General features: G+C 44.4%; 3 protein-coding genes across 6 annotated transcripts in view; 2 read left to right on the top strand and 1 right to left on the bottom strand.

Moving 5' to 3' along the window:
* ntn4 (netrin 4) overlaps positions 1–7,781 on the top strand; it is an 86,877-nt gene extending 79,096 nt beyond the window's left edge. For 2 of the 3 annotated variants that reach the window (XM_033039408.1, XM_033039406.1), the window contains exon 10: positions 3,330–4,305. In XM_033039408.1, coding sequence (XP_032895299.1) covers positions 3,330–3,463 — 134 coding nt within the window. In that variant the 3' untranslated portion in view covers positions 3,464–4,305. Of the gene's footprint in view, positions 1–3,329; positions 4,306–7,770 lie in introns of those variants that run through there. The other variant, XM_033039407.1, reaches the window with a different exon arrangement.
* A 29,270-nt stretch (positions 7,782–37,051) lies between these two features.
* Positions 37,052–92,259, top strand: usp44 (ubiquitin specific peptidase 44). The gene is made up of 6 exons (XM_033039405.1): positions 37,052–37,190; positions 50,409–51,861; positions 72,303–72,501; positions 89,086–89,194; positions 89,283–89,488; positions 91,478–92,259. Exons 2-6 carry the CDS (start codon positions 50,464–50,466, stop codon positions 91,621–91,623), a joined length of 2,058 nt encoding a protein of 685 aa, XP_032895296.1. The 5' UTR covers positions 37,052–37,190; positions 50,409–50,463; the 3' UTR covers positions 91,624–92,259.
* An 11,850-nt stretch (positions 92,260–104,109) lies between these two features.
* metap2 (methionyl aminopeptidase 2) lies at positions 104,110–133,866 on the bottom strand. 2 transcript variants are annotated; one of them, XM_033039404.1, is made up of 11 exons: positions 133,638–133,866; positions 131,533–131,640; positions 131,379–131,444; positions 121,563–121,665; positions 118,611–118,772; positions 116,362–116,543; positions 116,169–116,263; positions 112,810–112,906; positions 108,508–108,611; positions 105,654–105,769; positions 104,110–104,886 (listed from the first exon to the last, which is right to left on the bottom strand). In XM_033039404.1, exons 1-11 carry the CDS (start codon positions 133,807–133,809, stop codon positions 104,634–104,636), a joined length of 1,458 nt encoding a protein of 485 aa, XP_032895295.1. In that variant the 5' UTR covers positions 133,810–133,866; the 3' UTR covers positions 104,110–104,633. The 2 variants fall into 2 exon arrangements, with proteins under 2 accessions (XP_032895295.1, XP_032895294.1); XM_033039403.1 differs by having other exon boundaries at positions 133,626–133,830.
* Between the last annotated feature and the right edge of the window lie 10,313 nt (positions 133,867–144,179).

Here is a 144,179-nt window from a genome sequence, read left to right as displayed (position 1 = left end):
TCTGGCGCTGTGAGGCAGCAACTCTAACTCTGTGCCGCCCCACCCCCAGAGATGCTGCCTGACCTGCTGAGTTACTCCACCACTCTGTGTCCTTCTGAGTAAACCCAGCTCCTTGATTCTACCCGCTCACAACCATCCTACTCAAATCTCATTTTATTCTCCCAACATTCATTACATCTATGAGAGGCGTAGATAGGGCTGACCCTCAGAACTTTACCCCAGGGTGGAAATGCTAAAGCTCGTACGTTCTAGGAGCTAAATTAGGCCATTCGGCCCATCGAGTCTACACCGCCATTCAATCATGGCTGACCTATCTCTCTCTCCTAACCCCATTCTCCTGCCTTCTCCCCGTAACCCCCAACACCGTCAACTGCAGATTCCACAATCCGTCTGCACGCCGGGTTCAGATCACCGACCAACCCGCAACCCTTTGGGATTTGGGAGGAAGCCGGAGCACCATTTGGGTACAGCTACAGGGCGAGCGTGCAGACTCCACAGAGACAGCGGCCGTGGCGGGGAATAAACCAGGGTCTGTGGAGCTGTGATGGAGCGGGAGCACCAGCAGTGTCACAGTGTTGCAGTTCAGTGTGGATCCCCAGAGGGGAGTATGTTCCCCCTTTACACTGCCTCCCTACCCCCTCGCCCGCCACCACCTGGGATGGCCAGAGGGAGGGTGAGCAAGGTGCGGCTGGCCCCGGGGTGGGGCAGATGCAGAGGCCTACCTACCCTGCGCATCCAAATCAGACCTGAGTTTTAACACGGGGCACAGACAACTCCCGCCACACCTCAGATAGACACAAAAATGCTGGAGTAACTCAGCGGGACAGGCAGCATCTCTGGAGAAAGGGAATAGGTGATGTTTTGGGTTGAGACCCTTCTTCAGACTGAGAATCAGGGGAGAGGGAATCTAAAGGTTTGGAAAGGTACAAAACAAATCAGAGCCGGCACCGACGACCAGGGAAAAGTGGAGCCCACAATGATCCATTGTTGGCTGTGGAAAAAGTTCAGTTTAGTTCCGTTTATTTTAGAGATACAGCACAGATAACAATCGAAGGTAGACAAAAGTGCTGGAGAAACTCAGCGGGTGAGGCAGACCTGACGTTTCGGGTCACCCATTCCTTCGCTCCATAGATGCTGCCTCACCCGCTGAGTTTCTCCAGGGAAACTTGCAGGATATCTAGGCTGGGGGAGGGGCGGAGAGAGAGGAATGCAAGGAATGGAATTAGAGAAATCAATATTCATACCGCAAACCCCTGCAGAGCTGACCTAGCGTGGAGCAGGCAGTGTGCTGAGCTGTTCTAGAAGCTGCTCAGCTGTGGTAAGGAACAGCATATAGTTCACACCCAGGGCCAGCGACTAAACTGAAATACACTGGATCAAAGTCAGTTGAACAGTGCCAAGTCGCCACTCCTGATCTGCTCCTCTGAGATGGTGCTCTCTATCGCAAGGCACTGCAAGAGTTCTTGTGCGGCACGGTGGTGCAGTGGTAGAGTCACTGCCTCACAGCGCCAGAGACCCGGGTTCGATCCTGACCACAGCTGCTGTCTGTATGGAGTTTGTACGTTCTCCCCATGACCGCATGGGAGCTCCGATTTCCACCCACACTCCAAAGACGGGAGCGGTGAAACATGTCGATGTTCTACACAGTTTTGTTACGGCTATGGTAAAAATTGTTAAATGTCTCGAAGTGTGTGTAGGATAGTGTTAGTGTATGGGGATCGCTGGTCGGCACGGACTCGGTGGGCCGAAGGGCCTGTAAGCTCGATGTATCCCTAAAGTCCAAAAGGTGGGAGGAGTTGTTCTAACATTTCCACGTGTTATTCGCTGTCCCGCAAGGCTGACATGAACTCGCTCGCGGCTTTTACACTTCATGGAGCTCTGAGTTCAAGTCGCAATGTTGCTGCAGGGCAGAGTGAGGCCACTCTTCTTTCCTGATGTCTATCTGAGACCTCTTGCTGCTTCTCTGACACAGAGACTTTAGACTTTGTAGATACAGTGGGGTAACAGGCCCTTCGGCCCACAGAGTCCGCTCCAACCAGCGATCCCCCCATATACTAAGGTGGACAAAAGTGCTGGAGAAACTCAGCAGGTGCAGCAGCATCTATGGAGCAAAGGAAATAGGCAACGTTTCAGGCCGAAACCCTTCTTCAGAATTCCAGCTCCAGTTCCCTACCTCCCAGTTCGGACCCAAGCCGGACTATCGATAGTACTTCCTCCCCCCCATATACTAACCTACACAAATGTCCAGAATAGGCTTGAGGGGATGAATGGCCTTCATCTACATTCTTCTTTTGTCTTAGTTTAGTTTAGAGATACAGTGCGGAAACATGCCCTTCAGCCCACCGAGTCCGCGCTGACCAGCGATCCCTACACACTGACGCTGTCCTACACACTACGGACAATTTTACCCAAGCACATTAGCCTACAAACCTGCACGTCTTTGGAGTTTGGGAGGAAACTGGAGATCCTGGAGAAAACCCATGCAGGTCATGGGGAGAACGAACAAACTCCGTACAGACAGCGCCCATAGTAAGGATGGAACCCGGGTCTCGAGCGCTGTGGGCCAGCAACTCTACCGCTGCGCCACTGTGCCGCATAGACCTTTCCATGAAGTGATCTGATGCCAAACCGCTTGATGTACTTCTCGATGACCGTGGTATCGTGGTGTACAGCCCAGTTTATGCTGTGGATCTACTAAAGAAACGTGAAGTTACATCTGACCCCTTTGCCAACCAACTTTCATATCCATTGGATTAGTTGAGTTTAGTCTAGTGTCACGTGTACCGAGGTACAGTGAAAGCTTTGTTGCGTGATATCTGGTCAGTGGAAAGACTATACATGATTACAATCGAGCCATTCACAGTGTATGGATACATGATAAGGGAATAACGTTGAGTACAAGGTGAAGCCAGCAATGTCCAAGTAAGGATAGTCTGACTGACACCAATGTGGTAGATAGTAGTTCAGCACCGCTCTCTGGTTGTGGTAGATGATTCAGTTACCTTATTACAGCTGGGAAGAAACTGTCCCTGAATCTGGAGGTGTGCGTTTTCACACTTCTATAACTTTTGCCTGATGGGAGAGGGGAGAAGAGGGAGTGGTCGGGGTGCGACTGGTCCTTGATTATGCTGCTGGCCTTGCCGAGGCAGCGTGAGGTGTAGATGGAGTCAATGGAAGGGAGGTTGGTTTGTGTGACGGTCTGGGCTGCGTCCACATTCCGCTGCCATATCTTGGATGGAGCTGTTCCCAGACCGTGCTGCGATGCATCCTGCTATCAGTAACCCTCCGGCCCCCAAGCCACGCTGACCCATGTCTCTCCTTCTCCGCAGGTATGGAGTACCTGATAGCAGGGCACGAGGATGTCCGCACCGGCCGTCTAGTGGTCAACATGAAGAGCTTCGTGCAGGCGTGGAGGCCGGACCTGGGGCGGAGAATGGGCCACATCCTGAGATCCAAGTGCTAGTGGTGGCCATAGCGTGGGTTTCTCGAGGAGTCGAGAGCAGGTCTCTCTCCCGCGGGAAACCTTGAGCAGAGAATTGCTCCATCGACGCTCCAGGAGAACGGCTGCAGATCTAAACATGATCTACTGAACTCCTTGATGTTTATTTCTCCTCCCCCCTCCCCCTTCCCCTTCTAAAAGAAGACTCTTGCTTTTTAATATAACGCACTTTATTAGATGGCCATCATGGCGAGAGAAAGATTACGGGATGGGCAACTTGAGAAGTCTATCTGGATGCTGACGGACCCAGTAGCAGGAAGGCAGTCGCACTACCTGCTTCCGTCCACAACAAGGGCTCGGAGGAGCTGAGAGAGCTTTTGCATCCACTGAGACAAGAAGACAAGGTGAACGGGAAGAGTCGTGATCCGACAGCTGATTGTTGGTTGCTTTAGTGCTGAGATCGAGGACAGACGGACGGACAGACAGACGGAGGATAAGTCAAGCTGCACAGGTCAGCTCCAAACTCCCTCTCTGACTCCTGGTCTGTAGAAGTTGCCTTTCAGGCCGTTAAAGCGATTGTGCCGTGCGCTTGGTTCTAAGCTCCTGCCTCCATCGACCACCGGACTCAATGAATAAATATACGTTTTCCGCAGTTGAACGATAGGTTTTGTTTTTGGTAGAGGTGGAATTTTATGCACTGGATTTGTAAGGGAAAATTGCAGTGTTACGCGACGATACGTAGACTTTGAATGATGATGTATAGCTACGTGTATGCACTTCGCAGTCCTATGGATTTGCAAAATTTGACATTTTGCCATTTATTTTTTACTTAATTCATGAAATAAAATTGGCACAGTTGTATCCGACTGCACTCGATGGTCTTCAATCGAAGAGTGAACCTAAGATTAACAAGGTCATAAGTTCTAGAAGCAGAATTAGGACATTCGGCCCATCAGGTCTACTCCTCCGTTCAATCGTGGCTGATCTATCTCTCCCTGTCTTACCCCCTCAACCACATTCTCCTGCCTTCTACCCATAACCCCTGACACCCGTAATAATCAAGAATCTATCTATCGCTGCCTTAAACATATCCATTGACTTGGCCTCCACAGCGTTCTGTGGCAATGAATTCCACAGATTCACCACCCTCTGACTAAAGTCAAGTCACGTCAAGTTTATTTGTCACATACACATACAAGATGTGCAGTGGAATGAAAGTGGCAATGCCTGCGGATTGTGCAAAAACTACAGGACAGAATAGAACAGAATCAGTAATTACATATTAGAAAAAAATCCAGCAATTTTAAACAGACACAACAGATCCATCCTTCCTAAAGGAACGACCTCTGGTCCTAGATTCTCCCACTAGTGGAACCATCCTCTCCACATCCACTCTATCCAGGCCTTTCACTATTCAGTTACGCCAACTGACACACTCTCACACAGTGACGCCAAACAATACTCTCAGTAATTCACAGACGCACACACACAGACTCACACACAAACTGACGCACACAGACGCACACACACACACAGACGCACACACACACACACACACACACAGACTCACAGAGACACACACACACTCACACACACACTCACGCACACACACACAGACACACACACAGACACACACACACAGACACACACACGCACACGCACACACACACACACACTGTGATATACATCCACTTTGTGGTCATGGTCCCTGGTCAGCGAGGACTGGGAAGAGGGTGGGTTCCAGACGAGGTTTACGGGAATGATCCCAGGAATGATTGGGTCAACATATGATGAGGGTTTGAAGGCACTGGGCCTGTATTTCCAAAATACAATCCCACTCACACCCTGTAATGAACCCAGGGCTCTAACAGTTAGGCTATGTCAATATACAAGCATGCAGGAGGAAATGTAGACACCTAAATGGTTGCGGAGTGGAGATGTAGCCATGCTCGGCTGCAGGACCAGTGGGTGGGTTGAAGAATTCAGAAATCAAAGGTACAAGGGGACTTGGGAATGCAGGTGCAGGATTCCCAGGAAGTTAATTGGAAAGTCGAATCGTTAGTAAGAAAGGCGAATGCAATGCTAGCATTTATTTTGAGAGGGCTAGAATACAAAAACAGGGATGTGGTGCTGAGGCTCTATAAGGCACTGGTCACACCATATTTGGAATAATGTGAGCAGTTTTGTGCCCCGTATCTGAGAAAGGACAGTGTCAGTGCAGGGAGTGATCGCTGGTTGGTGTAGACTCGGTGGGCCAAAGGGCCTGCTTCTGCACTGTATCTCTGAACTAAACTAAATTAGTGATGGAAGAGGTGTGGCTGGGCAAATACCTGATTATTTCACCTTGTTTAGTTTAGTTTAGAGATACAGCGCAGAAACAGGCCCTTCAGCCCACCATGTCCGTGCCGACCAGCGATCCCCGCACATTAACACTATTGTACACACTAGGGACAATTTACAATTCTTAGCAAAGCCAATTAACCAACAAATTCTCAAGATTAAACTCAGGGGCACCATCCCGATTACACTCAACGGTTATGGCATTTTTTTAGTTTAGTTTAGTTTAGAGATACAGCGCTGAAACAGGCCCTTCAGCTCACCCAGTCCACGCCGACCAGTGATCCCCATACACTAACTACACACACTAGGGATAATTTACAATTTTACTGAAGCCAATTAACCCATAAACCTGTATGTCTTTGGAGTGTGGGAGGAAACTGGAGCACCTGGGGAAAACCCACGCAGGTCACAGGGAGAACGTACAAACTCCTTACAGACAGCACCCATAGTCAGGATCGAACCCGGGTCGCTGGTGCTGTGAGGCAGCAACTCTACCGCTGCACCACAATGCTGTCCAATCTGATCTGTTATTCACTAACACAGCCAGAAGCCCCGATCGCTTTCCTTCTCAATATATGGCCCTGGATCACTGCAGATGTGTAAAATAAAATTAGTGCCAAATCTGGTAACCATCCCGGCAGGAACTTGTGACATGTTTCAGCAAAGGCAGTCTGAGGCGTAAGGGTGTCACATAAGTGCTACAGGCATACCATGCGATTGTCAGAATAGGGAGAAAGCAATGACAACCAGCTTTGTCACACCTGCAGACCAAAGGTCCTATAGCGAGCAAGATAGATCACTCGACGAAAAAGACGTAGTACGGTCATGGGCAGATTCATGGGTCATTTTCAGCCCCATTTCCGTAACCGGCTTCCGTCTCCGCACCAAAGATCCCACAGCGGAGCAAAGATACTAGTGCGGAGACGGAAGCCGGTTACGGAAACATCCTCGTAAAAATAAAAGTTAATTGGTAAAAATCTTCTCCTCATTTTCAGAATTTTAATTTATTAACACAAACTGTTCCCCCGCAACGTTGATTACACTGCGAGTCGGGTCGGGTCTGGTTACGGAAATGGATGAAAAAAAAGGCCCACGTTCCGCTCCATTGCGTACTACACATCAGCCCATTCATTTAGCAGGAGTGGTCCATCTTGCTCCGCTATAGGATCTTTGCTGCAGACTGTCTTAACAAGACCTGTCAAAGGCCTTCGAGCACTGAAGCACTCTGACTGTGACAGAAATGTTGTGGCCCTCACCACGCCACAGTGCTACCACAAATAATTAATCCTTCATAACAACATAAAGTCACAAGAAAATAGGAGCAAGAGTAGGCCATTGGGTCCCTCCAGTCTGCCGCCCCATCCAACATGATGATGGCTAATCACTAGTTCATTGTTATCAGAATTATCAGTCTTATCAGTAAAGGAATTAAGGCGTAGTTTATTTTCTAAATGGAGAGAACATTCAGAAGTCAGAGGTGCAAAGGGACTTGGCAGTGGTGGTACAATACTCCCAAACAGTTAATTGGGCAAATGCAATGCTCGCATTTGTTTTAAGAGGACTAGAATATAAAAACAGGGATGTAATGCTGAGGTTTTATAAGGTGCTGGTAAGAACACATTTGGAGTATTGTGAACAGTTTTGGGCCAGCGGAGTTTTGCAAGAATGATTGAATTGGGTTTCTTTATTTGTTATTCAAAAACAAGTTTAAACAAAGTTTTGTTACCATGCAGTAAAAATCAGTAAACTAATCAATCAACCAATTAATCAACCTTTATTGTCATCTTGCAAAGCAACAGTTGTACAACGGGCCAATTCAAGCCTTACGATTCGGGGCTGACGAAGCTGCTGTTGTTGGAGCTCCCGAAAATCAGTCGCCAACCAGGGACCTGCGAGCTCCCGATGTCACAGTCCACAGGGCCCCACGGCCGAAGCCTCCGAAGTCGAGTCGCAGCCGCAATCGCAGCGCAAACCACAGCCTCCGAAGTCAGCCAGCGACTCTATGACCGAACCCTCAAGGTCGATTCCAGTTGGAGGCCGCCAGCTCCTCGGTTTTAGGCCGCAGTGCGAACGGAGACACGACACGGAGAAAGGTTGTATCTCCGTTGAAGGAAGAGATTTTTTAAAAGTTCCCCCCCTCCCCCCCATTATACACAACTAAAAATCGACTAAAACATACATCTAACATTAACTATAAGACAAAGAAAGAACAAAGACAGATGGACTGCAGACGCAGCACCGCCACCATTGATCCCAGGAGTGAGTGGGTTCACATACGATGAGCGTTTGACGGCACTGGGCTTGTACTCGCTGGAGTTTGGAAGGTTGAGGGAGGACCTCATTGAAACTTACCGAATAGTGAAAGGCCTGGATGGAGTGGATGTGGAGAGGATGTTTCCACTAGTGGGGGAGTCAAGGACCAGAGGCCGTAACCTCAGAATAAAAAGGACGTACCTTTAGAAAAGCGATGAGGAGGAATTTCTCTAGTCAGAGGGTGGTGAATCTGTGGAATTCATTGCCACAGGCGGCTACGGAGACCAAATCAATCGATATTTTTAAGGCAAAGATTTACATATTCTTAATTAGGACAGGTGTCAGGGGTTATGGGGAGAAGGGAGGACAATGGGGTTGAGAGGGATAGATAGATCGGCCATAATTGAATGGAAGAGTAGACTTGATGGGCCGAATGGCCTAATTCTGCTCCTAGAACTTGCGAACATATGAACTCATGAACATCTCTGGAAACCAGGGTCCAAATCCGAAACATCGCCGATCCGTGATCTCCAAAGATGCTGCCTGACCCACTGAGTAACTCCAGCACTTTGTGCCCTTGGTGTGATATTGCGTCTCTTCCGAGATATTCCTCTGTAGTGACGACTAGGACTTGTGACCCAGCCAGAAACTCCAGTGGCCAACATCTGTTCCCACACTGGAGAAGCCAAGCAGCGACAGCCTGCAACATTTCAAAAACGCAGGCTAAAAAAATGATTGTGTTTATGTGTCAGACATGTTATTAATGCCCGGACATCAGAACTGTAGACAAAGGGCGGATTCCACTCTGCTTAATGCTCAGTTATCTCGCAGCAACAGCAACAATGTGTCGAATTACAGACCTGGACAAAAGGGTTTAATAAGTGTCATACTGTGTCATTTAAAATGGAAACTTTATCCACTCCCAGACTGAATAGAGTATTGAGGAGAGGTAACCAGAGCTGTCGGTATGCTACTTCAGCCTTTCAATCATTTTCTTTTTGATATAGCATTTATATATAATTGTGTATTTTTTTTTTAAGAACAGTTGAACCTTTTATTACAACACTTCGAATGGACGGCCACAAAGAATTGCAGATGTGTAAAATAAAATTAGTGCCAAATCTGGTAACCATCCCGGCAGGAACTTGTGACACTGCAGGAAGAATTACCTTAGTTTAGTTTAGAGATACAGCGCAGAAACAGGCCCTTCGGGCACCGTGCTGCCCCTCTGATAGTTTTCTTGATGTTTCTGTCAACAAAGCTGTGAGGAGAGAGTTCAAATCAGGACAAGATGCGTGTGGTGGTTTTACTGCTTTAGTGCATTAACAAACAATGAGCTGCATTGATCGCGTGCCTTACAAAATGTCAGGTGATCCCAAGTGTTAACAGCTGACTGAAGATTCTGGAAGTGATTTACTGGGGGAAATTTGACGACTAATTTTAACACAGCAAGATCCAATAACCACTTTCCCTAGTTTTAGTTTTAGAGATACAGCGTGGAAACAAGCCCTTTGACCCGCGCCGACCAGCGATCCCCGTACACTAATATTATCCCACACACACTAGGGACAAGATCTTCTGCTTGTTACTGCACAACCGCCAACAGCTGGGCTATCTCATGCAGGTTACGCTCGCATGGGTACTGGTTGCAAAAGGGTTATTTAGATTTTTATGTCGGCAAGTTTGGTGAGATGATCCATGTCCAAGTTGTCAAGCTGTAACTTGAAGAAGTGACAAGGCTGGTGCACACCTGGTGGTGTGAGGAAGGATGTTCCACTCTGGGGATAGTCCATGGATATAGTGACTGTAGATAGCTATTTTTGTTTGCTCTAATTCTAGTATAAATAAAGTGACCTGAGGACTGTCTTGTAGATTCGGGGTTTGGATTGAATGAGGTGAGATATGTTACTGGGGATGATGCCATGAGTCTCCTTGTAGACAGTACATAAGCGGGCTTTGGTGCGTCTTGACTCCAGCGACTCCCAGCCAAGGCGATTTAACATATCGGAAACACTTGACTGTCCTGAGTAGTTGTTATTAACAAACCGGCTGGCTGCACGCCTCGCAACCTTGTAAGGGTGTCAATGTTATTTTTCCGGTGAGGGTCCCATATTGTCTGGCAATATTCCAACAGTGGGCGGACAAGTGCTTTGTACGCTACCTCCTCAGTTGGTTTGTAACCGGATAAGTTTCTCCAGACAAGGCCCAAAGTTCTATTTGCTTTTGAGCCATTCTGGTTTATGTGTGTGTTCCAGGCTAGGCCAGAAGTGAGTTCAACTCCCAGGTATGGGTGGTGATCAGCTTCTTTAAGCAGGCTGTCTCCCATCTTGTACCCGTTCATGATAAGCTTGGCTTTATGAGTAACTCTCACACAAAAGCATTTGGTGTGATTGAAACCCATTTGCCAAATGGTTTCCCAATTGCAAAGATGGTTTATGTCATTTTGAAGAACCGTGGCATCCTCAGCAGATTTGATTTCTCGATGCACAATACAGTCGTCCGCGAAGAGTCTCACTCTTGAAGACTGGTTGTCTGGCAGATCGCTGATGTAGATCAAGACCAGCAAGCGCCCCTACATCGTTTGTTCCTGGTGGCACGCCGGGCTCCACTGGAGATTGTTGTGATGACTCACCGTCTACTACAACCTTTGGATGACGTTTGGTGAGGAATGAATCAATCCAGGAGTAGATGATATTACAGATGCCAACGTGGTGAAGCTTGGCAATCAACCCACGGTGGGGAACGGTGTTGAACGTCTTGTTAAAGTCCATTATAACAAGATCGGCCTGCCCTCTGTTATCCAGGATGGTTTGCAGATCATTAACTAGGGCAGAGAGATGGGTCTCGCATGACCTGCCTTTGTGGAATCCGTGCTGCCGGTCAGCTGGTGTATTGTGTATTTCAAAATGCCTCATAACATGGCCACGAATAATATGTTCACACAGTTTGCAGCCAATTGAAGTCAAGGATACTGGACGATAATTGGCTGGATTTGTAAATCGGAGAGATCCCATTCACGCGGCATTTCTCCGGTACAGATTGATTTCTGGAATAATATCTGGAGGATTTGGAGCAATGCTTGAAGAACGTGATTTCAAAACTCTGGCAGCCATGCTGTCTGGGCCACAGGCTTTATGAGGATTCAATTCAGACAAAAGCTTTTCAACTCCCTCTTTGGTGATGAGCAAGTCACCAATATCTGGAAAGCTACTAGGGCCAAGATCAGGAAAATAAGATTGTTTTTCTCTGGTAAAAACTGAGCAAAACTGATGACCAAAAGCTTCGACTTTATCATTTGCAGCTGAAATGATGGTATTGTTAATATGCAAAGATGAAACTCCAGAGACTTCCTTTCGCTTGGATTTTATGAAGTTCTAGAATGGCCGGTGTTTTCGGTCTTGAGGCTACCACCAATATCATCACTGATGTAGGATTTATGAGCAATATGAATCTTCGTGTCAATGTGCCTGCGAAGTTGCCTGAAACTAGCCCAACAAGAAGCAGAGTCATGTTTTTTTGCATTATTATGTAGATGTTTCTTTCTGTTAATGTCTCTCTTTGTGGAGCTGTGGTCCCATGGGTAAGATAAGCGACTGGAGCTCATCGTAGAAGGGATGTGCTTCTCTATTGAACTAAGGAGAGCACTTTTAAAAGATGTATATAATTATTCAGTTGATCTACTTTTAATCAAGTTACCAGTCAAAATGTCACAAAACTGTTCCATGTCACTATCAACTCCTGCAAAGTTGGCTTTTGTATCCAGGTAAACTTTGCGTCTTGGTGGTCTGGTGATCTTTGGTTTCACAACCGCTCCAACGACAACCATTTTGTGATTGATGATACCACATTGGACGTTAACAAAGTCTGCAGCAGCAGGAGTGTTGGTAAGGCACAAGTCGAGAATATTACTCCCTCTAGTGGTCTTTTTTACAAGCTGGTGGAGATCAAAGATCTTAGAGCGGAGCTCCGCTCTAAGATCTTTGGTGGAGATTGTGATCATTAAAGATGTCTATCAAAAACTTACTGATGGCAGGGTGTTGACCACAAGGTGTAAAGGCTATGGTTTCCCAATCGATGTCAGGTACATTAAAATCACTCAGTAACCAAATACGTGCGTTTGGTGGTATTTTGGCAAGGGAATATCCAATTCTTTAACATAGTCTCTGTCTGATGATGGAGGCCTGTAAAAGGCCCCTATGTACACGGGAGATGCACCTTTAACACAAATTGAGATCCATATCAGCTCGCAGTCTGTCACAGATGCAACAAGGATTTTGTTAACGGCTATGAAAACGCCTCCCCCTTTAGCATTTTGCCGATCATGGCCAAAGACATTGAAGTGTGAAGAACACTTCACCAGTCGGCATGCAGGACTCCGCACCAATCACCACATCGGGGTCTTCCAGAGCCAAAATTGCTTCAAAATTGGGGAGTTTGGCCATGATTCTCCGAGAGTTGAGGTTAATTATCTTCAGGTTCATCACGGTTGATTTCTTAAAGCCCTGTCACACGGTACGAGTTCATTCCAAGAGCTCTCCCGGGTTTGCCCTGATTCGAACTTGGAGATTTACGGTAATGGCCACTCGTCGGTACTCGGGGCTCTCGTTGACATTTTTCAACTTGTTGAAAAATCTTCACGAGTCTTCCCGTGCTTACCTGCCGTTAGCGAGTCTTCCCGAGTACCTGCCGTTAGCGTTACGAGCTGCTAAGAGACGTCCCCGAGCTCTGACGTACCCACTACGTTCATTCTCCGTGCTTACCACGAGTTTGAATTTTAAAAAACTCAGGAGAGGTCTTGAAATGAACTCGTACTGTGGGACAGGGTTATTATGCTTCAATCCTGACTTTGATCTGGGTTTACTACGTGACTTCTGGGGCTTGGGGCTTGAGGAAACATTGGGTTCTCTAATACAGCAACGTCAGCACCAGAATTGTCATTGTTAGTTTATAAAACAATAGAAGTCTTACTCAGTGGTTCAAAACTGTTTGAAAGTTCAATGTCCAACAGGCTTTCAAAGAATGATGTTGAAAAATGTGGCATGCCACAGTTTATACTTATCCAAGATTATGAAGGATGGGTACTAAAAATGTCATTCATGTTGTCATCCATGTCTAAGCGAGATGCGTGGAACCAGCCATTACAACGCTCACATACCATGGCTTTTTGGCTCCATTTGGCAGCTTTATGACACAATTAGCAGGGGCACTTCAGAGGCCAAGGACCTGGATTCAGTTCAATATCTCCAGCCAGTAGTGCAGAGAGACACATTTGGACCAGTGGTTTGTTTCTAGTAATGCATTGTTTCAATATTTTCAGTCGAGATCCAAATTCAAGTTGGATCACCGAGTTCAAGATGGCTTTGGTGTTGCAGTCAGTGGGTTGGGCAGTCCAGAGATCCACAATCCATGGTTTTGAAAGATCAGTGTCCACATCGTGTATGGTAAAAATCCAAAGCCATATAAAAATGACTACAAATGATAGCGTTGACCAATGCTTCCTCAGTAGATACATCACAAATTGCACAAAAGTTCAAGAAATTATACACGATCACTAAAATCAACGATATAAACAGGTGAAAAATCCACAATGCAATGGCAATATGGTGACCACAATAAGAATCTGTATACACTCAGGCAGAGCAAAACTTTAGTCAAACTCAGTTAAAATTCACTGAAAGTGCTCCAGATGGTCCAAAAGTATCTTGGAAGGTTAAAATCGGTGATAAACTTAGGATGGTTCCTCCTCCTCCTCCCACAGTGCCCGGACTGGAGACGCGCTCATCCCGGGCCCGCAAGATGAGACACCCTGGCCCGCGGCCTTGGCTGCCCTGGGAGCCCGTGCTGCCACCACCGCCGCTGCCGTCCCTCGCTCCTGGGAGCAGGCGGCCGTTCAGGCCATGATGCGGCTCCGCTGCGCCTCCAGCTAGCGGGTTGCACGGGCTCTCCCTCGCCAGCTGGAGGCGGCGCTCGGCACTCGGCGCCACCGCCTGGCTGCTGGGGCGGCTCCAACACAAGTCACAATTTTACCAAAGCCAATTAACCTACAAACCTGCACGTCTTTGGAGCGTGGGAGGAAACCGGAGCACCCGGAGAAAACCCACGCAGTCACGGGGAGAACGTACAAATTCCGTACAGACAGCTCCGACAGTCATAGTTGATAGATGAAAAGATACAGCTTGGAAACAGGCCCTTCGGCCCACCAAGTCCAAGCGGACCATCGATCACTCGTTCAAACTATCTACATAAGCATCCACTTCCTAAACACTATGACCAATTTACAGAGATCAATTAACCTACAAACCCGCACGTCTTTAGGATGTGGAAGGAAACCCATGCGGTCACAAGGAGAACGTGCAAACTCCACATACACAGCGCTTAGGGTCAGGATTGAAACCGGGTCTGTGGTGCTGTGTGGCACCCTAATAACCCAGACAATCCTGCTTTCAGGCAGTTGGAGCAAAGATTGGTCAGGGAATAACATCTAGATAGTTTTACATCCACCCAAGAGGGTGTACACGGGGCTCAGTTTGACATTATTTTGATTAGTTTTAGTTTAGTCTAGAGATACAGTGTGGAATCAGGCCATCGGCCCACCCAGCCCACATCGAACAGTGATCCCCGTACACTAACACTATCCCACACACACTAGGGACAACTTACAATTTTACTGAAGTCAATTAACCTACAAACCTGGACGTCTTTGGAGTGCGGGAGGAAACCGGAGATCCCGGGGAAAACCTACGCAGGTCACGGGGAGAACGTGCAAACTCTGCACAGACAGCACCCGTGGTCAGGATCGAACCTGGGTCTGTGGCGCTGCAAGGCAGCAACTCTACCGCTGCGCCACCGTGCTGCTGCACCGTCTGCATGAGTGGGAGCTTCTCAAAGAAATAAAGCATCCTGTTTGCCTGCAGCAGTCGAGTTCAAGATTCAAGAGAGTTTATTGTCATGTGTCCCTGATAGGATAATGAAATTCTTGTTTTGCTTCAGCACAACAGAACATAGTAGGCATGAATACAGAACAGATCAGTGTGTCCATATACTATTGTATAAATATATACACACATGAATAAATAAACTGATAAAGTGCAAATAAACAGATTATGGGCTATTAATGTTCAGAGTTTTGTCCGAGCCGAGTTTAATAGCCTGATGGCTGTGGGGAAGTAGCTATTCCTGAACCTGGTCGTTGCAGTCTTCAGGCTCCTGTACCTTCTACCTGAAGGTAATGGGGAGATGAGTGTATGGCCCGGATGGTGTGGGTCCTTGATGATGCTGCCAGCCTTTTTGAGGCAGCGACTGCGATAGATCCCCTCGATGGACAGGAGGTCAGAGCCGATGATGGACTGGGCAAAGTTTACTACTTTTTGTAGTCTTTTCCGCTCCAGAGCGCTCAAGTTTTTGAACCAAGCCACGATGCAACTCTACTGTACAGCATGCTCTCTACTGTGCACCTGTAGAAGTTAGAGAGAGTCCTCCTTGACAAACCGACTCTCCGTAATCTCCTCAGGAAGTAGAGGCACTGATGTGCTTTCTTAATAATTGCATCAGTGTTCTCGGACCAGGAGAGATCTTCAGAGATGTGCATGCCCAGGAATTTGAAGCTCTTGACCCTTTCCACCATCGACCCGTTGATATAAACGGGACTGTGGGTCCCCATCCTACCCCTTCCAAAGTCCACAATCAGTTCCTTGGTTTTGCTGGTGTTGAGGGCCAGGTTATTATGCTGGCACCATTTGGTCAGTCGGTCGATCTCACTTCTGTATTCTGACTCTGAGTACTCTGTACTCAAAGGTATTTGCTACTAGATAAATATGTAGGGAATTAGGGAAGGGCCGGAAGGGGCCATGAAATGTAATTGGCAACTCAGATTAAGGGTCAACTCAAAGCTTTTTACATGTACATTAAAAAACAAGAGGGCATCTCGGGAGAAGGACTACTCGCGCATGAAGGTGGATATTTGTGCTTGGAGTCAGAGGGTGTGGACAAGGTATTAGACGAGCACTTCTCACCAAGGAAAAGGTCTTGGAGGATTGTGGAGACGGACACACAATGCTGGAGTAACTCCGCGGGTCAGGCAGCATCTCTAGAGAAAAGGAATAGGTGACATTTCGGGACGAGACCTTTCCTCAGACTGAGAATAGTGAGATTAGTTGGGGTATTCTAGCATGCTAGGGCAGTTTGAGATCATGAAGGAAGCGATGTTAGGGTCGTGAAGAACATCCAGCTGGATAGATCCATGATGTCTGAAGAGGTGTGCCCTGGGATAATTGAGAGAGGCAAGAGAGGAGCTTGCAGGGACCTTGATGAAGATTATTGCGACCTCTCTAGATAGAGGTGGGGACTGGAGAATAGACAATGTTTTCCTTGGTATAAGAAGGGAAGTAGTGATAATTCTTTAGCCACAGGGTGGTGAATCTGTGGAAATCATTGCCACAGGCAGCTGTAGAGGCCAAGTCAGTGGATATTTGTAAGGTGGAGATTGATAGATTTTTGATTAGAACGTGTGTCAGGGGTTATGGGGAGAATGGGGTTGAGAAGAAAAGATAGATCAGCCATAATTCAATAATAATAATAATAATACATTTTATTTATGGGCGCCTTTCAAGAGTCTCAAGGACACCTTACAAAATTTAGCAAATAGAGTAAAAACATGTAAGCGGAATGAAATAAATAGTAAAGACATCACCAGTACACAAATTAAAGACAGAATTCAATCCAAAGACAAAAATCAAAAACACAATATGAAGAGAGAGCAGCGCCAGCTAAAGCACGCCAGCGTCCACTCTCCCTTCCGACAGCCATCTTGAACACAGAATAATATAATAATTTACACACAAAAAAACATCCCCCCACAATGGTTACCACTGTGCGGGAAGGCACAATGTCCAGTCCCCATCCCCAGTTCTCCCATAGTCAGGCCTATTGAGGCCTCCACAGTTGCCTCTACGGAGGCCCGATGATCCTGGCCGTTCTCGCCGGGTGCTGTTGCCCCGTCGTCGGGAGAGTCCTCACAGTGGCTGGGACGGCTGGAACGGCCGATTCCCTACCGGAGTCCGTGGCATTCCGAAGCTGACAGGGCCGCGTCGGTTGGTGCTCCGAGGCTCCCGATGTTAAAGTCAGCGCCGCCGCCCGCGGCTGGCCGTTCCACAGTCCCGCAGCTCGATGGTGTTGATCACGGCATTCTCAGCATACTGGAGCTCCAGCGCGGCGACCCAGGCAAGGCATCGCCCGCTCCGCTCCGCGATAGCACTCCAGCGCTGTGCCGCCACCGAAGCTGAAGGTGCTGGGCGGTCCCCGCCAGGAAAACGCCGCTCCACTCCCGCTGGTAGGCTGCAAGGACGGGTCGACGATGCAGCCCGGGGAAAAAGCTGCCTCACCGACCAGGTAGGGACCTAGAAAATAGTTTCCCCCTTCCCCCCAACATAAAAGTCAAATTCCCCAACAAACATAGGACAAAATTCACTAAAAACTCATTTAAAAAAAGTGAATTGAACGGACAGCTGCTGGTTAGCAGCCGTTCCCCAGGATGGCTCCTCCTCCTTCAATGGCGGAGTAGACTTGATGGGCCGAATAGGCCAAATTCTGCTCCCACAATTTATGAAGTTATAATCCATAAAGTTATAAGCCAATTAACCTTGCATCAGTGGTAAAGAAGGATTTACTTACATTTGGAAGAGAATTGGTTAATTTAGGAGAGCCAGCATGTCATGTTTCCAAGACTGATTTTATTTGAGGAGGTGACGAAGGTGAATGACGAGGACAGGGGAATGGATATTGTACGTGGAAATTAGTAAGGTATTTGATAAAGGTCACCATGGTAGGCTGAGTTGAAATGATTTGAACATTTTATTGCCAGTCACAATGAAACTCTTTGCTTGCTGACCCAAATGTATGCAAATAGTTGCCCATAAAGGGCACTTATGAAGTTATAAATCTCCCCCTGCGCCAGGACCCCTCCACCCCCCCACTTACGGCAGTCCCCCCACAACGGGTCTTGTTTTGTTTCTTCCCTCGGCAGCAGGGTCCTCACTTCCACATGGCTGTCGGTGCCATCATCGACCGCCGCAATGGCCTCTCCACCAATGCCACGGGAACCCCTCAGGAAGCCTCCGTAGCGCCGACCCAGGCCCCAGTCATGGGTTCCATCGACCCGTGACTATGTGAGAATGTTCTAGTTTCCTCATACAGCCCAAAGACATGTTGTCGATAGTTAGTTGGAGGGGAAAAGATCAGGTAGATGCACAGAGTCTCTTGCCCGGAGTAGGGAAATCAAAAACCAGAGGACATAGGTTTAAGGTGAGGGGGGCAAAGATTTAACTGGCATCTGAGGGGTAACTTTTTCGCACAGAGGGTGGTGGGTGTATGGAACGAGCTGCCAGAGGAGGTAGTTGAGGCTGGGACTATCGCAAAGTTTAAAAACAGTTAGCTACATGGATGGGACAGGTGTAGAGGGATATGGGTCAAATGCAGGCGGGTGGGACTAGTGTAGCTGGGACATGTTGTCCCGTGTGGGCAAGTTGGGTCGAAGGGCCTGTTTCCACACTGTATCACTCTATGACTAGTGTAGCTGGGACATTGGCCGATGTGGGCAAGTTGGGCCGAAGGGCCTGTTTCCACACTGTATCACTCTATGATTCTATTCTAAATCCCCAGTCATGTGCAAGTGAGCGGTAACATCTGGAGGAAATTGATGGGATTACAGAGCGAATGAAATAGGATGAGTGTAAATGGGGTTGGTCGGGATTCAAAGAAACATAGAAAATAGGTGCAGGAGTAGGCCATTCGGCCCTTCAAGCCAGCACCGCCATTCAATGTGATCATGGGTGATCATTCAAAATCAGTACCCCTTTTCCCCATATCCTTTGATTCCGTAAACGGCTTGTCCTACTGTACGAGTTAATTCAAGAGTTCTCCCGAGTTTCCCCTGATTCATACTCGGAGAATTACTGTAATAGCCGCTCGTAGGTACTCGGGGCTCTCGTGGACATTTTTCAACATGTTGAAAAATCTTCACGAGCTTACCGCGTTTCCCGAGTACCTGCCGTTAGCGTTACAAGCCGCTAAGAGACGTCCCCAAGCTCCGACGTACCAGGTACGTACTTACAACGAGTTTGGTTATTTTTTTTAACTCAGGAGAGCTCTTGTGTAAACTCGTATAGTGGGACAGGCCCTTTAGCCCGAAGAGCTAAATTGAACTCAGTGGGCTAAAGGGCACTTTTCCTCCCTGTGTGATCTAAGACTGTGCAAGGTGTTGACACATAACTGTAAACACATTCATTCCAATCAGATCTCTGGCATGACATTTAACCTAAAGGAATTCAGTAACAGTTTGCTACTCAGTTACTACAACGGCCAAGAAACAACCCTGGCCGATTAAATGCAGACAATACACCAATTGTTTACAGAACAATTACATTGTTGCTTTTGTCAAACACACACTCAGGCATTAAACTGCCGCTTGTTGTATAAGCAAAGGGAGCATAGAGATCGCGGTCCTCATCTGAATTTAATCAGCTGCCTCGCAAATACGGGGAGAATGTTGCCGTCTCCTACCCAGGTCCCAGTTGGTATATGAGGGTTAAACTCCTGCCCCACGGTACGAGTTCATTCCAAGAGTTCTCCCCGTGTTTGCCCTGATTCGAACTCGGAGATTTACGGTATTGGCCACTCGTCGGTACTCGGGGCTCTCATGGACATTTTTCAACATGTTGAAAAATCTTCACCAGTCTTCCCGTGCTTACCTGCCGTTAGCGAGTCTTCCCGAGTACCTGCCGTTAGCGCGAAGAGACGTCCCCGAGCTCCGACGTACCCGCTACGTTCATTCTCCGTGCTTACCACGAGTTTGATTTTTTTTAAACTCGGGAGAGCTCTTGGAATGAACTGGTACCGTGGGACAGGGCTATTATTGAAAGGAGAGACCACCGGGGTGCTTGACATGTAAACACTGAAAGATTTAACACTTACACAGCGGCAGTGGAGTGGAATTTGGGGGCACGTGTGTCAAGTGAGTGTGTGCAGCAGGCCAGTGTTAACCTGAACACCCAGCACAGGTGGGCAATGCTCATGACCCACAGGTGACAGGACAGAGAGGGGCGGCACAGTGGCGCAGTGGTAGAGTCGCTGCCTCACAGCACCAGTGACCCAGGTTCCATCCTGACTACGGGTGCTGCCTGTGCGGAGTTTGCACGTTCTCCCTGTGACATGAGTGGGTTTTCCCACGTGATCTCCGGTTTCCTCCCACACTCCAAAGACGAACAGGTTTGAAGGTTAATTTGACTTTGGTGAAATTGTAAATTGGCCCGAGTGTGTGTAGGGTAGTGCAAGTGTGGAGGATCGCTGTTCGCTGCCGACACGATGGGCTGATAGGCCTGTTTCCGAGCTGTATCTCTATACTAAACTAAACTAAACTAGAGTCATAGAGTTAAGCAGTGTGGAAACAGGCAGACACCAACCAACATGTCCCATCTACACCCACCTGCCCACGTTTGGCCCCTATCCCTCTAAACCTGTCCTATCCATGTACCTGTAGGTTTCTTAAACATTGCGATAATCCCAGCCTCAACTACCTCCTCCGGCAACTCATTCCATACACCCTTGGTGTGAAAAAGTTACCCCTCGGGTTCCTATTAAATCTCTCCCCCTTCACCTTAAACTTATGTCCTCTGGTTCTCGATTGCCCTTGTCGGGGCAAGAGAGTCTGTGCGATGAGTTCATGGCCCTGTGCCAGTTTACAGAACACACATGCCAGGTTAATGCAGGACTCGGGCAGAGTGTACATGTTCCACCAAGGCTGCGGATTCACCCTTGGCTGGGCATCAATACACCAGGGAACTGGGTCATGCAGGGAATAGAGGGGCAGGCATCATGTGCAGGCTGATGAGATTAGTTTTCCTTGCCATTATCTTCGGCACAGACATTGTATGCCGAAGATAGACACAAAATACTGGAGTAACTCAGCGGGACAGGCAGCATCTCTGGTGAGAAGGAATGGGTGACGTTTCGGGTCGAGACCCCTCTTCAGACTGATGCTTCTCTCCAGAGATGCTGCCGGGCCCACTGTGTTACTCCAGCATTTAGTGTCTATCTTCGATTTAAACCAGCATCTGCAGTTCTTTCCCGCACATTGTGTGCCAAAGGGCCTGTTCTTATGCTTAGTTTAGTTTAGTTTCGAGATACATCGCAGAAACAGGCCCTTCGGCCCACCTAGTCCATGCCGACCTGCGACAAACCGACCTATGCACTATCCTTCGCACACCGGGGACAATTTACAATTATGCCAAGCCAATTAACCTACAAACCTGAACGTTTTTGGAGTGTGGGAGGAAACCGGAGAAAACCCATGCAGGTTACAGGGAGAAGGTACAAACTCCGGACAGACAGCACCCGTAGTCAGGATGGAACCCGAGTCTATGGTGCTGTGAGGCAGCAACTCTACCGCTGCACCACCGTGCTGTGCTTTACTGGTGTATGTTCTATGTTATAGAGTCATAAAACCCTACAGCAAGTAAACAACCTAAACTCATGAATGCCGACCAAGATGCCCCATTTAAACTAGACCCATTTTCCTGCATCTATATTACTAAAACTCTGATCTTGACCGCTTTTGGCCCACTGTGCTGCGATTTCCGACAGAACGCCGCCACCTACGGCCGTCATTTTTGGCCACCTCGCTCAGAGCCCCCCTCCGCCTTAAAGGAGCAGAGGATTTTTCCCAACGATGACAAATCAGAGAGATATTAATGTTTTTTAAAAATTCACCGTTCTCTCTGCTGCCCCTGCTGGAGGGAGGGGGAGGGACTATAAAACCAGTAAGTGGTGTGCCTCACTCAGTCTCTTCAATATGGATGAAGCCAAGGGTCACGTCTCTCTGAGCTCTGAATAACACTGAACAAATGTCTGCATAACTGTGAGTCCCCTTAATGTGGTTTGAAAATGAAAATATGGTTTGTTTGAAGTAAAAAGACACTGCCTGCAAATGGTTGTTTGGGTGCTTTGGCTTGAAGTTAAAAGGCATTACTTACTGCAAATGGTGGTTTGGGTGCTTTGGCTTGAAATTGAAATACACTACTTACTGCAAATGGTGGCTTGGGAGCTTTGGCTTGAAGTTGAAAGGCACTACTTACTGAAAATGGTGGCTTGTGAGCTTTGGCTTGAAGTTGAAAGGCACTACTTACTGCAAATTGTGGCTTGGGTGCTTTGGCTTTAAGTTGTAAGGCACTACTTACTGCAAATTGTAGCTTGGGTGCTTTGGCATTAAGTTGAAAGGCACTGCAAATGGTGGCATGAAGTTGAAAGGCACTACTTACTGCAAGTGGTGGCGGGTGCTTTGGTTTGAAGTTGAAAGGCACTACTTACTGCAAATGGTGGCTTGGGAGCATTAGCTTGAAGTTGAAAGGCACTATTTACTGCAAATGGTGGCTTGGTTGCTTTGGCTTGAAGTTGAAAGGCACTACTTACTGCAAATGGTGGTTTGGGAGCATTGGCTTGAAGTAGAAAGGGCACTACTTACTGCAAATGGTGGCTTGGGTGCTTTGGCTTGAAGTTGAAAGGCACTACTTACTACAAATGGTGGTATGAGGTTGACATGCACTACTTACTGCAAATGGTGGCTTGGGTGCATTGGCTTGAAGTTGAAAGGCACTATTTACTGCAAATGGTGGCTTGGATGCATTGGCTTGAAGTTAAAAGGCATTACTTACTGCAAATGGTGGCGTGGGTGCATTGGCTTGAAGTTGAAATGCCCACTTACTGCAAATGGTGGCATGAAGTTGAAAGGCACTACTTACTGCAAATGGTGGCTTGGGTGCTTTGGCTTGAAGTTAAAAGGCACTACTGCAAATGCACTTACTTCCTGTTTGCACTGTATATTGATTTTAGATAAAACGCTACCACTTACGGCTGTGGTTTTTGGCCATCTTACTCAGTCCCCCCTCTGCTGAGCAGGTGCAGAGAATTCTTCCCATCAATGAAAAATAAAAGTGTTATTAGTGTTTAAAAAATGTTGAGAATCTCTCGCCTGGCAATCACGCCCTGAAAGCCACACCTTTTCTGGTGGGAGGGGGAGGGGTTATAAAACCCGGAAGCGTGGGTGTGACTCAGTCTCTGCATGATGGGGGAGGGAGAGGTCATGACTGTCTGAGCTGTGAATCAACTGAACACACTGAATGTCTACTGAATTGTGAGTTTGGTGTTTTGTGTGGTTTAATGGTGGTTTCACCCTGCATGAAATGGTATGAAGCTGAATTTGAATTTGGTGGCCTTGCACCCTGCTTGAAATGGAATAAAACTGCACTTGAATTTGGTAGCCTTACACCCTGCTTGAAGTGGAATGAAACTACACTTGAATTTGGCGGCATTGCATCCTGCTTGAAGTGGTATGAAACTGCACTGAATTTGGTGGCCTTACACCCTGCTGAAAGTGGTATGAAACTGCACTTGAATTTGGTGGCCTTGGATCCAGCTTGAAGTGGTAGGAAACTGCACTTGAATTCGGTGGCCTTGCACCCTGCTCAAAGTGGTAAGAAATTGCACTTGAATTTGGTGGCCTTGCACCCTGCTTAAAATGGTAGGAACATGGATTTGAATTTGGTGGCCTTGCACCCTGCTTGAAAAGGAATTTCAAGGAATAGTCATGAGTCAACTGCCAGCCCACCAGCCGTGAGTGAGCTGCCAGCAGATCAGGCTTGAGGGACTGAGCTGTCACCCCAAGAACCCATACCAGCACTCCAGAAAGCCCCCCTACTGGCCACCAATATTGGAATTGGTGGAGAGGTGAAATATTGCGTCGGAGAACCAGCCCTCCCGTGTGAACATGGGACCCAACGGGTCCCACTTAGTCTAGTCTATATTACTAAAGTCTCTATCTTGACCGACTTTTGGCTGACATGTGCTGCGATTTCCGAGAGAACACGCCCACCTACGGAGTCCATGTTTGGATCACCTCGCACCAGAGCCCCGTTTTCCCCTTTCGTCCGCCTATGAGTGCGGAGGCTTTTATCTAACTCCCTCATTTTTGGCCACCTCGCTCAGAGCCCCCCTCCGTCAATGAAAAATGAGAGAGATATTAATGTTTATACAAAATTCCCCATTCTCTTTGCTGCCCCCGCTGGCGGCAGGGGGAGGGACTATAAAACCAGAAAGTGTCGTGCCTCACTCAGTCTCTGCCAGACCCAGGAAGCGAGAGGGTCACGGCTCTCTGAGCTGCGAATAACACTGAACGCACGTCTACTCCACGGTGAGTCCCCTTGATGCGGCTGTAAAATGGCTGCAGCCCTTTATAAAAAGTTTGTGTTCACAAAATGAATTTTGGTTGTCGGGTGTCTGCAGCCCAATTGTTTACCTCGCCTTTTTAACAAATTTGTGTTCACAAAATGAGTATTGGTTGTCGGGTGTCTGCAGCCCAATTGTTTACCTCGCCTTTTTAACAAATTTGTGTTCACAAAATGAATTTTGGTTGTCGGGTGTCTGCAGCCCAATTGTTTGCCTCGCCGTTTTAACAAGTTTGTGTTCACAAAATTAATTTTGGTTGTCGGGTGGCTGCAGCCCAATTGTTTGCTTTGGCTTGGCTTTTAAAATCGTTGCAACAGTTGGATGCCAGCCCAAGCATCCATACGGCCCATAATGTCTATACTAGCCCTCTGGAAACCAGTACCTTCGGCCCACAACACCCATACTAGTGCAACAGACAGCCCCCCCCACTGGCGAGCAGTATTGGAATTGGTGGAGAGGTGGAATATCCCGTGTGATGCTGGGACCCAACGGGTCCCACTTAATCTAGTATCTCACCAAACCTTTCCAATCCATGTTCCTGTAACCCAGGGCCATTTAAATGCTGTTATACTATCTGCCCCAACTACAGTACCTCCTCTGGCAGCTCATTCCATACACCCACCACCATCTGTGTGAATACATTGCCCTTCAGGTTCATATCAAAGCTTACCCCTCTCACCTTAAACATATGCCTTCTTGTTTTTGATTCCCCTACTCTGGTTCAGTTTATTGTCACGTGTAAGGAGATACAGTGAAAAGCGTGCTAACCAGTCAGCGAAAAGACAATCATGAATACAATCGAGCCGTCCACAGTGTACAGATACATGATAAAGGGAATAATGTTTAGTGCAAGGTAAAGTCCAGTAAAGTCCATTTAAAAATAGTCCGAGGGTCACCAGACTAGTAGTTGGTAGGTTAGGATGGTTCAATTGCCTGATAACAGCTGGGAAGAAACTGTCCCTGAATGTGGAGGTGTGCGTTTTCACACTTCTATACCGTTTGCCTGATGGGAGAGGGGAGAAGAGGGAGTGGCCAGGGTGCGACTCGGCCTTGATTATGCTGCTGGCCTTGCCGAAGCAGTGTGAGGTGTAAATGGAGTCAATGGAAGGGAGGTTGGTTTGTGTGATGGTCTGGGCTGCGTCCACAATTCTCTGCAATTTCTTGTGGCCTTGGATGGAGCTGTTCCCAAATCGTGCTGTGATGCATCCTGATAAAATGCTTTTCTCGGCGCATCTGTAGAAGTTGGTGAGAGTTGTTGGGGACATGCTGAACTTCCTGAGCCTTCTAATGAAGCAGAGGGGTTGGTGTCCTTTCATGGACTTTGCTTCAATATGGGTGGCCCTGGACAAGTTGCTGGTGATATTTAATCCCAGAAACTTGAAGCTTTCAACCTTCTCTACTTCAGCGGCGTCAATGCAGACTGGGGTAGAGTCACTTCCTGAGCTCGATCACTATCTCCTTTGTCTTGCTGACGTTGAGGGAAAGGTTGTTGTCTTGACACCAGGACACGAGGTTCTCAATCTCATTCCTGTACTTCCTGAGTAAAATCCTCTCCGCATTCATCCTATCAATTTCCCTCATGATATTTACACCTCTGTAAAATCACCCCTCATCCTCCTGCGCTCCAAGGAATAAAGTCCTAACCTCTCCCTATAGCTCAGCCCCTCAAACCCTGGCAACATCCTCGTGAGTCTTCTCCGCACTCATTTCAGCTTAATGACATCCTTCCCATAATAGAACGACCAAAACTAAGCACAATACTCCAAGTATGGCCTCACCAACATCTTGCACATCTGTAATATAATGTCCTAACTTCTATACTTAATAACCTGACCAATGAAGGCCAAGACCCGGGTTCGATCCCGACTACGGGTGCTGTCTGTACGGAGTTTGTACGTTCTCCCCGTGACCCACGTGGGTTTTCCCCGGATGCTCCGGTTTCCTCCTGCACTCCAAAGATGTACAAGTTTGTAGGTTAATTGGGTTTGGTAAAAATTGTAAAATTGTCCCTAGTGTATAGGTTAGGGTATGGGGTGATTGCTGGTTGGCGCAGATTCATTGTGCCTAATATCTTGTATTCACGCTGTATCTCTAAAGTAAGTTGAAGATACAGCATGGAAACAGGCACCTGAGGTCAGGATCGAACCCTGTTCTCTGGCGCTATTATGCAGAAGCTTTACCAGCTTGTACCACCCTAAGTGCTTGACGATTCCTTTAAACACCAGGGTGGCACGGTGGCACAGGGATAGAGCTACTGCCTCACAGCGCCAGAGACCCGGGTTCGATCCTGACTACGGGTGCCGTCAGTACAGAGTTTGCATGTTCTCCCCGTAACCTGCTTGCGTTTTCTCCAGGTGTTCCGGTTTCCTCTCACACTCCAAAGACGTACAGGTTTGTAGGTTAACTGACTTGCTATAAATATAAATTGTCCCTTGTGTGTGGAGGATAGTGTAAGTGTGCGGAGAGATCGCTGGTCGGCATTAGACACTGCATGGACTCGGCATTAGACACGGCATGGACTCGGCGGGCTGAAGGGCCTGTTTTCACGCTGTATCACTAAATTAAACATAGGGTCTCGGCCCGAAACATCACCCATTCCTTCTATCCACATATGCTGCCTGTCACGCTGAGTTACTCCAGCATTTTGTGCCTGTCTTCTTAAACTCAACATAAGTCGCTGCATGTGTATCTTATCTGGAATGACAGCTGGAGCACAGAATCTGCTTTGCATCTGTTGTGTTTACCTGCACCCTCAGTCATGCCGTGCCTTGTGTGGTGCATACATGGTGCATGCATGGTGCATGCATGATGCATGGTGCATGCATGGTGCATGCATGGTGCATCCATGGTGCATGCATGCCAACCTCGGCCCACATTTGGTTGTTTACACCCAAGAGCCCAATAACACCCCCACTGAATGCAAGCTAGAGCTCAACACTGCCACCTAGTGCCTGAGCGTATAACAACCCCTGCTAGATATAATGGGAACGATGTGTGGGGAAGGAACTGCAGTTTACATCGAAGGTAGACACAAAATTCTGGAGCAACTCAGTGGGTCAGGCAACATCTCAGGAGAGAAGGAATGGGTGACATTTCGGGTCTAGATCCTTCTTCAGGCTGAGTCAAGGAAGAGAGAAACTAGAGATGTGGAAGGTAAGGTGTGAAAATGACAGATCAAAGCAGACTCCTATATATCTGCACAACCCAGCGCAGGCTCGACGATCGTTTCGCTGAACACCACCGCTCAGTCTGCCTTGGCCTACGCCATCTCCCGGTTGCCAAACACTTTCAATCTCTTTCCCATTCCCACAATGGCCTTTCTGTCCTGGGCTTCCTCCATTGTCAGAGTGAGGCCCAGCGCAATTTGGCCTCCCCTGATGGTCAGACCACTTATTCGTGACATCATGGGTTAAGGGGAGTGTCCTGCTACATCACCAGATGTTACCATGAGATCATGAGTCAACAGGGAACTGAGCTCGAGTCAACAGCCTCGCTAAACGGCAGCAGCAGCAGCAATGACTCAATATGTTACAGAGTCCCAAACGCACATGTCAAACTTATCTCACCGTCACAAAGTTTGGACTCACTACAACCTCATATTCCGCTTGAGCAGCTTACAACCCCGTGGTCTGAATATTGATTTCTCTAACTTACATTTCCTTGATCAGCTTCATCTTTGATCTGTCCTTTTCACACCTTACCCTTCCATATCTCAAGTCTCCCTCACCCCTGATTCTCAGTCTGAAGAAGGGTCTCGACCTGAAACGTCACCCATTCTTTCTCTCCAGAGATGCTGCCTGCTCCGTCGAATTACTCCAGCATTTTGTGTCTATCTTCGGTGTAAACCGGCATCTGCAGCTCCTTCTGACACACAGAGAAGTACAACACAGGAACAGGCCCCTCTGCCAACAATGTCCATGCCAAACATGATGCCAAGTTAAACTGATCTCCTCTGCCTGCACTATCCATGTCCCTCCACTCCCGGCATGTCTGTGCATCTCTGATCCACCACTATCGTATCTGCCTCCACCACCACCCCTGGCAGCGTGTTCCAGGCACTCACCACCCTCTCTGTAAAAAACATGCTTGTATCCTCCTTCATGCGTGAGTAAACTATCCCTAGTACGTGTAGGGCAGCGTTCGTGTGCGGGGATCGCTTGTCAGCCTGGCTGAATGGCCTGTTTCCGCGCTGTATCACTAAACTAAACTAAACTAAACAGAACATCTGACAGATATTTTGCAGGACTGCAAGTATTTGAACATATGGATTTCCAGATGAGATAAAAAGCAAAGTCCTCTCCTTCACTTTCTGCCAGTTAAGATCCAGCACTGGTGACGCCAACTCTTACCCAGCAGAGGTTATGGCAGCCGGTGAAAGCTGCTTGAGTCAGATTCACCAAAGATATCACCTGATCTGATCTTGGCTGACCGGTTGCATCGTGGCTTGGTTCGGCAACCTGAGGGCCCAGGAGCGGAAAAGGATTCAGAAAGTTGTAACCACTGCCCAGTCCATCATCGGCTCTGACCTCCCCACCATCGAGGGGATCTATCGCAGTCGCTGCCTCAAAAAGGCAACCAACATCATCAAGGACCCACACCATCCTGGCCAGGCACTCATCTCTCCGCCACCATTGGGCAGAAGGTACAGGAACCTGAAATCTGTTACATCCAGGTTCAGGAACAGCTGCTTCCCCACAGCCATCAGGCTATTAAACTCACCAACAAACAGACTCTGAACTGTAACAGCCTATTGCACTTGATCTGTTTATTTATGTGTATATTGAACTGAACTGTTCTGTATTTTTGTTTACAATATTCTGTTGTGCTGCAGCAAGCAAGAATTTTATTGTCCTATCTGGGACACATGATAATAAACTCTCTTGACTTGACTCTTGAGTTGATCTTGGCTTCAGCCCCACTCCCAGCAGAGCGAGATGTCCGTTCGGGAATGTTGCCGACTAGCTTGCTGCAGGGTGCGTGCTGAGAGACGGGCTGAAGCTCAGTGCAGCCAATGGCAAGGCTCTGTGAGGGAGGACCACAGTCTACGGTCCTACCTCTGCTGCATATTGGAAGCTAGGGTGTGGTGGAGATGCCCCTCAAACAAGGGACGGGATATCGCCCCAGGGAGCCACTTGAATGTCAAGGGTGCAGGGTATAGAAACATAGAAAATAGGTGCAGGAGTAGGCCATTCGGCCCTTCGATCCAGCACCGTCATTCAATACGATCATGGCTGATCAGCCAAAACCAGTACCTCATTCCTGCTTTTTCCCCATATCCCTTGATTCCGTTAGCCCTATGAGCTAAACTTAACTCTCTCTTGAAAACACTTAGTGAATTGGCCTCCACTGCCTTCTGTGGCAGATAATTTCACAGACTCACAACTCTCTGGGTGAAAAAGTGTTTCCTCGTCTCCGTTCTAAATGGCCTACCCCTTATTCTTAAACTGTGACCGCTGGTTCTGGACTCCCCCAACATGGGGAACATTTTTCCTGCATATACCCTGTCCAATCCTTTCAGAATGTTATATGGTTCTTTAAGATCTCCTCTCATCCTTCTAAATTCCTTTGAATATAAGCCCAGTCAACCCATTCTTTCATCATATGTCAGTCCCACCATCCCAGGAACTAACTTGGTGAACCTACGCTGCACTCCCTCAATAGCAAGAATGTCCTTCCTCAAATTAGGAGACCAAACCTGCACACAATACTCCAGGTGCGGTCTCACCAGGCCCTGTAAAACTGCAGTAGGACCTCATTGCTCCTAAACGCAAATCCTCTCGCAATAAAGGCCAACATGCCATTAGCTTTCTTCACTGCCTGCTGTACCTGCATGCTTACTTTTGGCGACTGATGTACAAGGACCCCCATGTCTCGTTGTACTTCCCCTTTTCCTAATCTGACATCATTCAGGTAATAATCTGCCTTCCTGTTCTTGCCACCAGAGTGGATAATCTCACCTTTATCCACATTATACTGCATCTGCCATGCATCTATCTGTCCACTCACCCAACAAATCCAAGTCACCCTGCAGCCTCATAGCATCCTCATCGCAGCTCACACTGCCAACCAGCTTTGTGTCATCCGCAAACTTGAAGTTGTTACATTTAATTCCTTCGTCTAAATCGTTAATATATATTGTAAATAGCTGGGGTCCCAGCTCCAAGCCTTGCGGTACCCCACTAGTCACTGGTATAATGATATTTCTGTGAACACTACCAATTACAACGCTAATGAATGTATGTGGAGCCACTGAGAACGTCAGAAGAATTTTTGCACAGTTCTTGTTGTGTATATATTTTTTAAGCTGAATAAAGTATATATTTTTAGTTTAGTTTAGGTTACAGATACAGTGCTGAAACAGCGATCCCCGCACACTTACACTATCCTACACACTGGGGACAATTTACATTTATACCAAAGCCAATTAACTTACAAACCTGTACGTCTTTGGAGTGTGGAAAGAAACCGGAGATCCTGGGGAAAACCCACACAGGTCACGGGCAGAAAGTACAAACTCCGTACAGACAGCACCCGTAGTCAGGATCGAACCCGGGTCACTGGCGCTGTAATGCAGCAACTCTACCACTGCGCCATCATTCCACCCTAATTTTGACTTTAAAACTTATTTTTAAACTTTCCTATCTGATAATAATAATAATAATAATAATAATAATAATAATAATAATAATAATAATAATAATAATAATAATAATAATAATAATACATTTTATTGTCATTGTAAATTCATACAACAAATTTCAGGCGCACTGCCCGAGCGGAGCTCCAACGTATCAGATAAATAAATAATGACAAATAACGGCAAGAAAAATGTCGTCAAGTCAGAATGTGCAATATTTCACAGCATATTGTTATAGCAGTACAAAATATTGGCTATGGGGGGTGTGTGTGTTCAGTGCAGTGTTCAGATTGGTGATGGCCTTGCGGTAGAAACAGTGGTGTGTGATTTGATTTGATCACTGCTCTATAGTCCAAAACTCATTCTCAGCCTTGGATACATCTAATAAGTTCATGTTCCTATGTCTAGGTGCAGCTTAGGCCATTCGGCCCATCCTGTCTACTCCGCCATTCAATCATGGCTGATCTATCTTTCCTTCTCAACCCCATTCTCCTGCCTTTGCCCCTTAACAACTGATACCCGTACTAATCAATGATCTGTCACTCTCACTCTCTTAAAAATATCCAATGATTTGGTCTCCACAGCTGTGGCAATGAATTCCACAGATTCACCACCCAAGTGACTCAACCTCCACAGCTCTCCTGAGTATAGAATAGCAAAAAATCACCACCCTGTGAGAAAATAATTATTCCTCATCTCCATCTCCAATGGCCAACCCTTAGTTTGAAACTAATATCCCCTTTCATCACCTCTATCAAGCTCCCTCGGAACCTTCTGTACCTCAGCAGTGGATAACTATCTTCTAGGCAACAAACTGACAGCAACATCGAAAATAAGGAGCTCGGTCGGAAACGTGACCCATCTATGTTCTCCACAGATGCTGCCTGACCCGCTGGGTTACTCCAGCACTTTGTGTCCTTTTGTGCATTAACCAGCATCTGCAGTTTCTTGTCTGTACGTCGGGAAGCTGACGCATTGTTGCTCTTTTGTTGTTTTGGGTATTTTATACTCCGGGTTTGTGTTTGTTTGGAGGGAATTGCCTGAGGCTGTGTGAGTTCACGTCAGTTTGTGCATGCGTGTGAAAGTGAGCATTTGATGTATGGGAGCTGGTAGGGGGCAGTGTGTGCGGAGTGTGTGTGGGGGGGTTGTATATGCAGGTTACAGTCAAAGATTATAGAGCAGAGCTCCTCTATAATCTTTGGTTACAGTGGCATAGAGTCATACAGCATTAAGGTTGCCAACTGTCCCGTATTAGCCGGGACATCCCGTATATTGGGCTAAAGTGGTTTGTCCCTTGTTACTAGCAGGTGCTCCTCAACTTACAATGGGGTTACGATCCGATAAACCCATCGTAAATCCAAAATATCATAAGTCGAAAATGCATTTAATACACCTAACCTACCATCACCAGAGTGTTCAGGGCTGGACCGCCAGGCGCGTCTGGGTTTTTATTCTCCATGTTAGTTCCCCCGCTCCCACCCCCATACCTCGCTCTCATCTTCAGTTCCTCTGCTGCTGGGAGTGTTTTTAATTTCCACGTTTTCATTATAAAAACATCTTTAACGTCTCTCAACCGCCCACCCCACCCCCACTCCACCCAACCCCCACTCCACCCCACCCAACCACCACTCCATCCAACTCGGAGCGCTCACCAATTCCCTGAGCCCGGCTCTCTCATCTCTCTGCAAAATCTCGCCGTACACGGCTTCTTCTTTGGTCCTGAAGCTCGCCTCTTCTGAATGCACTGCACGCTTGTTTTCTCTCCTCCCAGCCTCAGCTCAGATACCTCGCATACAAAACAGCTAATTCAATAGAGCTCACATCAAGTTAAATAGGAGAGGAAGTGCACCGGCTAGCGTTAGATACTAACAAGCCCGCTCAAGCGAGCAAGTGCGTCTGCTCAACAGAGCAGGCGTAAATCTAAATATACCACAGGAAAGCAATTTTAATTAAACAGTAAAGCATTACCGTTTCAATTATCAACGCAGCATGATGCTGCCACGAGGCCAGGCTAGTGAAATACGGTTTCTGCTGAATGTGTATTGCTTTTGCACCATCGTAAAGACGAAATGTCGTAAGTCGAGGAGCATCGTAAGTCGAAGAGCATCTTGTACTCTGTAACCACCAGAGGGCGAGCTTACAGACAGATCCTAGATCTGATACAACAGCGTGCGTGCGTACATGTGCTGTTGACGCCACGCACGAGTGATTCACCTGTCATGCAATCACATCCCCACCTTATGCTCATCGGCTGTATGCTATACTTTGCCAATTCCTGCCAAACAAAAAGATTCAGTGACGTCTGGTGTCGTTCGGTCAATAGACATAGAAACATAGACAATAGGTGCAGGAGTAGGCCATTCGGCCCTTTGAGCCAGCACCGCCATTCAATGTGATCATGGCTGATCATCCCCAATCAGTACCCCGTTCCTGCCTTCTCCCCATATCCCCTGACTCCGCTATTTTTAAGAGCCCTATCTAGCTCTCTCTTGAAAGCATCCAGAGAACCTGCCTCCACCGACCTCTGAGGCAGAGAATTCCACAGGCTCGCCACTCTCTGTGAGAAAAAGTGTTTCCTCGTCTCCGTTTTAAATGGTTTACACCTGATTCTTAAACTGTGGCCCCTGGTTCTGGATCCCCCAACATCGGGAACATGTTTCCTGCCTCTAGCGTGTCCAATCCCTTAACAATCTTCGGGTTGGCATGTGCACATATGGATAAACCTGCAAAAAAGAAAAGACCATGCAGCTATAACAAGCAATGAAAAGCAAAAACATGGGTTAAACATGTCAGCGGTGACTCGACGAAGGCCTTCTGTACTTGATGCCGTCGGGAATTTGTCCCTTATTTTGACCTTTTGTCCCTTATTTGGGAGTGAGAAAGTCAGCAACCCTATACAGCATGGAAACAGGCCCTTCAGCCCTACTTGGCCATGCTGACCAATATGTCCCAGCTACACTAGTCTCACCAGCCCATGTTTGGCCCACATCCCTCTAACCCTCTCCTACCCAGGTAGCTGTCCAAATGATTTTGAAATGTTGTTTCAGTACCATGTGGAGGTAGACACAAAATACTCGAGTAACTCAGTGGGTCAGGCAGCATCTCTGAAGAAAAGGGATAGGTGACGTTTCAGGTTGGGACCCTTCTTCAGTGTGGAGGTGTTTTGTTGGTATGTACATGGGTCAGTTTTTGTACAAGGAAAGATGTACATCGTCACAAGGTCATAAGGAATAGGAGTAGAATTTGGCCATTCGGCCCATCTGCTCCACCATTCAATCATGGCTGATCTATCTCTCCCTCCTAACCCCATTCTCCTGCCCATAACCTCCGAGGTATCTGTAATAGGGTGTGTGGGCTCTAGGGTGGGGAGCGTACAGGGTAAAGTACCATGGGGTGGGTCAGTCAGAGGGTGGTGAATCTGTGGAATTCATTGCCACAGAAGGCTGTGGAGGCCAAGTCAGTGGATATATTTGGCAGAGATAGATAGGTTCTTGATTTGTACGGGTGTCAGGGGTTATGGGGAGAAGGCAGGAGAATGGGGTTAATAGGGAGAGATAGATCAGCCATGAATGAATGCCGGAGTAGACTTGATGGGCCGAATTATACTGTTATCACATGATGTTATGAGGTGCTGGGAGGATGTGGGGCTGATACGGAGGCAGGTGTCGATTGAGGTGTGTTTATCTGAGGTGGTGTGGAGAATAGCAGGTAGGGAATTAGATTGGGCAGGGGTGAATAATGGGAAAGAGGACTAGCTGTGGTAGGAGACCGTGGGATTAGAAGTGAGGGGGAAGGGCTGGAGCAGGAGCACCGACCCCTCTCATTTACAACCAGACGTGTATTATACAAAATAACTTTCATTATGTGTCGGAAAGAACTGCAGATGCTTAGATGACAGTGCTACATCTGCAGCAGCATCTCGCCTGCATTCCGTCTGTATTTCTTCTTTCTTTGTCTTATCGTTAATGTTAGATGTATGTTTTAGTCTATTTTTAGTTGTGTATTATGTAGAGGGGAGGGGGTGGGGGAAACGTAAAACAAATCTCTCCCTTCAACGGAGATACAACCTTTTTCCGTGTCGTGTCTCCGTTCACGCTGCGGCCTAACATCGAGGAGCTGGCGGCCTCCAACTGGACTCGACCTTGAGGGCTCCAGTTGCAGAGTCTGTGGACTTACCATCGCGGAGCTGGCTGACCTTCAGAGGCTGTGGTTTGCGCTGCGATTGCGGCTGCAACTCGACTTGGGAGGCTTCGGCCGTGGGGCCCTGTGGACTGTGACATCGGGAGCTCGCAGGTCCCTGGTTGGCGACTGATATTCGGGAGCTCCAGCAACAGCAGCTTCGTCAGCCCTGAATCGTAAGGCTTGAATCGGTCCGTTCGCAGGGCCTTTCATCGCCCAGCGCGTCTTAAAATCAGCCGTGGGATCTTCCATCGCCTGGCGAGGGCATCAATATCAGGAGCCTCGATCGCCTCGATGCAGCAGTTTGACTGCTTGACCGCGGGAGAAGAAGCAAGGAAGAGATAAGACTTTTTTACCTTCCATCACAGTGAGGTGGTGCCTGGAGGAGAGTAACTGTGATGGATGTTTGTGCTAAATGGTTTTTAATTGTGTGTTTTGTTGCTTTTTTACTGTGACTGCATGGTAATGAAATTTCATTCAAAGTGTCGGTGGGGGCGCTGCGAGATGGCTGCCCTGCCAGCAGCGTGTTAGTCAATTCTACTTTTTTTGTTTTTTTTAGTATGTCCAAATGTTTGTTTCAATGTCTCTTGTGTGTTTTGTGTGGGGGGTGGTGAGGAGGGGGGGTAAGGGGGGAACTGCTTTTGGTCGCCTCCTCCACGGAGAGGCGACTTTTTCCATGTCGCCTCCCTCGCGGCCTAACAATAAGGATTGGTGCGACGTTTCCCGGAGTCGGGCCCGGAACTTCAGCAGCGGGTGAACTTTTCATCGCGGAGGTTGCCAGAAGGGAGTGCTCCGATCGCTGGTCCGCGGTAGCCTGAAGCCGCGGTCTGCGGTGATTTCAGCTGGCGCGGCGTCTGAAGCCTGGGATCCCTCGTTGGGGACCCCGGAGGAGAAGAGCTCCGACCACCAGCCCACGACCTACAAAAGCTTGAAGCTGCAGTCTGCGGTGCTTCTAACCGCGGGCGTGGCGGGGACTTACTTACTTACCATCCGGAGCGGGATCTCTCACCGGGAATCCCTGGAGAAGAGCTCCGACCGCCGGCCTGCGTCATCTTGAAGCCGCGGTCTCCAGTAGGGAAGCACCGATTCGGGATTTACCTTGCCTGTACATCTGGCCGCTCGCATCGGCGACTGCGGAGGTTTATTGTCCCGACCACGGGTGAAAATGGAGAAGGACTGACTAAACTTTGTGCCTTCCACCACAGTGATGAATGCTGTGGTGGATGTTTTGTGTTCAATTTTTTATTGTTTATTGCGTGTTCTTTTTTTATTGCTTACCTGCAGTACATCGCGTGTACTCCACTTGGCAACAGTACGGGTCATGGGTCGTGACCCGACTGCCGTGAAACCTCCCTATATTGACTTGTTTTTGAAAGACAAATTAAGAAATTCAATTCAATAAATAAAGAAATTCAATTCAATAAATAAAGAAATTCAATTCAATTCGATGCTGATGCAAATCAATTCAATTCGATGCAAATCGAAGATAGACAAAATGCTTGGAGTAACTCAGCGGGACAGGCAGCATCTCTGGAGAGAAGGATGGGTGACGTTTCGGGTCGAGACCCTTCTTCAATCTGAAAAGAATGAAGTGGTTGGAACCAAAGATCTTATAGCTCCTCTATAATCTTTGGTTGGAACAAGACAAGCTCCTTGTGGCCAAGAAGGAACTGCAGATGCTCCTTGTGGCTGCTGCTACTGACGGTCTAGTGATTGACAGCACCCGGGACTGGGACGTGACGCGAAACAACGGCGGGGGGAGGCGCTTGTGATGTCACCGGTGCCCGGGAACGTGCCCGCGGCTGAGCGTGTGCGTGTGTGACGTCACCGCGCAACGGCGGCCAGGGGAGCGCGCGACGTCACTGGCGGGCGGGAGCGCGCCCGCGCGTAGGCTTGCGTGTGACGTCTTCACGCAGCGGCGGGCGGGAGCGTGTGACGTCACCTGCGGAGCCACTCAAGATGGCGGCGATTTGAAAGACGGATCGCTGGCGAGGGGGAGAAGATGGAGCGGCCCGGAGTGGGGACCGGGACACGTCGGACCATCCCTCGCCCAGTCCGCCGGCATTGCGGGTAAGAAGCGACCCCGCCAGGGCTGTTGGTGCCACCGATCGGGGGGTGCCGCGGTTTCGGGCTCCCGGAGGAGCGGGGCCCGGGCACGTTGCTCTGTCGGGCCGCGGGGGTTCCCACCGAACCGACCCCGGGACCCGGCCCCATCTCCATCTCCCGCCCGGGTGATGCCAGCAACTGCCGGCGGTGTCCACGGTTCACCCGCGTCACCCCCCGCGGGTAGACACCCATCACGAGGGTAGTCACAGTTAGTTGGAATCACTCAGCGGGACAGGCAGCATCTCTGGAGAGGCAATGAGTGACTTCTGCTTCTGCTTGTTTACTGCACAACCGCCAACAGCTGGGCTATCTCTCACATGGACTCTGGTTGACCCGAAACATCGCCCATTCCTTCTCTCCCCAGATGCTGCTGTCCCGCTGAGTTACTCCAGTTAACTGTGTCTATCTTCGGTTTAAACCAGCATCCGTAGTTCATTCTTACACTGTTCCCGAGGACCATTACACGTTAATTTTAAGGCATGGCCTGATATAACTGCATGGTGTCATTTAAAAGTCTGCAAATGGTTCAAGACTCCCAAAGTGTACCGAGTCATACAGCGTGGAAATAGGCCCTTCGGTCCAACTTGCCCACACTGATCAACATGCCCCATCTACATGCCCCCTGCCTGTGTTTGGCCCATATACCTCTAAGGACCTGTCTTATCTATGTACGAGTCTAAATTTACTTGCCTCAACTACTTCCTCTGGCAGCTCAATTCCACACACCCACCACCCTTAGTGTGAAAACTGCTACCCCTCAGATTCCTATAAAAAATTTCCCCCCTCACTGTAAACTTTTGCCCCTAGTTCTCAATTCCTGCACTCTGGGCAAGAGACTCTGTCTATCTACCTAATCTATTCCACTCGCGATTTTATACACCTCGATAAGATTGTCCCTCATCCTCCTCTGCTCCAAGGAATAGAATCCCAGCTTACTCAACCTCTCCCTATAGTTCAGACCCTCTTGTCCTGGCCACATCCCTGTAAATCTTCTCTGTATCCTTTCCAGCTTAACAACATCTTTCCTACAACATGCTGCCTAGAACTGAACACAATACTCTAAATACTCATACAATTGCAGCATGACCTCTCAACTTCTGTACTCAATACTCTGACTGATGAAAGCCAATGTGCCAAAAGCATTTTTGACTACTCTATCTACCTGCAACTCCACCTTCAAGGAACCATGCACCTGCACTCCTAGATCCCTCTGCTCTACAACACTCCCCAGAGCTCTACCATTCACTGTGTAGGTCCTGCCCATGTTGCACTTCCTCTCTGTTTTTGCTCCATATCACCACCCTATGTATGAAAATGTTTCCCCCCGGATTCCTATTCAATCTCTCCCCTTCACCTTAAACCTATACCCTCTGGTCCTCGATTCAACTACTCTGGGCAAGTGCATCTTCTTGTGATTTTATACATCGCCATCGCAACAACCTGGAGCTCAATGCTCTTAAACAATGGAATTGATTGTGGACTTTAGGAGAGCTCCCCCTCCCCTCACTCCACTCATCAACAACACCACAGTCACATCTGTGGAATCTTTTTAGTTCCTGGGAACCATCATTTCCAAGGACCTTAAATACAATACAATACAATACCTTTTATTGTCATTTGAACCTCACATGAGGTTCAAACGAAATTTGGTTTCCGCAGCCATACAAAAAAAAGAACCAAGACACACACCAACACAATTCAATTCACATAAACATCCATCACAGTGAGTCCTCCTCACTGTGATAGAAGGCAAAACTTAAACATATCTCTTCACTGCACTCCCCTCTCCCCCCCCCCCCCCCACCTTCAAGGAATTATATACCTGCACTCCCCAATCCCTCTGCTCTGCATCCTACCAGAGCCCTACCATTCACTGTGTAAATCCTGCCCATGTTACACTTTTCAAAATGCAACACCTCACATTTTTCTGTATTTAATTCCATCGGCCATTCCTCAGCCCACCTGGCCAACCGATTAAGATCCTGCTGCAATTTTTGACATCCATCTTCACTGTCAGCAATACCACCCACTTGTGTGTCATCTGCAAACTTGCTAATCGAGTATATTATCAGGTATGCAAATAATAATTTGTATAAGAGACATTAACCACACAGACAATCAGACTGGTAGATGGGACAGTTGACATTTACACTAAATTGAGTGTGTAGTGATTCTTTTCAAATATGAATAAATAAGAATTAAATAGCATTGTTTTAAAGTGGTCGCAGACATGAAAAACTGCAGATGCCAGAATATTGTGTAAAACACAAAGTGCCAAAGTAATTCTGCGGGTCAGGCAGCATCTCTAGAGAAAATTAATAGGTAACATTTCAGGTCGGAGCCCTTCTTCACATTACGACCTGAAATGTCACCTATTCCTTTTCTACCAGGATGCTGCCTGATCTGCTGAGTTACTCCAGCTTTTTGTGTCTATCTTTGGTATAAACCAGCATCTGCAGTTCCTTCCCACAGCATCTGTGGAAGGAATTGATCGGTGATGGTTTGGGTCGGGACCTTTCCCCAGACTAAGGGAAGGTGCACATAAATCTGGGAAAATCCAAATTTCAAAATATTATGTAAAATTCTTAATTTATTAATGGAGTACAACAGCTTGATTGTGGTCACCTTGATTGTGGTCACCTAGCTTTGCAGAAGATATTAGATGTTCATTCCTGGCTGACACTAGAGTGTGTGGAACATTGCACTGTGTGATGTGTTGAGTAGTGCTGTAGCCATATCTGCTCTATCCTATCACGCGGAAAGTCCCAAGAAATGTAAGAGAGTTCTGGCCTTCTGGCAATATTTATCCCTTGACGATCATAGCCATTTCTTCACAACTTGTTTGGCAAATTGGCTGCTTGTTTCTTTCAATTATAACTGTTTAATCATGTATTGCCTTATTCATGTATAGTCTTTCCGCTGACTGGTTAACACGCAGCAAGTACATTTCACTGTACCTCGGCACATGTGACATTAAACTAAACTGATTTCATCTAAAAAATGCAATAGAGTGTGATGCGCGTTTTGACGTTGTGGTTTTGAAATTTGTTGCATAAATTCTCACTTCCACACATTGCCATCACGATCATAATTTGCTATGTGATGCAATGTCTCAATGACTTACTGCCGCGTAGTTAGTAAATCATTGTTATCGGACTGTTATTTTACTTGTCATTTTGTAAAATCTAGCTACAGTGATTTTGCAAATGTGTGTTTCAGTCCAAGCTTGAAACATTTCCTTTTTCCATTTGAAAGTGAGTAGATCCCGCACAACAGGATTGAACACTTTGACACCCATTCCTGCTATGTGGGGCTGATTTTGGCCCACATACAAGTGTTTTTCCCCAATATAAATAAAAGCTACTGAAGTGGGCCAGGCAACGTCTGTGGAGGGAATGAGTTGCTTGTCCATTTCCCTCCACAGGTACTGCCTGACCTGCTGAATTCTTCCAGCAGCTTGTTTTTTACACAAGATTCTGGCATCTGCAGCCCATTTTGTCTCTGTTTTCCCAATGTGACATAGAAACAGAAAATGGGTGCAGGAGTAGGCCATTCAGCTCTTCGAGCCTGCACCGCCATTCAATATAACCTACTTGAACTCCTCCAATCTGGCTTTCGCCCCCTCCATAGCACAGAAACTGCTCTCCTCAAAGTCCTCAACGACCTCCTCACCTCTGCTGACACTGGTTCCCTCAACATCCTCATCCTCCTCGACCTGAGCGCAGCCTTCGATACAGTGAACCATAACATCCTGCTCACCAGACTCAAAGACCTCGGCATTGAAGGCTCTGCACTCAGCTGGCTCTGTTCCTACCTTTCCAACAGATCCCTCTTCATCTCTCGCCACAACCACACCTCTGCTACAGCCACAGTCACTCAAGGCGTTCCCCAAGGCTCCGTACTCTGCCCCCTCCTCTTCATCATCTACATCCTCCCCCTTGGTCAGATACTCCGCCACTTCAACCTGAACTTCCACTGTTACGCTGATGACACCCAGATCTACCCTGGCACCAAATCCCCCCACAACCCCCCCCCCTCCCATATCAACTCCTGTTTGTCAGCTATAAAAACCTGGATGCAACATAATTTCCTCAAACTCAACATCGATAAGACAGATTTCCTCCTCATAGGCTCCAAAGCCACACTCAGCAAAATCAATAACCCCACTCTCACCATCGCGGCACCACTGTCTCCCCATCTCCCCAGGCCTGCAACCTTGGCGTGATCTTTGATTCCACCCTCTCCCTTGAGCCTCACACCCGCCATGTCATTAAAACCTCCTTCTTTCATCTCCGCAACATCGCCAAACTCAGACCCTCTCTCACACTGCCCGCTGCTGAAAGACTCATCCATGCCTTCATCTCCTCCCGACTGGACTATTGCAACTCGCTTCTCCTTGGCATCAGCTCCACCTACATCAACCGACTCCAACTGGTCCAGAACGCAGCCGCCCGACTCATCACCCACACCAAATCCTGGCATCACATCACTCCAGTCCTCAAACAACTTCACTGGCTTCCCATCTCCCACCGGATCACCTACAAAATCCTGATCCTCAACTACAAAGCCCTCCACCATCTGCCCCCCCCATATCTCACTGACCTCCTCTCCCCCTACCAACCCTCACGGTTCCTCAGATCCACATCAGCCGGTCTCCTCTCCATCCACAAGTCCAACCTCCGCAGTTTTGGGGACAGAGCCTTCTCCAGGGCAGCTCCCAGGCTCTGGAACTCCCTCCCCCAACTGATCCGCAATTCCGTGTCCCTCACCATCTTCCAGTCCCGCCTCAAGACCCATCTCTTCACCTCTGCCTATCAGCCCCACGTCCCCCTCCCTTTTCATCTGTGCATTAATTGCCTCATACTGTGTTTTGTATTGAATTCTGTCTTTACTTTGTGTACTAGTCATGTCTCTACTATTTATTTCATTCCCCTTACATGTATTTCCTCTACCTGCTAAATTTTTGTAATGTGTCCTTGAGACTCTTGAAAGGCGCCCATAAATAAAATTTATTATTATTATTATTAATATGATCATGGCTGATCATCCAACTCAGTATCCTGTACCTGCCTTCTCTCCATATCCCCTGATCCCTTTAGCCACAAGGGCCACATCTAACTCCCTCTTAAATATAGCCAATGAACTGGCCTCAACTACCTTCTGTGGCAGAGAATTCCAGAGATTCACCACTCGGTGTGAAAAATGTTTTTCTCGTCTCGGTCCTAAAAGATTTCCCCCTTATCCTTAAACTGTGACCCCTTGTTCTGGACTTCCCCAACATCAGGAACAATCTTCCTGCATCTAGCCTGTCCAACCCCTTAAGAATTTTGTAAGTTTCTATAAGATCCCCCCTCAATCTTCTAAATTCTAGCGAGTACAAGCCGAGTCTATCCAGTCTTTCTTCATATGAAAGCCCTGACATCCCAGGAATCAGTCTGGTGAACCTTCTCTGTACTCCCTCTATGGCAAGAATGTCTTTCCTCAATTAGGAGACCAAAACTGTACGCAATACTCCAGGTGTGATCTCACCAAGACCCTGTACAACTGCAGTAGAACCTCCCTGCTCCTCTACTCAAATCCTTTTGCTATGAATGCTAACATACCATTCGCTTTCTTCACTGCCTGCTGCACCTGCATGCCTATTTTCAATAGATCAGTCTGAAGAAGGGTTTTGGCCCGAAACGTCGCCTATTTCCTTCGCTCCATAGATGCTGCTGCACCCGCTGAGTTTCTCCAGCATTTTTGTGTGCCTATTTTCAATGACTGGTGTACCATTCAGATAATAGTCTACTTTCCTGTTTTTGCCACCAAAGTGGATAACCTCACATTTATCCACATTATACTGCATCTGCCATGCATTTGCCCACTCACCCAGCCTATCCAAGTCACCTTGCAGCCTCCTAGCATCCTCCTCACAGCTAACACTGCCCCCCAGCTTCGTGTCATCCGCAAACTTGGAGATGTTGCATTCAATTCCTTCGTCCAAATCATTAATATATATTGTAAATAGCTGGGGTCCCAGCACTGAGCCTTGCGGTACCCCACTAGTCACTGCCTGCCATTCTGAAAATGACCCGTTCACTCCTACTCTTTGCTTCTTGTCAGCCAGCCAGTTCTCTATCCACATCAATACTGAACCCCCAATTCTGTGTGCTTTAGGTTTGTATACTAATCTCTTATGTGGGACCTTGTCGAAAGCCTTCTGAAAGTCCAGATATAACACATCCACTGGTTCTCCCTTATCCACTCTACTAGTTACATCCTCGATAAATTCTATAAGATTCGTCAGACATGATTTACCTTTCATAAATCCATGCTGACTTTGTCCAATGATTTCACCACTTTCCAAATGTGCTGCTATCCCATCTTTAATAACTGACTCTAGCAGTTTCCCCACTACCGATGTTAGACTAACTGGTCTGTAATTCCCTGTTTTCTCTCTCCCTCCCTTTTTAAAAAGTGGGGTTACATTAGCTACCCTCCAATCCTCAGGAACTACTCCAGAATCTAAAGAGTTTTGAAAAATTATCACTAATGCATCCACTATTTCTGGGGCTACTTCCTTAAGTACTCTGGGATGCAGCCTATCTGGCCCTGGGGATTTATCGGCCTTTAATCCATTCAATTTACCTAACACCACTTCCCGGCTAACCTGGATTTCACTCAGTTCCTCCATCTCATTTGACGCCCGGTCCCCTGCTATTTCCGGCAGATTATTTATGTCTTCCTTAGTGAAGACAGAACCAAAGTAGTTATTCAATTGGTCTGCCATGTCCTAGTTCCACATGATCAATTCACCTGTTTCTGACGGCAAGGGACCTACATTTGTTTTAACTAATCTTTTTCTCTTCACATATCTATAAAAACTTTTGCAGTCAGTTTTTATGTTCCCTGCCAGTTTTCTTTCATAATCTATTTTCCCTTTCCTAATTAAGCCCTTTGTCCTCCTCTGCTGGACTCTGAATTTCTCCCAGTCCTCTGGTAGACTGCTTTTTCTGGCTGATTTGTATGCTTCATCTTTTGTTTTGATACTATCCCTGATTTCCCTTGTTATCCACGGATGCACTACCTACCCTGATTTATTCTTTTGCGAAACTGGGATGAACAATTTTTGTAGTTCATCCATGCAGTCTTTAAATGCCTTCCATTGCCTATCCACCGTCAACCCTTTAAGAATTGCCAGTCTATCTTGGCCAATTCACGTCTCATACCCTCAAAGTTACCTTTCTTTAAGTTCAGAACCCTTGTTTCTGAATTAATTATGTCACTCTCCATCCTAATGAAGAACTCAACCATATTATGGTCACTCTTGCCCAAGGGGCCATGCACAAGAAGACTGTTAACTAACCCTTCCTCATTACTCAATACCCAGTCTAGAATAGCCTGCTCTCTCGTTGGTTCCTCTACATGTTTGTTTAGAAAACTATCCCGCATACATTCCAAGAAATCCTCGTCCTCAGCACCCCAGCCAATTTGATTCACCCAATCTATATGTAGATTGGTTCACCCATTATAACTGTTTTACCTTTGTTGCACGCATTTCTAATTTCCTGTTTGATGCCATCCCCAACTCCACTACTACTGTTAGGTGGCCTGTACACAACTCCCATATTATCCTAATATGCTTTACTTTTCTAGAATGCCAACATTCTGACCACCAAGATTTTCTGCTAACCTTTGTTATTGGAGTATATTTTCCCAAATGTACTAATATAAAGAAAATCTAGCTAGGAGTAGTTACCTATTTTTGATTAGTTTGGTCCCTGATCTGATTGTGCATCGTATTATAGAATACAGGCACACAAGCAGTATTGGCTTACAGTCTGAAGAAGGGTTTCGGCCCGAAACGTTGCCTATTTCCTTCGCTCCATAGATGCTGCTGCACCCGCTGAGTTTCTCCAGCTTTTTTGTGTACCTTCGATTTTCCAGCATCTGCAGTTCCTTCTTAAACACAGTAGTATTGGCTTAGTTGTTAAGCAGGAAAAATAGTGATATTGGTTGTGGAGCTGCTTCATTTTCTCAAACTATTGATGAACTGCACTTCGGAGATTATCAAACCTTTGTTAATAAGGGCACACTTAGTCTCACTATGTTGAAGTTGTTTTTTGGAAAGAATATCTGTTCCTGCAAACTTGCTTCGTCGAAATATCAATGGGGTGCCTTACAGAGCCAGAGCCAGAGACCTGGGTTTGATCCTGACTATGGGTGCTGTCTGTACGGAGTTTTACGTTCTCCCTGTGACCTGCGTGGTTTTTCTCCTGGTGCTCCAGTTACCTCCAACACTCCAAAGGCATACAGGTATGTAGGTTTATTAGCCTTGATTAAAAATAGTAATTAGTCCCTAGCGTGTAGGATAGTGGTAATGTACGGGGATTGCTTATCGTCGCGGACTCGGTGGGCCAAAGAGCCCGTTTCTACACTGTATCTCTAAACTAAGTTGAGGATAGTACCTTTGTATTGGAATCGTACAGTTTTGTCACGTAGTAAGCATGTACTTTGTGAGGTGGATAATTTTTTGCAGTACTTTGAGTAAAATGACCTGGCTGCTTCATTATTGATAATGTCGCTATTAACACTGTTTGTCTATTTAGTTTCTTGAGTATATGAGACATGTTTGTTTCACATAAGTAGTTGAACAGTATGGTGAGCAGGAGAATATTAACTTGGCAGTATATTATGCCTTTAACAGAGTAAGCCTGAGGAATTTAAAGTGTTCTAGATCAAAGCTTGACAGTGAATCGGAAGGAAAACAGGTTGACTATAAAAGCTTTAAAAAAGTAAGACTCAGAGCTGTAGAGATTTAGATAGGCAGTTTCAGACCTTGGGGCCCAGTCAGAAAAAGACACAGCTGTTAATATTTGAGTTTTAAATTGGGAATGTGCAAGCATTGGAGAAGTGCTGATGTCTCTGAGGGTATTCTGTGTGGAGAAGATTGGGAAGCCAGGATGAATATATTGGGTCTAGAAAAGACAGGGTCATAAGTAACAAACCCTCGATTACTGAGGGAATGTTACAGAGTGTGACACTGACTGTGAGGCAACAGCACTGTGATAACTTGTGGTTTACCAAAGGGAGATGGGAGGGCAATGAACATTTGAGTAATATTTTGTGGCTTCAGACTTTTACGGTTTATGTTGCAAGACTTTGTGCTATTAATAGGAGTTGCATGTTGCTTACCTGAGTATGAAAACCACAAATATTTTCTGAAAACGGGTGCTTCTTAATTTTGCAGATTTCTTGTTTCAAGATCATTTACAGCTTCCAAGTGTTTTTTTTTCTACACTTTGTGAACTGTTTTTCCCTCTTTCTGCTCTCACTCAGAAGGAATACACTTGCATACGGCAAATATTTTTCCCAACTGTTTGAATCGACTGTGGGAAGCTGGCCGGGGAAAATAACTCTTTCCCTGTGGATGATGCCAATCAAATCAATGTTATTGGCTGCTGCTCCTAAAAACTCCACGAGTCCTACAACAATGATCTGCTATCGTTGTTCTTACCACAATTTCTGCAATTCTTTCCACATGCACTATTTCATCAACCCTTGAACAAAAATAATATTAGTCTAGTATGATTTTAGGATTCGACTGGATAGAATGCAAAGAAAGATTTTCACTTTCTTGGTGCATGTGACAATAATAAACCAATACAAATATTAGGTAGACAAAAGTGCTGAAGAAACTCATCGGGTGCAGCAGCATCTATGGAGTGAAGGAAATAGGCAACGTTTTGGCCCGAAACGTTGCCTATTTCCTTCACTCCATAGATGCTGCTGCACCCGCTGAGTTTCTCCAGCACTTTTGTCTACCTTCGATTTTCCAGCATTGCAGTTCTGCCTTAAACAATACAAATATTAGTTGGTCCATATTTCTCTTTCCCCTGACTCTCAGTCCCATATCTCTCACTCCCCTTTCCCCTGACTGTCGATCTATTTGTCATTTCCCTCTCCCCTCAGTCTGAAGAAGTCTCAACCTGAAATGTCACCTATTCCTTTTCTCCAGAAATGCTGCCTGACCCACTGAGTTACTCCAGCACTTTGTGTCCCTCTTCAATATAAATATTATTGTATACTTATTATAGGCAAAGCAACGTACCACAAAATTAAACAGAAGCTCAGCTTTTGAGTTGCGTTAAATGATATTGTGGTAAAGAAGCTGACCACTTTGAATACACCTTAAACAGCCATCAAGTGAAAAGTGGACTGTTTTTTAGCTGAGATTGATATTGGCAAATGTAGTGGGCAAAATCCCCGATTATCAAATAGTGCCACTTGAACCAATAGAACTCTAATATGCCATCTTGTCTGAAAGACTACACCAGTTCATCATACACAATGGATATTTTGGATGTTCTTTTTAAAATAGCTATTAAAGGCTCTATTACAGACATTTGACTTGATCAATTGTTATGATTTGCAAGTATTTACCAAGCTGTTATTTAAATGTCCTTAGTTTAAGAAAGTAGAAAAAGACTAGCATCTGCCCATTGCAATAAATACATTTTGTCTCAGTTGGCGTTTTGTGTATCTGGGGTCCGCTGCGGTCTTGAGCAAATAACCTATGGTCACACCTGCACATGGTGGTGCAGTGACAGAGCGCCAGAGCAACCTTACAGCGCCGGAGACCCGGTTCTCCTTGTGGCCTACGTAGATTTTCCCCGGGTGCTCTGGTTTCTTTCCACACTAAAGATGTACTGTTTTGTAGGGCAACTGGCTTGGTAAGATTGTAAATTGTCCCTTGTGTGTGTTGGGTAGTGTTAACATGCAGGGAACGCTGATCGGCCCAGACTTGGTGGGCCGAAGGGCCTGTTTCTGCACTGTATCTCTAAACTAAGCTAAATGAAGGTGAATATTGGTGAGGCGGAGAAGGGTCTCAACCCGAAACGTCGCCAATTCCTTCTCTCCATAGATGCTACCTCCCCAGCTGAGTTTCTCCAGCATCTTGTGACTGTCTCTGAGGCAAATGAAATTCCTGATTGGAAATTTCTCCAATTCTTTGGCCTGGATTCTGTCCACATAGTTGATAGTGTTTTTGATTTTCTGTTTTTGGATTGAATTCTGTTTTTAATTTGTGTCTCTGTGATGTCTTTATTACTCATTTTATTCCGATTATATGTTTTTATCCCGATTAATCTATGTAAGGTGTCCTTGAGATGTCTGAAAGGCGCCCATTAAATACAATTTATTATTATTATTATTATTATTATTATTATTATTATTATTGTCTTTGTGGATTGTGAATTCTAAAGGTCAAACCTTTTCCAATCCCTGGAAATCCATACTTAAAATAGTCCTTCAAACTCTCCCTCAATTCACAAATGTCACTTGATGTAACTAGAGGAGTTATTATCTATTGATGGCAGTGGTGGTTGACTGATACCTTACCAAATAAATGTGTGGGAAGTGAATGGAAGGAGAAATGATGAGGCCTCGTATCCTGTTTGTACCTGTTACATTTCCAACTTTCAGTTTTGATGAAAGGATGGTTGGTCTTTCTCCATGGGTGCGCCTAGCTATTGCTACCAGTTTGAAAAGCAGTGTATTTCGTGATGTTCAGGGGATGATAAAGAAAAGAACTAAGTTGTCAGAGTTGCATGTTTCGCATCTTATTACCCTTTTTCTTGGAATCATGAAGTTGATTTGCTGGGTTCCCCAGATTTGAAGTTAATTTTCATGGTTGCATTGCAGTGTACAGCTCTTATTAAATTCAGTTTTCAGTTTTAATTTTAAGGACAGTATGGAAACAGGCCTTTTGGCCATCAGTTCATGTCATAGGAGCAGAATGAGGCTATTTGGCTCATGTCCACCATACCATTCAATCATGGCTGATCTACTCTCAATCCCATTCTCCTGCCTTCACGGCATAACCCTGGACACCCATTCTAATCAAGAATCTGTCGCTCCACCTTAAAAATACCCTCTATGGCCCACCAAGTCCATGCCGACCATCAATCACCTGTTAACACTAGTTGTATGTATTCGCACTTTTGCATCCACACTTTACACACTATGGGTAATTTAGAGCGACCAATGAACCTTCAAACCTGTGTCACCCATCCTTTTCCTCCAGAGATGCTGCCTGACCCTCTGTGTTACTCCAGCACTTTGTGTCTATCTTCTGTATATACCAGCATCTTTCTACATATTAGTAAGCAAGATTCACTTTGTGCAGCTAAATAACAAGGGGATGCAATCTGTATTTTTTACTCTTTCATACTTTCCTAGATTAGAGCAAATGACCTCAAAAAGTGTAGACAGTGACAGCGGGTTCGTTGGCGGCAGCATGAGCCTCGGCAGCAGTGGGAGCCTCAGCGACAGCAGGAGCCTTGCTGGTGGTGGGGCCTCTCGATCAACCAGCGGTCAATGAGCATGAGCGGGGGAGTGGAAGACAATGGGGACCCCATGGAGGGGGAACGCGTGAAGAACAATAGGGACCCCGTGTGGGGGGGACAGCCGTGAGGGACAGTGGGAGAACAAAGGGGGACCCAGTGTGGGGGGATTCTAGTTTAAAATCCTCTGCCCAGGTGATAATCCTGCATTTGTTTGTATGTTTGTTCCAGTGAAGGCTCTGTGCACGCAGCCAGCCAACAGTCGCTTGTCTGTTTCTTTTAGTTTTCACGTTTAATTTCAAGTTTTCGTGTACTATGTTGTGACTGTTGGCAGACCAATTTCCCTCCGGGCATGAATAACGTTTTATCATATGATTTGAGTTGCCATTGATTAGTTGAATGAGGAAATTGATAGGCAATAACATTTTGAATTTATGGCTCTGCATGCATCTGAGTTTAGTAAAGTTTCGTCTTAATCAGACATGGATCTGGTCTCTATTCTTGCATTTTAACGGTTATGTCGTGGTGAAATTGTAAATCTTAGTGCTCCTCACCACACATTGTAGTGCATATGATGCCACATATCCTGCTTAGATCAAATGCCTCCCTTTGATCTGGTATTTGTTGGTTCACATGCTTGACCATTAATGTTTTATCATTAATGTTTTATTATTATTAATGTGTAGTGTTTTCTGAGTCATTCGTAACTGTCACAGTATGTCATGTTACTTGTGGGCGGAGCACCAAGGCAAATTCCTTGTATGTCAATACTTGGTCAATAAACTTACTCACTGACTTATTTGAAGTTAGATTTGATTCTGTGAAAGTTTACGCTTGTTTCTTGTATTTCTTGCAGTTTATCATATTGGATGTTTGCCGTGCAACCTCCAGAATGGTGGTGCCTGTAATTGATGGATCGGTGCAAGCATGTAGGTCGGCTTCGGCTGGCCCAGGATCATTCGATTTTAAATCCGCAAAAATGGCATTGTATGGAGTGCAACACTACCGAGTCCATGTGGGCATGTCTCAGCTGTTCCCACGTTGCTTGTGGACGATACAATGAAGAACATGCACTCAAACATTTTCAGGAGAGTCAACACCCCGTGGCCTTGGAAGTAAATGAACTGTACGTATTTTGTTATATATGTGACGACTATGTGTTAAATGACAATGCCACTGGTGATCTTAAGCTATTGAGGAGCACATTAAGTGCGATCAAGAGCCAGAACTATGACTGCACAACTCGAAGTGGTAGGACTTTACGGTCGATGGCAAGCGGTGACGACTCTTATCTTTCTCGAGGGTGTACGCAAGCACAACTGCGCAACGAAGATCAGATGTTCACAGCACTTTGGCACCGGCGTCAATCGCTTATGTCCAAGGTCTTCCAATCTTGGTTTGTGCTGACACCTACGGGCAAACTGAGGCTGGAAGAAGAGCTGTCAAGAGAGGAGGCTGAAATTAAGAGGGAAGATGCTCGGAAAAGACGACAGGAGCTGAAACGCCGGCTGCACGAAGAGTTCTTAAGCTTGCCGCCACGTAAGAGTCTGCGTTTAAAAGATCCCTCGTATACAAGTGACCTGTCGACTGAAATCGTACCTGCAAAACATCCAGCTGGCCTGCCTTCCTGCACAGTTAGATTGAAAAAAATTGGTGATTCTCCTATTAAACGAAGGCCGACTGTCACGCCTGGCGTGACGGGACTGAGGAACTTGGGTAATACCTGCTACATGAACTCCATTCTACAGGTGCTCAGCCATTTGCAAGTGTTTTGTGAGTGCTTCTTGGATCTGGATTTGAGTCCGTCCCAGGATTTGCTGGCTGGTACAGCAAATGGGAAAACCAGGTCGTGTAGCAGGCGACCTATTGTCGGTGAAGTCAGTTCGAGTACATCTCTGGATGAGGAAAAAGGTTCGAGGCGACCCAGTTTCTCAGAAGGCCTAAGCGGGGGAGCATCACAGAGCCAAAATCGGGAACTCATTCAATTAAAGGAGCCGAACTCCAAACATATTACCCTGTGCCACGAACTCCACACCCTTTTCCTGGTCATGTGGTCTGGGAAATGGGCATTGGTGTCTCCCTTTTCTATGCTGCACTGCGTCTGGCGACTTATTCCTACGTTCCGTGGCTATGCCCAGCAGGATGCTCAGGAGTTTCTCTGCGAGCTGCTGGATAAAGTTCAGCAGGAACTGGAAGCTACAAAGCCATCAGTTCATCACAAGCGATCAATTCCCATATCACAGCGAAAACTTATCCGAAGAGTTCTGAATGTGATTAACACCATTTTCCACGGACAGCTGCTCAGCCAGGTACAGATTGTGTTAGTTGTTAAACCTTTATTTAATATTTGTTGGCCATATAGTAGTACTTTGCCAAAGTGATCCAAGTTTTGATTTAATCTTTCGTTGTCGCCAAACTACAATGCAAATATTTTATTTTCCTTTGTTTTTATTGTCCTAGTTAAAAAGCTGTATGTGTTGAGAACTTTTTCAAAGACCCTGAGATGTTATTGTGTATTTATCATGTGATATTTGTTGCTTATAGCGTTATGATATTTGGAAGTTGAAACGGGAATAGTCAAGGACCAGAGGCCATTGGCTTAGAATAAAAGGACATACCTTTAGAAAGGAGATGAGGAGCAATTGCTTTAGTCAGAGGGTGATGAATCTGTGGAATTCATTGCCACAGTAAGCTTTGGAGGCCAGGTCAATGGATATATTTCCTTCACTCCATAGATGCTGCCTCACCCGTGGAGTTTCTCCAGCATTTTTGTCTACCTTCGATTTTCCAGCATCTGCAGTTCCTTCCTAAACTTTTACCGTTCAATGTACATTAGAACAGATATTCCAAAGACTGGTTCTTGTTTTGAATTAATGGCTGCTACTTTCAGAACATTTTAGAACCCTTGAATAGTTCCTAACAGTAACATCAGGGAGTTTGGGAGGCAATGAAGTTGATGAGCATCAAGGAGAAAACAGTTCAGGTTATTCTCGCACAAAGGGCAATGGTTGTGCTCATTGAAGGTTTAATCATCCTAGTCTTGGGCCATTGGTGTAGGAAACCTTGGCGCAATGTCCCAGGCCCGATCAGTTATTGGCTGCTGTTTCATTGATCTTCCTCCGTCCATCATAAGGTGAGAAGAGGAATGTGCAATTATCATTTGCAATGTTCAATACTAAAGCAGAACATGCCTGGTCACATGGACAATGTTCAGTCATAGACTAAAAACGATCATGCCACAAGTTTCAGGCTATGATAATCTTTCTCAGAGAGGAAATCTGACCGTTTTAAGTTTTGATAATAATGACATTGCCATTGAACAGGTGCAGCTAGTAGAGATGCTACCTCACAGATCCAGTGATGTGTTCAGTCATGACCTCTGGTGTTGTCTGTGTGAAGTTTGCACATTCTTCCTACGACTGATTTTTTTTTTCCCCTCTGTGTGCTTTGGCTTCCTCCCTCATTCCGATGACCTGAGTTGATAGAGGAAGGGTCATGAGCCAAAACATCACCTATTCCTTTTCTGCAGAGATGCTGCCTGACCCGCTGAGTTACTCCAGCTTTTTTTGTCTGTCTGGCTGATTGCCTCCTAGTGTGTAGGAGAGTGATAGAATCTGGGTGAATTGATGGAAATGAGGAAAGAATAGATTACCTCAGGAAAATTTGAGGGGAGCGAGTGCTTTGAGCTGGCACAGACATTGGCGGAAGTGGTCTTAAAAAAAAAAAGTCACAAAAATGTGAATAGTCAATTCTGCTACCACAATGATTCTAGAGATACCATTGACCAGAAGCTATTTATAAGAGCCCTATCTAGCTCTCTCTTGAAAGCACCCGGAGAACCTGCCTCCACCGCCCTCTGAGGCAGTGAATTCCACAGACCAGCCGCATAAATACTGTGGCTGCAAGAACAAATCAGTTGCTGGTTATCATGCGACCAAGGGCTCTCCACCAAAGATCCTATAGCCACCATGTTCAAGGATTGTGTAGGAATACTCTCCACTTCTCCAGCTGTCTGCAGTGCTGATGTATCCCAGGAAGTTTTATATCATTGAGGCCAAACAGCAGTGTATACTAGCAACAAAATACGGTGCAGTTCCTTGTGTGGGTACTCTGTCAACGCCCCTTGGACCCTCTGCTTCCACCACCAAGGTGGACCAGAATCGCAGGCTCATTGGAACACTATCTCCCACTGCCAGTACAGGACGCATCACACACTAACCCGGAAACATACCGCTATTCTTTTATCATTGTTAAATCTATATCCTGTAGTCCATCCTATAGCTCTATAGGGATTGCAATGGTTCAGAAAGGTGACTCCTTACCACCACCACCTCAAGACAATTTAACAAGGCTAATAAATGCAGATCTTGCAGCAGTGCTTACATCCACAAACAGATAAAAATGTATATCCAGATCATTAATTCACAATTCAAAACTTGCAATGTATCAATAACAGAAATACCTATCTCAAATTTTTGGGTGGCACAACGGTAGAGTTGCTGCCTTACAGCGTCAGAAACCCTGGTTCGATCCTGACTACGGGTGCTCTCTGTATGGAGTTTCTACGTTCAACCTGTGACCATGTGAGTTTTCTCCAGGTGCTCCGGTTTCCTCCCACACACAAGTCCTATAGATTCGTAGGCTAATTGGCTTCTGTAAAAATTGTAAATTATCCAGAGTGTGAAGGATAGTGCAAGTGTCTGGGGATCGCGGACTCAGTGGGCCAAAGGGCTTGTTTCCGCACTGTATCTTTAAACTAAAACTAAACTAAATGTGGGAATGGAGGGTTATAAACTTCCTCCAACCCTATACCTTGTCTCACTCTTTAATAGCTCCTGACAGCCAGCCCCATTTTGTAAATGTTTACAATTTGTTCATCCGGTTCCCACTAAACTCGCTGTGCTCTCCTTTTGTGCCCATCCACGAATGAACAAAGCTTGGGAAACACAATTTTGCATTTCCTAGTAGTGGTCCATTCAGCACTCCCTCCACTTTCTGCTTCATGGTTATCAGAAGTGGATCTTCAAACAACACGCTTGTGAATGGAACCAGCTCTGCTATGTTTGTATGTGAATGTGCCCTATTCATGACCCCATGCTGCTGTGGGCCAAGCGCTTCTGCAATCATTCATCCAGGGTTAATCACCCAGCTTGTGTGTCGACTCTCAGAATTGTTTGACGATTGTTTAAATCATTTATTGTTTTGATGTACCTTCATTAAACACTTAAAAAGAACAATGGTATCCAACACAGGAGGCAAAGATACAGATTGTACAAGTGGAGCAATTGTGACATTCTCTCAGTTAAATATGAATACTATACCTTGTGGATTTTGCATTTATTACCAATGCATTTGATTATTCATTATCTTTCTCTGAAGCTAACTTGCAATTTATTAGGTTGACAGATTGAATTCAAATTCATAACATTTTATCTGGTTGATAATAATTTTATTACATAACCAGTGCTTGAATAATAAAACAGTGAATTCTGAGGATTGCTAATGCCCCTGTCCCACTTAGGAAACCTGAACGGAAACCTCTGGAGACTTTGCGACCCACCCAAGGTTTCCGTGCGATTCCCAGAGGTTCCCGGAGGTTTCCTAAGTGGGACAGGGGCATAAGTAATTTCTCATGCCCAGAGAGCGGAGGGTTGTTGGGATCGGGTCAGAAAGTGGAGCTGAGGCCAAGATGTAATCAATCATGGTCTTATTGAAAGGCTCTGCAGGTCAAGAGGCCACATGGCTTCTTCCTGCTCCTGCCTCTTGCATCGTTATGAACTCTGCACACCTTCAGTGCTTTCCATTTGTGTCTATATCTAAGCCCCTGTCTTATCAACACCAGCACTCATCATACAAGACCATCCACAATATGATCATGTGTAGGAAGGAACTGCAGATGCTGGTTTACATCGAAGATTGACGCAAAATGATGGAGTAACTCAGCGGGTCAGGAAAAGGAAAATCATTTCCCCCGTGATGCTGCCTGACCCGCTGAGTTACTCTGGCATTTTGTGTCTATCTACAATATGACCATGTCTAATCTGATCTTGGCTCCGCTTCACTTTCCAAATACCCATAATTTCTATTTGTGAGAAATTGCAGCAAGAGCATGATATCACATTCCCATGAAGTTGCACAGAAATGTGCCATTCATCAAAGACCATTCAATATTTAAGCTTGAGGAAAATGGCTAAATTTGCTATTACTGATTATTGCACACAAGAACCTGGCATGAGACAGTGCAATGCACCTTGTGCATAACTTGGAAGCAACTGAGTTACACGCTTAATTCATACTACATGTAGTTGACGGGTTGAAGTTTGGGAAACAAATTAAATAAAATGAGAAAAGTTGACTTGTGTATATACTAAGTTCTTCAAACACAACCTGTCCTAATCATGTTTTTAAAGTGCACATTACAGCACTATCAAATAGTTACCTCCCCCCCCCCCTTGTGCTTCTGTCCAATGGATGAACATATTGCTTTTTGAAAACTGACTTTCTTTGTTATCATTGGTGCTCCGTTGACAAACGTATTAGCAGCCCTGTAGTTTGTCTTGGAAGGGAAGCAAATCTGATTTCAGGAAAAAAAAAATAAATGTTTGTAATATCTAATGGTATAACAACTATCAATTGAATATCATACATCTATTAAAACTGTGTGTGTGTGTATCCAGAGAGTCTATCCCCTACCCCCTTCTCTCCCTCTCTCCTCCCCTCTCTCTTCCCATCTCTCTCCCCTTCTTCCCCACCCTCCCTCTCCTCCTCCCCTCCACCCCCTCTCCCTCTGTCTCTTGCCCTTCTGTCTCTTGCCCTTCTGTCTCTTGCCCTTCTGTCTCTTGCCCTTCTGTCTCTTGCCCTTCTGTCTCTTGCCCTTCTGTCTCTGCCCCTCTCTCTCTCCATTCCTCTCTGCCCACACACTCTTACCCCCCCCGCACCCTCTCTAGACACGCCTGCGAGTTGGGGGCTATGCGTCAGTGGATAGGGCGGTTATGGGGTAAAAGGAGCAAATTAATAATATTAATATAATATTAAGGGTGGTAGTTAGTGTGTTTGGGGGGGGGTGGGGTGGTTAGTGTGTATGGGGGGGGGGGTAGTTAGGGCGTGTGTGGGGGTGCGTGTGACGCCCGCAACCGCGCATTGGAGGATCAAACCCAATGGGTCTGCACTTGGTCTAGTCTAATATAAAACTCAGAGTGCTGTACAGTCATAATACATTGGTCAAAAAGCAGGGTTAAAGCATATCTTGGGATCTTTGGATGCCATCATGGCTATTGCTCTAGCTGGGGACCACAGTTTGTGAGAGGCTCCAAGGGTAATGGCTTTGGTCTTTCTAATTTGGTGAAACCAATTTGGAGAGAAGTGGAACTAAGGAAAGACTATTTTGTTGGTATGTCCAAGTTGACATTTTGTGATACTAACGGGACATCATGAAAAATGGGAGGCCGTGGATAAGCTATCAGCTATCTCGGGCATCATGGAAAATAAAATAAAGCCATTATAAGAATTTCTGTGGCTCAGGTGGAATGGGTAGGAGTGAAAGTAAGTGAGGAAATTCCCATCCAGCTGGGATGAGGAAAAGCATTTCGAGGGATAATGATAATTCTCTCGAGCAGGCAGAGGATAAGATAAAGATTATGTACCATTGGTTTTGGCAGTCACTGTTTCTGGCACAAAAAAAGTACTACATAGAATATGATCTATGTAAAATTAATGTGGAGGTGTGATTCCAAGATGGGGTTCTGGACAATTGTCCATGTGATGGTCCAAACACCAAAAATCCTAAGCTATTAAAACTGTAAGCATAATGTATCGTAATAATGTACTTTGTTCTGGTCGCTATGATTTATTTGATGCTTATCAATTCAGACGATTTTTGGCTGAATGTAGTTAATTTATTTTGTGGTTGTACACTGCTGTTTTATCTAATCCTTTCCAAACTTATTGACACTAGGGAAATTGTCAAATTATCCCATGGGAACCATATTACCCAATCATAATTTTATTTTTTTTTGTTTCCGCTTCTTGGCAGGTTGTGTTCGGCATTGGTTTCTGTTTACTTTTTTTAATTGCTAGAATAATCTTCTGAAATTAGGATGTTGAAAAAGGGCGGCACGATGGCGCAGCGGTAGAGTTGCTGCCTTACAGAGCCAGAGACCCCGGTTAAATACTGACCGCGGGTGCTGTCTGTACGGAGTTTATATGTTCTCCTCATGACCAATGTGGGATTTCTGCAGGAGCTCCGGTTTCCTCCCATTCTCCAAGGACGTGCAAGTTTGTACGTTAATTAATTGGCTTGGTAAAATTGTAAAAATTGTCCCTAGTGTGTAGGAGGTGTGTTAGTGTGCGGGGATCACTGGTCGGCATGAACCTATTGGGCCAAAAGATCTGCTTCCGCATTAAACTCTGTTTTGGAACAGAGAACCCTTGTAGAAAAATGTGAAAATAAGGGCCATGTATAGGGTGATTTCACGAAAGGTCACTGGAGCGTAAATCCCCACTCACGTGATCGAAAATTTTAACTGGGGGACAAGCGTCACTTCCGGTACATGTTAGTGGATGGGAAAACACGCACTTTCACACCCGTTAAAAACATCGGAAACGGCCAGTTTTTGAGCTGCAATTAAGTGAGCCAGTCGGGGTGACCGTGAGGCACAGCTACCTAAATTTACAGTCCAAAAAAAAGATAGAAACTAAGGTAAATACAAGAGGGAGCTGAAGGTGTAAATACAGCGGAAGTGCTAGCGGACATTTGCCGTGGAGATTTAAAGATCCAAAATATCGGGAATTATCGCGTTTGCTCGCTGCATTTCATCAAAAGTGGCATTATTGGCTTTGTTATCTTTATTCATTTGTTAGATGAAAAGTATTAAAAGTTAGAAATCCGTCAGTAAAATTGCAAAATCGCCCATGGTTCTCGGGTGGGTTTTAACATGCAAAATGAACACGCTTCTGAAGCTCCATTCACCATTTAAATAATCGTAAACTCTCAATGCGTTTGGAAATCAATTTTACTCAGATGCAAGCTAAGGAATGGGATAATTCTCAGCTGTTAGTTGGACAAAATCAGGAGATTTTATTATTTGCCAGAATATATTTCTCAATGTTTCTTGTTTAAAGCCTGCACAATCACCCAAACTACTTATTTATTTTTCATCTAATAACAGACAAGCCTGCAGCATGGAATAATGTCAACAATCCTGATTGGGCACCCACTGTGAGCAGGATAGTTGATTTCCAATTGATTTCCAAACGCATTGATAGTTTACGATTATTTAAATGGTAAATGGAGCTTCAGAAGCGTTTTCATTTTGCATGTTAAAACCCACCCGAGAACCATGGGCGATTTTGCAATTTTACTGACGGATTTCTAACTTTTAATATTTTTCATCTAACAAATGAATAAAGATAACAAAGTCAATAATGCCTTACTTTTGATGAAATGCAGCGAGCAAACGTGATAATTCCCGATATTTTGGATCTTTAAATCTCCACGAAAAATGTCCGCTAGCACTTCCGCCTTTTTGGCCCCTTCAGCTCCCTCTTGTATTTACCTTAGTTTCTATCTTTTTTTTGGACCGTAAATTTAGATAGCTGTTCCTCACGGTCACCCCGACTGGCTCACTTAATTGCAGCTCAAAAACTGGCCGTTTTCGATGTTTTTAACGGATGTGAAAGTGCGTGTTTTCCCATCCACTAACATGTACCGGAAGTGACGCTTGTCCCCCAGTTAAAATTTTCGGTCACGTGAGTGGGGATTTACGCTCCAGTGACCTTTCGTGAAATCACCTTATAACATTACTTTAAGTGTGATTTCTTAAGCACTTCATGGGTTTCATTCTGAGAAAGTATGTTAAAATGAAGCAAGTCAGATACTTGAGTCAAATGGATTTGAACAGTGATGTGCTTGAAGCTGTTTTGGACCAGTTAATAACATTTGGCTCATTTGCAATCCTGGTTAGACTGGTTTAAGTAGAATTGTAAATATAAAAGTGTCAATGATTCATCTTCAAATTTGTGCCTGGTCAAGTCACAGCAAGCAACATTTAAAAATGAATGGAAATGCAATCTTTTTGTTATCCAATATTTAAACTTTGGCTGCTGTAGAATAGGAGGGTTGATGCACTTGGCAGGTCTGCAGGGTATAGAGTCTTTAGACGTCTGCAGAATTTTTTAACCTAACACTTGAAAAATGTTGATAAAGTTGATTAAATAATATATTTAAAGAAAGAAGTATTGCATCAAACATTCAAATGACGACATTTTTTTCTTAGCATGTGGACTAATTGAGAATGTTTTAACATGCTTTCCTATTCCAACAGTTTAGTTTAAAGATACATCATGGAAGCAGGCCCTTTGACCCACTGAGTCTGCACTGAGCAGAGATCCCCACACATTAACACTATTCTACACACAATTAGGGACAATAAACAATTATACCAAGCCAAATAACCTACAAACCCATACATCTTTGAAGTGTGGGAGGGAACAGCAATTCCTGGAGAAAACTCACACAGGTCACAGGGCGAACATACAAACTCTGTATAGACTGCACCCTTGGCAGATTGGAAGGTAGCAACTACAATACCGCAGCTTAAGGAATATATTTAAAGCAAGTAGGAAGCTGAAGATTAATTAGATTGATATCAATTGTCGTTATGCTGGAATTTATTGTTAAGGAGGAAATTCCTATTCTCCTTAACAATGAATACAATCACAGAATTCCAGTGTAAGATATGAAGGAGATAAGTGATCCATGTGGAGTCCGGGACTCTTTGGAAAATCTCATTACAAGACAGCTACCAGGGGAGTCAATCGTCCAAGGACAAAAATGCTCTCCAAAATACAGTGCAAACATTAGCTTCCTTGTCTGTAAATATATATGTTTAAGTAGAATCATTAATTTGTCTAACACCATTAGTGGGTCACTTGCTATATGTTCAACATATTTTGGCCATATGGGTGATCATACACACATCTTGTAGTTTTATTACATCATATACGCAGCTAATGCCCTCATTTCCTTTAGTACATCCTGTTTGTTCCAGTCTGGAGAGTAATGGGATGGTTGTAGTAAAGCCTGGGATTACTTTTGATCACAAGAGCCTACAGCTCTGTTTGAGCTGGTTCCAGCCAGCTCTATCCAGCTGACCACATGGCTAGGTAGGCTTTGTCTCCCGACCAGAGGACCAGTAAAGGAGGTAAACATATGGGGTAACTGGCATTTCTAAGTGGGTTTTTATAAGATGCATAGAAAAGGTTGCCACTTAAAATATGAACTAAATCTTGTCAAATTGTTGACTATTATTAGTGGGATTGTGACGTTGTCAGCTATTTGCTACTTCTAATAATATGTTGGATGAGAATGTAGGGTATATGTTCATGTTTTGTGCTGATAAGTTAATTTGTATGTAATGCCCGTCCCACTTAGGAAACCTGAACGGAAACCTCTGGAGACTTTGCGCCCCACCCAAGGTTTCCGTGCGGTTCCGGAGGTTTTTGTCAGTCTCCCTACCTGCTTCCACTACCTGCAACCTCCGGCAACCACCTGCAACCTCCGGGAACTGCACGGAAACCTTGGGTGGGGCGCAAAGTCTCCAGAGGTTTCCGTTCAGGTTTCCTAAGTGGGACAGGGGCATAAGAAAGCAAGGAGAATGTCAAGTTTTGCAAAGATTCATCGTCAGGTTAAGCAAATGGACAGGAATAGATGACAGATGGGAAATAAAGAAATAATAAGTGAAAATGTGCACCTCGGTCGGAAGAATTAAAGTAGATGTTGTAAATTGCAAGGAAGAAATGTTGGTATAGAGTGCGTGGTGTTGCTCTTTGCAAAGTCAAACCTGGGCAGGGCCTACAGATTGGATGGCTGGGCTATGAGGAGTGATGTAGAGCAGAGGGATCTAGGAATGCAGGTACATAGTTTCTTGAAAGTGGTGTCATAGGAAGATAGGATGGTCAAGAAAGTTTTTGGCACCTTGGCCTTCCTCCGTCAGAATATTGAGTGTTGAAATTGAGACATTATGCTACAGTTGTACCAAATGTTAGTGAGACCACCTTTTGGAGTCATTGTTCAGTTTTGGCCAACCTGTAATAAGAAGAATGCTATTAAGCTGGTAAGATTGCAGAGAAGATTTATGAGAATGTTGCCAGGACTTGAGGGCCTGTGCTTTAGGGAGAGGTTGAGCAGGTTAGGACTTTATTTCTTGGAGTGCAAAACGATGAGGGATGATCTTGAAGAGGTGCATGAGATGAATAGATTCAGCAAATGCACAGTCCTTTACTCAGAGTAGGGGAATCAAGAACTAGAGGACATAGGTTTACTTTGAGGGAGGGGGAAGATTTAATAGGAACCTGAGGGGCAACTCTTTTACACAAAGGGTGGCAGGTATATGGAATGTGCTGCCAGAGGAGATAGTTGAGGCAGATACTACCACAACTTTTAAAAGACATTTGGACAGGAAATGTCCTATATGGATAGGTTTAGAGGTTATGGATCAAACATAGGCAGGTGGAACTAAAGTGATTGGACATGTTGGTCAGCGTGGGAACGATGGGCTGAAGGACTTGTTTCCATGCTGTATGAGTAGAGTGAGAAATGGTGGGATTGATTCATGAAATGCTGAAAGTAAACTTGCCATGAAGACAAACATTTTGGAAGACAAATAGTGATTTGAGTACAAACAATGCAAGATCTTTCTACTGTATAGGGCTTTGGTGAGATCAATTGGAGTGGTGTGAGGATGTGTGCCTTGGAGTTGCCATATCCTGGACTTGCCAGATTGATTGCTGTGGGGAGAGCAAGATAAATATTTCTTGAATATTTAGTAGACTCTTTGTTAAGCTCATTGAGAAATGAGCTATTTGGAGTCGTTAACGGGATGGATGGCAAAATGCTGCTTCCTCCAGCTGTCAATTCTGGGGAGGGCTGCCTCAGGTTTGGGAATTAGCCATTTGGGATGAAGATGAGAGACATTTCTTTTGCACAAGAGTTGTGATTTTTTTCTTTAGGATTCTCTACTTAAGTGAACATGAATTTGGGCTATCATTTTGCTTTGGATGTTAAGGAGATTGGCATGGAAAACAGGTGGGGAAGACAGGTGAGATATAAGGCTAGGTGTGAAATTGAAATGCAAGGCAAACTCACAGACCCTTCCGCCTACTGAATACACTCAGTATGGGCTGTAGTGTAAACCTTTTGCTCTATCCAATGCTGCAAATTCTTTCAGTTGACCAAGTTTCCTATTTTCTGCATGGATCATATTGTCTGCAGCCACATAGAACATAGAAACATAGAAAATAGGTGCAGGAGTAGGCCATTCGGCCCTTCGAGCCTGCACCGCCATTCGATATGATCATGGCTGATCATCCAACTCAGTATCCCATCCCTGCCTCTCCATACCCCCTGATCCCTTTAGCCACAAGGGCCACATCTAACTCCCTCTTAAATATAGAACAGTTCCCTCAAGAAACAAGACTTCCACGTTTTAAATCTAAATCCCACTAAAACATATAGATTCTTTTGTTTTTTGTGATTACTTTAACTGAAGTTGATTCCAGTGATAATGGGGAACTTTTGTTAGCAGGGTTTTCTGTATGTTTCAGGTGACTGGCTTTAAACATTTTTTTAAATGGAGAAAATTTAAACTGCAAGAAATGCTCTCCTTTGTGTGACAGGAACTATGATGTGACAGATATGAAATGTGCACATGTACCACTTCATTTGCCAGTCTCCTGAGTCCCTGCATGGGTGAGTTTGTGAATATTACCTTGTACTTAATAATAATAATAATGGATGGGATTTATATAGCGCCTTTCTAATACTCAAGGCGCTTTACATCGCATTATTCATTCACTCCTCAGTCACACTCGGTGGTGGTAAGCTACTTCTGTAGCCACAGCTGCCCTGGGGCAGACTGACGGAAGCGTGGCTGCCAATCTGCGCCTACGGCCCCTCCGACCACCACCAATCACTCACACACATTCACACACAGGCAAAGGTGGGTAAAGTGTCTTGCCCAAGGACACAACGACAGTATGCACTCCAAGCGGGATTCGAACCGGCTACCTTCCGGTTGCCAACCGAACACTTAGCCCATTGTGCCATCTGGGCATTTCTCAGCAGAAGGTACTGTGTCTGAGGAAACTGCTTTCTGTTGATCTAAAATTCTGTCTTGTATGCATTGATTTGGGGATAGTACTCTTGATGATAAATTCACTGGAAATGCATAGATCAGGGCTGGTTTACAGGGTTTAGCTAATCTGTATTTCATTGTACATATCTAAACTTCCACCTATAGTTTATTAATTTAGTTTAGAGATGCTGTGTGGAAACAAGCCCTTCGGCCTACCGAGTACTCACCGACTAGTGACCCCCACACATTAAAACTATCATTTACACTCTAGGGACAATTTGCATTTATACCAAACCAATTAACCTACAAACCTGTACGTCTTTGGAGTGTGGGCAGAAAACAGAGCACCCGGAGAAAACCCATGCAGGTCACAGGGAGAACGTACAAACTTTGTACAGACAGCGCCCATAGTCAGGATCGAACCCAGGTCTCTACCGCTGTGCCACTGTGCAGCCTCGTATTGATCATGTGTTGATCTTGTATCAAACACTGGGGCTAACGTCTGCTACCAACATTCATTTTAATGCTCTTGAACCTACTGCAGCTTGGGTAAATAGTGTGAGAAGTTACAATTTGTGCCAAACAATCCCTTTGGCTGTGACATTTACTTCTACAAGTGGCGTCTTAACCCTGCTGGACTGAAACGGTTTAATAGGCTGATATATCACCACCTGGATTCTGATTTGCAACCCAAGAGAAATTAAATTGACCAACATGAGCAATCAAGTACTTTTGTTCTGGGTCTGTTTCTTGAATCAGACACACAATGCTGGAGTAACTCAGCGGGTCAGGCAGCATCTCTGGAGACGAGGAAAAGGTGACCTTTCGGGTCGAGACCGTTTTTCAGACCCTTTTTTTTGTGTTTTGCTTTAATCTCCAACAAATGCTTTATATTTAGGTTTAAAAGGATCTGACAACAAACTAATAACATAAACTGTATATCATAACTGTCTGGTACTGATGCATAGATTTTTACAAATTTAAAAGCAAGAATTTAGAAAATGGAACCAAATTATACTCTTTTTATGCTTTTATGCATTTGTTGGAGATGATGTATATAAGACTGGTTGAACATAACTCCACTGGGTTCAGTCTTCATTCTTACATTTCATCTTGTAAATTAAAGAGTCCAGAGAATCGTTTTTCACCACCTCGGATGATGGTGGACAAATCAGCTACTGCTAGGCAGGCATTTTGGGACATTTAAATTAATATTAGCAGGTGCTGTACTCACTCCATACTCATGACTGCGTAGCCAGACATAGTGCGAACTCCATCATCAAGTTCGCCGACGACACCACTGTTGTGGAATGTATCACTGATGGGGACGAGTCAGAGTATAGAAGTGAGATCGACCGATTGAGCAAATGGTGCCAGCACAATATCCTGGCTCTCAACACCAGCAAAACCAAGGAACTGATTGTGGACTTCAGAATGGGTAGAATGGGGACCCACAATCCTGTTTATATCAATGGGTCGATGATGGAAAGGGTCAAGAACTTCAAATTCCTGGGCGTGCATATTTCCAAAGATCTCCCCTGGTCCCAGAACACGATGCAATCATAAAGAAAGCACATCAGTGCCTCTACTTCCTGAGAAGATTACGGAGAGTCGGTTTGTCAAGGAGGACTCTCTTGAACTTCTACAGGTGCACAGTAGAGAGCATGCTGACCGGTTGCATCATGGCTTGGTTCGGCAACCTGAGCGTCCAGGAGCAGAAAAGGCTGCAAAAAGTTGTAAACACTGCCCAGTCCATCATTAACTCTGACCTCCCTACCATCTAGGGGATCTATTGCAGTCGCTGCCACAAAAAGGCTGCCAGCATCATCAAGGACCCACACCATCCTGGCCACACACTCATCTCTCCGCTGCCATCAGGTAGAACATCCAGGTTCAGGAATAGCGCCTTCCCCACAGCCCAGACTATTAAACACAACTTCAAACAAGCTCTGAACAATAACAGCCTATTGCTCTTTATCTGTTTATTGATGTGTGTGTATATATATATTCTATGCTATATGGACACACTGATCTGATCTGTATTTTTGACTACAATATCCTGTTGTGCTGCAGCAAGCAAGAATGTCATTGTCCTATCAGGGACACATGACAATAAACTCTCTTGACTTGATCAGATAGGAATTATGGCAACAGTTACAATGACAGCACAGAAACTGTCTGTTTGACCCATGATATCTGTGCCAACTGTCAAGTACCAATCCCATTTTATATTCCCCACATTCCCTTTTAAGTCTTCCGAGATTCTGAATTTGGAGAAGGTAGGGAAGTCACGGAAGAGAGTAGTGATGTGGTAGTGGAGGAGGTGTTGACATCTTTAAAGTACCTAAGCTGGCTAAACTCCTGGGGCCTGGCCAAGTGTATCCTGGAACATTGGGAAAGCAGAAAAGAAATTGCTGAAGCACTGGCAAATATATTTGCATGATTGTAATCCACAAAAGACTGGAGAATGGCAAATGTCATGCCTTTATTTAAGAAAGGCTACAAGGACAAACCAGGGAAGTACAGACCAGAGAATCTAATGTCTTAGTTGGGCAGGTTACTTAAGGGGATTTTAAGAGACAGGATCTAGGTGTATTTGGAACGGCAAGGACTGAGTAGGGACAATCAGCTTGGCTTTGTGTGTGGGAAAGTGTCTTTCACAAATTTGGTTAGGTTGTTTTGAAGAGGTAACCAGCACGATTGAGGGCCGTGCAGTAGTCGACGTAGACTTTGAGCAACGGTTTTGACAAGATCTTGATTGAAAGGTTGGATCTCATGGATTCTTGATAAACTGGTCAAATGGATACAAAATTTACTTGAAGTTAGAAAACACAGGTGGTGGTAGATGTGTGTGTGTGCGCGCGTGTGTTCATAAGTTCAGGGGGCAGCATTAGGCCATACGGCCCATCAAGTCTACTCTGCCATTCTCCGCCACGTGTGTGTGTGTGTGTGTGTGTGTGAACAGGGTGTTGAAAGAGGAGTTCATAAGTTCAAGGAGCAGCATTAGGCCATTCGAGCCATCAAGTCTACTCTGCCATTCCATCATGGCTGATCTATATTTCACTCTCAACCCCATTCTCCTGCCTTTGCCCCTTAACCACTGACACCCGCCTTATCAAGAATCTATCACTCTCCACCATAAAAATATCCATTGATTTGGCCCCATCAGCCGTCTTGGTCATGAAATCCACAGATTCACCGCCCTCTGACAAGAAATTCCTTCTCATCTTCTGTCTAAAGGTACGTCCTTTTACTCTGAGGCTAAGGCCTGTGGTCCTAGACTCCCACTAGTTTTCCACTCATGCCAAGTTTGGCATGCTTGCCTTCATCGGTCAGGGTATTGACTACAGGAGTTGGGACGTCATATTATCATTGTACGGCAACATATGGAATGTTGTGTAAAGTGCTGGTCTCTCTGCTATTTGAAAAATGCCATTAAACTGGAATGGACCCAAAAATGATTAAGGAGGATGCCATCAGTTCTGGAAGGTTTAAGTTATAAGGAGAAGCTAGATAGGCTGTAACTTCTGGAGGTAAATGCAATATATACCTTTAGAAGACCCAATATACCTTCATGGGGTAATATAAAGTTGTGAGTGGGCTTGGGTAAGATGAAAGGTCAGGTTTTTTTCTCGAGGCTTCATGGAGTCTACAATTAGAAGGCACAGGTTTAAGCGGAGAGGGGAAAGATTTAAAAGGGACACGAGGATTAGCTTTTTCACTCAGAGGGTGAAAAAGCTTGCCCCCACCTACATCAAAAGTCTGCTTACCCACCACATCGGCGGACTTGGGGTTACTGAACATCCCGCGGTCTAGGCATAAGCTCAGGGGCGAACACGCCTTTGCGGTTGCAGCTCCTAGACTGTGAAACAGCATCCCTCTTCCCATCAGAACTGCTCTCTCCATCGACTCTTTTAAATCGAGACTTAAAACTCATCTTTACTCTCAAGCCTTTCTCGACGTCCTCTGAGGGAGGGCTATAAGTATGTAGCAATGTTACAACATTTTGAGATTTAAAAAATCAAGTCTGTAATTTATCCCATCAGATAAAGCATAAAAAGAAGTTTAATTTGACACCTAATTCACTTTCATATCTCAAGTATTTAAAAAGTTATGGCCATTTTCATACTCGGAAATTAGCATCTTGTTCCCTATTGATTTTCTATGGACATAACAAAAAAGCTGTGATCGTGTGCAGTCAAAAGCCCATAACCTTCTTAAAAAATTAAGAGAACTGAATGAAATTTTCAGTTATCGTAGATTGAACCATTCTGAAACAAATATAAAATAATCTTACTTGGATGACCTGAAATTAAAGCATATAATTAGTTAGTTACCCAAGTGTAGCTAATTTCAAACTTCAATTACTAGATCTAAACATCTATCCATTTCTTAATAAATGATTAACATTTTTAAATAGCCTAAGTGTCCAAATAATATTCATAAATAATTCACAATAAAACATGATTTTAAAATCTCATTTACATTAATTTATAGGCCAAATGGAAGGAATTTAGTGTTCAATTGCTGCAAATTAAAGTCCATTTTAAATCAGCTTTCTAGTGGGTTCCTGTGAACGCGCTGGTTTAGAACGTTCACATTGCGGTAGATTTATGCCCTCAAATGCCCAGAAAAATACAGCGGGATATAATGGGCCCAAAATGAGCTACTCGCAATATTAAACTTTGTATAAAGGGATCTTAAGAAGCCCTTTTTAATGTAAAAATAAGCAGCATACCTTCTGTTATTTGCTCTATGCGACCCTGACAGCTGCCGGTGGTTGCGGGTTTAGAGATTGATTTTTAAACTATTATAACTATTATACAAGGCCTTTAAAACTAATAATAGCTTTTGCGACGGGGTCTTCCAGCGATTTTTCGTTAATAATTATCTAGGCTGAACATCTTCGATTGGAACAGCCTAGAGAAAATCGCGTTTTAAACCCGCCCCCCTCTAAACGGCGCCAAAATCGCGCACACCCGCAGCGACAGATTTTCAGCGACGCTTCAGGTAGGCTTTGCAACATACCTAACGTATGTAGCGATGTATGTACTTAAGCTATGAACCACTGTTGTATAACGTTAGTACCTCCACCAATGTAAAGCACTTTGGTCAACGAGAGTTGTTTTTTAAATGTGCTATAGAAATAAAAGTGACTTGACTAGTAACAGGCACGTGTGACTGGCTCAGATGGGTAACTTGGCCATCACGGACAAGCTGGGCAAAGGCCCTGTTTGTGTGCTCCATAATGCTATGACTCTACTTTACCACTTGGTTCACAAGCTCTGGGTAATTTACAGTTAACCTTTGGAATGTGGAAGGCGTGCACTAAACTGTTCAAAGGGCTCGGCGAACATTTATTCACATAGTCATGAAGGCAAACAGCACGGAAACGGATGCACCATGTGCCAACTGCAGATGCCTATCCATGCTGATCCAGCACTCAGCCCATAGCTTTCTGTGCCATGTATTTCAGATGCTCGTGTAAATACATTTAAAATGTTATAAGCATACCTGCCCTCACCATTCCCGTAGGCAGCATATTCTAGATTACAACCACATTCCGGGTAAATAATTCATCAAATCTAAATTTCCCATCCCGTGCCTTAAACTTTGTTAACAGCTCCATCCAAGAAAGCAAGAAATTGCAGCGAATTGTGGACGCAGCCCAGACCTTCACACAAACTAACCTCCCTTCCATTGACTCCATTTGTACCTCACGCTACCTTGGCACGGCCAGCAGCATAATCGAGGACGAGGTGTAGAAGTGTGAAAAAACCCACCTCCAGATTCCGAGACAGTTTTTTCCCGGCTGTTATCAGACAACTGTACTATCCTGCCGCAACCAGAGAGCAGCCCTGAACCTCATCTATCTCATGGGGAACCTCAGAATATCTTTGATCGGACTCTAATTGGTAATAATTCTGATTCTGTACCATTATAACGACACAGGCGCAGCGATAAAGGTGCAGCCTTACAGCGCCGGACACTCGGGTTCGATCTCTTGTCTGTACGGAGTTTGTACCTTCTCCCCGTGACCACGTGGGTTTTCTCCGAGATCTTCGGTTTCCTCTCACACTCCAAAGACGTACAGGTTTGTAGGTTAATTGGCTTGGTAAATTAAAAAATTGTCCCTAGTGGGTGTAGGATAGTGTTAATGTGCGGAGATCGCTGGTCGGAGAGGACCCGGTGGGCTGAAGGGCCTGTTTCCATGCTGTATCTCTAAACTAAACTAATCCCACCTGCCTGCGCTTGTTCCATATCCCTCCAAGCCTGTCCTATCCATGTAGCTGTCTAACTGTTTCTTAAAGGTTGTGATAGTCCCAGCCTCAACTACCGCCTCTGGCAGATTGTTCCATACACCCACCACCCATTGTGTGAAAAAGTTACTACTTAATAGATTCCTATTAAATCTTTTCCCCTTCACCTTAAACCTATGTCCTCTGGTCCTCGATTCCCCTACTCTGGGCAAGAGATTCTGTGAATCTATTCCTCTCATGATTTTATACATCTCTATAAGATCACCCCTCATCCTCCTGTGCTCCAAGGAATAGACGCAGCCCACTCCATCTCTCTCCATAATTTAGACCCTCTAATCCTGGCAACATCTACGTAAATCTTCTCTGAATGCTTTGAAGCTTGACAATATCTTTCCTATAACACGGTGCCCAGAAATGAACACAATATTCTGTGTTACTGAACATTAGGTTAACTCTAAATGTGGTCTCACCAACGTCTTATACAGCTGCAACATGACCTCCCAACTTCTATACTCAATACTCTGAATGATGAACGCCAATGTGCCAAAAGCCTTTTTGACCACCTTATCTACCTGCAACTCGACCTTCAAGGAACCATGCACCTGCACTCCTATATCCCTCTGCTCTACAACACTCTCCAGAGGCCTACCATTCATTGTGTAGGTCTTGCCCTTGTTAGACGTCCCAAAATGTAACACCTCACATTTTTTTGTATTAAATTTCAAACCATTCCTCAGCCCACCTGGCCAATCGATCTAGATCCTGCAGAAGTCTATCAAAACCATCTTCATTATCTGCAAAACCACCCACTTTTGCATGATCAGTGTGTGTAGGATAGTGTTAGTGTACGGGGATTGTTGTTGGCACGGACTTGGTGGGCTGGCGGACCCGTTTCTGCGCTGTATCTCTAAACTAAACGTAACGATAATAAATAATTGTGTTAATCGACTCTCATTGAAATTGCACTATTCTGATTTGCAGAAAAATTGATTTACGGGCAGTTCTTGGGAATGGAACCCTATGTAAACCCAGGGATTGCCTGTATTGGGAAAGTTGCATACCCCTACTTCTAATACCCCTGCCATTTGTAAACTTGTATTTGCTGAGGCTTTTATTATATACAATGGGCAATTTGTAAAACTTGTGTTTCGGCAATATGATGATGGATTGGTAACTCTAAAAGCCATTCACAACCACTTCAAATGTAACGGTGCTGCAATTTGTCCGGGGACCAGTGGTGAGCATTAGTTATGTGTGCAAGCTTGAAAATATCCTGTTTTAAAAGGATCCATTAGAAATGATGCAATACTTGTATTGGGACTTCAATTTAGTTTTGTTTATTGTCACGTGTACTGAGGAACTGTGAAAAGCTTTACTGAGGTATTTTTCTGAGGTACTTTTAAGCGGAAAATACAAGCATTTCTATAAATTACATGATAGTATCTCATAAAATCATTTTAGTTGTTTGGAGAGGAAAATGAAATGATGCTATCATTGTAAGGCTGGAACACCTAATGGATCTTTGTAATTCTGCACTTTATCCGCCCTTTGTTTGTCTTGTTAAAATTTGCAAGTAACAGGACTCTGTGTACTTGTGGAAGCAGTGGGTGAAGAAAACCAGTGAAATCAATTTGAAAGTGGGTGTCATTTATTTTGTGCAGCCGTTGGCAGCATAATGACTAATGGTGCAGATGATTCTCTTCATGTGCTGGAAGGGGTGTGTGCTTTTTATAGCCTGCCACTCACTTTTCTACATGTCGGGTTAACTACAGGCTCCAACTGAATCCAAGTGGCTGTCGAGTCAGTGCCCCTACAGTAGTTTTCAGTGTTCTGTTTATGTGATTGGCATTATCGTTAGCCCATTCTGTGGTGTTTCGACAGGTATCGTATGCAGCAATGCCTATTGAAGTGCTTAACGTGACCTCTCTAGTCCTGTAGTTGCTTGCGTTTGCTTCCAAGTAACATGCAGCAGGATGGTAGAAATTACTATCTACCGAACAGCACATTCTTTGTTTCAATAAAACCCACAACTTTTTACTATTCAAGCGTTCTCAATGCGATTGACCCATAAAATCTGAGAAAATATTAAAATTATTAATGTCAATTAATTTATTACACATTTTCAAAACTGGGAATGGTGTCATTATTGCAAGTAACTTCTTTTAGCCTTTTGTGCCATTTTCTATACTTGACATTAGCCAGCCTCACTGTAATGCTCGATATAATTAAGCTACTACCAGATTTCTGCTGAAACAAATCTGTTACTGTCTAATTGGGATCCTCTTTTACGTGAAGGATAAAGTGGGAATGAGGGTTGAAATCACCAATTATGTAATTGACTCGTATCCTTTGAAACAGGTTACTTGCCTTACCTGCGACAACAAATCCAACACAATTGAATCCTTCTGGGACCTTTCTCTAGAATTTCCCGAGCGATACCACTGCAATGGAAAAGAAGATGCTTCCCCATATCCTTGCTTGTTGACGGAAATGTTGGCAAAATTCACTGAGACAGAGGCTTTGGAAGGGAAAATTTATGCCTGTGACCAATGCAACAGTGAGTAAAGTTGAAGCAATATGTTTGTACGCTGCGCAAAGATTGAATCGTTATGGAGCTGGGATCTTTTTTCCGATTGATCATGCACCTCACTTATGTATAAGATTGTTAAAAAGTGGCAAGAATGTTGTTTTAGGCGTGTGGCAATAGAATCTAAACTTTGTTTGGGTTATAATTTTCTGATTTATTTTGTATTCCTCTTCGCTAACCCATTTATTTGTGATGCTGACCAAATATCCGATTCTGTTATTTAAAGTGAAATCATTTTTCTATCTGACTCTCACTGCTTCTCATGTACACTGTAAATGGCATCGATTGTAATCATGTCTTGTCTTTCTGCTGACTGGTTAGCACACAACAAACAGCTTTTCACTGTACCTCGGCGCACGTGAAAATAAACTCAAACTGATTCATTCATGGCAGATGCTGGGCTAAAGTATTGTTGTTAACCTAATGTTCAGTAACACAGAGTATTGTGTTCAGTTCTGGGCACCATGTTATAGGAAAGATGTTGTCAAGTTGGAAAGGGTGCAGAGAATATTAACAAGGATGTTACCGGGACTCGAGGGTCTAAGCTATAGCAAGAGGTTGAGTAGGTTGGGACACTATTCCTTGGAATGCAATGGGATGAGTGGTGACCTTGTAGAGGTGTATAAAAGCATGAGAGGAATAGATCGGGTAGAGTCGCACAGTCTCTTGCCCAGAGTTGGGGGGGATCTAGAACCAGAGGCCATAGGTTTAAGGTTTTTATGGGAATCTGAGGGGTAACGTTTTCACAAAAGGGTGGTGGGTGTATGGAACGAGCTTCCGGAGGAGGTAGTTGAGGCTGGGACTATTGCAAGGTTTAAGAAGCAATTAGACAGGTACATGGATAGGACAGGTATAGCAGTGTATGGGCCAAACGCAGGTAGGTGGGACAAGTGTAGATGGGACATGTTGGTTGGTGTGGGCAAGTTGGGCCGAATAGCCTGTTTCCACACTAACTCGAGCAATGTGAACTGCAAAGTGCATAAGAATGTGTCACATAGAAGTTAGCAATTGGACCCAACCTGTCTGTGTCCATGTGTCCATGTATCCTATCTTGCCTAACTCTTTTGGCATAATTTTATCTCTTTCTACCTTGTGTATGTATCTAAACTTGCCATAGATGGATCCAAACTTACTATAAATGGATCCAGGCAGTGCAGCGTAGGTTCACGAGATTGATCCCTGGGATGGCGGGACTGTCATATGAGGAAAGATTGAAAAGACTAGGCTTGTATTCACTGGAGTTTAGAAGGATGAGGGGGATCTTATAAAAACATATAAACATATAAACATAGAAATTAGGTGCAGGAGTAGGCCATTCGGCCCTTCGAGCCTGCACCGCCATTCAATATGATCATGGCTGATCATCCAACTCAGTATCCCGTACCTGCCTTCTCTCCATACCCTCTGATCCCCTTAGCCACAAGGGCCACATCTAACTCCCTCTTAAATATAGCCAATGAACTGGCCTCGACTACCCTCTGTGGCAGGGAGTTCCAGAGATTCACCACTCTGTGTGAAAAAAGTTCTTCTCATCTCGGTTTTAAAAGATTTCCCCCTTATCCTTAAGCTGTGACCCCTTGTCCTGGACTTCCCCAACATCGGGAGCAATCTTCCTGCATCTAGCCTGTCCAACCCCTTAAGAATTTTGTAAGTTTCTATAAGATCCCCTCTCAATCTCCTAAATTCTAGAGAGTATAAACCAAGTCTATCCAGTCTTTCTTCATAAGACAGTCCTGACATCCCAGGAATCAGTCTGGTGAACCTTCTCTGCACTCCCTCTATGGCAATAATGTCCTTCCTCAGATTTGGAGACCAAAACTGTACGCAATACTCCAGGTGTGGTCTCACCAAGACCCTGTACAACTGCAGTAGAACCTCCCTGCTCCTATACTCAAATCCTTTTGCTATGAAAGCTAACATACCATTCGCTTTCTTCACTGCCTGCTGCACCTGCATGCCCACTTTCAATGACTGGTGTACCATGACACCCAGGTCTCGCTGCATCTCCCCTTTTCCTAGTCGGCCACCATTTAGATAATAGTCTGCTTTCCTGTTTTTGCCACCAAAATGGATAACCTCACATTTATCCACATTATACTGCATCTGCCAAACATTTGCCCACTCACCCAGCCTATCCAAGTCACCTTGCAGTCTCCTAGCATCCTCCTCACAGCTAACACTGCCCCCCAGCTTAGTGTCATTCGCAAACTTGGAGATATTGCCTTCAATTCCCTCATCCAGATCATTAATATATATTGTAAATAGCTGGGGTCCCAGCACTGAGCCTTGCGGTACCCCACTAGTCACTGCCTGCCATTGTGAAAAGGACCCGTTTACTCCTACTCTTTGCTTCCTGTTTTCCAGCCAGTTCTCTATCCACATCAATACTGAACCCCCAATGCCGTGTGCTTTAAGTTTGTAAACTAATCTCTTATGTGGGACCTTGTCGAAAGCCTTCTGGAAGTCCAGAAACACCACATCCACTGGTTCTCCCCTATCCACGCTACTAGTTACATCCTCGAAAAATTCTATAAGATTCGTCAGACATGATTTACCTTTTGTAAATCCATGCTGACTTTGTCCAATGATTTCACCACTTTCCAAATGTGCTGCTATCCCATCTTTAATAACTGACTCTAGCAGTTTCCCCACTACCGATGTTAGACTAACTGGTCTGTAATTCCCCGTTTTCTCTCTCCCTCCCTTCTTAAAAAGAGGGGTTACGTTTGCTACCCGCCAATCCTCAGGAACTACTCCAGAATCTAAAGAGTTTTGAAAGATTATTACTAATGCATCCACTATTTCTGGAGCTGGATATAAAATTATAAAAGGACTGGGCAAGCTAGATGCAGGAAAAATTTTCCCAATGTTGGGCGAGTCCAGAACCAGGGGCCACAGTCTTAGAATAAAGGGGAGGTCATTGAAGACTGAGGTGAGAAAAAGCTTTTTCACCCAGAGAGTTGTGAATTTATGGAATTCCCTGCCACAGAGGGCAGTGGAGGCCAAATCACTGGGTGGATTTAAGAGAGAGTTAGATAGAGCTCTAGGGGCTAGTGGAGTCAAGGGATATGGGGAGAAGGCAGGCACGGGTTATTGATAGGGGGCGATCAGCCATGATCACAATGAATGGCGGTGCTGGCTCGAAGGGCCGAATGGCCTCCTCCTGCACCTTGTTTCTATGTTTCTAATTTCAATCAGGTTCTTTGGTTATCATATTCCACATTGAAACCACTCCCTGTTTAATAATGTTTATTTTAAATTCTCTGTTAATTCATTGGAGGCTATTATGTTTGCACTATTGCAAGCCACCTTAATTTTAAACATTCCCCAAGGTCACCTCGCAACCATCCTTCATGAACAGAAAATTGACCCAGGGTGTTTATATTATTTTATATCTGTATTATTGTTGGTAGTTGGAGGATCTGGGTACAATTGGCAAGGCAAACATTTATTGCCTGTTCCTACTTATCCGGTAGATGTGTTGCTACCTTAAACAATGGTCGTCTTCCTATAGGCTCTTCCATGGTGCTGTTAGATGGGGAATTTCAAGACTTGGACCCAATGACAACAACGCATCAATGACAACAACTCATCGAGTCTACTCTGCCATTCAATCATGGCTGATCTATCTTTCCCTCTCAACCCCATTCTCCAGCCTTCTCCTCATAACCACTGACAACCGTACTAATAAAGAATCTGTCAATCTCCACCGTAAAAATATCCATTGACTTGGCCTCCACTGCCTTCCGTGGCAATGAATTCCACAGATTCACCATCCTCTGACTAAAGAACTTTCTCCTCCTCTCACTTCTAAAAGGACATCCTTTTATTCTAAGGCTATGGCCTCTGGTCCTGGACTCTCCCACTAGTGGAACCATCCTCTCCACATCCACTCTAACCAGGCCTTTCATTATTGGGTACGTTTGAAGGAAACTTGCAGGTATTGATCACAGTACTGGTCGTAGAATTGGTAAGTGCTAATCGTGTGAAACAAATCCTTCAGCCCACCAAGCCTGTCCTGGTCATCAAATATCTACTGTTACTTTTAAGAATGGCTTGAAAATCGAAGGTAGACAAAAGTGCTGGATTAACTCAGTGGGTGCAGCATCATCAGATCAGTCTGAAGAAGGGTTTTGGCCTGAAATGTTGCCTATTTCCCTCGCTCCTTCGATGCTGTTGCAACCGCTGAGTTTCTCCAGCACTTTTGTCTACCATTAAGAATGGCTTATTGTGTGTGGATCCAGTGGGAAATCTTGCTTGCTATCCTGTCAATGCACGAGTACAATCAACCTAACAGATGGTACAAAATATCAGAGTGCAGAAGGTGTTACTGTGTTATAGCATTGCAGCTGAAGCGATAGTGCTGATTTAGTTTTTTAGTCCAAGGGCTGCAATAAGATAGAATGGGAGGTCGGGACTACACCCTTAACTTATGGGAGGACCATGGAGTAGTCTGGTAACAGCGTGAAAGCAGCCAGACCTAAATCCGCCAGTACGTGCTTTCAAGCTTTTGTATTTTCTGCCTGACGGGAGTTGGATAAAGAGAGAATGACCAAGGTGAACATAGTCCTTTGTTATGTTGGTTGCTTTCCTGAAGCAGCATGAAGTGTAGGTGTCGATTGGGGAGGGGGGCTACTTTGTGTCTAGACTGGGCTACGTCCACGACTCTGCAATTTCTTGACGTCTTGGGCAGGGCTGTTGCCAAACCAAACCAGTCGGATGCTCGTCTGATGAAGCCCTAAAGGTCACCTATTCCTTTTTCCACAGATACTGCCTGACCCGCTGAGCATTTTGTGTCTATCTTCGGTGTAAATCAGCATCTGCAGTTCCTTCTTACACAGTAGGATGTTTTCTGTAGAGCTGGATAAGAGTTGTTGGAGACATGATGAACCTCCTTAGTCTTCTGCGGAAGTAGAGGCGTTAGTGTGCTTTCTTGACTGTCGCTTCAATGTGGTATTTAGATATATCGATACATTGTGGAAACAGGTCCTTTGTCCCAACTTGCCCATACTGGCTCAGCTACAAGAGTCCCACCTGCCTGTGTTTGGTCCATATCCCTCTAAACCTGTCCTATCCATGTACCTGTCTAACTGTTTCTTAAACGTTGGTATAGTCCCTGACTCAACTACCTCCTCTGGCAGCTTGTTCCAGACATCCACCACCCTTTGTGTGGAAAATGTGACCCCTCAGATACCTATTAAATCTTCTCTCCTTCACCTTAAACCTTTGTCCTCTGGGCACGAGACTCTGTGCATCTACCCGATCTATTCCTCTCATGATCTTATACACCTCTATAAGATTGCCCCTCATTCTCTTGCCTCATTCTCTTGAGTCCCAGCCTACTCAACCTCTGCCTATAGCTCACACCCTGGCAACATCCTCGTAATGGTACACAAAAATGCTGGAGAACATCATAGGCCCGAAACGTTGCCTATTTCTTTTGCTCCATAGATGCTGCTGCACCCGCTGAGTTTCTCCAGCACTTTTGTCTACCTTCGATTTTCCAGCATTTGCAGTTCCTTCTTAAACATCCTCATAAATCTTTTCTATACCCTTTCCAGCTTGACAACATCTTTCCTATAACATGGTGCCCAGAACTGAACACAATATTCTAAATGTGGCCTCGCCAACATCTTATCCAACTGCAACATGACCTCCCATCTTCTATACTTAACACTCTGGCTGATGAAGGCCAATGTGCCAAAAGCCTTTTTGACCACCTTAACTACCTGTAATTCCACCTTCCGGGAACCATGCACCTGCACTCCTGGATCTCTCTGCTCTACAACACTGCCCAGAGGCCTACCATTCACTGTGTCGGTCCTGCCCTTGTTAGATTTTCCAAAATGCAACATCTCACATTTTTCTGTTAAATTCCATCAACCATTCCTCAGCCCACTTGGCCAAGACCCAGATCCAGGATACAGATCCTGCCGCAAATTTTCACAACCATCTTCACTATCTGCAAAACCACCCACTTTTGTATTATCAGCGAACTTGCTTATCTTACCGTGTACATTCTCATCCAAATCATTGATATAGATGACAACCAGTAACGGGCCCAGCACCGAACCCCGAGGCACACCACTAGTCACAGACCTCCATCCTGAGAAGCAACCTGCCACCATCGCCCTCTGCTTCCTTCCATGAAGCCAATTTTCTATCCATTCAGCCATCTCTCCTTGGATCCCATGCGATCTAACCTTCCAGAGCAGCCCACCACGAGGAACCCTGTTGAATGCTTTACTGAAGTCCATGTACACAACATCTACATCTCTGCCCTCATCAACCTTTTTGTTCACGTCTTCAAAAAACGTAATCAAATTTGTGAGACACGACCTCCAACGTACAAAACCATGCTTACTGTCCTTAATTAACCCTTACCCATCCAAATGCCTGTATAACCTATCCCTCAGAATACTCTCTAGTAACTTTCCAAATACAGATGTTTAGCTCACTGGCCTATAGCTACCAGCATTTTCCCTGCAGTCCTTCTTGTACAGAGGCACAACATTTGCCACCCTCCAGTCTTCCTGCACCTCTCCTGTATTTAAAGATGACCCATGGTATTAGTCACAGACGTCAGATGATACTTCAGAGGGGTGAACACTTGGAAAGCGCCTGGACCTGATGATATACCCGATCGAGTTCTGAAAACCTGTACAAACCAACTGGCGGGAGTTTTTGCAGACATTTTCAACCTCTCACTCCTGAGGTCTGAGGTTCCCACCTGCTTTAAGAGGATATCAATAATACCAGTGCCCAAGAAGAGTGAGGTGACGTGCCTCAATGACTATCGACCAGTGGCACTAACATCTGCGGTGATGAAGTGCTTTGAGAGGTTGGTTATGGTGCATATCAACTTCTACCTCGACAAGTCAAGTCAAGTTTATTCGTCACATACACATACGAGATGTGCAGTGAAATGAAAGTGGCAATGCTCGCGGACTTTGTGCAAAAAGACAAACAGACAAACAACCAAACAAACTATAAACACAATCACAAACACACACATATTCTTTTACATATTAAATATTGGAAGGAAAAACGTTCAGTAAAGTTAGTCCCTGGTGAGATTTACAGTCCTAATGGCCTCTGGGAAGAAACTCCTTCTCAACCTCTCCGTTCTCACCGCATGGCAACGGAGGCGTTTGCCTGACCGTAGCAGCTGGAACTGTCCGTTGCAGGGGTGGAAGGGGTCTCCCATGATTTTGTTGGCTCTGGAGTTGCACCTCCTGATGTATAGTTCCTGCAGGGGGGCGAGTGAAGTTCCCTTAGTGCGTTCGGCCGAACGCACTACTCTCTGCAAAGCCTTCTTGTCCTGGGCAGAGCAATTCCCAAACCAGATGGTAATATTTCCGGACAAGATGCTTTCCACAGCCGCTGCGTAGAAGCACTGGAGGATCCTCGGAGACACTCTGAATTTCCTCAATTGCCTGAGGTGGTAAAGGCGCTGCCTTGCCTTACTCACAAGTGCTGCGGCGTGTGATGTCCATGTCATATCCTCAGAGATGTGGACTCCCAGATATTTAAAACAGCTTACCCTATCCACAGGATCCCCATTTATCCTCAATGGTGTGTACGTCCTCGGATGATGTGCCCTCCTAAAGTCCACGATCAGCTCCTTCGTTTTTTTGATGTTCAAGAGAAGGCTGTTATCCTGGCACCAGAGTGCTAGATCAGCCACCTCCTCCCGGTAGGCCTTCTCATCGTTGTCTGAGATCAGGCCCACCACCACAGTGTCATCAGCAAACTTAATTATTGAGTTGGAGCTGAACCTAGCCACACAGTCATGTGTGTACAGGGAGTACAATAGGGGGCTGAGGACGCAACCCTGGGGCGATCCAGTGCTCAGGGTGAGGGACTTCGATGTATTCCTTGACCCACTACAGTTAGCATCCCGCCACAACAGATCAACGGAGGATGCAATTTCACTGGCTCTCCACTCCGCATTGGACCACTTGGACAATAAAAACACTTGCGTCAGGCTGTTGTTTATAGACTACAGCTCGGCGTTTAATACCATCATCCCCTCCAAGCTGGTTACCAAGCCAAGCTGGCCATCCGCGAGTCACGGCGCCAGACGGTGGAGGGCTCTACCCGAGCCGGCTGCCTGCCCCTTTTCCGGGGATACGTCCGTGCCCGGGTGCGGATGGAAAGGGAATACGCCCTGTCTACGGGCACCCTGAGGGAGTTCCGCGACCGCTGGGCACCGAGGGGGGTTGAATGTATCCTTGACAAGGATTGTAATATAGTTGTTTAGCAGTTGCTTACATATTTGTTCATCTTGTATTATAGTGGTGTTTTGTTTTATTGTATTGTAAATACAATTTTAATATTTGAATAAATATTTTTGATTTAAAAAAAAAAAAAAAAAGCTGGTTACCATGCTCACGGAACTGGGTCTCTGTGTATCCCTCTGCAATTGAATCCTTGACTTCCTCATCCACAGACCACAGTCTATTTGAATTGGAGGAACCACTTCATCCTCAGTAACAATTAGTATGGGAGGACCTCAAACTGCGTGCTCAGCCCCCCGCTTTACTCACTCTATACCCGTGACTGCGTAGCCGGTCATAGTGCGAACTCCATCATCAAGTTCGCCGACGACACAATTGTTGTTGGATGAATCACAGATGATGATGAGTCAGGGTAAAGGTGAGATCGACCGATTGACCAAATGGTGCCAACACAATAACCTGGCTCTCAACATCAGTCAGACCAAGGAACTGATTGTGGACTTTGGTAGGGGAAGGATGAGGACCCACAGTCCCGTTCATATCAATGGGACGATGGTGGAGAGGGTCGAAAACTTCAAATTCCTGGGCGTGTATATTTCAGAAGATCTTTCCTGGACGCAGCAATTATAAAGAAGGCACATCAGCGACTCTACTTCCTGAGAAGATTACGGAGATTCAGCATGTCGAAGAGGATTCTCCTAAACATCTACAGGTGTACAGTAGAGCGCATTCTGACTGGTTGCATCGTGGCCTGGTTCGGCAACTTGAACGTCCAGGAGCGGAAAAGACTGCAGAAAGTTGTGACTAATGCCCAGTCCATCACCGGCTCTGAACTCCCCACCATCGAAGGGATCTATAGAAGTCATGCCCCAAAAAGGCACCCAACATCATCAAAGACCCACACCATCCTGGCCACACATTCATTTCACCACTGCCATCGGGAAGAAGGTACTGGAGCCTGAAAACTGTTACGTCCAGGTTCAGGAACAGCTTCTTCCCTACAGCCATCAGGCGACAAAACACGACACCAAATAAGCTCTGAACTGCAACAGACTATTATTATTATTGCACTATATTTGGTATTTATTGAGTATGTGAAACATGAACTTGTTTTCTTCTCCGTTATGTACTGTGTTTACATATTCTGTTGTGCTGCACCAAGTAAGAATTTCATTGTCTTACCTGGGAGATATGACAATCAAACACTCGACTTGACTCTTGACTAAATTTCAACCAGGGCTCCTGCAATTTCCTCTCTGGTTTCCCATAATGTCCTCAGATATCTGACCAGGCCCTGGAGATTTGTCTACCTTCACACACGATAGTACCTTCAGCATCTCTGTGACCGTAACACTGACTGCTCTCAAGACACTTCCAGTGACTGCTCCAATTTCCTCCATCCTCCTGTCTTTCTCCTTGGTAAATACAGAGGAGAAATACTCATAAGACCTAGACCATCTCCTGTGGCTCCACACACAGTGTAGAGGGGTCCCACTCTTTCTAGTTACCCCTTTACCCCTTATGTATTTATAAAATCTCTTCGGGTTGGCCTTAATGCTGTCTGCCAGAGCTATCTCCTGGCCCCTTTTTGCCCTTCTGATTTCCTTTTTGACTTTGCTCCTTAGTTCCTGAAACTCCTCCAGGAATACACGTTAATGAGTTGCCTCAAGCGAGCTGTTTTCTCCTCTTGTACTTCCACAATTTTTTTCCCCTCATTTTCTCCATCTGCACTGTGGTTGCTTTGATAACTTGACTTTCCAGAGTGCCTTGGAAATGTCTTCCATAGAAACATTGAAAATAGGTGCAGAAGGAGGCCATTCGGCCCTTCGAACCAGCACCGCCATTCATTGTGATCATGGCTGATCGTCCCGTATGAATAACCCGTGCCTGCCTTCTCCCCATATCCCTTGAATCATGGTTTTGCCTCCACCTTAATTGTACGGCCTTGACTGCACCTATTCCTGACCCTGGTCTCCTACCCCTCTCTGCTGGGCAGTGTTTACCTCTGAAATCTGCTCCTTAACAACTTTAACACTTTTCATAGTTTAGCTCCTTCATCAGCCCAATAACTTTGTCGATAAGTTGACACAAAGTGAAATCTATTTTAAAACTAAATTTAAATTCTAATTGCCTAACAGTTACAAAATCTTGGGATGTTGATGACATTGCCAAGGCACCAATTATCATCCACCTGTGGCTGCCTGCATTCAAAAATACTTAAAATGGGAAAATAAATAATAAGTCTAATGGCCTCCGTAGCCTGCTATGTATCATAGAGGGCTTAATACCAATGTTCTTTGATTATTTTATTGTCCAAAAATGTGTTTGTTAAATTTTAGTATATTTTTACAAGGCAGCCAAAGGTCTCTGCTATAAATTCTAAGGGATTATAGCTTTGTAATTTCTTTCACCACTTATTCTGATCCCAAGATGTAGACTCCAGATAGTGGAATAGCCTTCCTCAACTATTGAGGAAATAGCCTCACTAGTTGAGGCTTCCTGAAAGCTATTCTGGACTCTAGCAGAAACCACTCTGTTCCTTGTTCAATAAATGAATCCAGCCACTGTGTGGCACGGCTTCTGAGGCAGGTGATGTTTCTTTGGTGCAGACAGTGAAACTACCAACAACACGTCATCTATTGCCTCTAAGCACAAAATAATTGCAGCAAAACTTCCTACAAAAATTACCCTGCAATTTGCCTTTCATAACAAGCTGAATATGCATGGAAAATCCTTCATTTTGTCAATTAGCAGATTAAAAACCCTGTCCCACGGTACGAGTTCATTCCAAGAGCTCTCCCGAGTTAAAAAAAATCAAACTCGTGGTAAGCACGGAGAATGAACGTAGCGGGTATGTCGGAGCTCGGGGACGTCTCTTAGCGCTAACGGCAGGAACTCGGGAAGACTCGCTAATGGCAGGTAAGCACGGGAAGACTCATGAAGATTTTTCAACATGTTGAAAAATGTCCACGAGAGCCCCGAGTACCGACGAGTGGCCATTACCATAAATCTCCGAGTTCGAATCAGGGCAAACTCGGGAGAACTCTTGGAATGAACTCGTACCGTGGGACAGGGGTTTTAGAGATCCCAGTGAATTCTGTGAGGGTGAAGATCAAGAGACTGACAGGCATGTTGTCAATGCTGATTGAGAGGGTGTTGAAGGCTTGTTCATTGCAACTTTTTAAAAATGTAATCAAAATAAACTTTATTCAGACTAAAAGATATATGCAAAACAAGAATCGTGCAAAGGTTCTTCCACATTCTCGGAGTCTACGGTTTAAATTAGCATCTGCAGTTCCTCTCTACGTATTTTATGCAGTGCTGGGTAGCACACCTTGCAACTTTCCTGAAGGCTTTGGAGAGGATGCATGAGAGATTTTACCAAAGTAATTCAAATACTTAGGGGTGTTATGTGGGAGACTAGAGAAGTCTCTGTAGTGTTCACAGGGGAAGTAGGCAAACATCTGAACAGAGAAAGAAAAGCAGCACAGTAGCACATTGGGTAGAGTTGATGCTTTATGGCGCCAGAGACCCGGGCTTGATCCTGACTACGGGCACTGTCTGTATGGAGTTTGCACGCTCTCCATGTGACCGCGTGGGTTTCCTCCGGGTGCTCTGGTTTCCACCCAAAGTCCAAAAACATGCAGGTTTGTGGGTTAATTGGCTTCTGTAAATTTTCTCTAGTGTGTAAGGTAGAACCAGTGTACGGGAGATTGCTGGTCGGTGTGGTCTCGGTGGGACAAAGGGCCTGTTTCTATGCTGTCTCTTTTTAAACTAAACTGAATGGAAGAGCTATGAGTAAAGCGTGAGTGAGAATGGGACTATATAGACAAAAGTGCTGGAGAAACTCAGCGGGTGCAGCAGCATCTATGGAGCGAAGGAAACTCGCTATGGAGCGAAGGAAATCTATAGGACTATATAGATTGCTCTTTTGCTTGAACCAACCTGCAATTCGATCATATATTGATTGGACAAACATTCTATGACTTTTTGCATAATTCTCTAACTTTAGTTAGTTTAGTTTAGAGCTACAGCGTGGAAACAGGCCCTTCAGCCCACCGAGTCTACGCCGACCAGCGATCCTCACACAATAACATTATTCTACACACAAGGAACAATTACAATTTGACCAAAGCTAGTTAACCTAAAAACCTGTGCATCTTGGGAGTGTGGGAGGAAACTGGAGCACCCGGGGAAAACCCACGCAGGTCATGGGCAGAACGTACAAACTCCATACAGGCAGCATCCGTAGTCAGGATTAAACCCGGGTGTCTGCCGCTGTAAGGCAGTCGCTCTATCGCTGCTCCACTGTGCCGCTAAGATCCCTATAGTTTTTTGGTTATGTCTGGCTAATTGATAGTTCCACATGCTTTGTCTCCCTTATTCAAATAGTGGTACACCTGAGACTGTTCTCGAATTACGAGAGTTGTTGGCCACCAGTTCTGCAGACAAATGCAATCAAGATGAATGAGAGCAGCCATAATACTGATAACACTGGATTCTGGTATTTTTCTCATTGCACTACTTGGGGTACTTATGTATGGCTTGACTGTACTCGTGTATCCTATGATTAGACTGGATGGCACACAAGCAAAGCTTTTCACTGTACGGCCAAATTCTGCTCTAACTCCATCTATGTTTGAAAATGATTCCTGTGTTGTGGGCCGGATCACTAATAGTGACGAAGCAGAATACTGGAAGGAGATAGAGAACTTTGTAACATGGTGTCAGGATAATAACCTCTCCCTCGATGTCAGAAAGACGAAGGAGCTAGTGATTAATTTTGGCAAGAATGCTGGAGTATATGCCCCATCAGCATCCATGGTGCCAAGGTGGAAATGGTTGAGAGCTTCCTGTCGTTCCTTGACACCACTATTACCATCAAGCTGTCGTGGACCAACCACATTGATGTGACGGCCAAGAAGGCACATCAACTCCTCTACTTTACGAGGAGTCGATTGAGAAAATTCTGCTTGTATCAAATGACTCTTACGAACTTCTACAGACACACAATAGAATGTATATTGTCAGGTTGCATCACAGTGTAGTGTTGCAACAACTCTGCCCAGGATCACAAGACATTGCAGAAAGTTATAGATGTAGCACAGACCAGACTTCTCACCATTGATTCCTATCGACACTTCGCGCTGCCTTGGAAAAGCAGACAACATAATCAAAGCTTTGTCCCACCCCAGTCATTCCTTTTCTCTGCTCCGGTCTGACAGAAGGTTGCAAGCACGCACCACCCGACTTGGGAACAGCTTCCCCTCTGAACGGTCCTTCCGTAGGCTGGGGGTACTGCCTGCTTCTCCTCTACATTGCACTTTGTCTATGGAACTGATGCGCTACAATGCTGAGAACTATATACTGCACTCGGTATCTTCGCCTTTGCTCTATCTATTAAACAATAGACAATAGGTGCAGGAGTAGGCCATTCGGCCCTTCGAGCCAGCACCGCCATTCAATGTGATCATGGCTGATCATCCACAATCAGTACCCTGTTCCTGCCTTCTCCCCCTGACTGCTATTTTTAAGAGCCCTATCTAGCTCTCTCTTGAAAGCATCCAGAGAACCCGCCTCCACCGCCCCCTGAGGCAGAGAATTCCACAGACTCACCACTCTGTGAGAAAAAGTGTTTCCTCATCTCCGTTCTATATGGCTTACTCCTTATTCTTAATATTGTACTTGAATTTGACGATAGTATTTAATATATTATATCTGATCTGTTTGGGTAACATGCAAAACAAAGCATTTCATTGTACACATGACAATAATAAGCCTAACCAAATCAGACCCCACTCTTCCTTCGAGGGTGTTAGAAACTAATTTGTGGATGTTTCTTTTTACACTTTTTCCTATTGCTGCTACAGACCAGATGTACAGAATTCTGTTTCACAGCTTGTGTCTGATTTGAACATGTCATGAATGAATGAATGAATAAGTTTATTGGCCAAGTATGCCCACATACAAGGAATCTGCCTTGGTGCTCTGCTCGCAAGTAACAACACGACATACAGTAAACCATTAAGAATAAAACATTAAGAATAAATCATTATAGTTTAAACATGTGAATGAAATAAAATACCAGAGCAAAAGGAGGCTACAGACTTTTGGTTATTGAGTAGAGCTACTGCTCGTGGGAAAGAAAGCTGTTTTTATGTCTGGCTGTGGCAGCTTTGACAGTCCGGAGTCGCCTTCCAGAGGGAAGTGATTCAAAGAGTTTGTGGCCAGGGTGAGAGTGGTCAGAGATGATCTTACCCACTCGCTTCCTGGCCCTTGCAGTGTACAGTTCATCAATGGAGGGAAGGTTGCAGCCAATAACCTTCTCAGCTGATCGAACGATTTGCTGCAGCCTCCGGATGTCGTGTTTGGTGGCTGAGCCAAACTATGATGGGGAAGGTGAGGACAGACTCTACGATGGCAGTATAGATTTGGACCATCATTGCCTGTGGCAGATTGTGTTTCCTCAGCTGCCGCAGGAAGTACATCCTCTATTGGGCCTTTTTGACTGTGGAGTCGATGGTGGCCCCCCATTTAAGGTCCTTGGAGATGATGGTTCCAAGGAACTCAAAAGACTCCACAGATGTGACTGTGGTGTTGTTGATGGTGATTGGGGGAGGGGAGGGTAGGGGAAGCTATCCAAGTCTACAATCAATTCCACTGTCTTAAGAGCATTGAGCTCCAGGTTGTTGCGATGGCACCAGGACGGCAGCTGTGTCACTTCTTGTCTGTAGGCAGATTCCTCCCCATCTTGAATTAGTCCAATCGGGGTTGTGTCGTCCGCAAACTTGAGAAGCTTGACAGAGGAGTTATTGGAGGTGCAGTAGTTGGTGTAGAGGAGAGGGGAGAGTACGCAGCCTTGCGGTGCTCCTATGCTGAGGGTCTGCGGGTCCGAGATGTGCTTTCCCATCCTTGTTTTCCCGAGATGGGTATTTTACTGATGCTCAAACCTAATATATATACACAAAAAGCTGGAGTAACTCAGCGGGTCAGGCAGCATCTCTGGAGAAAAGGTATAGGTGATGTTTCGGGTCCAGATCCTTCAGACTGAGAGTCTGGGGAAAGGGAAACAAGCGATACAGACAGTGATATAGAGAGATGTGGAACAAATGAATGAAAGATATGCTAAAAGTAACAATGATCATGGAAAGGTGAAGCCCACAATGGTGCATTGTTGGCCGTGGGCTAGGTGATATTGAGTTATACGGACAATGAAATTTAGCATTCCATCCTTCATTCTGGTTTAGATGACTGCAGATTATAGTTGACTCTTGACTGCAGCCTGCTTTAGAGCAGTGCATGTTAGCATTGCCAATGGCCACCACGTCTTGGGAACTATTTAAAACTTGTCCACCATCTCTGCCTCTTCATTTCAGGTGCTGGCTGCCTTCCTTGTTTTGACAACGTTGCATCGCAGAAAGGAAAACTGAAATAATAATAATTTGTCAGGAAGCAATAAAATAGTAATTTTGTAGAAGGAAGAGCAGCCAATAACACTCGTTGCTTAGATGCTAAACTCTTGGTTGAAAGTGTGTGAATTTTTTGGCAATTTGTCCTGTAGGCCGAGCTTTATCAGCTTCACCATTAAGTGCTTCATTCATTTGCTGCAAGGCATTTAGAGTATGGTGTTCAGTTTTGGGCACCATGTTATCAGTAAAATGGTGCCGAACTATAAAGGTGTGGTGAGAAGATTTACGAGGATGTTACCAGGATTCGAGGGCCTGAGCTATCGGGCCAGGTTGAGCAGTCTGGGACTCGATTCCTTGGAGCGCAGGGGGATGAGGGGTGATCTTTTCTAGAGGTGTACAAAATCATGAGAGGAATAGATCAGGTAGACGCGCAGTCTCTAGTCCATAGTAGGGGAATCGAGAACCAGAGGACATAGGTTTAAGGTGAGGGGGGAGATTTAATAGGAACCTGAGGGGCAACCTTTTCACACAAAGGTTGGTGGTGGTATGAAACTATCTACTGGGGGGTGTAGTTGAGGCAGGGACTACCGCAACATTTAAGAAACATGTAGACAGGTATATGACTAGGACAGGTTAAGAAGGATATTGCCCAAAAACAGGCAGGTGGGACTAGTGTAGATGGGACATGTTGGCCGGTGTGGGCAGGTTGGGTTGAAGGGCCTGTTTCCATGTTGTAAGACTCTATGACTCTGATTTTCCAACGGTGTAGGCAAGTGGAACAACATTTTTATTCAGCAAAATCTAGTTACCGCTGTTCAAAAAATTCCATTTGACGTGATGCCATATTTGGCGAATTGTGTTGAAATGTTCATGTAGAGATGTTTAAAAGTTGCTTCTTGTCTTAGGTAAGCGCAGGAAGTCCTCTTCAAAACCATTGATCCTAACTGAAGCACAGAAACAGCTCGTGATCCACAAGCTACCTCATGTTCTGCGTCTACACCTCAAACGCTTTAGGTAACTAGGAATTTAATAACCAACACCAGTTGCGAGCGTTGGCGTTTGCGGTTCAGTGTTTGTACTCTCACTGCTGTCTTTCTCGCAGGTGGTCGGGTCGCAATCACCGTGAGAAGATCGGAGTCCACGTGAGCTTCGACCAGGTGTTAAACATGGAGCCATACTGTTGCAGAGAGTCCACTGGAGCCCTCGGGACCAATTACTTCACGTATGACCTGGCTGCCGTGGTCATGCATCACGGAAAGGGCTTTGGCTCAGGACATTATACAGCGTATTGCTACAATACGGATGGAGGTGTGTGCGTTTACTGTGTTTAATGTGCTCTTATCCCTAGCACATCAGTCTGGGGAAATAAAATAGTGTTAAATAACAATGTAAAAAAAACTAAATTTATTTGCCCATGAACACTGCACATAATTCTCTTTACAGTGGCAATTCTTGCTATTGAGGGAATGCAGCGTAGGTTCACAAGGTTAATTCCCGGGATGGCGGGACTGTCATATGCTGAGAGAATGGAGCAGCTGGGCTTGTACACTCTGGAGTTTAGAAGGATGAGAGGTTCTCATTGAAACATATAAGATTGTTAAGGGCTTGGACACACTAGAGGCAGGAAACATGTTCCCGATGTTGGGGGAGTCCAGAACCAGGGGCCACAGTTTAAGAATAAGGAGTAAGTCATTTAGAACGGAGATGAGGAAATACTTTTTCTCACAGTGAGTGGTGAGTCTGTGGAATTCTCTGCCTCAGAGGGCGGTGGAGGCAGGTTCTCTGGATGCTTTCAAGAGAGAGCTAGATAATGCTCTTAGAAATGGCGGAGTCAGGGGATATGGGGAGAAGGCAGGAACAGGGTACTGATTGTGGATGATCAGCCATGATCACATTGAATGGCGGTGTTGGCTCGAAGGGCCAAATGGCCTACTCCTGCACCTATTGTCTATTGTCAATCTGAGAGCTATCAGTTAAATTGCATTTAGAGATCTGTGAGGGGGACAAAAAGAGAGAGAGAGAGTTGTCTCTGGTTTCTGTTTCCTCCAACCCATCATCCTTCCGCTTTCCCCTCACTATAACCTTCCCCAGAGTTTAATCAATCAAACTCTGGCTCGATTCTCCGTCTTTCTTCATTGCCAGAGGCTGCACATGTGATTATCCAATTTCTAAATCTATTGGCTTCAGGGGTAGGAATGTTTTAGGCAGGTGGGAGTGGGTGGGCGAGGTTGCATTTGAAACGCACACTTTAAACCAAGGGATTGGTTCTCCTGCCAGATACTTTCCATGATGCAAAAACTGCATAAAAGGCTCACTCTTGTCTCATCCAAAACATAAAACTGCAGAGGAGAACTGTGCAAATGGGATAATGTCTTGTATTAGGGTGTGAATTTGGTTGATTCAAACATGATGATTGCTGTGAACTGCATTTGATTTTAATGAACCATGGGCTGAGGCAAATTTGATCTGCTCTTTAAAATGAAATTGGTGTAATGTTCTAATTTTGAGCTGCATTGAACTAAACAGATCAGCCTGAATTGCCTTTGATATTGTGTTATTTTTCTTCTTGCTCTCTTACTCTTATGTTGCCTTTCTGTGCATGATTAATTGTTTTGACTGAAGCTTCTGCATGTCTTCCTTTAAAGCAGTTGCCCTCTCCAGAATCTCATTCAGAATGTAAAATTAGAATCCTTTGACCATTTGCCCGCACTATTTCAATGTGTAAGCGACTGCAATGTTGTTTGAACCCTGATCTAACGGACTGATATTGTCCTGGTGCAGTTGGCCTTGGCTGGGAGAGCCCCCCCCCGCCTGTATCCTGTTACTGCAGCTGTGTCGTATCCCTTTCAGGAGCGTGGCCTCTGATGGTCTCCTTGGGATTAAGGCTTTTTTTAGTTTGCATGTAATGGCACCTTGGGAACATGGGCAGCAGGGTGGCGCAGCGGTAGAGATGCTGAGTTACAGCGCCAGAGACCCGGGTTCCATCCTGACTACACGTGTTGTCTGTACGGAGTTTGTACGTTCTCCCTCGGGCTTTCTCTGGGTGCTCTGGTTTCCTCCTATATTCCAAAGACGAACAGGTTTGTGGGTTAATTGGCTTCTGTAAATAGTAAATTGTCCCCAGCGTGAAGGATAGTGCTAGTATACGGGGTGATTGCTTTTCAGCGTGGACTTGGGCCGAAGGGACTGTTTCTGCCCTATATATTTTTTTTAAACTAAAAAAGAATATTGCCCTAAATGGCAGCATTCATGTTTAGTGCTGTTTATTTTGTAACTGGAATACTTTGGCTTTTGTAGGGTTGTGGGTCCATTGCAATGATTCAACGGTGACTCTGTGTACTGTGGATGAAGTTTGCAAAGCTCAAGCCTACATCCTCTTCTATATTCGCCGACTTCCTGACGGCATTGAAGTGCCTTCATCGCCTGCCTCACCTGATAACTGAACACCAGCAACATGACTACAGCTTGAATACTCTGTAACAATCACTTCCTCAACAATACCCTGACACAAGCATTTTGTGGACGTACATTTTACTGATGATGTTGGGACTTTAATTTTTGAACAGATGTGTACTTTGTTTTATTAGTTCTGTTGTGTGTGTTTTATTTTCCTCAGAAATATTTGGGTCTAGTTTGAATGAATACTTTCCATTGCTTCATACGCAATAACCTTCTTATAATGATGACATACATGCAAGACAGCACCTTTTTATTTTCATCATAAATTTGATAAGTGGAATTTAATAGATCAGTTATGGAGAACATGTACAGTTGAACAGTTCATAGTTTGGTGATAAATGTTAATGTTCCCATCTCAGTTTCCTAAATTCACCATCGAACCACACACCATGGTCTACAATATTTGCAGATTCAGTGTCATCTTCTAGGCTTTGATATAGAATGTGCAGGGATCCTTGTTTTAGATTTCTACCATTTTCTCTGCAATGTTAAAATATTTTTTCCCTTAATAGAAATTCAGAGTGGCGCTGCGATTGAGTTGCTGCCTTACAGCACCAGAGACCCGGGGATCGATTCTGATTACGGGTGCTGTCTGTATGGAGTTTGTACGTTCTCCCCGTGACCTGCGTGGGTTTTCCCCGGGTGCTCCAGTTTCCTCCCACACTCCAAAGACGTACAGGATTGTAGGTTAATTGGTTTGGTTAAATTGTAAATTGTCCCTAGTGTACGTAGAATAAAGTCGATGTATGGGGATTGCTGGGCGGTGCGGACTCGGTGGGCTGAAGGGCCTGTTTCTGCACTGTCTCTAAACTGGTAAACTAAAAAGTGACCCTCTTCCAGCCTTTGAAATGGAAAAGTAATCTTTAATTTTATTTCTAGAATAAAAGGGGATAGTAGTTATGTTCCAGCTCTACAATGTGCTAGTGGAAATACATTTGGGTGCATGTGTTGTGGATTCTGGAGCCTGGGACTTTCTGGAAGAAAGTGCACTATAGTGAACCAAGGGATGTAGTACATCAAATGGAGATTAGATAAATGAGGGTTAAACATTTTTGTAATTTTGAAGACAAGTGGCTAAATAGGTTTTCAAAATATTAAAAGAGAACTGCTAGGAAAGAAGAGGAGAACCTTTTCCCGTGTATTGAGCATTCCACAACTAGGGAGTACATTCTACAAATGATAACTGGGCCTTTGTAAAAGCACCACCCACAAGTGAAGGGTACTGTTTGAGGCAACTTCATTTAACCCTTTAACCACTTGACTAGGATGGGTGAAGTAAAAGCACGGGAATACTGGGAATGGTCAGCTGCATGCACGGGAATACTGGGAATGGTCAGCTGCATGCACGGGAATACTGGGAATGGTCAGCTGCATGCACGGGAATACTGGGAATGGTCAGCTGCATCTGTGGAGAGGGATGATTTCTTGCAGAAAGTTTTGTTTTTATTTTGGACTTTCCGCATCTAGCTTCTACGCTCAGAGAGCTGTTAGACCTGCTCTTGTTGGAGAAGGTTATGTTGCTCACTCGCTAGCACTTTTCAGTTCTACCGTCTAATATTGTCCAGCTCGCGTCGCAAGAGTACATGTTCTTGGAGATTGTCATTGCCTAATGTTGATGTGGCTCACTTGCAGATTTTTCAGTCCTGCTTTTGAAGTGTCCACCTCGAGCTGCAAGAGCGCGTGGAACTGCATATTTTGAGGCGATTGTGAAAGGAATTTAACAATTCGACAGTGAAAACGCCCACTTTGGATAGGTCGTTCTGGTGTCGTTATTGTTGAAGTTGTTCAAGATCCCTTGCAATGACCTGGAGCTGAAGTCATTGATGCAATCAGCCATTCCTAACATATTCTGGTTTAGATAAGTGATAATAGCAGAATTAGGCCATTCTGCCCATCAAGTCTAATCCTCCTGATCTATATTTCCCTCTCAACCGCATTCTCCTGCTTTCTCCACCAAACCTCTGACATCCGTACTAATCAAGAATCTGTCAATCTCCACCTTAATAATAATCCATTGACCTGACCTCCACAGCCGTCTGTGGCAATGCATTCCACAGATTCATCTCCTTCCTAAATGAACATCCTTTCATTGAGGCTATTGCCTCTGGTCCTAGACTCTCCCACTAGTGGAAACATCCTCTCTGCATCCATTCTATACAGGCCTTTCACTAATCAAAGATGTAATTCTGCACTGATGTATCTCCCTTAACAATGAGCAAACGTTGGATGAGGGAGTGCTTTGGAATCCCGCTGACTCACAACAACGCCGAATAATTCCACAAATGTCATACTCCATCCAAAAACTTTACCTAGTTTGCTGTTGATGGTAAATTATGCCTATCTTCCCCAGAAATTCCTAAAATGCTGGAGGAACTCATCAGGTCAGACATCATCTAGAAAGAGGAATGGTCGGCCGGTGTTTCAGGTGGCCTGACCCCTTGAGATGGTTGGTGGGGTGGGGGGGGGGGGGGGGGGGGGGGGGGGGGCCTGGGTTTTGGGCTGTCCTGACCCGCTGAGTTCCTCCAGCACTTTGTGTTTTGGTCAAGATTCCAGCATCTGCGGTCTCTCAGGTTTCCGTTCCACAGAGATATCTCCATTTTGGCATCTTTTATTAATGACCTGGAAAGACATTGGAATTTCTTTTTTGACATCCTGGACATTGAAATAGTTGATTGAAGTGTTTGATTGTATTTCTGAACATACCAGAATGGATTCTTTATTCCTCTCTGTGCATGCCATGTGAACAAACATTTCTGCTCACATTTATCACCTTTCCATGATCCATCTATTCAAACCAATCTTAAGTTAAAGTCCAATGTTAAGTCACTACTTCAATCAATGAATTTCTCTATTTTAAAGTGTTTCCCTTTTCCTCTGAGATTGCATTTATGCGTGACCATTCATTCTGTAATCCTCAATTATTGCAAAACTATCTAACTTTTGTCTTGCTTTTAATTGTTTTCCATTTTAAAACTTCTTTATAGTTTTTGTTGTAAATGGAAATACTTTTCAATTTAATGAACGTTTTGTTCTTTACACTAGATGTCTCCATATTGCCAGCCTGTGACATTTTGGATAGAAATCGGTATTTGTACAATTTGTGGTCCATTTTCTACACGAGTTCTAATGTGCCCTGCTAAGATGTGGTTTATGCGATACTGAATGCTGGCTCTTGCCAACATGTGGCCGTGTTGGAGCCAGGTGAATGTTGTCAGCACGGTGCAGTTGTTTGAGGTCTGAGGAAACCTCAATACAAAATGCTGGAGTAACTCAGCGGGGCAGGCAGTATCTCTGGAGAGAGTGACGTTAGTTAACATATTGTTATTTGCCAATTCCTTCTCTCCAGAAATCCTAGCTCAGTAACTCCAGCATTTTGTGCCTATCTTTGGTGTAAACCAGCATCTGCAGTAGCTTCCTACAGCTATTCACTCAGGCCTTGTCCAGTGTCTTCCATTATTTTACCTGGGGTGTTTACAATTGAAAATAATTGTGTACATTGTATCAGCCATGCCCTTTGCTGAAGGCCCAAAGTATTCCCACTACATGTGTTTCCTTGTGCATCTTCAAGGTTTATTCTGCAGAGGGGACACTGATTAATGGCCTCTGCCTCCCGAGCTATCTTTCTGATTTGGTTTTATGCATTTCTATCTGTGCTTTGAAATAACGATGTACTTTTAACCTGGAATAGTGAATTCTGATGAAGATCCAGTGGGGGAGAAAGCTTGAGCTTGAATGTAATGTACTGGAGGTATACTTTTAATGTGGAAATAATTACCTGCTTGAATGTAGGGAATCATTTTGAACAAAAATCTGTGTAAGTTCGTAACTGAGATGAAAACAATATTCCTCACAAGTACACAGCAGACCAGGCAGTGTGTGTAGAGGCATAAGAAAAGTTCATGTTTCAAGCTGATGACCTTTGAAAGTAGTTTAAGAAAGCCGCAGATGCTGGAAAAATCGAAGGTAGACAAAAATGCTGGAGAAACTCAGCGGGTGAGGCAGCATCGATGGAGCGAAGGAATAGGCGACGTTTCGGGTCGAGAGCCAAAACGTCGCCTATTCCTTCGCTCCATAGATGCTGCCTCACCCGCTGAGTTTCTCCAGCATTTCTGTCTACCTTTGAAAGTAGTTTGGTATTTTATATCTCCAACATTTAGTCATGGAGTTGCACAGAAACAAGCCATTTTTCTATTTAGCCTTGTGAATGCTCAGTGACAAATCCAGTTGAGATGCCCAGTTATTTAATGAACCCTTCCACTCTTGAATGTTGCTCAAAATATTGATTTTATAGAAGGGAAATGAAGTTCTGCTAATCCTGTGCAGCTCTGAACACCCTTGTGTTTTGGGTAAATGTGCAATAAAGTGTTTACTGAAAGTGTAGACTTGATGCTGAAGGTGGTTTCTGCTTTTTGTTCCATGCCTTTAATGTGCAGTGCCCGTCTGTCCACTAGGATTCACTTCTTCAATGTACAGATGATAAGAAAAACATCTCTTTTGTCAGCTTTAATTGGGAAAAGTTTCCAAATCAGTGTTATAGTCTTTGTAAGAACATGTAAAATACCCATACTAAACACGATTGGAGCTGGTCTGAAGAAGGGTTTCGGCCCAAAACGTTGCCTATTTCCTTCGCTCCATAGATGCTGCTGCACCTGCTGAGTTTCTCCAGCATTTTTGTCTACCTAAGATTGGAGCTTATGTTTTAAAATTTGTATTGAGGTTCAAAAGGTGGAACCTTATCATAGGAATGTGACATTTAATATTCAAGTTTTGTTCTTGATGTAGTTTTAATTTTCCAATGCCTAGTTCATATTCTTTGCCAAGTCTGTTTGCATCATTACGTCCACACTTCTCTTTTCTTCTTCCCCCGTGCTGTTGCAGGTTCTGCCTGGCTTATCTTTTCCCCGCACATGCAAGTGTACATCGAGGCTGAGTCGTACAGCACAGGAACAGGCCCTTCAGTCCAACTCGCCCATGATGATGAGTGTAGCAGACTTTTTTTGAGCAGTTTGTTCATTGACTATTCTTTTCTCTGCCTCATTGCATAGATTGTTATCTCCTACCATAGAGGTTAGGTGAGGTTTGGGAGTGAGTTTCATACCTGCAAAATTGACGGGGGGCAGTATGTTTCAAGTTGCTTCATACCCATATTTTGATGCACGGCTGATTCATTTTACTGAGCACACTGGGACTTCTAAAGCATCATGTTATATCGAATATTTGATCATGTCTATAATTTCTGACAACTTGTTAGCTTTAGTTTTTTTGTGGGTTGTTCCATATATCCCATTCTGCAGACTTGGCAAAGGCGAGAGTTAGCATCCACTGTTTATAGAATTGCATCACTCTTACTCATCTCGTACTGCTTGGAGCTGTAATGTGCTACTGGTGATCTGGTTGGGATTTTTCTTGTTGTTGAAATACTTCCTTCATATTTCACTTTGACATAGAAAGCCATTGAGGTCTATGCCAGTTCTTGGTGCAAACCCCTCCCCTCAACTTGACCTATGCTCTCTCATCTCCCGATTAACTTGCCCCAGTTTTCCCTCCCCCCCCCCCCCCATCCACACCACGGGTATTTTAAAGTGGCCACTAATTTACCAACTAGTGTCTTTGTGATGTGGATGGAGCCCAGGGTAACCATGGAGAGAACTTGCAAACTCCACAGGCTCAGAAGTTTTAGGTTGAAGTCATGTCTCTAAAGCTGAGGCAGCAGCAGCAGCAGCACAATCCACTGTTTTGCATTGATGCTTTTTAGATGTTAAACTGTGGTGAGGAATAGAGTTAACGTTGCCAATACTCACTAATGGGTGATGGAATTTTCTCCCTTCTCTGGGATCTTTGTATGATATGTGTATTCCAATTTTGCTGAATTTTGAGCAGAATACAGTGGGATAAGTTTTTAATTTTTGGATATTTTTGTAGAAGTTATCTAAGAGATAAGAGTTTATCATTTAATATGGTTATGCCATAAAATGAGGGGCAGGAAATAGTGAAAATGGGAATAGAATTTATCTCAAAGGTTTTCTACAATCAAGGTTTGGATTCAAGGTTCTATATTTTTTTAAATATACAGATATTGTGACATAAATTTTGCATGTATGTGCAACTGGCTTTAATTGACAGGTTGACTTGTATCATAGCAGCATTTTATACAATTGTACAAAATTTAGCTTTTTATCCAACTTTGTTAACAGATGAGCTTATTCATTTTGCTATTTGAAAAATCTCTGGTTGTCGTAAAGTAATGCAAAATTGTTACCTCAATAAAATTCTTAAATAAATGAAACCTCCTAGTTTGTTTCAGTCCGGTTTTTTTGCAACGTGAACACAATGTAGATGTAATTCACTGCTTTAACATCTCTGCTATTGGATCCATGCGCTCCAAGGATTGCTAATGTTTTGTTATTGTACTCCATTAGTGTGCTTGGCTGCACCAAAAGCAGATGCCACAAAACTTGACAAGAACATACGGTATGACTCCAATACTCTGTAGTTTGAGAGTGAAGAATGTTCTGTGGGCTATTGTTGGTCTGGCTAGAAGTACTTGCAGCAACAGTGAAGAAATCTGGACAATACAATAAAAACCATTCATTGAGCTGAGAGTGGTAAGTAGTATTTTAACAGATCCCCATTCTCAATGACAGAAAGACGAGTCATAGCATTATCATTAAAAGGTTAAGGGGGAACAAATATTTTTGGGAAAAGGAGGGGGAACTTTTTAAAAAGTGTGTGGTTCCAAAGAGATAAAGAGCAAGATAGTTGAGGGATGAGACCACTTCTGTGAGAAGCAAAGCAACAGGGGAGACAAATCCTGTGACTCCACAAACGCCTATCTCACCAGGGACTAACTCTACTGAACGTTTTTCCTTCCATTATTTATTATGTAAAGGTATATGTGTGTTATGATTGTGTTTATAATTTGTTTGGTTGTTTGTCTTTTTGCACAAAAGTCCGCCAGCATTGCCACTTTCATTTCACTGCACATCTCGTATGTGTATGTGACAAATAAACATGACTTGACTTGACTTGTGCCTTGGGGTACTGAACAATTGAAGCTATTTAAAATCTTAATGATTTCTTCATTTTACAGGTGCAATGAATAGCTGAGCTGGTTTACAGGTGGGGCGAACAGGGCTCAACTAACATCAATAGGCCAGGATTGCTGTGTACAAGTCAAATGATCCTGAACAGTACAAGAAATCTCACTACAATCTTTACAAAGCCTTCAATATGCCAAGAGATAATCACTCTGAAGCCCATCGACTATGGCAAGGCCTGAATACTATAATGAGCTGCAAAGCAAAGTCAGGCAGCATCGCTGGTGATGGTGAAGTTAATGCATTGTATGCCCACTTTAAGCAGAAGGCCAACCGTCAGAAGAAAGAACAGAAAGACATCCATCCCGTCAGACTTGAGTGTGCCTTTTCCAAGAACTTATACAGAAGTTAGATTGGCCTTCCTGCGGGGGAACTGGCGGACCACGAGCAGAGGTGTTCATGGCCCTCTTCCCTACTCCGGTCTAAGCTACCCAGCTGCTTCAAGAAGACCACCGTCATCCCAGTGCCAAAGAACTGCAAGATCTCATGCCTTTGGTGACACTGCTGATGAAGGACACCAGCTGCATCATTGTTGTACAAGAAGTTGGGAAGGCCACATATGGGATATTTTGTAAAGTTTTGGTCACTCCTGCAGGAAGGATGTCGTTCAGCTAGAAAGGGTGCAGAGAACGTCGAAGAGGATTTCGCCAGGACTCGAGGGCCTCAGCAAATGGGGAAAGATTTGGCAGGCTAGGACGTATTTCTTGGTACACAGGAGGCTGAGGTGTATAAAATTATGGGAGCAGTAAATAGGATAAATGCACAGAGTTTTTCTACCTAGGTTGGGGAATCAAGGAGATGGGTTTAATAGGAATCCAAGAGGCAACATTCCCCCTCGGGGTGGTTGGAATATGGAATCGGCTGTCAGTAGCTAAGGCAAGTACTATAATAGTATTTAAAAGACGCTTGGACAGTTACATGGATAGGAATGATTTAGAAGGATATGGGCACATGGGACTAGCTTGGATGGGGCACTTTGGTCGCAGGGCCTGTTTCCTTGCTGTATCCCGCTAAGATTTTGTTGCAATGTGGCTCATCCAAAGGTGATAAAATGAGGGGAACATGACAATCACCCATCTGTAACTGCAAGAAGCAACTGCCCTTGACATAGCTTGCTAATCATAGCGTGAGATTCTGCTTATTATCACTGTCAGCTCACTCAGTTGTTATTAATAAAACCATTATTCAGTTTGCCCAGTGAAGATGTTTGTGCAATTGCAGTCAGCTATTTATATAACGCTGACTGAAAGCAGCAGTATCACTGGATATTTTATTGCCACAGTAGCTTATTATACAAGACGATGCAACTTTTTAACAATAGCAGCATTCCCCCCCCCCCCCCACCCCACAAGTGCCATGTACTTTTCTAAATGTTTCTTAAATGTGATAGTAACTGCCTCAAATATCCCCTCCGGCAGCTTGTTCCATACACTCATCACCCTTTGTTGAAAGAAAAGTTATTCAGGTTCCTATTAAATCTCTTCCACCCACCCCCACCTTAAACCTATGTCCTCTGGATTACATTAATTACATGAGAACATAAAATCTAAGATAGATATAAAAAGCTGGAGTAACTGAGTGGGTTATTACAGCTTTGGTCTACACCAGCATCTGCAGCTCCTTCTTACACATACATTCTAAGAGTAGATAAATAGTGAACAGGTTGTGCCCAGTGAAACTACACTGCTACTTCTGGAGGAGATTTTCTGTTACCATCCACCCTGTCAATCACCCTCAGAATATGACAATAAATATTGTATTGTATTGTATTGAATCTTATACGCTTCATTGAGATCGTGTCTCATTCTTCTACAGTATACTCATTACATAAAACCAAAGATGCAAAATGCCGGAGTAACTCAGCGGGACAGGCAGCATCTCTGGAGAAAAGGAATAGGTGACTTCTCGGGTCGAGACCCTTCTTCAGACCCGCTCCGAAATGCTGCCCATTCCTTCTCTCCAGAGATCCTGCCTGTCCCGTTGAGTTACTACCTGCAATTTAAACCTGCATCTGCAGCTCTTTCCTACATTAAAAAAAACAATTTGATTTAGCTCTTTGTCCATCAACCCCTTCATCTCAGAAATCGATCTAGCAACTCCTCTCCGTGATGCCTACAATACATTGTTGTTAAGAAGGAACTGCAGATGCTGGGAAATCGAAGGTAGACAAAAGTGCTGGAGAAACTCAGCGTGTGCAGCAGCATCTATGGAGCGAAGGAAATAGGCAACATTTCGGGCCGAAACCCTTCTTCAGAGTGGAGAAGGGTTTCGGACTGAAATGTTGTCTTTATTTCCTTCGCTCCATAGATGCTGCTGCAACCGCTGAGTTTCTCCAGCACTTTTGTATGCCGACAATACAGGTAGGTATATCCTTTGTCATGCGAGATGAAAACTGCAGAGCTTCAGATAAAGTCACAATATAATTGACTCGTAACTACAGGATGCTCACCTGTTCAGTTCCCATGTTATTATATTGAAAGACAGGCTCTACACCGTTTTCACAATGTGCTAATTGACCTATTGCCCCAGTCCCGATTCCATGCAAAATTTGAAACTGAGGAAGAGCATTTTCTCTTGAGAAATAATTGACTGTTTCTTTAAGCAGGTCCAGGATACATAGGAAAAATTCAGATAACATAAAATTGACTTTTATGTTACCTATTATGGTGTCAGCTGAGTGTCTCAGGTTTTTTTAAGTTTACTTCATGATTCAAGCTTAACCTCATTAAATATGAAAAAGGTAAATGCCATTTAAAAAACAAAGCAACTGTCCCATCTATTCAAACTCTTCCATCCGCTGCTTCTCAATGAGCAAACAAGCAAGCAAGCAAATGACCAAAACTGAAGTCCGTAATTGATGTTGGATGTTATCACTCGTGAGAACTGGGCCAGAACATCCTGTGGAAAAACAGGGTAGTGCTGAAAGCAGCTTCTTATTTTTTGCTGTTAATTATGTATCCATGCATAAAATCTCAGAATAAAAGGACATATCTTCCGAATGGAGAGGAGGAATTTATTTAGCCAGAGGGTGGTGAATCTGTGGAATTCATTACCACAGATGGCTGTGGAGGCAAAGACATTGGGTATTTTTAAGGCAGAGATTGATAGTTTCTGATCAACGTCCCTTCCCACCCCTTCCCCAAGTACTTTCCCCAGCAACTGCAAGAGATGCAACAGCTGTCCCTATATCTCCCCCCTTAACTCCGAATAGTTTTTTCAGGTGAGGTAGAGGTTCATTTGCACCTCCAACCTCATCTGCTGTATCCGCTGTTCCAGGTGTGGACGCAGGCTTGGCGATCGTTTCACTGAACACCTCCACTCAGTCCACCTGAACCTACCTGATCTCCCGGTTGCTGGACATTTTAACTCCCCCTCCCATTCCCACAGAGCTTTGTGTCCTGGCCTTCCACCATTGTCATAGTGAGGCCCAGCTTAAATTGGAACAGCACCTCATATTTTGCTTGGGCAGTTTATACCCCAACGGTATGAGCATAGACTTCTCCAACTTCAAGTAACCCTTGCTTTCCCGCTCTCTCCATTCCCTCCCCTTCCCAGTTCTCCGACCAGTCTTACTGTCTCCAACTGCATTTTATCTCTGCCTTCTGGTTACCTTCTCCCAGCTAACAATGATCTATTCTACATTTTCCATGATCTCCATTCCCTTTGCCCAGTTTTCACACCTTCACACTTCCTTATCTATCTATCTCCCTCCCCCTGAAGTAAGTCTAAAGAAGGGCCTCGACCCGAAACATCACCCATTCCTTCTCTGCAGAGATGCTGCCTGTCCCTGTGAGTTACTCCAGCCTTTTGTGTCTATCTTTGGTTTAAAGCAGCATCTACAGTTCCTTCATACACATTGATAGTTTATTGATTGGGAAGGGTGTCAAAGGTTACAGGACAAAGGGGTTGAGGTTAAAAATAGATCGATCGTGATTGAATGGCAGAGTAAACTTGATAGGAGCAGAATTAGGCCATTCGACCTATGTGTTAAGGTGTTACAGATGGTAGAAGTTGCTTTCAGCTTTTTGGTGGGGTTGTGATTAAAACCTAAGAGACTGAAGAGAAGTCTGCAGCTCTAAGAAAGGTATAGCGAGATCAATTATATCTACCCACAGGGTTTTCTACAGAACATAATATGCAGCAGCTCCAGTGAACAGTCCTGAACTAAAAGATTAGAGTAGATTATATTGTCTAATATCATAAATGGACTACAAGATTCAAAGAAGCGTATGTATTGTATGAACCCTTTCTTAACAGCTACCCACCCCAAACACCAAAGGCTGAATTATAATCTGGAACATGGCGTGAACTTTAATCCTTCTGAATTAGAGTTCCTATCTGGGGTGGAAGATTCCAACCTTCACGTGGTCCGCCCTGTTTCGACAAATGCAATCAACCCGGTCGGTGTGCACAATCAAATAGAACAAGTTGTCCAACAACTTTAGGTTGTGCACGCCATACGCAAGAAGAAGAGTTCCTATCCAATAAGCCAGTGTCGAAGGTGGTCCAAAAGATAATGTTCTTGTGCAAACTGAACAGTAACATTCATTAATATAGACACAAATGCTGGAGTAACTCAGTGGGACAAGCAGCATCTCTTGCTATTCCTTTCCACCAGAGATACTTCCCGACACACAGAGTGATTCCAGTATCCCTTGCCTGTCTTCGGTGTAAATCGGCATCTGCAGTTCCTTCTTCCACATCTGTTACTATAGACAGATTGATGTTCTACTTGGAACTACAGAAGTCTCTCTCTTAAGAATCAATCCCCCTATTAAAGGGTTGTGAAGTGATGAACCCATTGTCTTGCTGCACTGCAGTGCAACTAATGAAACTCCAAGTGCAGCCTGCACTCTGAACCCAAGACCTGTCCACTATTTTTTCCCACAGAAAATTCACACAACCCACTCTTAAATATTAGGGCAGTTTAAACATTTTTTAATTTAACCGGTGCTTATAAATACCAACTTCAGACTCTCAGTACTTGATAATTGCATTATATCCATCTTAAAGTATTAGACAACGTTTCTTGGTGCTTTAGGCCAGCATCTCGCAGTCTTGGCCTTGTCACTAAAACAGTCCAACCTCGAGTCTTGACAATGAAACCACACAAGCGCTAGCCATCTCCAAACCACTAGGAATTGGACTGGTGAGTTACAAATCTAACTCTTGCTGTCTAGGCAGATTGTGCATTAATTAGGAGGCCCCAGTCCAGCCCAAGGTTGCAATTCATCTTGGAGCATTTGTACTGGCAAACAAATAGTTATTAAAAGTAAAACAAATCTGATAAATACCAATACTGACAGCTCCTGTATTTCCTCCTCCTCGAACACCTCTTCCACATAAGATGTTAAATCGGCACAGGTCATTTGGTATGGAAGTTAATCTTTATTTTCATTAAATCACCAGGGAATTTGGAAGACAATGGAGAGTGCAGGTACTGAAGTAACAGTTATATTCAACACCATTCTTACTGTAGAAAAGGAGCCACTAAGAAGTATTAGTAGAAATCTCTGCTGGAGATGAGTGTCTACAATAAGTAGCATTCCACGCTCTGGAAACGCCAGTACCAAATTAGTTTTTATTATAGCAGCAGACAATTTAATAGGAGTTATCACATTCTGCTCCAATGGCTGTACTTCAATTGCACTCTATTAATCCATCCGTAAGTGTTAAGGAGAAAATCCCATCCACATAACAAAGTTCCTAGATATCAGAAACCTTTTATTAAAAATTGGTGATGGGTGGAAATACAAGGTGCTCCTCCTCCCTACTGCCACCCTCTCTCAAACATGGCAAACTTAAACCCGGTCCATTACTAAAACAAACAGGTGGGTGGGAGAACGTTGAAGGCAAAACCATTCACACAGCCTCTCAGCGCAGCAAAGGCCAAATGATTAGTAATCGTCCCCACGGCTCACAACTTCTTTACACGTTGGGCGTAGCAGGATGGTGTGTTCAAACTGTGCTGTGTACGAGCCTTTGATGTCACACAGGGGAGGGTATGGATCTACGATACCCAGGTCACACAGGTTCTTCAAGGCCATGAGGTATTTGCTCTCACCCAAACGGTCTAGCCATCGACGGCAAAAGGCAAGTGTCCCAAAGTTCTCATTGATAACATTCAGGAGGTGCTTTGCTCGTGGAAGTCTAAAGAAGAGAACAATCAATTTTGAATGATTTGCTCAAAAACTCAAATGTATCAATTGAACCACTTTGATATTGCTGGACAATGCTGAATCAATTGTCCATCAAGCCACTCAGTAACAAATCAGCAGCAAGAGCTGGAAAATTCAGTTTAATTTAGCTTTGAGACACAGTGCGGAAATCGGCCCTTCAGACCAGTGAAACTGCACCGACCAGTGATCATCCCATACACTAACACCATGCTACACATACTGAGGACAATTTACCATTTTTACCAAGCCAATTAGCCTACAAACCTGTACGTCTTTGGAGTGTGGGAGGAAACCGGAGCTCCCGGAGAAAACCCAGTCACAGGGAGAACGTACAAACAAGCACCCGTAGTCAGGATCGAACGAACGTGGGTCTCTGGCACTGTATGGCAGCAACTGTGCCGCTGTGCCACCGTGCCAGCCTGAAAGTGTAACTGAAAAATATTCTCTTCTTCTGTCATGCTTCTAGACAAGCACATTCTTTTATCATTTAACATTAAACCACTAGTTGATTCTTACTGCATTGCCAATGTTGATCTTTTTTTTTACATTAACTGAACATGGGTATTATCCAGCGGGAAGTACCAAAAAGCTGTAGGAGCAGAGTCAAATCTCCACAAACCTACACCTTCTTACAGCTCCATTTGATGCAGAGCTTCCACATTTTTAATTCAAATAACCATGGCGGGCAAAAATAAGATATCTATTGACTGCCAACTCTCAAAATATGATGAGATTTACCTAATTGGTACATGGCCAACATCAAAGTTCTTCATGTAATGTGAACAGTCCATGTCATCATGGACAACACCTTTCCCTGTGCTGCCAAATGTCTCGATTGCATACACTTCTCCTTCCTGAAAAACAGAAAACATCTCAAGTTTAAATCGGAAAAGGATATCTCTCCCCACCATATAAAATATCCCATAATGATATTGCTTTTTACAATTGACAATACTTTTAAAGCAAACAGCTATTTTACGTGCGAGACCTTCACGGATCTCCAAACTGATGAACCTTTCATTGCACACTCAGCAACGCAGGAGGCTCCGCGCCACAATGCTGGCAGCAGAGTCTTCCAGCCTTTGCATGGGGAGGCAGCCTCCTGTTCTGGCGATGAGTCTCGGCATGGCTGGATGCTTCAGACAGAGGGAGAGCCCGGGAAGGGAAGAGTCTCGGCCTCATGCAAGTAACTGAGCTAATGTTTCTTTAAAACATCCACATCTCTCAATAAACCTGATAAACAGTGCAACTCTGTACACTGTTATTCACCCCTAAATGCAGGGTTTTGGAAATGAAAAAGGCATTGCAGTTAATTTAGCAAACACCAGAAATTAAACTGACTTCCTCGGCAAACAAATGTTTTAGGGTTGTCCATGAGTGACAATCACAGAATCACAGTATTAACAACTAATAACTTCTGTAAGAAACTTGTGAAGTTCTTTTTCAACAATTTACTTTAGAGGGTGTAACATTATAATTTAAGATGAATACTTAGCATCCAACTCCCTACCTTTTGATTTGTTTATTATAATATACTAGTTAAGTGACCAGATAAATGAACAAAAAATTGTGGCTGAGGAAAGATTGAATGAGCTAAGGTTGTTTTCTTTGAAGCACAGGAGATTCAATTGAGATACATAAACTATGATGGGTTACTATAGAGTAAGTGGGAAGGATCTATTCTCCTTAGCAGGTGCATTGTTTCAAGGTACCTTTGGAACTAGAGGAGAAATGTTATCACCCTGACTGAATGTCTGAAGAAGGGTCTCGACCCGAAACGTCACCCATTTCTTCTCTCCAGAGATCCAGAGAGTTACTCAAGCTTTTTGTGTCTACCTGTTATCACCGAGAGTGATATTGATCTGAAACTCACTGACAAAGATAGGGACTGCCAGACACCCGCCCTCAATAGAAATTAGATGTGTAGTTGTGACCTGCAGAGGTACGGACCAAGATGGAGGTGAGAGTAGATGCAGAGCTCTTTTTCAACTCATTTGTTGTTGGAGCAATCTATGACAATCTACACATGAAGGCTTTGGAGAAGCAACAGAAACAAGCTTTTGGGGTCAGATGTGGGAGTTAAGGGCCTTTTTAACACTAACATTATAAATAAGTGCACGATCAACTGTTTTATATAAAACCTAGAAGTTATTCATGCCATTATACATCACCTCTGGATATGCACCAGCCAACGATGCTCCATTCTTTTTATAAAGGACAAGAGCAAAGGTGGGTAAAGGGAAGTAAGGTACAGTGCCCTCCATAATGTTTGGGACAAAGACCCATCATTTATTTATTTGCCTCTGTACGTCACAATTTCAAATTTGTAATTTAAAAAAAATCATGTGGTTAAAGTGCACATTATCAGATTTTAATAAAGGCCGTTTTTATACATTTTGGTTTCACCATGTAGAAATTACAGCATTTTTTACATTTACCAAGCCAATTAACCTACAAACCTGCACATCTTTGGAGTGTGGGAGGAAACCGAAGATCTCGGAGAAAACCCACCCAGGTCACTGGGAGAACGTACAAACTCCGTACAGATGGTACCCGTAGTAGGGATCGAGCCCGGGTCTCCGGCGCTGCGTTCCCTGTAAGGCAGCAACTCTACCGCTGCGCCACCGTGCCGTGTGCACAGCCATGGTTGGAGTAGGAGTTAGCTTGCGCAGGAAGAAACTGCACATGCTGGTTTACATCGAAGATAAACACAAAATGCTGGAGTAACTCAGCGGGTCATGCAGCATCTCTGGAGAGAAGAAATAGGTGACGTTTCGGGTTGAGACCCTTCTTCAGACTCCTGAAGGTGTGAAGAAGTTTCGACCCAAAACGTCACCAATTCCTTTTCTCCAGAGATGCTACCTGACCCACTGAGTGACTCCAGCATTTTATGTCTATGTTCAGCCCCATTAGCTTGCCTGGTACTTGTTTTTCTAGTGATAGTCCTTTCCCAATGGTCCTTCACCAATGTTTTATAATGCAGATGATTTTAGGGGTTTGGAACCAAACCTCGTGAAAACACAGCTATTGATCTCACTTCATAATCCAAGACCAAAGTCTCCAGCCATTCTCATAGGAAATGAAACCGTTCGGCCCATTGAGTCTATGCTGGGAGTCTATCCCACTCCCTCACTTATTTTCTTGCTCACATATTGTAGCAGTTGTGCTGCCTAGTTTGATTTCTTTAGTCCGTGGGTGGTGAAACTGTGGAACTCATTGCCACAGAAGGCTGTCAAGTCAATGGTTATTTTTACGATGGAGATTGATAGATTCTTGATTCGTACTGGTGTCAGAGGTTATGGGGAGAAGGCAAGAGAATGGGGTTGAGAGGGAAAGATAGATCAGACAGGATTGAATGGCGGAGTAGACTACTTGGGGCGAATGGCCTAATTCTGCTCCTATCAATTATGGCCACTGAGGCTGCCCACTAACACAAGGGTTAGAAGATTCTGTTAAGTGCTTAAGCCCATTTGCCTAAAATAACCTTGTGTTATGGGTGCAACTGTTAAAAGGACAATCCAAAGATTACAGACTTAAGCTTATTGTGGTACGCAGAGACATTGAATGAAGAATGAAACTTCAAGAACTTCACCTCCATTCTGGTAGCTTCACCACCTTTGACAATTGGAACAGTTTTGCCTGCATGTATTCTATACTGCCCAATGGAATGTCCATTTAGATTGCGAATTGGTTTTACTGTTGAGATAAAAAAAGATACAACTGAGAATGTACTTCATAGAAGACACTGCCTCATGCAACGGCAACACGATAGACCTTTGCACGCAATACAGTGGGCAAACTAAGTGCAATTCAATACATTAAGAGGAGCTCAGTCTCCAAAAGGAGGTCTCCAGGAATGAAACTGAGCTCTGGTCTGAGTTGAGGGATTCATTTTGCCTCAATGTCTCTGGTTACATGGTGAGAAATAGGATGGAGGGGGGGGGGGGGGGGGGGGGGGGGGGGGGGGGGGGGGGGGGGCGGGGGAGGGTGTTCCTATGGCATTCAAAATAAACAATCATTCTATTTAACATTAATAAAACAAATTGTGGAAGCATTCAGCAGGCCAGGTATCATCTATAGCGAGAAACACACTATTAACATTCAAGGTTGCCAAACGTTCATGAGAACCAAGAGCATGTTTGATGCAGTGAGGACATGGGAGAATGGTGGTGGAGGGAAGATCCAATTAGGCCGGAAGTTACGTGGAAATAAGTGACAAGATGTTTTTGTAAATCAAGTGAATATGTCCATGTAGCTATTATTAAATATTCATCAAGACTTCCAGAGGAATAGGAACATTTGAAATAACAAAAAAATCAAACATGAATTAAATTTCAGAAAACCAAAACATTAGTTGGAAGATAAGGTGGTGTTTCATGAATTTATTTTGTGCTTTGCTGAAATTGTGTTGGAGGCGGAGAACAGAAAAGTCAAGGGTGGGAAGTGGACACAGAACTGAAGTAACAGTAGCTGTAAACTCAGTCGCACTCATGGACTGAACGCAAGTGTCCCACATGGTAATTATCTCATCTGATATTTGTTTGCATCCAATTGTGAGCAGCGAGTACAACACACTAGAAAGTACAAGCAAATGCCCGTTTCAAATAGTAGACCCAAAATGCTGGAGTAACTCAGACAGCATCTCTGGTGCAAGGAATAGGTGATGTCTCGCATTGGAACCCTTCTTCAGACCCGTTTCAAATGGATGTCTTTCAAAGTTCAGATAATGGAAAGGGAGGAGGTAAAATGCAGGGTCTTAAGTGATATGGATTCAGCACTGGCTTACTGATAAAAGACAGAGGGTGGTGGTGATAGGACGATATGAAGGTCTGTGATCAGTGGAGTTCTGCCTGTGCTGGGACCTCAAACGTTTGTGATATTTGTACAGTGCTCTCCATAATGTTTGGGACAAAGATCCATCATTTATTTGTTTATTTGCTTCTGTACTCCACAATTTAAGATTTGTAATAGGAAAAAAAATCACATGTGGTTAAAGTGCATATTGTCAGATTTTTATAAAGGTTATTTTTATACATTTTGGTTCACCATGTAGTGATTACAGCAGTGTTTATACATAGTCCCCCCATTTCAGGGCACCATAATGTTTGGGACACAGCAGTGTCATGTAAATGAATGTAGTCATGTTTAGTATTTTGGTGCATATCCTTTGCATGCCATGACTGCTTGAAGTCTGCGATTCATGGACATCACCAGTTGCTGGGTGTCTTTTCTGGTGATGCTCTGCCAGGCCTGTTTTGCAGCCATCTTTAGCTTATGCTTGTTTTGGGGGCTAGTCCCCTTCAGTTTTCTCTTCAGCATATAAAAAGCATGCTCAATTGGGTACAGATCGAGTGATTGACTTGGCCACTCAAGAATTGACCACTTTTTAGCTTTGAAAAACTCCTTTGTTGCTTTAGCAGTATGTTTGGGATCATTGTCTTGCTGTTGAATGAACCGCCAGCCCATGAGTTGAGGCATTTGTTTGAACTTGAACAAATATGATCTGTCTATACACTTCAGAATTCATTATGCTACCACCAGCAGCTGTTGTTTCATCAATGATGATAAGTGAGCCAGTACCTTCAGCAGCCATACATGTCCAGGCCATAACACCCCCACCACCATGTTTCACAGAGGAGGTGGTATGCTTTGGATCTTGGGCAGTTCCTTCTCTCCTCCATACTTTGCTCTTGCAATCACTCTGATGTTAATCTTTGTCTCATCTGTCCACAAGACCTTTTTCCAGAACTGTGGTTGCTCTTTTAAGTACTTCTTGGCAAACTGTAACCTGGCCATCCTATTTTTGTGGCTAACCAGTGGTTTGCATCTTGCAGTTTATCCTCTGTATTTCTGTTCATGAAGTCTCCTGCGGACATTGGTCATTGACTCCTGAAGAGTGTTTCTGATCTGTCAGACGGATGTTTGGGGATTTTTCTTTATTATAGAGAGAATTCTTCGGTCATCAGCTGTGGAGGTCTTCCTTGGCCTGCCAGTTCCTTTGCGATTAGTAAGCACACCAGTGCTCACTTTCTTCTTAATGATGTTCCAAACAGTTGATTTTGGTAAGCCTAAGGTTTGGCTGATGTCTAACAGTTTTATTCTTGTTTCTCAGTCTCATAAAGGTTTCTTTGACTTTCATTGGCACAACAGTAATAAAAGTTTCCAAAGGAGATGGAAAGACTGGAGGAAAGACTAGGTGGCAAGAGCTCTCTTATACCTGCATTAAGAAGGCATTTAAACACACCTGAGCAATTACAAACACCTGTGAAGCCATGTATCCCAAACATTATGGTGCCCTGAAATGGGAGGACTATGTATAAACACAGCTGTAATTTCTGTATGATGAAACAAAAATGTATAAAAATACCCCTTAATGAAATTGACAATGTGCACTTTAATGTGATTTTTTTCTATTACAAATCTCAAACTGTGGAGTAGAGAGGCAAATGAATAAATGATGGGTCTTTGACCCAAACATTATGGATGGCACTGTAAATGATTTGGACATAAACTTGGACAGGTTGGTTGGTAAGTTTGCAGGAGTCACACACTATCCGAACGGCTGTCAGGGTATACAGCAGGAAATAGACCAGCTTTAGAAATAGGCGTAGAAATGGCAGATGGAATTTAATCCAAGCAAATGCCAGATGTTGCATGTTGGGAGGTCAAATGCAAGGGGAAAATATACAATGGTACACAAAATTGCTGGGGGAACTCAGCGGGTGCAGCAGCATCTATGGAGCGAAGGAAATAGGCGACGTTTCGGGCCGAAACCCTTCTTCAGGCATATACAATGGCATGATGTATAGTATTGATGTACAGAGGGGATCTTGGGGCCCATGTCCAAGTGAAAATGGCAACATAAGTAGACAGAGTGGTAAAGGAGGCATATGGTGTGATTGCTTTCATGGGCTGCACCATTGGCTACAAGAGCCAGGAAGTCATGATACAGCTTTATAGGACTTCGCTTCGGCTGAATTGGATTATTGCTTACTGTTCTGGTCGCCCAATTACAAGGAGGATGCGGAGGCTTTGGAAGGAGTGCAGAGGTGATTTACCTGAATGATGCCTGGGATTAGCGGGGTTTTAGTAAAAGGGAGAGGTTGGACAGACTTGGATTGTTTTGTCTGGAACGCTGCAGACATGGAAGTATGTAAAATTATGATAGGCATACATCGTGTAGACAGTAAACTTTTTCCCCAGAATAGGAAATAAAAACAAAATACTAGAGTGCGAAAGTGAGAGGGGAAAAGTTTAAAGGAGATGTGCGGAGCAACTTCTTTTTACACAGAGGGTGGTGAGTGGCTGGAACGTGCTGCTGGAGGCGGTGGTTGAGGCAGACACAATAATGAATTTAATAGACTTTTGGTTGAGCATATGCAGAGAATGGAGGGATATGAATAGTGTGCAAGTAGATAAGAGATGGTCTTTGCAGCATATTCGACAGGGACATTGTGGGCCGAAGAAGAGCCTGTACTGTTCTGTGATGTAAAAGGCCATGCAATGCATCTTTTGCAGTTGCATGTGATGATTTCACATAGGTGGAAACAGGAGAGTAGATCAGACTACTCTGGAGAGAACAGTTACTCTGGAATATTGACAGTGAAGGATGGGGAATAGTATGTCTGGTTATAGCATCAATCTATTGGGATGGAAGGCAAATGGTTAACTAGTCTACATCTGGGAGGGGGTTGAGGGGCGATTCCAGAAAGGAAGGAAAAGGAATGCGTTTTGGGGCCCTGATACCGTGGCTGATGGATCTAATGTTGAGGAGAAAGGTTTTGGGAAGTGGCAGCACCAGCACAGAGCGGCACGGTGGCACAGTAAAGCTGCTGCCTTACAGCACCAGAGACCCGGGCTTGACTCCGACTCTTGCCATATAGTTAGCTGATACCTTGGTAAGTTTTGCCATCAATTTCAACTTCATAGGACTCCATGACTTCCTGAATGGATTCTCCAATGTCACACAGGCGAACATCAATTCCTGCATTCTAAAATAAAAGATGTAGTCTGATTAATGACAGATAAAAGCATCAGATTTCTGTCCAAATGCAACACTTGAATGGCTCAGGATCTTTTAGCAAGGCTTCAATATAGATTGTTGGCACATCCGGCATCGCTACACTCCACCAATAATAGAGAAACACAACAGGTCAGGGCGCATCTGCATGGAAAATCCTGATTCAGAGTCTCAACCTGAAACCTCATCCATTCCTTCCTGCTCACAGATGCTGCCCGAGCTGCTAAGTTCTTCCAACACTTATTTTGCTCTAGATTTCAACATCTGCAGTCTCACGTCTCCAACACTGTCTACCCTATAGATCTTTAGCTATTAAAGGATATGGGGTTAGAGCAAGGAGGTGACATTGAAATAAAAGATTATCCATGAACTGCAGAGCAGCACAGGAGGCTGGATGGGCAATCCAACTTCTATTTAGGTTCTGTGTAGGAAGGAACTGCAGATGCTAGTTTAAACTGAAGATAGACACAAAAAGCTGGAGCAACTTCCTCGACTACAGTATAATAACTGGGAAAAATTAATATTAAAATTTTGGAAAGGCTCTATAACCCCCACAATTAAAATGTGGATTGTGGAAATGTCGGAGATTCTCCATCTAGAAAGAATTAGACTTGTCTTAATGGACAAACAAGAACTTTTTGTTAAAATATGGGCTCCATTCATTAATTATTTGAAGGGATAGATTGGCCCGGCACGGAAACCCAACTGAAGATTGAACTCAGGATTAGATGAAAAGTTATACTTTATAATCTACGAACCTATCTCCAATGACATGTTATAAGTAATTCATTCCAACTTTTCTCTTTTTGATATTTGTAATTCTTTTTTTTCTCTTTCTCTCTATATAAAAAACACTAGAAGCAGAATTAATCGACAATTGAAAATTTTAATAATGTATGAGTGATGTATACAAAAAGTTTTTTTACTATAATATGCAACTATACTTTACCATAATACGTTTGCTTCTAATAAAAATATAAAAAATTTTAAAAAAGCTGGAGCAACTCGGCAACCATCTCCGGAGAAAATAAGTAACAGTTTGGGTTGAGACCCTTCTTGAAACAGAGTCAGGGGAAAGGGAAACAAGAGATAAAACAAATGAATTAAAGATTTACAAAAAAGTAAAGATGATAAAGGGAACAGGCCATTGTTCGCTGTTGCATAGTTGAAAACGAGTTACAATGAGACTCAACAAGACGGCTTTGAAGCTGGTACAATGACGGGTGGGGGAGGGGCTGAGAGAGCAGAGATGCATGGGTTACTTGAAGGTAGAGAAATCAATATTCATACCACTGCCCAAGCGAAATATGAGGTGCTGTTCCACCAATTTGCGTTTGACCTCACTCTGACAACGGAGGAGGCCCAGGACAAAAAGGCCAGTGTGGGAATTTGTGGGGGATCGGGCAGGCCCAGGCAGACTGAGCAAAACGATCAGCGAACATTCAGCAAAACGATCGCCTAGTCTATGTTTGGTCTTGTTGATGTACAAGAGTTCACACCTTGAACAATTGATACAGTAGATGAGGTTGGAAGAGGTGCAAGTAAACCTCTGCCTAACCGGAAAGGACTGTCAGGGTCCCTGGGCAGAGTTGAGGGACGAGGTGGTTTGGGTGGCAGGTGATGAGTTAACCAGGGAGTTGCAGAGGGAACGGTCTCTGCGGAAGGCGAAAAGGGGTGGAGATGGGAAGATGTGATTTGTGGTGGGATCCTGTTGGAGGTGGCGGAAATGGAGGAGTATGTGTTGTAGGCGACATGTACAGTGAATTCAGAAAGCATTCAGACCCCTTCACTTTTCCCACATTTTGTTACATTACAGCCTTATTCTAAAATTGATTCAATTCATTTTTGTTTATCACCAATCTACACACAATACCCCATAATAAAAATTATTATTAGAAATATTTGCAAAGTAATTAAAAAGTAATAACTTAAATATCACATTTACATAAGTATTCAGACCCTTTACTCAGTACTTTGTTGAGGCACCTTTGGCATCCATTACAGCCTCAAGTCTTCTTGGGTGTGATGCTACAAGCTTAGCACACCTGTATTTGGGGAATTTCTCCCATTCTTCTCTGCAGATCCTCTCAAGCTCTGTCAGGTTGGATGGGGAGCGTCGATGCACAGCTATTTTCAGGTCCCTCCAGAGATGTTCGATCAGGTTCAAGTCCGGGCTCTGGCTGGGCCACTCAATCACATTCACAGACTTGTCACAAAGCCACTCCTGCGTTGTCTTGGCTGTGTGCTTAGGGTCATTGTCCTGTTGGAAGGTGAACCTCTGCCCCAGTCTGAGTTCCCGAACGCTCTGGAGCAGGTTTTCATCAAGGATCTCTCTGTACTTTGCTCCATTCATCTTTCTCTCGATCCTGACTAGTCTCCCAGTTCCTGCAGCTGAAAAACATCCCCACAGCATGATGCTGCCACCACCATGCTTCACCGTAGGTATGGTATTGGCCAGGTGATGAGCGGTTTCCTCCAGACGTGACACTTGGCATTCAGACCAAAGAGTTCAATCTTGGTTTCATCAGACCCGAGAATCATGCCTTTTGGCAAACTCCAAGCGGGCTGTCATGTGCCTTTTACTGAGGAGTGGCTTCCATCTGGCCACTCTACCATAAAGGCCTGATTGGTGGATTGCTGCAGATATAGTTGTCCTTCTGGAAGTTTCTCCCATCTCCGCAGAGGAACTCTGGAGCTCTGTCAAAGTGACCATTGGGTTCTTGGTCACCTTCCTGACCAAGGCCCCGATTGCTCAGTTTGGCTGAGCTACTCCAGATTTTTGTATCTATCTTCAGTTTAAACCAGCATCTACAGTTCCTTCTTACACAAGAATCTGTCAATCCCCACCATAAAAATATCCATTGACTTAGCCGCCACAGCCTTCTGTGGCAATGAATTCCACAGATTCACCGACCTTGGACTAAAGAAATTCTTTCTCATCTCCTTTCTAAAGGTACGTCCTTTTATTCTGTGGCTATGGCCTCTGGTCCTACACTCCGCAATAATGGAAACATCGTCTCCGTATCACTCTAGCCAGGCCTTTCACTATTCGGTAAGTTTCAATATTCCCCTTCATCCTTCCAAACTCATGATCAACAGTTAACATTTTGTGTTACTGTTTAAGCGAGAAATATATTTAAAGTTGTAAACTTTCAGCAGATGCAAGTCAGTGCAAAAGAACGGAGGAGTTGATATTTCAGTGCTGATACTTTGCGGATTTTTTTAAAACTTACCTTGATACCAGTATTAGTAGCATCTTTAACAGCTTCTATAAGCTTGTCGTATTTGGGGTTGAAAGCAACTGTGAACGCGCAGTCAATGATATGGCCTGTGAAGGAGAAAAGTCAAATTTAGCATTGACTGAAACAAAATTCCAGAAAAACTATGTATCCGAGTTCATCCAGACTAAAATAAAACTAAACCAACCATTGATGTGTGTTCCAAAATCAATTTTGCACACATCATCATACTGCAGCACGGTTGGGTCTCCTGCATTGGGTGTGTAATGGGCTGCACAGTTGTTCAGAGAGCAGCCTGTCGGAAACGCCAGCCCCGCATTCAATCCATCTTCTTTGATCAACTTACGGGAGCAATCTTCCAGCCTTTCACTGTGAAATGAAAGCTTGTCATTATCAATTCCTAGTTAACAAAAAGTCGCTCTACAACTCTGCATTGTAAATAATTGGGCACATCAAGTTTACTCTAAGTTAGAGATACAGTGCAGATTCAGGCCCTTCTACCCACCGGGTCCACGCCGACCAGCGATCAACCCGTACACTAGTTCTATCCTACACACTAAGGACAATTTACAATTTTACCAAAGCCAATTAACCTACAAACCTGTATCTCTTTGGAGTGTGGGAGGAAACTGACCATAGACAGGATCAAACCCAGGTCTCTGGCGCTGTAAGGCAAGCAGTTCTACCGTGACGCCATCTAGGTTTAAAACGTATTGGGTAAAGGAACACATTTGGAGCATGTTACTAGTTATGACTATTTTACATCTTGTCCAGAACAACTAAGAGGCCTAGTGAGCCTGCTGTTCACCTAGAATGTTCTAGTTTTAGGTTCTATTTTCAGCACAATTTTACTATTTAATTGAAAGATATAGCGTGAAGTATGTGGTATATTAAAAGCAAAATAAAACTTTTATGGTCTTGGCACCATCAGCTGGAAAGGAACCAAAAACATCAGTTGCTGAAACCTAGATCTGCTTTCCAGTGGATAGCCACTTAATATTTTATGTCAAAAAAAGGACAGAGTGCTGGACTAACTCAGCTGGTCAAGTAGCATCCCTGGAGTACGTTGCCTATCCATGTTCTCCAAGGATGCTGCTTGACCCGCTGAGTTACTCCAGCACTTTGTGCCCTTTTTTTGGTAAACCAGCATCTGCAGTTCCTTATCATAGTCAGTCTTACAGCATGGAAACAGGTCCAACTTACCCACACCAGCCAACATGTCCCATCCACACTAGTCCCACCTCCCTGTGTTTGGACCATATCCCTCCCATACCCATGTACGTGACTATTCCAACTATCGTATTTCTAATGTTTGATGTCAACTTGACAACTTTGTGCTCACCTGCATTAATATTATATTTAATTAAAGGAATTTAAATTCTCAAAGTGCCTTGGTGTTTTCAAGTTTACTAACTTAAGTTAACTAACTCAGGGGCGTTCACGGTGGCGCAGCGGAGACACTGGTTCAATCCCGACTACGGATGCTGTCTGTCCGGAGTTTGTACGTTCTCCCCGTGACTTGCGAGGGTTTTCTCAGAGATCTTTGGTTAAACCTCTCACACTCCAAAGACGTACAGGTTTGTAGGTTAATTGGCTTGGTAAATGTAAAGATTGTCCCCAGTGGGTGTAGGATAGTGTTAACGGGCAGGGATCGCTGGTTGGCGCGGACTCGGTGAGCCGAAGGGCCTGTTTCCGGACTGTGTCTCTAAACTAAACCAGAAACAGGCGTTGTCATCAACCTACTGAATTATTGTCCAGAGCCTAAACTATTGCTCCAGAGCCACAAACCCAAATCACAGAAGGATGGCTGACAAGCCTGCTTGATGAACAGTGAACGCAAAACTAACAGATGGATGGTACCAATGTACTTCAAGGAAGGGAATCTTGAGTCAAATTCAAATCATTCCAAGGTGGCAGGAGAATCTAAATTCGAGTATTGGAAGTAAATCAGGAATGATAATCTGATATCATTGTATAATGGAACTACAAATTGAGGGGGAAAGATTTAAGGTGGGGGGGGGGGTAAGATTTAATAGGGATCTGGGGGGTAACTTTTTCACGTAAAGGGTGGTAGGTGTATGGAACGAGATGCCAGAGGAAGTAGTTGAGGCAAGTACTATTGCAATTGTTTAAAAACAATTAGGCAGGTACATGGATAGGACAGGTTTAGAGGGAAATGGGCCAAACGCAGGCAGGTGGGACTAGTGTAGATGGGTCATGTTGGCCGGTGAGGCAAGTTGGGCCGAAGGGCCTGTTTCCACGCTGCATGGCTATGACTCTAAATAGATGCCATAAAAGGAAATCTGCCTTTCATGGTCCGCATGCAGCTCCCGACAGTTGTACGGTGGATGCTGGCCTTGCTGGTAATGTTCACAGTCCTTGATGAAATAAAGTGTACCCACTCCTTATCAATAACAGTTGTGATGTATTACTCACCAGATCTCAATCATGGTCATCCCTGGCTTAAGCCAGCTTCTAACATACTTGCGAACTTGTCTGTGAGCTTCAGCTGCTTGTCTAAAATCACTCCAGATTTCCTCACTGGCCTGATTTAGCACCTTCTTTTCCTCGCTGGTCGTGCGCCAAGCAGAAGTACGCCTTGAAGTCAGGGGTAAGGATGAAGTGGATAGAAAATAACATTACAGAACAGCAAAGTCAAGAAATAATCAAGATAACTCAAAGCTTCTACATCTATACTTTATAAACTGTTTGCTTCCCACACACTTTACTCTTGCAGGTATTTGAATCTAAACTCAGTCTCATACATACTGTACATCGTTCACTAATGAGTGATACCCCCCAAGCATGCGATGAAATTCGCACTCCTCAAAATATAGAAAACAAAATACAGTAAACCTTCATAATAGCAGACCATGGTGTGTGTTCTTGCCAATTGTCCACTGTAACCGAGTGAGTAAAGTTTAACCCAAGGCCAGGAGGGAAGAATCGTGGTGTTGGGGGTGTTAAACAAGCAGGAATTCCCAGGCCAGGGAGCCGCTGAGATGCGGTGCGCCGAGTGCGGGCCCGGTACTCTCTCCGCCTTCATGCTGCTTGCTCTCTCCGTTCCCACATCCAGAAGCTTGCCACATGATGTTAGCTCATTGGTGGATGTGGGGGGTTGAATGGTAGCCACGGTCCACTATAACCAAAATCTGCTATATGGAGGGTATACTGTACAATGTATTCTAGATATCATACTCTGTACCTCACTTTATATTCCAAATTGAGCAAGAAATACACAACAAAATCATATTAAAATGCCTTCTTCAGTAATTAAGTTGCATCATAATATAGTTGTCCAAATCATAGATTCTCACTGCCTTATGACCTCAGTTTAAGTGCATTGACCTGCATATTGCTCATTGCTCAACAAATACAATCCATTGCTGCAAATACAAATAAACAAACAGAATCAAACGAGCCAGAACTTCTAATGATAATGCACCCGAGTGGATTATTTGCCAGTTTAACATCACTTTTTCTCCCATTTTGGCACAATTCCATTTCAATAAGAGGTTCTTAAATGATCAATGAGCAGGAGTGGCTTGCTGGCCATATGGTTGGCTCCACGCAAACTATTTTGATGCCCAATACAATGTTTCCCTGCTAATCGCCGAGAAACAATAGACAGGGCAAGATTAGATACTACTTGCCAACGAAAAAGCCTGAGTATCAACTTTTACCGAGAAGAGTACTGCTTGCTTCTTTGAGCCATTATTTATAATTAGTTTCAGGAGCATTTGTCAATTGTTTAGGGATAACCAATAACTATTTTATAGCACAAAATATAAAATGTGCATTTCCCAAAACAGCTTCTGAAAGAAAGGTCTACTTTCGATTAGTTTAGTTTAGAGATACAGCGGAAACAGGCCTTCTGGCCCACCAGCGACATTACACTAGCACACGCTACACACTAGGGGCTATTTACAAGTTAGCCAATTAACTTACAAACCTGTATGTCTTTGGAGCATGGGAGGAAACCAGAGCACCTGGGTAAAACCCACGCAGGTCACGGGGAAAACGTACAAACTGCATACAGACAGCACCCGTAGTCAGGATCAAACCTGGGTCTCTGGCGCTGCAAGGCAGCAACTCTACCGCTGCACCACCGTGCCAACCTGATCTTCAAGAAAGTGCCGTTATATGTACCTCCATAGCTATCAGGCAGATTCAAGCACAAATAAGGAAGTCTGAACACTAACTAAAATTAAGGGTGTAGAATTGAAGGATGTACAAACACTAACTACATCATAGAGCATTTACCAAAATGTACGTGATACAAGTTCATTTGATTACAGATTAGTGATTAATTTATTTAAATCCATCCCCATTTAGGGATGGCAAAGTAGCACAGCAGATAACAATGCTGTCATGTAATTTTGATGGGACTAGAATTCGATCTTAAAATCCCATACTGTTCAGACGGTCTTCCTGTGATTGCATTAGTTTCCCCAGGTGCTCCGGTTTCCTCACACATCCCAAAGGCGTGCTAGTGGGTAGGCAAATGGTTAATGTATACTACATCTTATGGTGGATGAAAGGAAAAATCGGGGGGAAGTTGATGGACATGGAAGAGAGAAGAGCTGGCAGAGAAATACAGAGGAACGGGATTGATCTGAGAGCCGACAGCTTCAGTTCAATACGGCGTGCAAAAATATTTCAGTCGCCGCCACGTCGTGGAATTCAATTGTTTCCCAATTCCATGAATCTCACTCGGTATCGGTCAAACTTTGAGAGTTAAATTTCAGTATTATCAAACTTTGTGCTTCTTTCACAGATTTAAACCTGATTTTTTTTTTTCCTTTTATATATTTAAAATAGTATTTTGCATTTACATTTACACACCATTTGCTGATTTTGTTTCTAAAATGGCATACTTCTGAAACATAGAACGACACTGGCATTAACCTGGTGGCTTGAGATTGTTTTGAAATAAACGCCCAATGCAAGCAACAACTGCAATCTCAAATATTTGACAGTAGGTTTGTGAATAAGCGCTTAAATAAAATCCATATTGTAAAAAGTCTTATGGTTGTAGCTCAAGGGAAACATTGAGTATAGAGAGTTTAATTTGCATGCAATGTTATACTCAAATTGGGAATGCTGGATACAAATGCTGCAGATAGCCAAGTCTTGTATGCATTAATTAACATCCATCATCACGTCCTTCAATAAAGCAAAGCACTTACTCAATAGAAACAATTATGTAATGATATTGGAGTTATCCATACATGTTCCTCACACAAAAAAAATCAAGTTGATGTTTACGGACTTTGTAGTGAAAACACTAAGACCTCGATGGATCAATTAATAACAAAAACTTATTTGAAAGATCAAGAGGAATTTATCACTCTGAAAGGAGAAATTATCCTCAAATTAAGAACTTACCCATCCTGTAAAGGTGGATATTCACACTCCTGTCCTTTAAGAAATATGCCAGAGGGAAACAACTCGCAAATGGGAATGGAAGGAGGATCTGTCTGTACTTTTGCTGTCATTGATAAAAGCATTAAGACATGTTTTAGTGGTTGTGACAAACGCTAAAGTGCATTAAGATCCATTGCACTACTGTTCAGTCATTGAATTTGATCTTAGCTGATCGTGTCATGCCATTCCTCACATTAGCTCCATAATCATTACATCTTTGCTGAAATAGAAATTGAATCAGTTTTGAAATATTCAGTTAAACTCAGCCTCAACTGTCCTTTTGGAGTGGCGTTCCAAATATCTATTACTACCTGCGAAGAGACACATCATAACAACAAAATCTTAGTTCACATTTTAAGGTCCCTGACGCTACATTCCCAGGGCTCGAAATTAGCGGTTGCCCGGGTGCCAATGGCGACCTACAGTCCTGCCGAGTAACTTAAAAGCCGTGCTTGGCAAGCACCCGGGACACCTGTCGTTTAATTCTGAGCGGGCCCCCCTCTCCAATTCTCTCTTTCTGTCACTATCCATCTCCGCCCGCCCTCCGTATCCGGGTCTCCGCTCGCTCCTCATCCGCCAGCACGGCCGGCAGCCTTACACATGTGCACTGCCGCAGCCTGCACATCCTCCCCCTGCACATGCGCACAACCACGGTCAGCACATCATCAGCCGCCCTGCACATGCGCACAACCACGGTCAGCACATCATCAGCCGCCCTGCACATGCGCACTGCCACAGCAACTGGTCGGTGTTGGTCACTTTCTCCCTCCCTTTGCATTGTGGGAGATCTGGCCGCCATTGCTGTCCACTCGCCGCCTCGCAACGACCGCTGAAAACCAACGCAGAATCACTCCCTGGAGCTGGAGTAACTCCCTGGAGTAACTCTTGCTTCTTGGTTTCCTGGTCCTCCAAAAATATTCCAAATGGAATTTAAACAGGAGTGATCCCGCCACCTCAAAACTCTGAAAAATAACAGCCTATTGCATTTTGTTTATTTATTGTGTGTATATATATTTATGGTCTATGGTATATAGACACACTGAACTTTTATCTCCTGTTCAGTATAATGTTTACATATTCTGTTGTGCTGCAGCAAGCAAGAATTTCATTGTCCTATCTGGGACACATGACAATAAAACTCTCTTGACTGTTGACTTGGACTTAAGTAAAAAAGGGTTCTTGGGAAAAAAGAGCTACCTTAAATTTAGTTGCGTCTGCTTGGGTACCTATAGTAGGGTGAAGACTATTCCATGCTTTAATTGTGCGGGGGAACTCCATGGAGCAGCCAGCATCTCTGGATAGAAGAAATTGGGCGACGTTTCGGTAGAGACCCTTCTTTAGATTCCTCTGGTTTTAGTGTTTTTAGTTTAATTTAAAGATACAGCGTGGAAACAGGCCCTTCGGCCCACCAAGTCCACGCCGACCACCGATCACCCATACACTAGTTCTATTCCACACATTAGTGACGTAAGTCAGGAGTCAAGAGTGTTTTATTCTCTCACGTCCCAGTTAGAACAATGAAATCCTTACTTGCAGCAGCACAACAGAATATGTAAACATAGTACTCTGCAAACAATGTTATAACGAGAAAACAAGTGTATGTTTATATATGAATATATAACTATACACACACAATTTCCCTCCTGGGATTAATAAAGTTCTATCGTATAGTGTCGTGTGTGCAGGAAGGAACTGCAGATGCTGGTTTAAACTGAAGATAGACACAAAAAGCTGGAGTAACTCAACAGGTCAGACAGAATCTCTGGACAAAAGGAAAATATTACGATTTGGGTTGTGTCTGAAAAAGGTTCCTGCACACCTTTGGAATGTGGAAGGAAACAAACGCACCCGGAGAAAACCCATGCGATCAAAGGAAAAAGGAGCAAACTCCATACAGACAGCACCTATAGTCAGGATCAATTCTGGGTCTCTGGCAATTTTAGGCAGCAACTTTATGTCCAATGTACTGCCCCATAATCTTGAACTGAATTAAAACATACAGTAGCTGTAAAGGGGGACATAGCGTCACTTAGAGATTTAAGACTGAAAATGGATAGTTGCTTTTTTTTTAGTAACCAAAAGTTATCAAAGTATAATTTTTTGTGTGTTGGAAAATAAAATATAGTGGCACAGCTGGTGGACTTGCTGCCTCACACGCCAGAGATTTGTGTTCGATCCTGTCCTCGGGCACTGTTTGTGTTGAATTTGCACATTCTCCCTGCAAGCGTGTGGGTTTCCTCCCACATCCCAAAGACGCATTGGCTTTGTAGGTTAACTTGTCTCTGTAAAATTGCCCCTAATGTGTAAGGAGTGGGCGAGGAAAGTGGGATAACAGAACTTGTGTGAATGGGTAGACAAAAATGCTGGAGAAACTCAGCGGCATCTATGGAGCGAAGGAAGTAGGCGATGTTTCGGGTCGAGACCCTTCTTCAGACTCACGTGAGGGTGCGGGGGGGAAGGAAGAAGAAAAGAAGAGGCGGAGACAGTGGGCTGAGGGAGAGCTGGGAAGAGAAGGAGAAAGCGGGGACTACCTGAAATTGGAGGTCAATGTTCATACCGCTGGGGTGGAAACTGCCCAAGCGAAATATGAGGTGCTGCTCCTCCAATTTGCGGTGGGACTCACTCTGGCCATGGAGGCGGCCGAGGACAGAAAGGTCAGATTCGGAATGGGAGGGGGAGTTGAAGTGCTGAGCCACGGGGAGATCAGGCTGGTTATTGTGAACTGAGCGGAGGTGTTGGGCGAAGCGATCGCCAAGCCTACTCTTGGTCTCACCGATGTAGAGCAGTTGACATCTAGAGCAGTGGATGCAATAGATGATGTTGAAGGAGGTGCAGGTGAACCTCTGCCGCACCTGGAAAGACTGCTTGGGTCCTTGAATGGAGTCAAGGGGGGAGGTAAAGCGACAAGTGTAGCATTTCCTGCAGTTGCAAGGGAAAGTACCAGGTGAGGGGGTGGTTTGGGTGGGAAGGGACGAATTGACCAGGGAGTTACGGAGGGAGCGGTCTCTGTGGAAAGCCAACAGGGGAGGAGATGGGAAGTTGTGGCCAGTGGTGGGATCCCGTTTGTAGACAAAGCTGGAGAAAATCAGCGGGTGAGGCAGTATCTATTGGGCGAAGGAATAGGCGACGTTTCGGGTCGAGACCCTTCTTCAGACTGATGTCGGGAGGGGGGGGGGGGGGGGGCGGAAAAAGAAAGGAAAAGGCAGAGACAGTAGGCTGTGAGAGCTGGGAATGGGAGGTGAAGGAGGGAGAAAGCAAGGACTACCTGAAATTGGAGAAGCCAATGTTCATACCACTGGGGTGTAAACTACCCAAGCAAAATATGAGATGCTGTTCCTCCAATTTGCGGTGGGCCTCACTCTGGCCATGGAGGAGACCCAGGACAGAAAGGTCGGATTCGGATTGGGAGGGGGAGCTGAAGTGCTGAGCCACTGGGGAGATCAGGTTGGTTATTGCAAACTAAGTGGAGGTGTTGTACGAAGCGATCGCCAAGCCTGCGCTTGGTCTCACTGAGGTTGATCATACACTGAATAATCCAACCAGATTTTTGTTTGGAAGTGGAAAGAAATAATAGAAATTGCATTCATTGCAATGTGTAAAAAGAGATGAGATACTGTATTGTAATTTTGCTGCATGTCATTGTGGTATATATCATGTCTTGATTGGTAAATATGTTTAGTTTGTGACTTTATTTGAAGCAGAAACAATATGTGAATGCTTCATTGAGCATAATTCCGACTGGTAACTACGCATTTCGTCCGAGCACATAATCGCGTGTCATGCAAGCCATCTTAAATGACCACCTAAACTGTCATTTGACAACCTAAAAAGCTGCCGATGTTGCCCAGCTGGCAACAGGGGGAAAAAGTGAAGTGAGAGCCCTGATTCCTCAGAGGTAACAGACTTTCTAGCCATCCTGCAAAGTTCTACAATCGGCTTAAATGAGCATGTTAGAAGAGATCACGTACAATTCATCTAGGATAATTCTCAGAGTGCAGGTGGTTGGAATATGGCAAGCCACAGAAACTAGGTGATGCTGGGGAAGAATTTATAATAGTGTTAAATAAAATAAATTTCAATGGACGGCTAAGCGGAAGATAGAGCACAGGTACCTAGGCCAGCTTGGTTTCTGTCCAAAATGAAAGTGATCATGAATGCAGGCAATTACTGGATTAACTGCCCACAGCCAGTGCAGGAGATGCCCCCTGCAGAATGTTGGAACTGACTGAAAAGGCCGCATTAAAACATGAAACCATGGATTTTTGTTTTTCAACAGCAAACCTGGCCTGTTCTGACAGCAACAAAGCAAATGATCCGAAGTTATAGAATTTGATCTTGAGCTCCTGACTCAGCTTACCTCAAATTGAAGTTAGGCCTGGTGACAAAGCAGTAATAGACAGATGGCTCAGTGGAAGGATCAGGGAGCTGAGTCACCACAATTGACTGAATGCCACTGCTTAGCAAAATTCTCACCCAATCTGTTTCAGTTTGAGTGTACAGTAGACGACACTGAACATTACAGTAGAGCTCACAGTAATGGGAGGGCAAATGAATTGATCCTTCACCTGGAAGGACTGGAAAGAAAATTGGTAAAGGGAGAGACATTGCAACTCTCTACAGTTAGATGGGAAAGTGCTGCAAGAAGGGAAGTGTTCAGTGGGAACCCACGGACCACAGATTCATAAGGGAATGGCCTCTTCGGACTGCTGCAAGGGGTGGTGGAATTGTATTGAAGTGGGTGGAAATCACAAAGTGTAACTTGTTAATGCAGAGATTGGTGGGGTGGAATTGAAGACCAGGGGAATTCAAAATGTCTGAAGAAGGGTCCCAACCCGAAACGTCACCCATTCCTTCTCCCCAGAGGTGCTGCCTGTCCCGCTGAGTTACTCCAGCATTTTGTCTACCTTCCATTTAAAATAGCATCTGCAGTTCTTTCCTACTCAAAATGTTGCACGATAGGTTGACAAATATTTCAATTAAATTGCCCTCAATCTCCTATATTCACGGAAATTCAAACCTCACTGTGCAATCTGCCGTCATAATGTAATCATCAATCCCAGGATTATTCTAGTGAGTTGATACGTTTCCCAAATTATCACAGCCTTCAGCAATAAGCACAGCACTAACATAGAAAATAGGTGCAGGAGGAGGCCATTCGGCCCTTCGAGCCTGCACCACCATTCATTGTGATTGTGGCTGATCATCCACATTCAGTAACCTGTGCCTGCCTTCTCCCCATATTCCTCGATTCCACTAGCCCCTAGAGCTCTAACTCATTTCACTTCCAATGCTCTTTAACCAGATGTTTCCCCTCAATATAACCAAAACTGTAAACTTTCTCTCTTTCTACTATTTTTAATGCATCTCTTGAAATACAGGCTAACATTCCGATAGCCTCAATTGCCTTTGTCCTTTACCACCAAGTTTTAGCAACTTCACCACAGGCACCTTGGTCTCTCTGCTCCTGCACAGTACAGTTCTTACCAACAATCTTAAATCCAAAATGAAAGAACCGCATTCCCACGTCAGTTTCCATACCTCAATTGCTTGTTGTGAGATTTTGCTCTTATCTACTTTGCTCATTATGTTATTCACTCAGTGTAAATCAACTTGGAGATGTATTATATATTACATTTCCTTCATGTAAACCATTTGCATGGAAAAGATGAAGATTCTGTCGAGATTGGCATAGGTGTTTGAGGGAAGCTCAGTGACGAAGTGGTAGAGTTGCTCCCTTTCAGCGCTAGTCCTGGGTTCAATCCTGACTATGGGTGCTGTCTGTATGGAGTTTGTACGTTCTCCCTGTGGCTGCGTGGGGCTTCTCCGGGTGCTCTGGTTTCCTCCCACATTCCAAAGACGTACAGGTTTATAGGTTAATTGGCTTTGAAAGGTGTAAAATGTGTAGGATAGTGTACAGGATGATCGCTGGTTAGCACAGACTCAGTGGGCCAAAGGGCCGATCTCTGCACTGTATCTCTGAAGCCTAAATCCCTTGGCAGACACCAATCACATCCTGCCAATTTGACTGCATTCCCATTTTCCCTTCTTTCAAACCTACACCAGTCATTTTCCTTGGCTGGAACCTCACCAAATGTTTTCTGAAAACATCAGGCACTCCTTACATACCATACAGAAGATATAGTGGAAGCGGACAGCAGAGTAGATGGGTTACCTGGTTAGTAACAGGGAAGCTTAAGTTACCAGTGCATTTCAATCTCAGCAGGCCTGTGGAATTAACTCTTAAAATTCTTAAATTAGGAGAAACCAGTAAGGACTACCACGAAATAACCAGATTGTGTAAAGCCACTAATACCATTTGGAGACTAATTCTGCCATCCGCATTCCTTCTAGTCCATGTGTGACTGGACTAATTGCAATGAGATTGTTTTTCAATTGTTTTTTGTTACTCATGAACTTAAATGAGAAGTTGATGAGGAACCCAGCAAGCTGCTTAGTTCAAGCAGAATTTTGGATTTTAACAAAAACAAACCTCATAAGTTGTTGGAGCAGAATTAGGCCATTCAGCCCATCAAGTCTACACTCGTGGCTGATCTATCTTTCTCTCTCAATCCCATTCTCCTGCTCTCACCCCATAACCCCTGGCAACATTTTATTTTGAGGCTATGGCCTCTGGTCTTAGACTCTCTCACTACAGCAAACGTCCTTTTCACAGAATTTACCTCTACAGATCTTTCCTAGCTTTTCTTTTCTAGTTTTCCAATTCACAAGACTAGTTCTGAATCCAATGTTTTCTGGAAGAGCATCATTTGGGCAACAGCAGTGGGGTTTATTTCCTGAATATCCTGGTGTAGAAAATGAGTCACTTGCAGAATGTTTGTCTACCTTATTGGACATGAGGAAAACCACTCAAGATGTCAAAGGTTAGACCCTCTCGCACTGTAAGATTTATCAAAAGCCTGAGCTGCAGTAAAGCAAACTCTGACAAAGATCCATTTAACAGACAGCTATTTGTATGGCATTAATCCGGTGCAATTGCAGGGCCACGTCCTGTACAGCGTGGGAAAATAGCTAAGACTGCTGTTCCCCATTATTGCTTTTACTAGAACTATGATCTATGCATTTTTCGGCAAAGATTGCCCCATATGAGGCTCTGCGGTTTCTCCCCAGTTAGATGACTGAAATTCTGCTTTTGAAAGAGACACGTAAAAACTAAGAGTTGATAATCTCTAAATGGGAGGAACACGATGGAAACTAAATATTTATCCATTGTGCATTAATTTTCTATATGGTCAAGTTTAACTGTCTTTCCAAGTTTATCTGTACGAAAACAAAAGTAGTAATGCAAGTGAATTATCTGCAATATCATAACTAGGGCAACAAGAGATTACTTGGTGGGTTGTGCCATTAAAAACAGCATAGCGTTTAAAACCATAGGTTTGCCATTGGATATGTTTCAGGAGATAATAAATCTAGCAGTGTCATTTACTGTGGATTGACAACATTTATTGAAATAGTATCTTGACACAAAACTATACAGGACTCCTGAACTACTATCTACCTCATTGGTGACCTTCGGACTATCCTTGATCGGACTTTGCTGGCTTTACCATGTTCCTTTATCATGTATCTATACACTGTAAATGGCTCGATTGTAATAATGTATTGTCTTTCCACTGACTAGATAGCATGCAACAAAAGCTTTTCAATGTACCTTGGTACACGTGACAATAAACTATGCTAACTCTTCGGCGAGACAAATTAGAAGGATTGTTACCCCGTTATAGAGAAATTAGGATCAAAATTTGGTCAAAAGGCAAACTTCAAAGAATTAAATAAACAGGTTCACTGCACAGCACAAGACCCGAAATAAGAGAGTTCTGGTCAGGACGGGACAGAATTCCAGGTAAAGTTGGAGATCGGCAAATAATTTAAAAATTACAGTGATCATATTAAAATCAGTGGAAATTGAGTCTTGTGCTGTGATAGATAGGATGGCCAGTGAGATTTGATGCAGAATGGGATATTGTCAGAGTCCTGGACAAGTTGGTTTACATTATCAAAATGTACTGAGTTACACTGAAGTTCCTATCTCAGATATGGTCACCAAGCAGTCACGTTACCAGAATCAAGGCAAATACTCCGCAGCATATAAATGTTAACTGTAAATGTTCTCCTTGTTTAACAACAAGAGGTCATCCTCAGCAGAAAGTTTATCAACCTGTCAAAGTGTTGCTTAGTCTGATGGAAATCAGAATGGAACTGCCCAGCACATTAGAGCATTGACAATCTAAAATGCTTTGAAAGCTGGCAAGAACAACGAGGGACCAACTTGACTCTAATGAGCACTTCTGTAACTTTGTCACGCCAGAAACGTGGCGACTCAGTGTACTTTGAGTATTGTATGCAAAAAACAAAAAATCTCACTGTACCAAGGTACACGTGACAATAAAGTATCATTGATGATTGACACAAAAAGCTGGAGTAACTCAGTGGGACAGGCAGCATCCCAGAGAAGGAATGGGTGACGTTTCAGGTCTGAAGGGTCTCGACCCGAAACGTCATCCATTCTTTCTCTCCAGAGATGCTGCCTGTCCCGCTGCGTTATTCCAACTTTTTTTTGTCTATCTTCGGTTTAAACCAGCATCTGCAGTTCGTTCTTACACAAAGTTGAATCTCTGAGGCAAAAAAAGTGATGTGAGTTTTAATGGTTTAGTGGTGTGACAAAATAGTTTGTGTTTTAATTTTTTCTACCAAAGTCTTTGCTGCAGTTGTAAACTCTGATCATGCCTTCCTACTTTGCAGTCTACTAAATAACATTGTTCTCGCTTATGTAAACAGAGCATTTCTTTCTTCTAGTCCATTTGCTTACTGGAAAAATGTCTTTATCCTATTCACAACCTCATCATAACTTTAACCATGTTTCAAAGTCACATCAAGCTCCTGTGCAATGAGAAGGACATTTATTATTGCCTGGCAGTTCTAGTAAATGTGCATTGCCAATTATATTGTGCAACTATCCTTTGGTTAATGCAGAGCTCAAAACTAAACAGACTTGTTTTTGTAACTCTACTAAAGTTGTTTTTGAGCAAAATTTAGCTGCCAACTCCTCAGATTGCCATTATGAAATCATGTAGGGAATGCAAATCTAACTTCTAGGAAGTTTGCTTCTTCCCCAAAGGCATTGAAGCATTAGTTTTGTTTACAGATACAGCACGGAAACAAGCCCTTTGGCCTATCGAGCGCACCGACCAGCAATCCCCACACACTAACACTATCCTACATATACTAGGGACAATTTACAATTATACCAAGCCAATTAACCTACCAAACCTGTACGTCTTTGAAGTGTGGGAGGAAACGAGAACACAGAGAAAACCCATGTTGGTCACAGGGAGAAAGTACAAACTCTGTTCCATTATAAGAAAGCTAAAAACATTCATAAGATACACAAACAAAAAATGCGGGAAACATTTAAGTAAGGAAAAGGAAAGAAACAGAATGTATTTAGGTGAATACAATTCATAAAACAAAGAACTAACAGAGGGGTTTCAACCTGAAATATTAACTCTTATCTCCATAGATGCTGCTGAATGTTTCTAGCATAGTCTGTATTTACTTCATATCGCTTTTCTTTAAATGTTCACATACACGAGGGAGAGCAGAGGAATGGGGTATCTTAAATTAGGCTAGGAAGGGAGCAGCCCCAATAGCAGGATGGACTTTTGTGCTGTATATACATTGCATGCTTTTATTCAGTTGAGATATAATGGATCCTAATCGCAGCAGACACTTTTCCAAATTTATAAATCCACTTACGTCCTTTTTTCTTTTTCTTCTTCTTCTTTTTCTTGGCTGCAGCACTTTCACTTTCACCATCTCCCTCTGTTAAATTAACAAGCAAGTTCCACTTTAGTGTAATTCATAAAACAAGAAATCACATTAAGTTCCTTCCCTTCTTCAGTGTACTTGCCTTCTTCACCTTCTTCCTCTTTTTCCTTGTCTTCGATTAGCTGCTTTTCCAGCTGCTTTGTTACGCCATCAACTCCCGCAGATTCTTTCTCACATTCGTTTTGTCCTCCTTCAGATGAACAAATTTCAGAGTCAGAATTCTACAACATAGAAACATTCCCATCCTCCTATCGTGTCTAAGTCAACCATCATGTGCATCCATATTAATCCCACTTACCTGAATTAATTCCTATGCTTTACTCATTCAATTATTTGTCCCAATTCCTGTATTCAACAGCCCCTCTGGAAGTTCATTCTAGATAACATGTACTCCGTATGAAACTTTAGCCCCTCAGAACCACTAAAAAACTACTCCCTCTCACCTCAAACTTATGGCCTCAAGTTTTTTAATGAGATTGTCAAGTGCCTTTGGTATTCCCCCTCAGATTGCAGTGCCCGTATCAGAATAGGTTTACTGCAGGGTTATACAGATACTTGACATGCAATGGAGTAAAAGATTGTCTATAGAAGGGAATGGGAGAGTTGAAGTATAATCTAAACAGCCATCACCTCATTAAATGGAAGAATAGGCAGAGGGATCATATCTTCCACGCATGCTCCAAATTTCTATGTTTAATTTTACAGCAAATGGTAGGACCCCTGCCACCGAACCAAGATCAGACTGGCTGGCATAACTAGACCTTTGAACTTGAAATCTTCCAACCATATAAGGAAGTGAACACTACACACCAGAAAAGGCCTGTACTACTCTTCCCCAATGAAGATCAATTGCAAATAATTACTTCAGGCCCTTCGACAAGCCGAGGGTAACAATAATAAAAGGCATTTATTTAGTTTTCACATCACTTTGTTCAGCTAGTCATAAAAGCAAATAATTATGTGGATAATATTGTTAAAGTTCTGTCTTTCCTTCCATCAGTAAAATAATAATTTACTTTCATTAGATTTTGTTGAACAATAATTCACTTTCAGTTCAAGAGATTTTACTGGGTCCAAACCATTGGGTTCATCTACATTAGTGACAGAACTTCAAAAGTAATTTGTTGAAGGTGACATACTGAAATTTGAAAATATGTTAAGTGAGAGTTCTTTTTTAATTTGCCTTCTTGCATATCACTCCATGTTTGGCTTGAAGGGTTGTATTACAAGGCAACCTTTATTTCTATGGTTAGATCCTCAACATCTGCATAAATCATTACATTTTTATTGAATTTAATTGCCAACATTACTAAAGCACTCATCAAAAGTCATGTCAGTAAGTCAGACTGACATTATTTAAATGTATTTTTCTTGACATAAAATTGATTCCATATCAACATTAAATCAATTCCTGTTGCCCCTGGAACAATAATGATGAAAATAGGAAGGTGAGTTATAAACCTTGGACTCTGAAAATCACAGTAAATGGCCAGTTACAGGAATGTATGTTTTCAGCGTACTGAACATTTTATGTAATACCTGCAGCATATACATGAAACCCAGTGGTGTGGTCTGGAGCAATGTGTTTGCTACACACACACACACGCCTACAACCCTGCACCATCTAAATGTATATGCCGTTCAGCTTCACAGAAAAGCCCCCGTGTTGTTAGGTGCAGGAAAAAACTACAGATGCTGGTTTACACCGAAGAAAGATAGAGATAAAACGCTGGGTTAACTCAGCGGGACAGGCAGTTAGATCAGGCAGCATCTCAAGAGACGGAAGAGGTGACATTTGGGATTGAGACGAGGGTCTGAAAATGGGTCTCGACCCGAATCCTCACCCATTCCTTCTCTCCTGAGATGCTGCCTGTCCCATTCCTTCTCCAGCAATTTGTGTACCTCCGTATAGGGACATGTCCCCACACTGACGAGGTGGGGTTGACAAAACAAGGCGGGAGGGAGGGAGGGAAGGGCGGAGGAGGGTGTTTCGGTGGGACATTAAATACCCTGAGGTGGTAGAGAGGAGTGGGAGGGAGGCCCATGTGGCGGCGGGTCCGGGTCCGGGGGTGTGCTGGTGGCAGCGGTGGGACCACGGAAGGGAGGAGGCCGCCAGCCTGTCAGCGGGACAGCCCGGCCCTGCCCGACAGCGCCCACACGCCGACAGGGCCTCACCCCCACACTCACCGCTCTTGCCCTTCCTTTTCTTCTTCTTTTTCTTTTTGGTGCTGTCCTCGGCCACCTCGTCGTCCTTGTCCTGGGGGCCGCCGTTCACCAGGTGCTGGGCCTCGGCCACTATGGGGCCTCCCTCGCCGCCGCCACCACCGGCCGCCTCTACCTTCGCCGCCTGCTCCGCCATGATGGGTGGGTGGGGGGAGGGGGAGAGGCAGCGCGCAGGCGCGGGGCTCGCGACGCTTCCGCCAAATAGGGGGCGGGGCCTCACGGCCGCACGTGGTCGGCCATTACGTCACCCGCCACCGGTCAACCCCGCCCACCCGTGACGTCACCCGGCACCATCAACCACCCGCCCACCCGTGACGTCACCCGGCACCGTCAACCCCCCGCCCACCCGTGACGTCACCAGGCAACGTCCAGGCCCTTCGGCCCCTCGCCCTTGCACTCTCACCACCAGCACCACAAGGGACAATTTACAATCTTTACCAAAACCAATTAACCTACAGTCTTTGGAGTGTGGTAGGAAACCGGTGCACCCGGGGAAAACCCACGCAGGCAGTGAAGAAAGCTAATGGCATGTTGGCCTTCAATAACAAGAGGAGTTGAGTATAGAAGCAAAGAGGTCCTTCTGCAGTTGTACAGGGCCCTAGTGAGACCACACCTGGAGTATTGTGTGCAGTTTTGGTCTCCAGATTTGAGGAAGGACATTCTTGCTATTGAGGGAATGCAGCGTAGGTTCACAAGGTTAATTCCCGGGAAGACAGGATTATGTTGATAGAATGGAGCGGCTGGGCTTGTATACGCTGGAATTTAGAAGGATGAGAGGGATTCTTATTGAAACGTATAGGATTATTAAGGATTTGGACACGCTGGAGGCATGAAACATGTTCCCGGTGTTGGGGGAATCCAGAACCAGGGGCCACAGTTTAAGAATAAGGGGTAGGCCATTTAGAATGGAGATGAGGAAATACTTTTTCACCCAGAGAGTTGTGAATCTGTGGAATCCTCTACCCAGAAGGCAGTGGAAGCCAATTCTCTGGATGCTTCCAAGAGAGAGTTAGATTGAGCTCTTAAAGATAGCAGAGCCAAGGGATATGGCGAGAAGGCCGGAACGGGGTACTGATTGTGGATGATCAGCCATGATCATATTGAATGGCGGTGCTGGCTCGAGGCAGGGTTGCCAGATTGGCTTTTTTAGCGCCAAATTCCAGAAATCTGGCTTTTTAAAAAGTTGGTTGGTGTCAGAAAATTAACTTGGCTTTTGGGCTTTTTCCTGGGGTTTTTCCAATTTGGTTGACATCAGAAAATTAATTTGGCTTATGGGCTTTTTCCTGGCTTTTTTACATGCTAAAATTACCCGATAATTACATACCATCCTTTTTCTAAAACATTTTCCTTTAAGAGAAATGTTTTATGGTCAGTTACATTTGGCCATATTTCTGCTGCCAACTAGGAGGGTGGAGCACTAGAACCCACCCAGCAGAGTCAGGCCACGTGCTGCCCAGTGTGTGTTCAATATGCAGCATCCAAGTTAGCATCAAATATTGGATTTTTACTGTCAGAAATACCCAATTTGTTTCGCCGTAGTGAATTAAGACGAGAGGCATGCAAAGAATTGTTTAGTGATTAACCCAACTACAGAATTTGCGCCAACCCGAACTGCCCCCCTCCCCTTTGAAAAACCTTCATTTACGCGGTGGCTTGTGCGTGGAAAGGTCATGTTTAATATTTCGATGAACTGGGAAGACCTAAAGGCTTATTTCACTTCTGCTGAACTAGTCCAATCAAAGTTAGATACAAAATTCAAAGCAAGACTCGTAAAGGAAATGTTGTCAGACTACAAAAACTACTTGTTCAAAAAGGAACTGCAGATGCTGGAATATCGAAGGTACACAAAATTGCTGGAGAAACTCAGCGGGTGCAGCAGCATCTATGGAGCGAAGGAAATAGGTGACGTTTCGGGTCTGAAGAAGAGTTTCGGCCCGAAACGTCGCCTATTTCCTTCGCTCCATAGATGCTGCTGCACCCGCTGAGTTTCTCCAGCAATTTTGTGTACCTACAAAAACTACTTGTTCTTTGAGTTTGCAACGCCTGTTGTGCAGGAATTTGAAAGACTGAACAGCCTTTTTCAGCAAAAAGCTGATCCTCATGAATTGTACCAACAACTATTCTTACACCAGAAGAGTCGTCAGAACAGACTATGATGCCAAAGGACAGGAAAAAAATACTAATCAAGTTGATTTTGGTATCAAATTCTTAACAGCATGTAATAAGTTCCTACAGCAGAACAACAGTGCTGAAGCTCGTGTGGAAATAAAAAATGTCAAAGAAAGATGTATATATAACCATATAACAATTACAGCACGGAAACAGGCCATCTCGGCCCTTCTAGTCCGTGCCGAACACTTACTCTCACCTAGCCCCATTTACCTGTACTGAGACCATAACACTCCATTCCTTTCCCGTCCATATACCTATCCAATTTATTTTTAAATGATAAAAACGAACCTGCCTTCACCACCTCTTGTGGAAGCTCATTCCACACAGCTACCACTCTCTCAGTAAAGAAGTTCCCCCTCATGTTGCCCCTAAACCTTTGTCCCTTAATTCTCAAATCATGTCCTCTTGTTTGAATCTTCCCTAGTCTCAATGGAAAAAGCTTATCCACGTCAACTCTCATAATTTTAAAGACCTCTATCAAGTCCCCCCTTAACCTTCTGCGCTCCAAATAATAAAGACCTATCTTGTTCAACCTTTCTCTGTAACTTAGGTGCTGAAACCCAGGCAACATTCTAGTACATCTCCTCTGCACTCTCTCTATTTTGTTGACATCTTTGCTATAATTTGGCTACCAGAATTGTACACCATATTCCAGAATTGGCCTCACCACTGCCTTGTACAATTTTAACATTACGTCCCAACTTCTATACTCTATATGTATGTCTATGCTAGAAGAAGCTCTCTGGCAAGAGATACATTTGAAAGTTTATCAAAATTGAGCCGTGTGATAATTATGAATCAAATTTCGTGGCCTAGGTTTTCCGAGTTACCCTTTATACACCATGCAGGAAACAAGGTTAACACAATTGAAGAATAATACAGACAAATGCCTTTTGTCGATTGGAAAGAAGAAGGTCCATTTAAGAAGGACGGACTCCGAAGTGTTATTGATTTGGTGTACTTCAGCATCAGGCATTTAAAGAGCTCGCCGCCTTTGCCCTTACTTGCCTAATAACCCCTGTGAGCAATGCTGTAGTCGAGATAATGTTTTTTCTTGTATCCTCCGTTAAAACGAAGATAAGAAACAGAATGCAGCTGAATCTTCTTGATGCTATTGTGAGAATCAGGGCAGACTATTGCTTTCAAGCAAATGTTGCAAAGACTTCGTAAAGCTGTCTGATGCGGGTACAATTACCATTTGACCTAATTGGATGTATTGGTGGATGGGAAAGATTTAAACGGGTATTGGATTTAAACGGGTCAGGTCATTAAGGGCTCCAGTCGAATGGGTTTTCTGGCTGGCTTGCAGGTAAGTCCCTCATTCAGGTCACTCACGTTATTTAGTATGTTTTTCCCATCTCTCTCTCTCTCTCTCTCTCTCTCTCTCTCCCCTTCCAATGTTGGTTTTTCTGTTTGCCTTTATTTGCTTCAGTTTTATTTGTTTAAGTGTTATTTATCACATAGCTTTTGAAGGATCCAAGCGGGTATCGGACACTTTCTAGGGGCTGAATCGGCCCGTTCGCGGGGCCTTTCATCGCCCGGCGCAGCTTAAAATCAAACTGCTGCATCGAGGCAATCCAGGCTCCCGATGTCGAGGCTCCCGATGTTGAAGCCCCCGATGTTGAAGCCCCCGCCGGCCTATTTTAAGCCGCGCCGGCGATGAAAGGCCCCGTGAATGGACCGATTCAAGCTCCACGATTCGGGGCGGACGAAACTGCTGTTGCTGGAGTTCGGAGACGGTCACCAACCAGTTCAGCTCCCGATGTTACCGTTCACAGGGCCCACGGCCGAAGCCTCGCGTGCGTGTGTGTGCGTGTGTGCGTGTGTGTGTGCGTGTGTGTGCGTGTGTGTGTGTGTGTGTGTGTGTGCGTGCATGTGTGTGTGTGTGCGTGTGTGTGTGTGTGCGTGTGTGTATGTGTGTGTGTGTGTATGTGTGCATGTGTGTGTGTGTGTGTGTGTGTGTGTGTGTGTGCGTGTGTGTGCGTGTGTGCGTGTGTGCGTGTGTGCGTGTGTGTGTGTGTGTGTGTGCACGCGGCTGCCAATAAATTGTGTGTCCCCCATGTTTTGATAGCGATTTCTGCCCCTGCCTGTGTGGGTTTTCCCCAGGACCTTCCATTTCCTCCCACACTCCAAAAACGTACAGATTTGTAGGCTAATTGACTTGGTAAAATTGTAAATTATCCCTAGTGTGTGTAGGATAGTGATAGCGTGTGGGGATCGCTGGTCGGCTCAGACTCGGTGGGCCGAAGGGCCTGTTTCCACGCTGTATCTCTAAATTCTAATTCCATAGTTGTAGAGTGAATCATAGTCATTACAGCAGAGAGGAACACTACTTGTTCTATCCACCCATATAGAGCAATCTAGTAAACTGGTCTATTCCCTTAGCCCAGCAAGTTTACTTCCATGTCCAATTGCCTTTGTCACTATTTCCACCATCTACATAGACAAGACATTGCTGGTTGTTAATACTGACCACATAAACAGGTTGTTAATGAATATTTCCTACAACCAAGAAAGAGACCTTTTGGCCTATGCAGTCATTTCTGGTTTAGACAATAAGCCTATCCACCCCCCTATTTTGCTCAGTAGCTTGTCTTCCCATATCGCTCACCTTTAGACAATTTACAATGACCAATTATCAATTTGCTTGGGCAGCTTACAACCCAGTGGTATGAATATTGACTTCTCTAATTTCAAGTCGTATACTCCCTGTCTATCCTTCCCTCCCCCATCCTAGTTTCACTGTATCCCTTCGTTATCACCTCTTCCACAGTCAACAATGGACCATAATGGGCTCCAGCTTTACTGGGTCATGGGTCCTGGCTCTGATGTATTCTGTGCCTTTTCATGCCTCTAGTTTCCCTCTACCCTCAGTCTGAAGAAGGGTCTCAACCCACAATTTCACCTATTCCTTTTCTCCAGAGATGCTGCCTGACCCGTGGAGTTACTCCAGCATTTTGTGTCTATCTTAATTACAAGACTAGTGTGTCTTTGCAATGTGGGATTAACTTGAAGTAACATAGGAAACCCAGTCATGGAAGAATATGCAAACTCCAGTCAGACAGCATTAGAGTTTAGGATTGAATCTTAGCTGATGGGAGTTGTGAGGAGCAGGTGCCACATCTTGCCTTTCCCCATCATATTGATTAAACAAGACCACTAATCCTTGTACTATCCACTAAAGAGGACATTTGTTTTCTGCGTACATAATCTAAAATTGTCCCAAACCAGCAACCTCTACCACCAAAGAAGATAAAGGGCGATAGGCATATGGGAAAACCACCAATATAGGAGTACCATTATCAGAAGGATTGGGTGAAAAAACATGGAAATCATCATGTCCATATTGTTCCTCAGGTTCCCATCTATGTTCATAAGATCATAAGTGAAAGGAGCGGAGTTAGGCCATTCGGCCCATTGTCTACCATTCAATCATAGCTGATCTATCTCTCCCTCCTAACCCCATTCTCCTGCCTTCTCCCCATAACCTCTGACGATTGTACAAATCAAGAATCTACCTGTATCTATCTCTGCCTTAAAGATATCCACTGACTTGGCCTCCACAGCCTTCTGTGGCAATGAATTCCACAGATTCACTACCCTCTGACCAAATAAATTCCTCATCTCCTTCCTAAATTTGAGGCTGTGACCTCTAGTCCTTGGCTCTCCCACAAGTGAAAACATCCTCTCCACATCCACTCTATCCAAGCCTTTCACTATTCTGTACGTTTCAATGAGTCCCCCCTCATTCTTCTAAACTCCAGCGAGTACAGGCCCAGTGCCGTCAAACGCACATCATATGTTAACCTACTCGTTCCTGGAATCATTTTTGTAAACCTCCTCTGGACCCTCTCCAGAGCCAGCACATCCTTCCTCAGATATGGTGCCCAAAATGGCGCACAATATTCCAAATGCCGCCTGCCCAGCGCCTTATAGAGCCTCATCATTACATCTCTGGTTTTTGTATATAAGCCCTTGCGAAATAAATGCTAGCATTGCGTATGCTTTCTTTACTACCGATTCGACTTGCAGATTAACTTTTTGGGAATCCTGCACCAGCACTCCCATGTCCCTTTGCACCTCCGATTTCTGGATTCTCTCCCCATTTAGAAAATAATCTACCCCTTTATTCCTACTTGCAAAATGCATGACTCCACACTTTGCTACATTATATTCCATCTGCCACTTCTCTGCACACTGTTCCAACCTATCCAAGTCCTTCTGCAGTCCCTGCTTTCTCAATGCTACCTGCACCTCCACCTATTTTCGTATCAACCGCTAACTTGGCCACAAACCCTTCAATCCCATCAACACCATTGAGGATAAATGGGGATACTGTGGATAGGGTGAGCTGTTTTAAATATCTGGGAGTCCACATCTCTGAGGATATGACATGGACATCACACGCCGCAGCACTCATGAGTAAGGCAAGGCAGCGCCTTTACCACCTCAGGCAACTGAGGAAATTCAGAGTGTCTCCGAGGATCCTCCAGTGCTTCTACTCAGCGGCTGTGGAAAACATCTTGTCCGGAAATATTACCATCTGGTTTGGGAATTGCCCTGCCCAGGCCAAGAAGGTTCTGCAGAGAGTAGTGCGTTCAGCCGAACGCACTATGGGAACTTCACTCGCCCCCCTGCAGAAACTATACATCAGAAGGTGCAACTCCAGAGCTAATAAAATCATGGGAGACCCCTTCCACCCCTGCAACGGACTGTTCCAGCTGCTACGGTCAGGCAAACGCCTCCGCCATGCTGTGAGAACGGAGAGGTTGAGAAGGAGTTTCTTCCTAGAGGCCATTAGGACTGTAAAACCCTATCTCACCAGGGACTAACTTTACTGTACCACTCTACTGCTTTTTTTTTTTAAGTGCTGTTTTTTTCCCTTTTTCCTTCCGCCCACAATATTTAATATGTAAAATAATATGTGATTCTGTTCCATTCTGTTTGTTGTTTGTTTTGGTTGTTTGTTTGTTTGTCTTTTTGCACAAAGTCCGCGAGCATTGCCACTTTTCATTTCACTGCACATCTCGTATGTGTATGTGACGAATAAACTTGACTTGACTTGACTAACATCCAAATCATTAATATACAACGTGAAGAGCACCGAGCCCTGCGGAACTCCGCTAGTCACTGGCAGCCAACCAGAAAAAGCCCCCTTTATTGCCACTCTTTGCCTTCTGCCATCCAGCCAACCTGCTATCCATGCTAGTATCTGCCCTTTGACACCGTGGGCTCTCATCTTCCTTAGCAGCTTCACGTGTGGCACCTTAACAAAGGCTTTCTAATCTAGGTAAACAACATCTGCTGGCTCTACTTTGTCCATCCTGCAATTTATTTCTTAATTGAATTCCAGCAAATTTGTCGGGCAAGACCTCCCCCTCACAAAGCCATGCTGACTTTGGTCTATTTTATCATGAACTTCTAAGTACTCCGTAACTTCATCGTTTATAATGGACTCTAAAATCTTACCAACCACCGAAGACAGAATAACCGTCCTATAGTTCCCACTATTCTGCTTTATAGTTCCCACAATGCTAATCCCGTTTATCAGTACTGGTCTGTAAAGGTGCGTTGGCAATTCAAGTGCACATTCAGAAAATTCCTTAAAAACAGTGAGGGTGGCTGCCTCCAGCAGCCCGAAGCTGTGCATTCCAGATTTTCCATCCTTTGGGTGAATAAAATATATTTTGCAGATCCCCTCTAAGCCTCCCATTCCATGCCTTTGTGATTTTACATACTGCTATGGGGAAAGGCTTCTCACTAACTACACTCTGTATGTCCATCACAATTTTGTGTACTTTAATCAGGCCCGCACTCAGCCTGCTCCACTTCATGGGAAACAAATCCAGCCTTCCCATGTTCTCCTCATAACTCCATCCTGGGCAAAATCCTGATGAATCTCCTTTGCTCTCTCTCGTGTGCAAGCATGGCCTTTCACTTGTGCGGCATCCAGAAACTTAATTTAGTTGGACCATTACCTACTAAGTCTTACATGCTATCCCTGGCTAAAGAAGGCAAGTATCCCTTAACTCTTTTTTTAACCTCATTTTCTATCTGCTGTCATCGCCATTGACCTATAGACTTGTACAACAATATAATTCTGTAAAAGCACGCAACCAAAGCTTTTCACGGTTCACGTGACAATAAACTAAACTCAAACTCATCTCTTCGCCCGGTCTCAGAGCTGTTCAACATCTGCCAGCCTTCTGTGCAGTTAAAGGCCCACTTTAAGTTGAGCGACAAACTTCAAATAATGTGTGTAGATTGCAGACAAGTAAAGTAATATTTGGTTCCCACCGAAAATCTGTGCAGAAATATCAGCGGGAGATATATACGTGACTGCAGATGCTGGAATCTATCTACTGAGTACTATGTTTACATACTGTTGTACTGCCACATACAACTCATCGTTCCGTTTTGGGACATACAAAAATAGATCACTTGACTTTTGACCTCACATTTATTAGAATTTAATCCCATTGCTCTTCTGATCTGTTCAATTACAGCAGCCCCTAAAAGTGGGCCATCATCACCATCATTTCAGAGACAGGTGAGGTTGAGTAATAATTTGCACCCAGTTCTCTACAAGAAATGCTTCTTCCTCTACCGACAGCAGTGTGTACCAGCCACAAAATTCCTTCAGCAACTTATCGGTGACGTTTCAGCAGCAACTTCCAATCCCTAAACCTCTACCATTGCGAAGCATGAAGACAAGTGTTGGATTAAGGGCCTGTCCCACCTTCCCGAGTTACTCACGAATTCTCCCGAGTTTTCCCTTTGATTCAAACTCGGAGAATTACGGTAATAGCCAGCCGTAGGTACTCGGGGCTATTTTATTTACTCGTGGACATTTTTCAACATGCTGAAAAAATGTCCCGACTTACCTGATGCCCCGAGTACCGACGGCTGGCATTACGAGTCGCTACGAAACATCTACGGACTCCTACGGACTCGCTACGGACTTCTATGGGCTCGCTACGGACATTCTCTGAGTTTGAATCAAGGGGAAAGCTCGGGAGAATTTGTGAATAACTCGGGAAAGTGGGACAGGGCCTTTCGAATGCCACTGGCTAAATAAAAATCACACAGCTTCCATTTCCTCAGAGTTCGCGCTTTTAAATCCTGGAACTCTCCACCTAACAACACTTTGTGGATGCCTTCACCGCAGGACCGATATGGTTCAGGAAAGGGGCTTCCCACCATCTTCCTGAGAGTAATTAGAGAAGAGCAGTTAATGCTGGGCTTGCCCACATATTGTAAACAAATAAACGGCAGATTATGCCTCGAAACCACCTTCCACTCTGATGTCATTTGCAGCAAAGCAGTGTTTTCTTTCATAATTGTAACTCTCCTGCCAGTTTGGGAATTTAGCAAATACCATTCATAAGTTGTAGGAGTGGAATTAGGCCATTTGGCCCATTAAGTCTACTCCACCATTCAATCATGGCTGATCTATCTTTCCCTCTGAACCCCATTCTCCTGCCTTTCCCTTGACACCCATACTAATCAAGAATCTATAAATCTCCACCTTAAAAATATCGATTGATTTGGTCTCCACAGCCGTCTGTGACAATGAATTCCACAGATTCACCACCTTCTGACTAAAGAAATTCCTCCTCATCTCCTTTCGAAAGGTACATCTTTCTATTCTAAGGCTCTGGCCTCTGCTACTAGACTCTCCCACTTGTGGAAACACCCTCTCTGCATCAGAATACAGTACATGTCTGTATGAATTTTAAGGAAGTGTTTGACAAATCCTTCTTAACTGGCAGTCCTTGGGGACCAAGAATGGCTTACTTCCACTCTCTGAGCATTGGGATGAGTGAGGCGTCCAATGTGGGAAGTGCAGCCTCTTTCAGCGTCAGGGCAGGAGGACCCTAACTGGGTAGGTCGCTTGTGAGATGCAGCAATCCCTCTGCACATTGAGCAAGGCTCGCCTTCCTGTGTGCTCTTGATTCAAGGTTAGCAATATCATTTCAAATGCACTCTCTGCAACTTGAATGGTCATAGGTCAGGGATTCCCAGGAGAAGGTGGAGAACTTGCAATTCTTTCAAGGTGGCTGAGCACATTCCTGAATCTTTTTTCTCCGTCCTTTAGGTAATCACTTCATGTGACAGAACAGATTGTCTCTTTCAGGTCTCTGGTGTCAAGTTTGGGATCGATATGCCCTGTGCTAAGAGCAGAGTGAGTGACTACTATTGTCGGTTCTGTTTCTTTAGTTTAGTTCAGAGATACAGCATGGAAAAAGGCCCTTCGGCCCACCGACCATTGATTACCCGTTCTATGTTATCCCACTTTCTCATCCACTCCCTACGCACGAGGAGAACATTTAC

Source organism: Amblyraja radiata, chromosome 21, assembly GCF_010909765.2.
Source record: "Amblyraja radiata isolate CabotCenter1 chromosome 21, sAmbRad1.1.pri, whole genome shotgun sequence".
NCBI lineage: Eukaryota > Metazoa > Chordata > Chondrichthyes > Rajiformes > Rajidae > Amblyraja > Amblyraja radiata.
The sequence above is the reverse complement of the archived record's forward strand: the minus strand, read 5'-3'. Positions and strand labels throughout refer to the sequence as shown.

Excerpts from the sequence above, each read along its gene's own strand:
- usp44 (XM_033039405.1), top strand. The coding sequence starts at position 50,464 with ATGGATCGGTGCAAGCATGTAGGTCGGCTTCGGCTGGCCCAGGATCAT. Across the intron at positions 51,862-72,302 it reads ACGGACAGCTGCTCAGCCAG|GTTACTTGCCTTACCTGCGA; the intron begins GTACAGATTGTG and ends CCTTTGAAACAG. Across the intron at positions 72,502-89,085 it reads TGCCTGTGACCAATGCAACA|GTAAGCGCAGGAAGTCCTCT; the intron begins GTGAGTAAAGTT and ends TTCTTGTCTTAG.
- metap2 (XM_033039403.1), bottom strand. The coding sequence starts at position 133,809 with ATGGCGGAGCAGGCGGCGAAGGTAGAGGCGGCCGGTGGTGGCGGCGGC. Across the intron at positions 131,445-131,532 it reads AGAGGAAGAAGGTGAAGAAG|AGGGAGATGGTGAAAGTGAA; the intron begins GCAAGTACACTG and ends TTAATTTAACAG. Across the intron at positions 104,887-105,653 it reads GTTGGCCATGTACCAATTAG|ACTTCCACGAGCAAAGCACC; the intron begins GTAAATCTCATC and ends TCTCTTCTTTAG.